Genomic DNA, 144,179 nt, shown 5'->3' with positions numbered 1-144,179 from the left:
ACCTGGAGTCTCTGCATGGGCCTCTGGGAATAATCAGCTGCTTGGTTGTAGAGCGAGGGAATGACTGCTCCTGTGAGAGGGAGTCTTCTTCATACCTCTGGGAGAAAGCTACCTCTAGAGTGTATTTCCTTGATATAAGAGATGAGCCCCTCTCCCTTCTCTCAGTAATTTTTTTTTTCTTTATCACTGGTATTTAGATCTTGGCAGTTGTGGCCATATAAATACGGAGCATTTTGTCTCTTCAAGGGCACATTAGTTAAGAATTTTATTCCCTGGTGTCATAGAGGTAGGACTAAAATTGCACTGCAGAGTTTTACCTTGAATGTAGAAAGCCTATTTTTTTTGTTAGTGGAGTAATCAAATGACGTGTTAAATGGGAAGTATATGTAGTGTGAGTAGCTGAATATTTTAATGCTAAATCACAGGTACTAATGCCTAAATTTTCTATTTAATAGTATTTAATAATACTATTAATAGAATTAATAGTAAACATCTTAACAAAACTGCAAAAATGAAGCTTAGATAAGTGTGCATCAGGTGATACTTGTGATTCTATTAATGCTGACCTGATGTAAATATAAAATTTAGTCAGCAGAGAAAGATAACCAAAGCTTACTGTGGGGTGCATGATCATACATACTAATTTGTGAAATAACATAGATGATATTCTTTAGGAAAGAAAGGGCCATGTTTGGATGTTTCCTGTGAGCTGCCTTGGAATGTAATGGATTTAGCTTGTCATTACAAGAAAAGTAGGTGTCATGCTAGATCTAGATATGAAAGAGATAATAATAGTTAATTGGAAATTACTTAATTTTTATTAATAAGAATTTAACTCCTTTGACTTCTGATGCATGAATATACAGTATCTCTATAATAATTATAACTGTTCTTGTGATAATTAGGGAAAAACCATGATGTGCAAACCTGTAAAAGAAGTAAATTACAATTTTTAAGCAAATGTTTAGGCTGTTTCTCACTTGTGTTAGTTTACCTTCCTTTTGATTTTGCCTAGTGAAGGTTAAGGGGGCTTTTTTTGTGTGTTGAACCATCCCTCCCCAAATGCACAGCTTTAAAACAGTCTTTTAATACTAATTTAGCAGGCTGGAAGGCTTTTGAGCAAAGTCTGCAGGAACAAATAGCTAAAAGTAGATACTTGTGACGGGTAAGATGTTTCAGCATGTTCCTTTTCCTTCCTTCGTTTTAGCAGTTTCTTTTGCCATTCCCTGAAGGAAAGAAGAACAAGGAAGTGGGAAGGGAAAGGAAGAAGTAGGTTTTTTTTACCTCTCCTTCCCTGTGCCACTTTTTTCCTTATCTACTTGTCTTAATCTTCATCATTTGCCTTCCTCTTTGGGAAAGGGAAATCTGGTGCAAGTTGATGCTAGGCCTGAGAAATTCAGTTATTTTACAAGGACCACCTTATTGGTCTTAGGGAAGGAGGACTATTGCATTGCTCTTTTTCCATCAGGGGACTGCGTTTTGAGTGACAGCGAGGAAACAAGAGGCATCCCGGGAGACCTTAAGCAAGATGCAGTGTTTCAGCTACCTGAAGCCCACAGCCCAGACTGGGGGACAGCCAGTATGCAAAGGGAGCAGAGGGCAGCCTATAATAAACCCCCTCACCAAAAAAGAGGCTCCAAGAAACTCGCCCTCATCGCTGATGGCCAGAAACCGCACACAGAAGAGAAACCCTACGAGTGTACAGAATGTGGGAAGGGCTTTAATGAGAGCTCCAGGCTCCTGAACCACCTGCAAACCCACAAGAAAGAAAAAATGTTTGAGTGTGTAGTATGTGGGAAGAGCTTTAGCAGGAAGGCCAACCTGGTGGTGCACCAGAGAATCCATACAGGGGAGAGGCCTTACAAGTGCAAGGAATGTGAGAAAACCTTTAGCCGTACCTCAAACCTTATCTCTCACCGCAAAACCCATGCAAAAAAGAAAGCCTTTTCCTGCACTATGTGCAGGAGAAGCTTCAGTGGAAGTGCAGCTCTCTCCCAGCATCAGCGGGTCCATATGGATGAGAAGTCCTATAGGTGTACTGAGTGTGGAAATAACTTCCGTCTGTGCTCAGACTTCATCAAACATCAACGGATTCATTTGAGAGAGAGACCCAATGAACGCACAGCAGGTAACTGAATTGAAATCTGTTGATTTTTATTTCAAGCTGTACAGACTCACAGGGATGTGCCAGTTACTGTGGTTCCTAAACACTTCTCCCTCCTTACTGTGGATGTGAGTGGTTTGGTTTTTTTATTTGGTTGTTTTTTCCCCTTCCTGTATGACATATTTACCTCTGTTATTTGAAGAAGTGCCTCAAAAATGCCAAAGTTGAAATTTTGCCATGAAACCTGGTCTAGTGGGAGGTGTCCCTGTCCATGTCAGGGGGGTTGGAACTAGGTGATCTTTAATATCCCTTCCAGCCTAAGCCATTCTGTCATTCTGTGAAGTCTATCTGGGACCTTAGACTCTGCAAAGCTCTTGGATCCCCCTGATTACTGCTTCATAGAGTTGCCTGATACCTAGCCCTAGATCTTCAGAAGTGCTAAGCTAACAAAATACTAAGCTTAGGGAACTGGAAGGGATTTAGACTGTGAATTAGGACCTTGGTAATCTGTAGCAGCCACTTTTTGTAGTGTGTGGATATTAAATAAGCAGCTTTTCATTGTCTGCAGTGGGAAGTGTTTGCTGGTCATCCCTCCATAGTACTTGCATAGCACAAGCTGTCAGGCAAGGTGATTGTTTGAAGTAGGGAGTTTTCTGCATTTTGCAAAATTCCATTTTCTTGTAATCACCAGAAACTGGGATAAAACCTGATACTGTGTTATACCTTTACGTGGGCAGTCCCTTTATCCTTGGTCAAAAATGTTTTAATTTTTAATCTTTTGTCTTGCCTAGCCACCCATAAAATTGTTCTGGGTGTTGGGGTCTTGACCAAAAGATCGTGTAACAGCAGGGCAATTAAGATGTGAGGCCATATGAGAAGAAAGTATTTTGTGTGAGGTTTTTCTGGTTTTGTTTGTTTGTTTTATTTTGGTTTTCCCCCTGAAAAAAAACCAACAACTTCTGAGCAGGAGAGCCTTTCATCTTAACAATGGAAGTAATAATGAAGTTATAATGAAATGGCAAAACTGAATTCCTGAGGTAGAGTTTGAGACCTCTCAGTCCATAGATACAGAGAGGTGGCCTAGTAACTCTGCTAATGAGCCATAAATATGGGACCTTACATTCCTAATGCTTTTTTCCAGCTCCACACTCCTTCCCTCCCCCCCCCCCCCCCCCACAACGGCTTTTAATAGTTTTTTTAGATGTGAGTGTTTATAATTAATAAGAAAAAATCTCTCATTTTTACCCTGGCAGTTGGCCGATAATTAATATCAGATCAGCCTAATGCTATACCTGCTTCAAAAGAAAGTGTGCCAACTTATTCTGGAGTAACTATAGCTACTGCATCACTGTAATTGAAGCTCCATAATAAAATTGCTTTTATGATCAAACATATGTCACGTTGGCCTTGCAATGTGTGGATTAGGAATGAAAACGGTTTTCTGTATCTGGTATGATTTCAAAGACGTTTACGTATTTGCAACTTAAAGTGTGGAAGAAGCAAGACGAAGGTATCTTGATTGTGTTAAACTCCAAGTCTGTAATGTTTCAGGCAGCTATATCTGCCTAGTCTTTGTTCTGATTTGGCTTAGTTTGGGCCAGTGTGTGACTTGAATGAAGGTTTAAGTTTAAAATGTGGATGAGAGGAAGGGTTTTCACTGAGCTGCCTTTTCCTTGTGTGAAAGCATATTTAAAATGCTGACCTACCAATTGGTGATAAAGTGGGCTCTTGACTTACACTGTCTTCCTTTTAGATACAGACCATTCTGAATTTACATCTCTGCATCATGAAGAAGAGCAAAGGTGCAGTGCAGAGAAACGTGAGGAGGATCACTTGAATTTTCTTCTTGTAGAGTGTAAGTATAAAAAGGCTTCTAGATTGCCATGCAAAGTATTTTTTCATAGCAAGCATTAACATTCTCTTCTCTTCGTACAGTGAAGAAAATGAGGGAAAATATGGATTTGCTTCTTCTGAATCAGCAAAGTCAGCTGCAGGTCCTGCAAGAAATTCAGAAACAACTGAATATACTCCTTCCAGGCAATGATCTCATTAATTCAAATGTCTATAGCTTAGGACTTCTGCTAGGACGGCAGGCAGCTGCAGTGGCGTCTCTTTCTTTTCCCCTTCTTAATCCCAGCAGTCTCCTCTCTGAAAATGCCAGTCTCTTATCGCGTTCATTTGCTCCTGGAATTCTGCCTACGACTCAGCTCCCAATCTCTCAATATCCTGCAGCTTCTACAACTTGATCAGCTTTGTGCTGTGAATGTATCCAATGTAAACAGCTGTGGCTACTGTTTTGTACTGTTTTCTCACTCAGGCATGTGATCCCTGTGTTCTAATGTTGAAATTGTAGTACCTGTGAAAATGCTGACCGTACACTCAGACTTGGAAAAATACATGTCTCAAGGTGCAAAACAGCACTTGATCAAATCCACTGCCCATTCATTCATTGCAGTATGCAGACGTTTTGGCCAGTGTATTTTGTCAAGGCAGCTCAAGAGATCTTTACCACCAGGCTGTAGTTAATCCATATATAAGATAATGCATAAAACTTAAGCATATTTATCTACCTGGTGAGTCTTTAATATGTACTTGGGCAATTGGACCTCTCCTAATGAGCTGAAGCTAATGATAAAATCATTGGGGATGCTTTAGGCAACTCCTATTAAGTCTGATTCATAATAGAGGTAAGCAACATGCTTGTGTAAAGGTGTTCAGTTTAATTGCACCTCTATTCCCAGCATCCATTTGCAAAAGCTTCAGGAAGAATTTAAATTAGGTGACCTTAGCTGATTCTTAGGCCAGCATCACTACTAAAACTACAAGAAATGTTTTCTGCTTTTTGTTAAGACAAATAAACACCCCTTCCCCCAGCCCCAACAAAATGCCACCATTCAGGTCTACCTAGCTTACTAACAGTTTATGAGGAAAAGCCAAGTTGGTTTATATATGTTCTTTTGTTCGAAGGACAGCTCACTTGAGTCTGTTTTTAGATATTCTGTCAAATCGTATTTGGATTATTACATGTTGTTGACTGTTATGTATTGGTTCATTTGGGGCAGGACTGGAATAAATAATTACCATTTGGGGAGGAATACTGAGAAACTCGGATGCACCGTCTTGTGAGGTCTGCAGGGGGAAAAAATACTATATTTTTTTTCCCCTGTTCCTGCAGGACTACAGCGTGGGTCCTTTTAAGGCTAGTAAGCACAGAGTTTTAAGAAGCATTAGTCCTTTCTACCAGCTTGTTTTGGTCAGTGACACAGGCTAGTAGCAGTGTCAGAGCCCTTGAGCTTCAAAAGGGCAAAAAAGCTAACTATAAGTTACCATTGAAGAGCTGCTGGATAAAGAAACTTTGGGGCTTGTGCCTATGCCAAAATTTTTCTCTTGAACTGATGTTCTATTTATGGGTTGTTGGTTTTGTGAGTTTTTTTTTTTTTATGATGTCTTGTTAAAAGGATGCACTGTTAGTAACTAATAAAGTATGATTTAGGTTTTAAGAATGGGAAACACTGCTTCTCTTAACAAGTCACCTTGTTGGTGACAGTGCAGATTCTGGTCCAAAGAAAAAACTCTGTGGGATCAGGTATGACTCTGTGAACAAAACCTGTGAAAATCACACACTGGTTCTTATTATGTAGGGTTTTGTATTAGGCTTAACTTAGGGTATTCATTAAAGCCAAACTGAGAAGCCTTAAAGGGAATTCCTTTGATGTGAACTTGTATTGAAACGTTTGGAGTTTGTTTTCCATCAGTTGAGCATATCAGTCATGTGGGTCTAGACTTAAGAGCTCCAGTAACAGTTGCTGGCATTCTATGGAAACTCTGGGGTACTGTTTGTAGTTTCTTGGATGTTTAATTTCATTTTGCTTAGAAGCAGAATCCCCTCTTCAAAGCGATGGTTAAAGTTTGTATTTTAGTGGGTTTTTTTAAGGTGCTCAATATTAAAAAGTTGCATTTTTTAGAAATGAATCTTTGCTGAGCTTCTGTCTTTTATAAAAGAGCACCAATGCTTAGACATTGATACCTGAACTGGAGTTCATTTACTCTAATGTATATGCCTTCCCTGGCTATTTCTGCTTTTCTCCTGTCTTCCCTTTTCACTACGTCTAGGCATCTCCTTGCATTTCTGTCTTTGGAAACTTCTGAAAAAGAAAACATGGCTAAGTCTGCCACTTCTGCAACTTAGACCAGGTAGGAGGAATCTCTTATTTGAGGGCTTAGGTAGGATTTTTGCTTGTTGGGAGGGAGTTTGTATATGATGTTTCTGTTTGTAGCTGGCAGGCTCAGGAGCATTTTGTAGCAAACCTAAGGTGAGGTACATCCTTTTGTGTTGGTGTTCTCTGTTTGTTGGTTCCCATCTGAACTTGAGGATAGTCCTGAAATACTTCTGAACTGCAGGTATACTGAGGACTGGAGGAAGTGTTGATATAGAGGAGCACAAGAAACTATCATTCTTTGTATTTTTGGGTTACCTCTCTCTCCTTGTACATAAGTGAGAGTGGAAGCCAGAAGCCTTTCTTCTCCTATCCTCCCAAACACTTACGTGGTTCTGAAAAGCACCTCTTATGCTAAAAAGATGCCTGTTCCCAGGTGGGGTGGGGCTTCTTGCCTCTTTTTCTTCCTTGCAGTGCTCTGGTAATGACGTGAAAGGGTGTGTGGGGCAATATCTGATAGCTTGCCAGGGATACTGGAGTGCTTAGCAGCGTCTGAGAATATGCAAGAGCATACTACAGGTGCTCTCCTAGTGAACTTTGAGTCTGTGGTCTGTGCAGGTATATTTTATGTAGGGAACTGGACAGTGTGTAGACAAGAGAAAGGTAAACTGGAGGAGGTGAGAGTTTCTCTGACAGCTGTCAAGTCCTAGGATTGGTGGTTTAGTATCTTATATCATGCCCATCTGCTTCTCCAAGGCATGTAAAAAAAAAAAAAAAAAAAAACACCTCCAACAACCATATATCTGTATGCAAGGAAAGGGCTGGAATTCATTCCATGCTCAAAATGTTGGAGTTCTGCAGGCAGGAAAGCATAGTCCTCTTCATGGTCTGCTTTCCAAAGGAAAAGTCTATTAAAACATCCTGGTTTTAGCTATGTGAAGCAAGTGGGAGTCTAAGATCACGTTTATCTGGTTGCATTCCATTTTAAGTTAGAGTAGCTCAGGAGCTTGGCAGCAGCAAGAAATGTATTTGTAAATACAGGTGCTCCCACTGCTTTAGCACTACTCTTCTGAGACTATAAATAGCTTGCTCAAGGCCTATTAGAGGTGGGGATTTGATGTTTTCCTCCACCTCAGTCTTCTGTGATTAACTTGTGTGACTCTGCTCAGATATTATTGCTTCAGTCCTGTAGTCATCTTTTTTCCTTTAAGCTTTTGGGTTGTTTTTTTTTTTTTTTGTAAAAATACCTTGTAGTTGCCTGACATCAAGCAACCAATCAGTAGAAATCAAATTTCAATGCCTAGAAGGGAACAGTGCTGTTTCCAGTGAAGTATCAGAGCAGGGCTGCCATGTGTGTGAAGTCCCTAAAGAAGGACTTTGCCCCTGGGAAGAAGAGTGTTGTGTTGGAGTTGACACTCTTTTGTCCAGAAGTCCTCCTCGGTGAAGTCCGCTGCCATATCACCAATGACACTAGTACCTGCAAGAAGGAGCATGATCCCCGATCAGGCCTGTGCTGAGTAATTCTGCTATTTGGTCACAGGCAGCATGAATATTGTTGTCAGTGCTCTAGAGAGCAGTACCTAGCTGACCTAAATGCGTCTCTGGCCCTGTTTTGTGGAGGAGGGTATAAAATCAGTGGAGGAGGTGACAAGAATGAGAGACTGTGGGTACGGTTGTAGCAGATGTGGAGAGAGAAAGACAAAAAAGTACCAAATATTGATACTTAAAAAAAAAAAATCCAGCTAGTTATGGAAACAATGTCTTTCTATTTGGTCATCTGGCAGTTTTTTTCACTGTGGGACAGCTCAAAAACAATCTCTGCTTTCTGATGCTAATTCTGGACCATTGCGGGACTATTGTTGTCCTTTTCTTTATTAAGTCCCATTTGCAGAGTGCCAGAAGCATGTTAATCCTTCAGTCCCATTACCAGTTTCCCTACCAGCAAGTGGACTTGTCACACCTCCTGCAATCTTAGCATGTTGTTTTCCTCCAGATATTTGGAAATTGCAGTCTCAGGTAAGTAAAAGTGATAGCAAGATCCTCAAATGTGCTAGATTCTGTCCTGGATGCAGAGTTACCTAACAAGGGAAAAAAAATGAGCAAGTTTAGCCCCAATGATAACAGTTTCCAGTGATAAATTAAGAATTTACTCCACAGCTTATTAACAGCCTTGATTTCGCCTTTATGAATGGGATGCACGATATGCATAAAAACTCCGCTAAATTTGGCAGAATCTTATCAACATTAAACTATTGTAGGAGGAAGATTTTGCCTGTCTTAAGTTCTTATATAACTTATTCTTTTTACACATTCTAGCTAGGTGTTACAGTGCTTTACTGCTGTTCCTAATACAGCCAAACCAACTGGTTTGCCCCCTCTTTCTAAACTCAACAATTGCTTAATAAAAGTAGTAGTTCTTGTTCTAAAGACAAAGCCATTCTTTACAGACATTTTAATCTGAAAAATCATGACAAATGAAGCAAATCTGGGAAAATGTGCGTATTCCCTGTGTGCACAACAAGGAAAAGAAAGGAAGTGAGGGAAGAAATAGCAGAAGGCAGCATAGGAAGAGCTGCTCCAAGAAGCCTCAGCTACATTGGAAGAAGGGGAAGCAGAGATGTATATTGCATCTGGACAGCTGAAGACGGAAAGTATAATGACTATAAAATACTTGCCCAGCTGGTAATATATGCATTATACCTGCACTGATAGCTCCATGTAGGTAGCCTCTCTTCTTGATTCTCCCAGGAGAGCTCAAACTATAGGAGGTATGACTGTAAGAAAGCCTTGGTGCTTTTAGCCTGCAGCCACTTCCCTGGCAGCCCCTTCCTGGCTCCCTTAACTGAGCAAACAACCTTAATTCCTGGTCCATCTCTTGGGGTCTCACTAGTCCTCCCACAGTTCACTTGCCCCTCATGTCCTTTCCCCATGACATCGCAGCCTGGATGGTAGCCCACAGGTACCTCTTCCTATGTTGGGGCTGGCTTGGGAGCACATGTCAGTGGACAAAGCTTTCGGTTATGAGAACAGGAACAGCAATCCTCTGGGTGCAGAGCTCTGCAGTTTAACCCTGTCTCAGCCTGGGTATTAAAAAGCAGGCAGAAAACTTCCAGTGGAGGACGAGTGATTCCAGTTCTCAGTGTTCATTGCAATGTGAAAAACGCATCTTTTCTTCCTCAGGACTGTACAGGAAATCTTGAGGATCTAACTTGTGAGGGTCCTAGGCATGAAACACGCAGAGTTGAGAGTTACTTTAAAAAAAAATTTAAAATTAGGTGTTATAGTAGGCTATCGGCAGGATTTTATGCATTTAGATAGTGCTTGGATGCATCTGTTGGTTTTTGTTCTTTTTTTTCCTGCTGACTTGGTTTCTGTACTTGGAGACCTACTGTTCTCCAAATAGAGTTCTCTGACAGCTGAAGAATTATTGTTTGTAAATAACAATATAGTGAGGACATCTTTTTTGCCTGCTTTTCCCACCAGATATGTAGATCTAGTTAAAAATACTCTGTAGCTCCTCTTTCAATAATAAGACTTAATTAGTATTATTTAAGTGTCTTCAGATGCAGACTTTAAAAATTCTAATTTCACCACTGTGAGGGTAAATGTTGAAGAGCTATTTAAAAGGCTTCCAAATGTGTATATATATTCTTTTTGTTGAAGGTTACATATTCAAAGAGATCAAAACTGTTAGGAAAAAATTCAGTTTTGATGAATTCCTGTGGGAATGCTGAGCGGTTTCAAAATCTGACTGACTTCCTCTAGCATGTCTCCCTGATGGCTCAGCAATTGTCCTGGGATTTTAAGGCCCTCTAGCTCAGAGATGCATATTCTGATGTTCTTGTGTCTTCTGTTGGCCTTTTCAAGTCTGTCCAAATTTATTTTCAGCTCTGTCCTTCAGCAGGGTTGCACATGTATAGCTGGGGCATGCTCCTAGCCAGACAACTTCTGGTGGCCAAGGTCCTGCTTGTATAGTAACTGGCTTCAGGTTTTGCTTTTGCTCTGTTTCTGGAAGTAGTTGGTCCCCATGTATTTGTTCGTTTATCATTACTTTAGCTGATCCCTCTCTTCCACTTCTCATCAGTTCCAAACCCACCTTCTGTGTAACTTGCTTGTTGCCGCATTTCCCTTATAGTATTTAGTTTGTGAGGTTCCCAGAACACATTTAAACAAGAAGTCCAAATATATTTGTTGACCATAATAACATCCCCTTTATAAGGTTTTAGGGGCTATTTTCTTCATATTTTGTTCACATAAAATTACTCCTATTATTATTTCTCCTTTTTTATATACTGTTATAAATCCATGCAATATGAAATCTTTAAAAAGTAGTAAGAACTGCAATATAAAAATTTGTTAATTTATAGTAGCCCCTTGGAACCAGGCGCAACTGAAAGAAACAGGAACAAATAAATCAATCTAATAGCAAAGATTGTCCCTTGTAATATTGCCCTGAAAGCAAATAGATCTTTTCCCAAAGACCGATTAATATTTTAGGAACTGGAATTAGCATAGAAACAGAGATGAAGGAACTGGAAGCTTCAGTTAGGGAAGTTTGGAAAGTCATTGGGAATCTAGAGCCTTAAAGAGGCAGAGTAAATACTATACATCATGATATTTCATCTGTGTGATATTCTTCTTGCTTGTATGGGGAAAGGGGGTGGATTGTTTTTTGTGGCTTTTTTTTTTTTTTTTTAAAGAAAACTCTTAAGGTCCACCTATTAAGTAGGTCAAATAAAAATCTAGTTCTCTATCACAGTCAGTTAAGTTTCATTTCCTGCACTTCTTTCATCTCTAAAGCCCAGCTGTTTATCAGCATCCATTGACCTAAAAAAAAAAAAAAAAAAAAAAGAGAAAAAAAAATTCCTTGCTTTCAGGCCTTTTTGTAACAATACAAAAAGCAAAACAGCACACAAATTCTGGTTTTATTCTTTTTCTGCTTATCTTTAAAGATATTTGCCATTTCCACCATGTCATTTACTTGACACAAGTATCATCTTTCCAGAGATGATTACACTTTGCATCTGTAATTGTATTTTGTCATCTTTCCTTTCCTGTGCATTAGTGTTTCTATTTAAATGGTCCCAGGACACATTTCATGGTCAGTAAAGTGCCTGAATATTTGGGACTCAGCTATTTCAAAAAGTGAAGCTATTTTAAAAACTCAGTTTTTGACCATGTTTTTATAGAATCGTAGAATGATTTGGGTTGGAAGGGACCTTAAAGTTCATCTAGTTCCAACACCCCTGCCATGGGTGGGGACACCTTCCACTAGACCAGGTTGCTCAAAGCACCATCCAAACTGGCCTTGAACACCCCCAGGGATGGGGCAAACGCAACGTGTCCAGGCAACCCATTCCAGTGTCTCACCACCGTCTTAGTGAAGAATTTCTTCCTAATATCTAATCTAAATCTACCCTATACCAGTTTAAAGCCATTACCCCTTGTCCTATCACTACATGCCCTTGTAAAAAGTCCCTCTCTGGCTTTCTGCTGACCTGGGAGGTCAGGGAGACCTGATAGCTGGCTGCTGTCAGGTCTCCCTGGAGCCTTCTCTTCTCCAGGCTGAACAACCCCAACTCTCTCAGCCTGCCTTCATAGGAGAGGTGTTCCAGCCCTCTGATCACCTTTGTGGCCCTCCTCTGGACCTGCTCCAACAGGTCCGTGTTGAGGACTCCAGAGCTGGATGTAATATTCCAGATGGGGTCTCACCAGAGCAGAGTAGAGGGGCAGAGTCACCTCCCTTGACCTGCTGGCCACACTTCTTTTGATGTAGCTCAGGATACAGTTGGCCTTCTGGGCTGCAAGTGCACATTGCTGGCTCACGTTGAGCTTCTCATCCACCAACACCCCCTCATCCTTCTCTTCAAGGCTGCTCTCAATCTGTTCTCTGCCCAGACTGTATTTGTGGATGGGATTGCCCTGACCCATGTGCAGGACCTTGCACTTGGCCTTGTTGAACTTCATGAGGTTTGCATGGGCTCACCTCTCAAGCCTGTCCAGGTCCCTGTGGATGGCATCCCTCCCCTCCAGCGTGTTGACTGTTCCACACAGCTTGGTGTCATCAGCAAACTTCCTGAGGATGCACTCAATCCCAACATCCATGTCATCAACAAAGATGTTAATAGTATCAGTTAATAGTCCCAGTACTGACCCCTGAGGAACACCACTTGTCGCTACTCAGCACTTGGACATGGAGCTGTTGACCACAACTCTTAGAGTGCGGTTGCCCAGCCTTATCCACCAAGTGGTCCATTGGTTAAATCCATGTCTCTCCAATTTAGAGACTGGGATGTCGTGTGGAACAGTGTCAAATGCTTTGCACAAGTCCAGGTAGATGACGTCTGTTGCTCTCCCCTTATTCACCAATGTTGTAACTCTGTCATATAAGGCCAACAAATTTGTCAGCATGATTTGCCCTTAGTGAAGCCATGTTAGCTGACACCAATCACCTCCCTATTTTTGAAGTGCCTTAGCAGAGTTTCTAGGAGGATCTGCTCCATGATCTTGCCAGGCACAGAGGTGAGACTGACCAGCCTGTAGTTCCCTGGGTCCTCTTTTTTACCCTTTTTAAAAATGGGGGTTGTTTTTCCCTTTTTCCAGTCAGTGGGAACTTCACCTGACTGCCATGACTTTTAAAATATGATGGATAGTGGCTTGGCAACTTCATCTGTCAGTTCTCTCAGAACCCATGGATGAATCTCATCAGGTCCCATGGACTTGTGCACCCTCAGGCTCCTTAGATGGTCTTGAACCTGGTCTTCTCCTACAGTGGGCAGTACCTCATTCTTCCAGTCCCTGCCTTTGCTTTCTGCAACTTGGGCAGTGTGGTTAGAGCCCTCCCCAGTGAAGACTGAGGCAAAAAAGTTGTTGAGTATCTCAGCCTTCTCCATGTCCTGGGTGACCAGGTCTACTGTTTCTTTCCTGAGTGGGCGCTCATTATCCCTAGTCTTCCTTTTGTCACTGATATACCTACAGAAGGCTTTCTTGTTGCCCCTGACGCCCCTGGCCAGATTTACCTCTACTTGGGCTTTAGCTTTCCTAACCCAATCCCTGGCTGCTTGGACAATTTCTCTGTATGCCTCCCAGGTAACGAGGGCAAATCCTCAAGAACTTCTTGAGTATTTCCAGCATTCCCATGTTGCAGACCAGGACCCTCTAGTGTTTCCCTTTCAGCTCCATGTCTCTGTCTGTCTAACACATCTGATCTTGGGTTCCTTCCCCATCTACTCATTTTCTGTCCCCACTGCCCTTTTTTCTTGTGTCTTGATCACCCTGTTTCCCTTTCAGGTTCTGAATTTCAAATGTCTTCCCTGACAACATCAGTTGTTCAACTTGCCATCACAATTTCCTTTCCATCCGAGCTTCACCACATCACTACTGCCATCTCCAAGGGCTTAAACTGAGACTGAGAGAGGTAAGACAGGGGCCTTTTGGGAAAGACAGTAGCCTAACTGGGCAGAGGTGGTAAGACAGCTGATCAGGAGCAGAAGGGAGGTTAGCAGAGCAGGGAAAAGAGTGGGGAGCTGTTTAGACTCAGCTGCAGCAATGGATAGCCTGGAGGACAGGTTACAATATGATTATGCTCACCAGCAGTATCTTCAGCCTGAAGGACTGATGGCACATGCTGGCATTGTGGTGGGAATCCCTCATCAAGTCCCCATGACACTGGTTTGGGAAGGGGAGGCAGGAGCTGATTTGCTGAAGTGCAAGGCTGCAATTCAGAAGGACCTAGCAAGGCTAGAGGAATGGGCTAAGAGGAATGTCATTAAATGAAAAAAGTGCAAATGCAAAGTTTTGCACCTGGGGTGGACTAACCCCATGCAACGGCAGGTGGCCTGACTGGCTCCATAGCAGCTCTGATGAAAAGGACTTGGCCAGCCCTGGCAGCAATGAAGGATAACAGCTTTCTGGGCCCATTCAACACAGATGTAGCCAGTAGATCCAGGGAAGTGATTATTCCTTTTTTACTTGCCACTTGTTAGACTGCATCTAGCATGCTACATCCAGTTTGGGGGACCCTAGTACAAGAAATATATTAATAAACTTATGTGAGTACAAGGGAGGGCCAAAATGGTGCTCGGCAAGTGACCTGTATGGAGAGTTGGAGGGAACTGGGCTTGATGAACTGGGGGAAGGGATGGCTTTCCAAAAAGCATGGGAGAGACCTAATAAGCAGCCTTCCACTACCTACAGGGTACTGAGGAGATGAAGCTAGCAATGAGAAATAATGGTCATAAATGGGCACAGGAGACATTCCTACTGTATGCAATCAAAATATTATTTCACCAAGATGATAACAAAGCACTGGTTGCCCAGAGAGGTTGGGAAGACTCCATCCTTTGAGGTTTTCAGGACCTCACTGGACAAAGCTCTGAGCAATCTCATCTGAATTCAGTATTGACCCTACTTTAAACAGGAGTTTGGACTAGAAACCTTCTGAGGTCCCTTCCAACCTGAATGATTTTGTGAGTCTGTGAAGCAGAATGGGAAGTCCTCACCTTATAGCCATGATATAACCATTATCATAATATCTTGAGAACCTCTGCAAAGCAGGCTCAGAGAAGGCATTGTCCAAACTCTAGGAGAGGAGCTGCTGCAGTGATCTATTAAGTTAGTACTGGCAGAGTCGTTACTAGTCCTGGGATTCTTATCCCAGAGGTTCATTGCCCAGACCGTTTGTAGGGATGTAATAATTCTGGAGCTATCATTGGAAATGCTGTGGGCTACAGAAAATTCCTCACAGATCCAGCCACCCCAAGGAGGAACATGCCTGCTATCTCTTTCCCCTGTGTTAGGGGATAGTGCACTGCTACCCCTAAAGGCTGAACGTGTTTAGGGAACATTAAGTGTCTGGGTAACAGAACAGATCTTGGGGACACACCTATTCTGAGAAGTAAGAAACTCCTAAGGTGTTCTGGAACACACTTCAAAATGACCTCTGGGACAATGCTTTCTATCTGGGTCCTGGTGGCTCATTGCATTTATGAGTAAAGGATTGTGGAGGGAGTCTGACTTTAGGGACTCTCTTTAGGGAGTCTGTTTTAGGGCACTCTCCTTTATTTGTCAGGATTAAGTTCAATTTGTGGAGGTTGTGACTTGTTTTATGGCAGTTTTAGGTGCTGCTAATTGTTCCACCTTTTCCGGGTCCCATTCTGTGGTAGCTAATTCCCTGTGTGCTTTGGAGGATCTAGGTATCCCATTCAGGGTTACAGATACTGTAACCTTGCAATCAAACTGGATTGTTTTCCCTGGACTTAATGGTCTACAATATAGATGTTAATGAGCTTGTTGTGTTGGACACTATTGATTGTCAGTAGACCTTTATGCAGCATCCTAATAAAGACTCCTAGAGCAGCTCAAATAAATCACATTTCTAGAAAGGTCTTTTATTCCTTTTGGGGGAAAAGGGAAGCCTAGATTAACTAGCTCAAACATGTCTGAAGTTGGTGAAATGATTAATATTCCTAATGCCTAAATGAATCTAGTCTATAGGTATTGCAGTAATGAGTGTCATAGAAAAGCGAATAAAGAAATGAATTATCTTGTTGGCTTAGCAGAGTTTGAACTGTGTAGCATGGTAGCTTGTAAGAGCGCACACAGGTGACAGAGGTGCAAAAATAGATCTTGAAGAGTTTTCTCATTCAACCACTGAGTTCACTGAAGAACCCAGTGGTTCTTCATGCAGAAATAGTATCCAAATTATTAAAGAGCTTGTCATAATGCATCAGTTGGATAGAAAGCTTTGATATGGCATTTTATAATTTTGAATTCTTGAGTTTGGAAAATTAACAATGTTCTTTGATATGAAAATCTTTCAAAACTATCTCTGGAATTACCCTAGTGAGTCCATATTAAGTATCTGTGCAAGTATTCTTCATTTGAAATGCATAATTTTCACTAAGTAGGACTCCAGTGTTCCAGTCTGAGTTCCTACACTGCTCTCTACAGTGCTTGCAGCCTTCCTACCTTGTGGTCATCTGTGGTTTTAAAGAACATACTCTGTATCCCATCGTTCAAATCATTAATTAATTGAATCATTCTGGTCTGGGGCAAGACATAATATAATTTCACATCTTAGTGTTGAATTGCAAATAAGTATTATGATTTTCTGACAGGTTTTGCATTCATTTTATGGTATTCTTACCTCAGCTTAGTCATGAGAATAATCATGTCAGATAGTATCTAAAACCTTTTAAAGCATAGACTATGCTATCTTCAACTCCTCTGTTTTTAACAATGCTTCTCACTCTATTGTAAGAAAAAAATTGATATGACATAATTTGGCTTTGGATATTTATACTGTCTATTATTCTTTTCCTTTTTTGACTTCTATGTGACTGCTAAGCCTTGTTTCAATATTGTTCTTGTATTGAAGTCAGGCTCACTAAAAATAGTTCCCAGTTTTCTCCTTTTCCTTTCATATTTCATTTTTTCTATCTTTTTACAATCTTTCCCATCTTTCCTGAGCTCTCCATGACATCTACCAGCACACCTCAGCTAGCTCAAGCCTGCAGGTGACGCTAAAAAATCTAACCTAAGTACTCTGTAACCTCTTCTCTATCTGCTGTAATCTGAGTTCTTACCCTTTTGTTGCTGATATTAATTTTGTTAATTATTTAGTTTCTGCAGTTCTTTCTAGCAAAGACACAGATCTTGATTTCTTCTGTTGATGCTTCCCCCATTTCACTGAACAGACAGTTGGCTTTTCCTATGGTCTTTGTCTTCCAATCAGTAATATTGTAGAATTCTTTCATGCTATTCTACTTGGCTTGGCTATACGTGCAGTGGTTTTGGGTTTTCTTTGTTTTTTTTTTTTTTTTTTTGTGTTACATTACTTTATGTAATCTGACCTACTTATTACCTCCTGTGTGGATCCTGTTCATGATTTCAGACCACTGGGGACATTTGTGGCTTGTCAGATTTATTCTCTTCACCTTTTGTCCTTCCTCTAGTTTGAGGTAGTGTGTACCCGTGCACTTAATGTCATTTAAAAGACTGCTAATCTTCCCAGTGCCTGTTCTCCAAGGGTTTACTTGCCTTGGGATCCTATTGTCACCTCTATGAGACTGCAAATATCTAGTTTCTGGAAATACACTCTGTACTTTATTGTTCTCCCTCTTTTCATTGGTTCAGGCACATTTCCAGATATTACCCAGCAGCTCTATAATGGGTTTAGTGTAGGCTTAAGAGGGACAAATCTTGTGGTGAGGGAAATGCAACTGATTTCATATGCCTTGGGAAGTGACCAAAAAAACCCCATTTCAGGTAATTTTATGGTACAATACTTAAAGACAACATACAACTGTCTGTCTAGCAAATACAGCATCTAGTAGCCAATTTCTGAGACGTCACATGAAAATACAAAATCGTTCCATGCTCGAGTGGTTTAGTAATCATTATAAAAAGATGGAAATGAAATTGGATTATTGGATTATTTTCTTTAGATATGTTAGTGTTTTAAAAATTTACTTAAAATAGTTCCTGTGTTACTATTTTTCTGTATGAAAATACTTGTGTGGGCTACACCTGCTCTATTTTCCCATATCCTTATTTGTATATTCATTATCATGCAGCCACGTATTCAAATGCCATTCCTCAGGCATTTACACCATGTTATTAAATTGAAAGTCACTCTCTAGAGCATTTATAACAACATGTATAATTTTTTTTCCTTATATCTTTTATAGGGACCTTTTGAAAAATAATATGCAATCTTTTCAGTGGCAATTTTTCCTTCTCTAGATATATTTCTCAGTTTGTTTTCTATATGATCTGCAAGTGCAAATAAAAAGATAATGTTAGAAAAGAAGGAAGATAGGCAGCAAAATAACTATTTCTACAAAACATACTTAAATTCTTTTCCATTTTCCCTTGCATTTTAAAGCCACCAAAGCCAGTCAACATAATAATCTGTGGTTATTTTTAGATTAAAATAGACTGTTCATATAATAATGGCCGATACTAACATTGCCCAATATGTTCACAAACCTATAAAAGGTCTGTCTTATAAATGCAATATATAGCCAGACTAGGACATGCAGAATTGTCAAGTCTGACTTTTAAAATACATGTTACCAGAGAGAGACAGAATGAACACCAACTTGTTAGTAATTTTGCTGCTTCTGCAAGCTGCCAGCTCTCAACCCTGGGGTGTTCTCAGCTGCTCTTTGCAAAACATACCCTCCTTTTACCATCCTGAACAGCACAAACTAACTTCTCAGAAAACTGCTTTCTGTCCAGCTGTTCTTCAATGCTTTCAAAATGCTCTGGCGAAAACCAAAAGTATTCCAGCTGCCTTTTGGTAAGGAAAAGCTACAGGAAAACAGCCCATCATGATTCATTTCCTTGCCCTTTTTATTTTGGCCTTTTTCACTGTTCAGATCACTGGCTCCCAAGAATAAACACTGAGATTGGTTTGAATTCCCAAGGCTTAGAATTTTGAATAAGGAGATTACAATTTTTTTTTAAACCTTTCGTGCTTCACCTTCCTACCTCACTTCATACCCTTTTCTGTTAAATACTTTAAAGTCCTTAAAGATGTAAAGTGATGTGTCTCATTCTTTAAAAAGTGCTAACTTTTTTTTTTCTACACATAGTGACACAAAGCCTCTGACCTTTAGAAACAGAAAAACTAATACTTCCATAGCAGAAAAATGTAGTCTTATTTTATTGAAAAATTGAAGCACTTAAGACTAGGGAGTTCAGTGTGTATTATACAAGGCAGCATTATCTTTAAGTTAGGATTTACATCAAAATCAAACAAAATGTAAAATATTATCCATACATTTCTGTAATTCTGCAAGCAAAGTAACACATTCATTTCTCCAGAAATAAATGCACACTACTTTTTAAAAAACAGTTAGGCCTTTTAAATTATGATCATTGACTATTTTCTTGGCAATAGTCACATTTTTGTGACAATGGTGATTTAGATTTTTGTTCATGGAAAAAAAATTTTAAAAGCTCCTTCCTACTTGCTATGCGCAGCTGAAAAATAAAAGAGAAGTAGTAAAGAAAGCACCATCACCAAATAAGCTTTGTCATAGACTGAAGAAGTCATGCCAAATTTTAAGATTCTGGAAGGCAAAAGGATTGTCACATCAAGAACTTGATTCAGTTCGCTCTTTTCTCCTTTGCAGTAAGATGAAGGACAGTGAGCAGCCTTTGCTTTGGTGGACAGGCATTTTGTATAGCACAGGAACATAATCCATTCACTGCTGAAGTTGGTGGGAATTCTGCCATTAAAGTGTAACTGCATTAAGCTAACATGGGCTTCTGATTACTTAGCTGCAATCTGGAGAAAAAATAGCTTAAAAATAAAAAAGTCATCTGACTGCCTTTCACTGTGGTCTTTAAAAGTCCTTTCATTATAAAGTTTGAAAGATCATTTTATGTGTTTCCTTTTTATAGTAATCCCCTTTTCTGCTGAGCAAGAGAATATCTCTGAATATTACTGGGATTAAAAGAGGGCTCTTGCTTAACTCATTTTGTAAGAATGATACCCTCTATTCCTTATCCCTCAGTAGTTCTCTGTATCACAAATATTCATCAGTCATTCTCTGTGTCAGCTGCTGCCCATTTTCTACCTTAACACAGGAAAAGACAACATGGCGTTTTCCTATTCCATGGCTGTCCTTAGCACCATGTCATGCATTTTCTGTATAGATGAGAGCTCATGAAACGAGCGTAGCTCAATGTGAGAAGTTGTGGAAATGGGAAGGTGTTTGTCTGTTGGTTTTGCTGTTTTACTTTTTTCAATGAACTTGCTAAGCAATTTGCTTTTACCCATTCACGTTAATTCTTGCACAGATTTACTTCACTCGTATTCTCACACACATGTACTCACAAACACCAAAATACATGTGCACAGGTGTGGCCTGGCCCCAGAGACGTATGTGCAGCACAGAGGCATAGGGATGGCAGGTATCACTTTCTGATTGTCTCTTGGGTTTTTTCTTGAGCGGAAGTGAGGAATGCACTTTTGACTTGCCTTTGGTTCCCTGTGGCAGCGGATGTTGTCTGGGAACTTTTGTCTCATTATTTTGTTTCACCTCTCATAAGTCATAGGCAAAATTCTTGAATTTCACAGTTCTGTTTCTTTATGTGGACATCTGATGGATCTAGTCCTGCTTTCTGTTTTCTTGTTACCTTATCTGTAGGTAAATTTGTTTCTCTTTTTGCTGTCATTTGCATGAAAGCACACAGATGGCACACTTTATCAAAATACATCAAATATAAAAGAGAAAGCGTTTTAACAACCTAAAATTAAACAAATGCACACAGTTTTTAAAGTAATTTTTTTCTGGAAGTGGCATCATGGCTTGCTACCATGCATATTTCTTTCTTTCATGAGATGGTGGCGGTATTGGCATGTAGCCTCAGGAGTGATGTCAGCACAGAGACTTAAATCTTCTACTAAAGGGAAGGGCAGGTTTTGATATAGTGATGAGATGTGCACACTCTTATCTGTTTATCTATATCATATTGGTCTTCTCTATGAACCTGACTGATTCCAACAAGTTCTTTCTTGCAGCTGCTTTGTGGACAACACAATATGATGGTGACTAGGCAAGAATATCATCATGTCAAAGCAGGTGGATTTCTTTCTCAACACCATTAAATGGCTGGGTGCTGGAGGCAGGAGAATTGGGGTGAGTCCTAAGACATGTGGGACGACTCCTTAAGGCATATGGTCTGTTAAAATGTTACAGGTGATGGACAAGATAAACATCTACTGTTCTCATTTCTCTGGTAATTGAGAAGCTGAGAAAAGTCATGATGTCCTGGCATGTAGGAAGAGTCTTCTTAGTGAGGGACTTCTTGGATTAATAATCATAATATTCTAGTTGATTTTCTGGACAGTTAAACTGCACAGTCTAGGTTCAGCATCCTGAGCCATGGCCTTCTCAGTCAAGTTTCTCAGTGTAGGGCCATGTTCACAATCTGGCTCATTTTTCTTCAAGGCTTTTTCCTGCCCTGAAGTGCTTCCTGGTTATAAACTAGCCTGACCACTTTCCACTTCCATGGGAAAGTTGGGTGTCATTTGGATAGCCAGAACAAAGCAGAGTGTGGGAGTGTTCCCACTCCCCTCCGTCACCTCCCATGCATCATGATAAGCATTTCTGGAGGAGAGTAAGAAGATGCAGGTGTCCTGTCTCTGCTACACAATGGCACAACCCCAGCTGATTAAAGGAGCTGCTTATTCAGGACAGCTATCTAATAGGCTTGGGCTGACTAGCATTTACTGTCTGGTGGAAGAAGCCAGTTACCAACATCATCTTCAAGACAAAACCTGCGGAGAACGCCACACAGAAACCTAGGCCCTTTGCTGAACCACTGGCAGCAGAAAATGACAGCAGTAGCCACACTGTCATGTATGTCAGGGCAGCCAGAAGAGATTGTTGTGGAGGGTTTACCTTCCACAGAAGTTGCTGTGGTCACAAATGGGGGTTAAGTAGGCTCTGTGGCATAGATGCTTGAAGAGGAGACCTGGAAATTCATGCATTGCAGTTCCTCTGCTTCCCTTCAAGTCTGATGTCCTGGCAGGTCGCTATATGGCTCAAAGTGGGTGATTTTTAGACACGCAGCTGCCAATCTGACATCCTTCCTCGTTCTTGGAAGATGCCTAAACTCTGTAGGAAACCCATTAAGCAGTTACTGAAAAGAATGAATAAGTCTCCTCACTCTGAGGTGTCTGAAGCACTGAACAATACCTCCATTCTTTCTTCTTTCCTTGCTTGCTTTTCCTGTGAATCCCTGCTGGGGGCATAATGACACAGCCTTTCTTTAGGAGTGAAATCCTATCCCATCCCATCCCTCACTGACATCGGTTGACAGGAGGTCTTGTAAAGTGAGTTTATTCTTGAAATGTCATTACAGCATCTTTCTTTGCCATTAATTCAGTCTTTAAAGTAAATAATGGTGTTGGGTGGTCTTCAGCATTGCTGAACTCTGTTAATTGCTTCTAATGTGCTTTATCAGCCCAGTAGCTATGGAGTAGGAGCAGCAGAGCAAGAGATGACAGTATGTTCTAAGAACAATTAAAACATTGCAAATTTTCTGCCTTGGGGGAGGTTGATAAATTATGTACATCCACTTACCATATGTGCCATAATTCAATTCATAATAATTCAGCTTTTATTAGTGATTAGAGAATAAGCGATGGGTTTTGCCCTGGAGCAGTGTTCTTCTGGCAGTGAACTTGTGTTCTTACTGAGGTTTCCACCTGCAGGTAACAAATCACTCTGTTTCTTTGCACCTTCTCTTCACTGATACATTGGCAAGGTTTAATCCCAGCTGGCTTGCCACCCACTGCTGTTTATTGCAATCTTAAAAGAATTTCTGTGTTCAGGCTGTTTTTTTTCCCTGATATATTTATACTATTAAACTATTTCTATATTTTTTCACGCGATACTTTTATTACATTATTTTGAATTTTCAGTCCATAATTAACATTTCTAATTAGTATTGTTTAAAACTTAGTTCTTTGGAATACTTTTGTGGTCTTTGGTGTGTTTTTGTTTTTTTTTTTCTCCTAGAACTTATTCCTCAAACATCTGTGGTTCTGAATTTGTGTCAGTGAATGAGTAGAATTAATGCCCATGTAAGGAACGTTTGCTTCCACCTTTGCTAGGGCCAGGGCTTTAAGGGTTGTTCCCTCTTCTTTAGCGGAATAAGAAATCGTGGCCTTCATGGATAAATCATTTAACTGATTCTCTTTACCAGGAGGAACAGGTAAATATTCTTCATGTTGTAACAAAATGAATTTTTGTTCTCTGTGAGGGAGATGATTGATTCTTCTATGATTCTTCTATATATAAGATGGATTAAATTTTTACAGTACTAAGCATGTTAATTAAATTAATGAAAAAATAATAGTGCAACTATGTATACACGGACACTTAACGCAGGAAAAGAAGGGAATGTAAGGATATGTTACATAGAAAATTCTGTGTGTGAAAAAAGGATATGACTCTGATGATATTTTTATAGTGTTGACCTAACTAAGAGTAGTCTTACAGTTTCCATAAGTTTTACCAAAGAAATGGGGGGTTAGAATGGGTAATTTCTGCCAGGGTAATTTGATTTTTTACTTTGAATGCTGCAGGCTAAATGATATTATAGAAAGTAATTAACGTACAAAGATCTTGCAATTGTGCCATATGAAAAACTAGAAAAGCTTTCAGTTGCAAAAATCGGCATGCTGAAGTGAATTCCACTGTTATCTAGCGATAAATTTGTAATTAATTTTTTCCATTTTGTAATGACATATATGCAGACATTCATGAAAACATATAACTTAATTGCACCATTGAAAGATGTGATTCTGACAATGACAAAGTGCTCGTACAAGATGACATCTAACACCTGGTTCCCCAGGGTTGTGCCATTCAGCCAGGACAAGTTTCATGCCCCTAGGCAGGGCTAGCCTGGCAGGAAAGCAAACACTTGGTTGTAGCATCCTCCATCAGTACCGAGGTTACATGCTGTCCCGGGTTTGGAGATTGTCCAAGCCATATTAGCCTGTAAAGCCATGTTACTTTGCAAATTCCACCTCATAAGAATGATACTTGAATATGCACTGCCAATGTGTTGAAAAAAGTATTATTCAGTCACTGTTTGCTAATGACAGTGATGACTGGAGCTTGTAATATTTGTATGTTTCAGGGCCCAGCTAGGAAAATCTGATCCGTCTTCCCAGGAGAATGCTATTTCTGTCTCTCTCTGAATTTATCGTGAAACCTGAAACTTTGGTCTGATATTTTAAGTGTAGCTAGTGTAAAAAGGTGTGGGTAGTGAGTATCTTAACCTCTAACTTATGTTCCTGCATTTTTTTTGTGCATCTATCTTGCTTCTTTACTTGATCATTGAAGACTGCCAGTGTGCACAGAGTTCATGCCCATTTTTGTTGCTGAGAAATAAGTAAAAATTATATAAGCGTCTCGTTTAGTAAAACTTTTTAGCGCTTCAGTTCCATATTTATCATAGAACATAGCACTTCCAAATAAAGTGCCAATTGCTATAATAAAAAAAATCCTGACAAACAACTTATCAGCAGAGAATTCTTTCTTTACATACCGAAACATATTTGCTATTTTGTACTGCTCCTTGGCTGATTTTATACTGCTTTCTAAGGCTAAAGAATTTTTTGATTAGAAGAAATACTAATAGAAGCTAATTTTAATTTAATGCATATTAGATCTTGTTAATTCTTTCGCTTTCTTTCATGTTCTTTATTTTGAGTCAACAATCAATGCAAATGAAACCTAGCAAAAATATTTTTTAAAAAATTCTTTATAGATATATTACTCACCTTAATGCCAAAGATTAAAAATTAGATAGCAATTAAAAATTAGATAGCAATAATGTAGCTAGTGCTTTTATTATCCCACCACTGAGATTGTCTTTTATCAAACGACTAAGCTCGCATTCTCTCTCCTAGCTTTCTCCTTCCTTTTGCTACTACTGATTAAAGCTTTTCAGAATGTTGCTGATGGAGGGATTGCTTGGTCATGAATCAGAAAATACCACGGCTTTCTTAGTTTCATCTTGTTATATCTCACTTTCATTTTTTTTCTAAATAAATCTTAACTTTAAGAACTTCAAGAATTCCCTTTCTTATAGTTTGGTTTTTAACCATCAGTTCCTTCTATCCTAATCTTCAGCATCTTTCCATCCTCCTTTGCCCAGTAATGTACAGACCCTCTGATCGCTTTTAGACCTCACAGAGTATATTTTGGATTATTATCACTGATCCTCAGAAGTAGTATTCATAACAGAAACCTAGTAATATACTGTTGTAACAACAAAAAATAAGTAGGATGTTGCTACTGCTGAAGTTCTCATTGGAATAAATTAAATTGAAACAATGATAAGCTGTACTAGGTTTGGACGACGTAACTGCAGTAATGTCTGATAAAATGGCTTGCTTTACGTAATGGTATTGTACCTGTTAAATGTTTGGCTGATAATTCCACAGTTCTTTTCATTTACCTGGTGGACCTGAAGTTTCACTAGTTCTTTAAGAATGGCTATTTATTGTTTCATATTTATTGTAACATTAGGCTACCAACCTAGAACTAAGCTTGTAGTTTGGCTGTACTTTATTTGTTTTGTTGTATTTTGTTTTATTTTGTTAATTTGTTTGTAACCTTCTTGCCCCAGTGGTAAGTGGTAAGCCAAAACCTACATGAATTGACTTAAATCAAATACATTTAAGCAAAATCCATACTGGCAGGGCGAAGAGAGCAGACAGCTGGGCAGACCCAACCTGGCGCAGGTAGGGGCTGGCCTGGGAAAAGCCTTTTGTGGGGTTTTTTTTTGGACAATTCTTTGGGGTCAGGTCCTTATAGGTTGGGAAAAATCCTCGGAGCCTGTGTAGCTGTTGGTGTCATGTAGCATGGTGATCTTCATTTTCTCTGCTTTTCTGTTTCTCCTCTCTGCTGGCTTTTCCCTCTAGTGTCCTGGCTCATGCAGCCTGCCAAACCATTTCCTTGCTCTCTGGTTGAACTGTTCACAAGGAGACTCTTCTGCTTTCAAAACTTTGCTGTGTGCACTTGTGGTTCCTTGTTGTAAAGGATGTTTAATTGACCTGAACCTGGCAGACAGTGTATGTCTGTCTGTACATCTCTTTGTGCTTGTGGTTTGAGATAGGACTGGTAGGGCTTCCTCAACATGCCCCTTCTCTCAAGAGAAAAAAGTTGTCCCCACTTCCTCAGCTACTCCCCACAATATCCACTACCGCTACTGCTGCTGCACTTCTCCATCCCTACCAACAGCTGGATCATAGTCTCAGACAGCCCCAGGTGGAGGGACCAAAGCTGAATGTTACATCTGGTTTCAGTGTGGTCCCCACCTCATGGCCGTGACTCTCGCCACTCTCGTAGTTCTCTACTGCATCCCACTTTATTTTCCCTTACTGCTACTTTGCTCCCATGTTTTGTTCCCCACTCCCTTCCCCTTGTTTAGTTAAAAATTATAGAATCATAGAATTGTCTAGGTTGGAAGAGACCTTTAAGATCATCAAGTCCAACCATCAACCTAACACTGCCACAAAGCACCGCTGAACCATGTCCCTAAACATCACGTCTACCCATCTTTTAAATACCTCCAGGGATGGCGACTCCACTGCTTCCCTGGGCAGCCTGTTCCAACCCTTTTTGTGAAGAAATTTTTCCTGATATCCAATCTAAATCTCCTCTGATGCAACTTGAGACAACTTGCTCTTGTGCTATCGTTTGTTACTAGCAAGAAGAGTCAACCCCCACCTCTCTAAAACCTCCTTTCAGGTAGCTGTAGAGAGCAATAAGGTCTCGCCTCAGCCTCCTTTTCTCCAGGCTAAACAACCCCAGTTCCCTCAGCCACCCCTCATAAGACTTGTTTTCCAAACCCCTCACCAGCTTTGTTGCTCTTGTCTGGACACACTCTAGCACCTCAATGTCCCTCTTGTAGTGAGGGGCCCAAAACTGAATGCAGTACTTGAGGTGGGGCCTCACCAGTGCTGAAAAGTAATTAGGAAGGCTTTCCTGCCTTTTGTATTTAATACTTATTTTTGAAGTAGCAGCTATATTTCAGCCATGCTTTGTTTCCCCTGTTTTTCATAGGCAAATACCCATCTGGCTGCCTTTTGGGAGGTTCTAATCTACGGGGAAAGGGCAGCTGCTCAGAGGCACACCAGAAGTTTACAAAGCACCGTTGAGCCACACAAGGGGAGCTTTAAGCTAACCCTGCCCAAGGCTGGTCACAGTCCCATGCCAACGAGTGCAGGCAGCGTTGCTTTGGGAAGAGGTTCGATGTCTGTAGGTTGAGTGGTGGCAGGAGGGCCGAGGAGGAGGCAAAATGGGATGGTGTGCTGCTGTGCTGGCTGGGGAGGGTTGCATCTGCAGCGATGGTGGCGCTGCAGCTGCTTGCACCTGTGAGTGGCTTTGCAGGGCGCTGTCACCTCCTGGGGAAGAGAGCAGGGGTTTGTACTTGGCCCATAGCATTGGTTATCGGCAGCGTGTGAGCACAAGCTCCCCCATGAAGGATGTGAGGGTAAAAGCGGGAGGGTAAGGGAGAAAAGGAGTGATGTGGGGAAATGAGAAGGTTTGGTACTGCTTAGGAGTTTAATTTGTGATCTAAATGTTGGAGTACAGTGTGTGCTTTTCAGCTTTGTAGATGACATCAGGCTGGCAGTGAGAGTAGAAACATCAGAGGATATGATTAGAATTTGAAATGACCTTGATGAATTGGGAAGAATGCCCTGAAGACCTCAGAGATGATTCAATACCGAGATGCTCAGGCTCAGTGCTGAGGTGGAAATAATGAGCTACACAGCTCCAGGAGGGGAGCCGAGGTAAGGAGGCCTTGCAGTGGCTCATGGGGAAGAAAGAGTATGTGACAAAGCTGGAAAGTGAGTGGTGGAAGGAGAGAAAAAAAAAAAAGAAAGGTGGTTACAGTGTTTGGTGACTCAGGATAACCTGAACTAAACCAAAGCTAACTGATGTGCTTAGTTTTTATCTTATTTTCAAAATATTTTGACCTCATGAGCTGTATTATGAAGATAAGTGGGGTGGTAGTTAAACTAAACATAAACTAAATCCTTTTGCAGGTGTTCTTGCACCATGGATAAGGTTGTATCACAGAACTCAGTTTCATTAGGGTTTGTTAATTCTCACCATGTAAAAATCTGACTTACAAACACAAACTTACAAAACACAAACAATTTTTTCCCTCACAGTGAAGGAGAAACTTTAGGCCTCTGATATCTTTTTTCCATGGTAAGTAATTAAAAATATGAATCAACACCTCAACAAATACAAAACCAATGCAAGACTACAACATAATTTTCAAGACAGCATACTGGGAATGTGTGGTTCAGACTGCCCAGAAGCAGCCATTTGACCAACTTGTTTGACTACATACAAATAGATGTAATTTTCTTTAGAGATGCTGCCTAGCTACTTAGGCATGTGAATGTCTGTTAAGTCCCAAAATTGACTTGTGAAGTTTGTCTAAGGAATTCCTCATCGGGGGATGCAGCCCTATCTATGGAAAGTCACTCTTGCAATGTGATGAGTAACTCTGAGTGCTTTTATATGCAGGGACTGTTGTATTTGGGAAATGCAACCCTGGCTACTTCTCAGACTCCAGTTCAGTGATGTGGGTCACAAATAAAAAGGGTTGCATGTCCTGCATGGCTCCCCAGAAGTTCCTTATTTTTGCTGCTGAGGCAGGCAACTGGCTTTCTAAGACCTGAGGAAATCAAAGAGGGTAAGGGCTGAAGGGGTAGGCTCCAGGAGTAGAGCGAAGGGTTTGGAGGATGCCTCTCCTTCTTGTCCCTCACTCTGGCACTGCAGGATGTAAAGATATCTGGGTCCAAAGGAGAAACACACGTGTTTTCTAGCTCCCCTTCCTTAACTTGGTCAGCTTGGACGGAGTAACATATCCAAGTTCTCCAGTAGTTCTGGGGGGAGTTGCTCCGATGTGTTTGGGACTTGATGCACAAAATTACAAATTGTCCTGTGCTCTGACTTGCTCATAAATAAGTTGGCTTTCATTTGAAAGCATTATATTTGGGTTAGTGCTCTGCCAAGCCAAGACTAGAATTTACTGCCAACGGGGCCAAGAACTCTTTTGGCAACAGGTGGTACAGCCAGAATGACACAGCAGTGTGGCCCTGTCTCCCATGGGGACTGTGCTTTCTTAATTAACTTGTTGGTGAGCAAAGCTGTGCTTAACCAGCTGCCAGACTCTGGGTAGCTCATGTGAAGCATCAGCAGTGCAACTATGGGGCAGCTAAACTACATGTATGGAGGTGCACATGGGTGGCTACCCAAATTAGTCATTAATTATTACAAAACCCAGAACTTTAAAGTTTGGGGTTTTTTATGACATGTTGCTTACAAGTGTCGCAGCTAATAAGAGGTCTGTTGTTCAGCTGCAGTTATAAACTGGCACGTGAAGTCAATCTGCGATGCTTGAGTTTAATGATAAATTGAACTGTAAGTCACAAGTAATATGGTTGTGTATATCTGCTTTCTTTCACTAGAGCAAGGTGAAAAATTTGCTTATTTTTCTCTTTTACTTTCTAATTTATCTTACTTGGCCCTGCTTTAATGTAATTGTTCTCCTGACCTGCAGAGTGTCAAATCCCTGACTTCAGCCTCACTTGCCTTTTCAAGCTAGTTTACCGTATTAGTCTGTTCACTGCTGAATTTGCCCTTGCTGATTTAATCTTTCTTAGTATTTTTCTTGGCATATCCTATCTGGCAGACCTTAATTTATCAACAGTTTCCCCAGAGGTGTTAAGTGGTAGCAAACTTTCCAGAGACCCCCATAAGCAACTGACATTTCTCTTTTCCCAGACCAATTGTCACATCAAGCTCTGCTGGGAGGGGAGCAACAAAATGTGCTAAAATGATCAATAATCATGGATTGCAAAGACAGGACTAACTCAAGGAAAAATTTCCCCTTAAACTCAGTATTGCACAAACATAGTCATTGTTGAGTAAGTTACCGCTATTCATGCTTACAAGTAGCCAAACTTTTATTTATTACTCTACAATTACAAACTCTAGTTTTTATTATGTCTAGTTGTAATTTTTTCTGTGGTTCCTCAAGTTACAAAATGTCTTAATTTTTGAAGGCCTGAGGCAATAGGAAAGAGTAAGATACATTTAAATCCACCTTCCTTTCTCTGCAAGATTGTGCCATACTATAGCTTACTATTACTTTCTTGCAAGTTGTAACTGGCAGAGTCACTGGGGTACTCACCCATTCTTTTGGGGGATTTTCAGTGTATTGGACAGCAAATAGTGTAAGAAACAGTGACAAATGACACTGGCAAAGCACCAGCATTATAACTAGCAAAACAGTTGCCTTGTGTGCCGCAAATATTTCATGTTCTCTGATTACATTTACTTATCTAAACACAGGCAGAACCTCTTCCTACAAACCTTTTTGCTATTTCTGCTGGCATTTCCTTCAGCCTTGATTTCTCTAACCAGTTTATACGCATTTAGTCTAATTATTTATGTTGCAGTTTGGCAGCAGCTTTCCTCAAGTACCTTCCTAAGCCAGTGGTTCCCAAGGGGTTGTTCTCCCAGGAGTGCTTATGAGCCCGACAGCTGATTTTTGGACAGAAGCAGCTTGCAGCGAGAAGTGAATCAGAAATACAGAAGTCGGAACACCAGCTGAGGAGTTTCTGTTGAGAGTCCTCTGCAAAGCTCTGTGCATACCCTGTTCAGGGAAAATTGGGGAATTGGATTTTGCTGAGCAATGGTTTTAAAAGTCACTTTCTTCCCTGGCCCTGAATCAAGTTATGCGCAGACCAATCTCTGTACAGGTAGACTGTCATTTGTGTCTGTGTGCCTGCAAGCCCTGTCAGCGGACCTTCATCTATGATGTTCTTTTTTTGCTTCCTCCTCTTCCTCGATGGTACCTGAACACATATTGGGACATAGACAAGGCCAGTGGGTAGGGATGCAGAATAAGGGTGTTAAGGTGATTTGGTGTGTTTTCTCCTGTTGTGTTTTGTTTTGGCAGCTTACAGAAATGAATATTAAATGGCTTTTCAAGGGTGGTTTCTTGATGCTGTCTTGCCTAATCTTCATTCTGGGTCATTTTGATAGAAGATGCGTTTCTTTTCTGTGTACATTTTATGTGGCTTTTACATCTGGATCTGGGTGAAGCTCACATGATTAGGAGTGTAGTGTGTGCTGTTTCCCTGGAAGGAGGAAGTCACCTCTGAGATTGCAGTGCAGGGATTTACGTGACTTTGTATCATCAGGTCACTTCTGGAAAGAGAAGTAGATGAGCGTGTGCCCCTCTCATGGCTCTGAATGGGACATTCAGACCTGCAGGCACCCGTTGCTTTCTTTGCTTTTGTATCCCATTCGATAGGTAGGGTATGAATGCTGGAGTTCAGAAATCTACTTTATCACTGTGCCATAACACTTTTCAGAGTCAAATAATCCTGGTTCAAGCAGTTATGAAGTGAGACCTGTGGGGTCTATTCTTAATGAACAAGAGTAACTTCTGGTTGTCCTTAGTTGAAGGAGATGGGGTCAATTGGCTGGGATCCCTTCCCTTGAGACCTGGTGCCTAGTCTGTCATTTAAGCTGTGGTGTATCAGCTAAGCATTGATTGTCCTATGTTATTACATCATTTTCCTCCTCCCTGATTTGCTTCTCTTAGAAAATTAATAGTAATGCAATTTCCCTAGTTTATTTAATTGATTATTTGGCTTGATAATACTATGTCATCAGAATGTCAGAAGAAAATCTTTAAATATTGAAGTCTGCAAGTTGACCTTTAAGTCTTTGTTCTTTAGAACGAATTTGAACTTTCTTGCTGATGGCTTTAATTCATTGATGCATCTTAATGGAAAATTGATTTTTTTTCTCTCTAAAGATCACATTTACATTAAAAAAAAAGGGAAATGATATTTTAAGAAAGGGTTTGCTAACAAAATGAAAACGATGTCTTTGATGCATGTCTTGGGTTTCAGGGTTTGAAATCATTTTCATTAAGGAGAGGCTCATGATACTGCTGTGACTTTTTCTCTCATTAAACTCTGCTTTATTGCAGGGAAGCGAGAGATGATTACTAGTCATTATCTATTCTTGCTTAACAGAAGACCAACAGCATGAGGTGCATTCTCAGTCCTTAATTTTCAAAACTAGTAGAGCTGAAAGGCTTATCCACTATTTGTTCTCTAAAAACAAACAAAACCCAGAAACCAACAAACAAAAAACCCTCAACATCCTTCTGTTTTCTTATTGGACTAGGAAATGTAGTATAAATCTTACAAAGCCTGGAGTGAGGCTGGCAAAATGCCATTCTGATGAAAGAGCATCATTATGAAGTCAATGCCAAATTCCACTGAAAGTGCCATTAGCATGAAAAGAAGAATGAAAAAATATTTCTGTCCAACCTGAATAGCATGGGTCATATTTTTTTGTTTCATGCTAAATTCTGTTAGGCAATACTGGAATAAAGTTGTGGTGGCTGTAGCAGTAGAAGAAGCTGATGCAAAGGTTGAGACAAAGCCATGCCTTTTAACTGGAGTCCTTCAGTGCCAACTGGGGCAGCTCCCTTACCCCTACTTTTGCTTTAGCCTACATCAAACAGCTATGGACAATAAAGTGGCTATGTAGGAACTGAGAAACATCAAGCTCAGCCCTCTTTCTTCTTCTCTCACAGCGAAGCTGTGATGAGGCAGTTCCCTCCTAATCTTGGTCCACAGACATCCCAGGGCCTCTCTGGACCCTCTTCTCTCTCTTCCTCTTCTCTGATACATAAGACGTTCTTATCATAAAGGAATTATAATCACAATGTTTCAGGAGGTGTGGGGGGGTGAGGAGAGAGAACAGATTGGGAAGAGAGGAAATTTTGGAGCAAGCGTGACTGCTAGAAGAATGCAAAAAATGCGAAGCTGGTGTAGCAGAAGTATTGTTGGGGACAGCAGAAAGAGAGCGAAACCGGCTGTCTTGGCAAAGAGGTGTCTTTCAGAAATATAACGGTGCAGATTTGGCCCTAGTGGTGTTGTGAGTCAAGTTCTCTTGCTTGCAGCAGCGGATTAGACCTGCAGAATTTCTGCACCCACACTTTATATATATATATATATAAAATATATATATATATATGAGAACACATATATACATATATGCACACTTGCGGACACAAGTGTTTTTATGTCTTTTTAGCCTGTGTCATTGAAAAGATGTCGCTATCTGTATTTGCCAGCACTCTATGTGCTCTATGTTCCATGAGACCACTTCTACCACAGTGTTTAGGAGAAATCAGCCAACTGATGATGAGTAACAGGCTGCTTGCATTATTGTTTATATGGTAGGAAGAAAGACTTCTCATCCAGAATTAGTCATATGTGCTAAATACCACCTCAATCTTCATGCCTTTTTTTCAGAGTTGGTCTGGTTGTTTCTTGTTTTGCTTTTATCAAGGTATTCTTAGTTTTTCAATTAAAAAAAAAAGCCTTTTGGAGAAATGTAAAGGAAAATGTATTTGGGTTTGGCAAAATAAGACTTAAGATGACAAACTTTCTACAACAAATACAATTTTTGGAAAGGAGTTATTAAAATGATTTATGACTCGACAAAAACATTTTAATCAATAACATGCTGAAAATATTTCATAGGGTGCTTTTTGATAAAAAAATATTTTGAATAACAAATTTGTAAGTTTTTTTTTTTATGATAATGAAATGTTTTTTTCTTGAATAGTGTTGGACAGAAACTGAAAAATCCTAGTTCATCCATGTCTACCACCTCCAAGTCTTAGTCCCCCACAGCCCCTTTGGAATTTAACAACAGACATTTATGAAAGGCATTTTACCTTCTAGCATTTAAAATAATGTCTGAAGGAAAACCCTAAAGTTTTGGTCACTGAGTCTGGGTGATTTTAAAAATTAGGTAAGATATGGCTAAGCTTTGTACTGAAATTAAGGCAGCTCTGGCTACTTTTTCCTTTTAAATTAATTCCCCATTTTATCCATTGGCAGTGCATAGCATGTCACTGTTTACAGCACGCTTGCACCTTGCTGCCCTCCTGTTACACTTCATTGTAATAGCAATCAGTATTAAAATCGGCTCCTCTCCCTTGCCAGAAACACAGCTATACTGGGATTTGACCCTATGAAGATTAGATCTGCCTTCTTCCCCTGCCTTTTACAAAATTTTGCATGTATGTCTATTTACGTGCACTCACATATTCATCCATAGATATATAAATGCCAAATATTTTGACCAGTCCTATCTTGAGACATATGTATAGTAGATCTATTACTATATACATATGTATCTAGGCATATATACACATATATTTGTAAGATTAAAAGTTTCTGATAATGTGATTAATGCAAGGAATTGCAGTCACTCTAATTAAAATGGCAGTACTGAAACACAGAACAATTACAGTTTGTGCTCAGCACTCAGGGTGACTGGTCCCGCTGTGCCCCTGCTGAGCACTGGAAGAAGCTCAGATAATTTGCGGATCGTGAGTCTTTGTGAAGTGTTGGGGAACGAGCCAAGATCCAGTAGGCCAGCTAAAGAAGATGTGAATGGGCTGGCGGCAGGTTTTGCTGTGCACATGCATTTGAAAACAGAATTGCTGCATCTGAAAAGGGAAAGGAAATGTTTTGATTTCAGGCTTTTCCAATGCAGATAGCTGGAAACATTTACTAGCCTTAGACTTTAATGTTAAAATATAAACATCATTTTTTTCTGAAGGTTTGATAGGGGAGGCCTCTGAGGGATGTGGCATTCTCTTTATCTACAAATACACTGACAGAGGGCCTGAACGCAGACCTCCAGACAGTGTCTTTGCTTTGGCAGCTGGAGATTTTTGACTATTGAAGTTCCCAACTGTGAAGACTTTATTTCAGCAAGAAAGATACTTCTTTTTTTGTTGTTTTTTTTTTTTTTTTTCAGAACAAGAAAAGGTAAGAACTGTTCCACCTGTAAAACAAACAAACAAGTTTCCAATTAGCCCTGCTGTTCCTCAAGGTGATTTATCAATATATCAAGGCCATCTCCAGATGGCCTTGGAGACATCATTTGAAGTACAGTGAAGTATTTGTCACGAAGTCAGAATGTTCTTGGCAAGCCTGAGAATTGCTAGATTATGATTTTACCCAAAAGTCTGAAGTTGTTATTTTGCGCACTTCTTGGCAACACATATAAACTATGATTATTTCCCTCCACATGCCCATTTACCCAATAACATCCTTAAAGATTTCTTGCTATGTGGTAGGGTCTTGAGGTAAAAGCATAACATAGTACTCTGGACTTTAAAAACTTTTTATGCCAGAAGAGCATTATAGTGTTAACACCAAGTGTAAAATAAACTCCTTATCTCCTACAACTAAGAATTTGGGGCAATATTGTCAGGTGCAAATGGATGTTGTCCATGAAGTTGGTCGAATTATTACCAATTTGTCCTTGATGAAGCCCTGTCCCTATCACCTTCTGGAGGACGCTTATCACAGATGGACCCTTCCAGGTCGCACGTATCTGGGTTAAAGTCTCACCATTATTACTTTTAAAAAGTTGGGGTTTCCCCCTCCTTGATTTCCCTCTCCTTGCTGCGCAGTGGTTCCTTGTGCTGGCAGCTGCCTGTAGGTGGGGCTGCCGTTCCACGCAGGTTGGGGCGCCAGCAGCTGGGGTACAGATGTTGTGCAGCTGCAGCCCGTGCTGAACTGCAATGGCCAGCATGTAACCATCTCCTTTAGCAACTTAAGCGATGCAAAGTGACCATAGTTTTAAAATATTTTATTAAATGTTTAAAATAACATAAACATATTAACAATTTTATGGCTGAGGTTCTCATAATTTGTGACTTTACCATTTTATCTGATTTGAGAGCTCAAAAGATTACACCTTAACATTAGAAACTTTGTAATTAAGATTTATAACAGTAAGTTGTCTCATAGCTAATAAGAGAATAGAAATAGCAGATAGAACCATATAAACTTTGGACAGTGGGAGAGTACATATTTAACTATAAACTGGGGTCTGTCAAGATTTTTGAAGAACAAGAAACCTTTTACAAGCAGTTTCATGTTAATCTGAACAAATCAACTGAATTCATAGTTGACTTTTAAGCAATAGAGAAAAGTGGGATAGTACATCTTTAATTATTCCCCAAATATTTATTTTTTTAAATTCTCTTAAGTAAGTCTGTACCACCTTCATACTGATATTTAGCACCATGTAATGGGATATTCACCATTTAGCTTCTGGTGAATGTGCAGTATGTTATTTACTCTGCGTTAGAATAAAGGGTCCAATTGTAATAAAAGTTCATCCTTGCTTTCTGCAGTAGAACATCAATGCTGGAAGAGCAACAGCATGCTTTCAACCATGAAGCTGTAGCTTATTTACAAACAAAAGAATGCCCCCCTCCCTCTTTTCCCAGTTGCTTATTCATGATGAGGATTTGATTAATAGTACTACAGGTTAGGTTTCCTTTACACTGGAAACTAAGGTAGGTTTTAATCACTTTGTCTTAAACTGAATTGGAACAGTGCACACCAAACAAGCATTGCCTGGCATTTCAATATGAGCTCCACTATTTTTACCATCTCTGTATGTTCTATGAGAAGACTGGTGGTGAAGGATGTAAGTATACACACAGGCAATCACATTTTTTTAGAAAATGTAAAATTACAAATTTCTGGAGAAAGTGGGCAATGTGCCAACAACCTGTAATACACCAGTATGTCTGTTACCCCTACCCACTACCAAGAAAGAATTGTATTTTCTTCACAAAGTTATTGGGAAAGAGGGTGGAGGGGTGAGAAATTTTATTCTTTTGTAACAGACATGCTGGAGATAAACACCTTTGGTTGTCAGTCAAAAAGCAGTTTAAACTCAGATTAATTTCAGGGATTTGGTTTTTTTTGTTATCGCAATTTAGTAAAAAAAAGAGACTTCTAAATTGCAAGCTTCTGCCCATTGCTCTTTGACAGTGAAATGATATTCGGCGTTTCGTTGCTTTCGCACAGCAGTTCATATCTATAGCCTACAGACTAGTGTATATGAATAGTATCAACAAAACCGTACATCGGGTTCAGCAGTGGTCCATGTTATTTTTGTAGCAGCACTGCAGGCTTCTGACACCATGAGGTGGTAGATACACTGCAAGTTCATAGAGTACAAACAATTACAGAGGATAATCCCATTATACTGCCTTGTGGCAGATATTTTCTTTTGTGGTTGTGCAGAATGACTGCCCCTATTGTTCTCTATGCTGCCTGCTGGTAGCTGAGGGAATGACAAAGGAGTCTTTCAGTTCATATGTTTTATTACAAGGAACCAAATTGATAACAAAATGCTGGTGGAGCTCTTCCCCCACTCCTTGGGAGGTAGAGTCCTCTGACTTTGGCAGCTCGTATTTCTCTGATCCCTTGAGTCTCACTTTGCTTGTTGAGCTGGATGCTCTGTGCCTAGCAATGTTTCTGCTGTCTATAAGCAGAAGCTGCAGGAATGCTCCTCCTACTCCTCTCTCCTCCCCGTAGCACTGACCATGCTACCCCTGCAGGAAAAAAACACCCAAAAGCTTGAGTCCTGCTTCAACCTTACAGGTTAGTTAAAAGCTCTAGCCTTTAGCCATGAATAATATCCATTCGTGAGTTGTTCATTTTAATCTGTGCACGGTTGCCACAGGACCTCCAAAATTAACTTAATAACAACTATATTTGGCTTTTGTTTTGTCAAAATCTTATAAGTATATATGAAAAAGCAAGAGCTAGAACAGGGAAGAAGAGAAGTGGCTGTCACTTGGTGTTTTCTTTTAAATATTTTCCCCAAGACCTCAATTTCTTTAAAGCAAATACAAGTACACTGAGGAGCAGACAGTAAAACATCAAAGATAAGTCACCGCTTGAGGTGAGAACAAGTTCTTACGCCAGGTCCAGCTTTCTGTGATGACAGTCACAACTGGCACCCAAAAGCCATTGCCAGGTGTCAGTCTCTGCATTGAGGTTTTTCTGAAATATTTCTGTGGTTCAGACAGCTACCTGAAAACATCTCAAGCCACAAGAAACAGAATAAAGGTTCAAGTTTTACTGTACATTATATCCGTGTTAAGAAAAGCTAACAGCTTGATCCCCCCCTCCAGGCAAGGCCAGTGCTCTGGAGCCAGCTGCTGGCGGTGCTGCATGGGCTATGAAAGGTCTGCAGAAGAGCATACACCATCTGCAACAGCTATGTTTCTGCAACATTCCAAGCAGCTCCTGCTGGTTTTCAGAGATGTGTAGTAGCTTTGCTGTGGCCGTTACCCTCAGCAAAACGCTGAAGAGCTTTAAAACATGATACCACCATTGTTCTGAGCAAAACCTGAAGCGTCTTTTTTGCATGTGCACAAAAGAGGTTGGGATATGCTCATGGTGAGAATAGATACAGCTCAACCCGTTGGGAGAATACAGACTGTGCAAATAACCGTAAATGCCTGGAGGCATACGCGAGGAATGCATGGCATAACTAGCATCAGGAAAGGGAAGGCAGTACTGTACTCATAGTAGGTTTGGTCTACATCACTCAGCTGTTGTAGGCGTAGCAGGTCTGCAGTATTTAACTTTTCTGTGAGACTCAAGTTTTTGTCTCTCATGCACAGCATAAGACTTCTGATCCCCTTAGCTGTTGCTTCTCTTTGTACATAAGGCAGGCACTTAAAAAGATTTCTAGGATAGGAATTAAAACTCTTACTTTTTTTTAATGAAGTTTGTTTCAAAATAATCTGCAGTTTTGCTTTGTTTTGGCTTTTTTTTTTTTTTAGCCTTTCATATGAACAGACTGGAAGCTGGCTGATGACCTATTTACTTGAAGGAATGCAGCCTTTCTAAAGGAAGCCCTACAGCAACCTGCCTCACTCTGCCAAGGCAGCCAAAGCCTCTGCGTAGCAAAGTATAATGCAGCTGACCTTCACCGTATACACTGCTACAGAAGCACTGTACATTAAATGTCTGGTCCTCAGTTCCCAGACCCATAGTTCCTAGTTTCCCAGGCAGTGACACCTCACTAGTGTGCACTGCAGAGCATACACTGCCATCTTTCTGCAGTTGGAAGTATAGCTAACAACCAGTACAGTTTCATTCTGAAAGTATGTTTTCAAGGCAAGAGCTTAAACAATTTGCATTTTTGTAAACTGGGTGCTTGACCTAATTGAGCACAGATCAGAAGTAATGCGTGACAAATGCAGCGGCCTTTGCTAGGGAATGCCACAGCCCTGCAGTTTTGGACACCATCTTTCTGGTCAGGTTCTGCTGCACGCATCCTTTGGCAAATGCTTGAAACTAGATCTCTGGGGCATAAGAGGGATTCCTTGCACCTTTAGAAGGACTTCTGAACTAGCTTGGATGCCTAAGATATAAATATACTGTCGTCCTAGCTTGCTCTTGCCTGCACTGCCAAAAATAAATATCATTTTTGAAGAATGCCAGCCTTTGTAAATACTCTGCTATTCTCAGCTCTCAAAAGAGCAACTGTGTGATTTTTTTTGTGATGTAGCATTACTTTTTCAGACAGCTAACATAACACAAGACTAAAGAAACTGGATGCTGCATTGTTTCAAAAACTAGCTGCTTTAAAGTCCGATAATCTTAAAGTGCTTATTCAGTGTTATCTGAATAAAAAAATATTCCAGTATTAGATTTGACTTTGAAAATCTGATAGCGTGATAAATCTGTTGCTGTTGCACTAAGGCCGTTGTTGCACCAGCTACTTAAAAGAAGGCTCGTCCTCTCTCCCCTAAGAGGAATTCATACTTCAACTGGGTGAAGCAAGTATCTCCAATCACCATGAGTGTTAGGAAGATATTTGGGCTCCTTTCTAAACTGCAATGTAGGACAAAATGCATTACCTTCACAGTACATGATTGTTTTTACACAGAAGTCAGTGAAACCTTTCCTATTCCCAATGAAAACAAGTTTCAGACTTTTTAATTCCTACTGACAGGAGTGGCAGCAGAACTGGCCTGATGGGATTTCCTCCATACATGTCTTTACACTTTCTTTGCCAGTGGAAGCGATCAACTGCAAAGTCATTTAGCTGTAATGAAAGCGTGAAGGACGGAATCAGGCTGTTTTTGAGCTACAGGGAGAGAAGTTTTCTGCAGACAAATGGAAGGAGGAAAAAGACCTATTCCTCAAAAATAATAAAAGAGTTTCTGAATTCTTCTTCAATCTTATAAGAAGACTTCTCTTCATTCTCAGAGTAAATACAGCATTTTTCAATAAAAAAAAAAAATGTTCCAAGCAAACGTGATAAATGAAAGAACAGGACGTTTTTATAGATTGCAGCCTTAACCACGGAGAGAAAAAATACCTCTCCATAAGAAAGCAGCATGTGCGAGTAGGTACACGAATTCTATGCATGTCTTCAGTTATGGCTTGAAAGTATCAGTCCTCAGTAGCAATCTAAGACAAGATCTGAAAACTCTTCAGTGCCTTCACTGGCCTAGTGTAACTGATCGTTTTCTCCCTCTAAGTTTTGAAAAACTGAAAAACCGAAATCATGTTTTTCAATAAGGTACCATTTCACTGAATGAGAATGAACGAATAGCCTCTTTAGGAAGACCTCTTACAGGTTAATTTCCTTGGCTGGGTCTTATCTGATGGCATCCTTTTCTTCCAAGGTTGTATGCTTTAATTTTGCCTCTTTTGAGGAAGAAGATAGGATTAAGATAGCCTAGGTAGTACATGGGAAGACAATGACTTTGGTTAATCTTTATTCTTACACATCAAACTCTAGATGAATGGTTCCAGCTTGACCTGTTCCTAAAGCTTCATTTATGGCTTTAAAAATTGGCCTCATCCTATGGAAGAAAGACCACCATGTATTAAAGCATTAGTTAAAATTAAAAAGGTGAACATGTAAGAGTGCACAATAAATGCAGGCTGCTGTTGGAGGGAGTGGATTTTTCTGCTACTTTCAGACCCCGATGCCCATAGTTGCTGATTAGAAGAGATGGCGGTCCTTCTGGAAGAGACCGATTGCTGATGGATGGCTTCAGTGCCTGAGGGTGCTGGATGCCCTGAAGTAGGAAAGGAACTTGTAGCAGAGGCTCACCACAAAGTACCAGATGTTTCGAGCCATCTGTGACCTTGCAATGAAAATGCGCCAGATGATCACAAGGAGGGTGGTGTTGAATGCATATCGGATGTTCCTCAGCCTGAGAAAGAGAAAGAGGCATCTTATGGAGAAAGACAAACACAACAAAAACCTTAGCAGCTTGCTTCATTTGCTACAGGTAACTTTGTAAGAAATCCTGTTTACAGGTGGCCCTTGGGCTTTTTGCTATTCCTGTTTTGGTAAAGACACTGTGCCTTAGATGTCCCTACCATCTTGCCAAGGACTGTGTTGAGTTATGGTATAGTGAGTAGTTAATGGGATAGATGGAATACATATATATTTTTCAAGTGTCTCTTGTTCCATGTACTGTCATTTCAGACCATAATAGACAATGAAGTCATACTGAGAGTTGTTTTCTTAATGACAGTCTAGCTCCAATACTTTCTGCTTTGATTTGGTGTATTGGCTGTTTTTTACTTAGTACGATTGGCAACAGGCTGGAGGATGTTTGCAAGAGCTGATGAATAAGGTTCTCTTTTTTGGTTGAAACCTTGCCTTTAATATTGGGAAATTACTCAATAATCATAAATGGTCTTCACATTTGCAGTACTGCAAGCACTGGGGTTTTGGGTTTTTTTTTACACCGTATATTTAAATGGGATTATTGAGTCTTTACAATGCTAATCATCTTGTCCTCTTTCTGTTAAACAAAAACTTTGGCAGTTCTCTAAGTCCCACTTTCCCAGTGTCTGACCAAGGGAAGAAAAGAAAGCTTCATACATAACATGCCCAAGACTGGCTTAATTTTTCCAAGAGTCCTTGTTTTGTTTGGGGTTTTTTTTGCAAACTTTATCACTGCGCTATACCACACTGCCTATTTGGGGCTATGAGGCAGTTACTGGCCTGTTACAGAGGTTCTAAAGCCTTTAAAAATGATGCAGGAACGAAGAACTTGTTTAGGATTCCTTGCTATGGCAACAGGCTGGTTTATGCTTCTAGCATTTACAGTGCATAAAGATGGTTTTCTTAAAGGAAACAACTAGGTTCTTACTCCGAGGGAGCTGCTCTTTCTCCTTTTGCCTGCACTTCTCAGTAAAAGGGCTGGGGAAGACGGGAAGAGCACAATCTTTAACTGAATAGGAGAACAATCTCAAATTGCTCATTCAGTCTCTCTTAAACTGTCACCAAGGATTGAATGCACAAGCTCTCCACCAATTTTGGAGAATTTTTGCCCATTCTCCCGAAGGAATTAGAAACTTCAACTTTAAAATGAAATTTAAAGTCATACAAATGCTTAAAGTTTTTATGCAATGTCTTTGAATTGCTAAAAACTTTTAGGAGCTTCACAAAATCTAAATCTGACCCTTATTTTTCTATTGTAATTCTGAATGACCTAGATCATCTGCATTCATGTATTCCGTTTACGAATTGTAACTTCATTACTCAATCATCTGCTAGGAAGGCATAAAATCTAGCCCCTGATTGTTAGTGTCTCTTTTTGTTAGTGTTCTCTTTTTCTTCAGGATGGAAAGATAAAACACTGATAACCCTCTGCCTTAAGAAATAAGCTGTACTATGTTTATCTCCATATTATTCAACAACAATTACTGCAAAGTAAATAGAATAATTTTCCTCAAAAGCCACTCTAGGTAGCCAGGAGCTCTTGACCTTGTCACTGGGTATGACTTACTTTCGTAAGTGCTGCTTTGCTGCTGGAATGCCAGCCATGTCCTCATTTAGCAAGTACTTCTTAGCACCTAGGCAGTAGCTTTCAATGTATTCTGACCAGTGCAGCTGACGAACATCAAAGTTGTATAACTGGAATTTAAAGACAAAGAGCAGAAGTTAAATGCTAGAGTTCAAAACAAGTTTACTTCTTCACATCAATTCTTCATTGACCTCTGTTCCTGACAAGGCCCTTTCTCTGAAGTTCATAAAGCCACCAAGTTGCCAAGAAGAAAGGGGCACTAAGAGACTATATTTCACAGCTGTCAATTAGTGTCTTACCCAGCTGGGAATTTGGGTAAAGCAAACAGAAATTTAGTGCGAGCTGCCAGAAAATAAAAAGATAAGTTTGTCTTTCAGGTGGCAGTTTTTGCATGAATACATGTATTTTTTACACCCAGGCAAATGGATTCTTCTGAAAACCTCCATGCAGTTTTTAATGTGTCACTAGAATTATGTATAAATAAATGAATTGGACATTGAATCAACAGGTGCTTCTGCATCAGTAGTACTCTGTGCTGTGCTGCATTCTCTCTCAGCATCTAGATTGACAGAAGTCCAAGAAATGGGTTACTGTGGTGTTTGGCATCAAAAATTCTCATTGTAGAGACAATTACCCCAGACAATTTCAAATGCTGATGTTGGAAAAATTGTTAGCAAGCTCTCAGGTGGCTGCCTGTCTATTACACCAAAGAAAGGATTGTAAAGAGAAAGAGGTCAGCCTGTAGAGTTGTTTGTTTGTTTGTTTGTTTTTTTAATGAATGAGTGAAGTGAATGGCATTTCTTACTTACAGGGTCCTAAAAGGGAAGATACTCAGAAAAACACGTTCCTTTCACCCCCATGCCAATCCAGGCCATATGCTTTGCAGAAGAGCTTTGGTATCAGACCAGCAATAACTTGAGCAGAGAGGGGTTAGCCAAATATGCCCACTACAGAGGGTTAGCTACTGTGCAGGTCCCGGTGTGTCTGTTAAGATATGTACAGAGATCTGTGCTGCCCATAAACTACCTATCTTGAACACTGCTTACAATGTAGTGCATCTGACCAAGTTCTCATAAACAGCTTGGTAAGACTAAAACACTGTCTAGCTTCCACTGAAAACCTTGATGCTCCTTTTTTTCCTTTTTTTTTTTTTTTTTTTTTTTTTTTCCCCTCAGAACTGGCTCCTACTGTACCATTTAGGTTCCCTTTACATCTGCTGTAGTCACAGCAGTGCCACTGCCCTTAGAAGTTAGAATTTGCTGCATGCACTCCTCTGCAGACTAGGGAAGAATATTCTTGATGCTGCTACTGGGAGTCTTTGAGAATTTAATGATGTGAATGAGACCAGTTTGATGTGAATGTTGAAGTATCTCTGCAAGGAGATACTGACCAAAGGTGCATTCAAGCTTATCGCAAATCTACTCTTTGTATTCCTTCAGTCTTTAAGTTACAATCCCATTCTTAAGGAGTAGTATTTCAAACCTATAAAGACTAGAACAGAGCTTGACATCCTGCAAATTAATTGCTCTTTGGGGACTTAAATAGGACTTTTTTTCATGTTGTTCAGGATAAGACACTATGTGTTAACTAAATTTCCCCATGCAGCGCCCATTAAAACCCATGTGGATCAAAATGTCAAAATTGAAATTTCAAGTAATTTCTATCTAGATCACCCGCCACAGCTGTCATGTTAACTGGAAAGACTTTGGTGACTGACTGTCTCAGAAGAAAGAGCAATACACCTCAGGAGAAAACATTCTCCTATTATAAATGGAAGTTTCCTGATAAGTTATTTAATAAAAGAAGGAGAGAATAAATTATTTCAGGTTAATGTCAATTCCAGTCATCTAGGCAGATGTCATTCAAAAGCTCAACAATACACCAAAAATAAGTGCTGCAGATGAACATAACTGGAGATCAGCAACCCATATTAAGGACATACTTACCTTTTTGTCCTCTGTGTTAAGGTGACTCATTAACATATTCATATTATCTGAAGACCAGTCCCAGGACTGGGTGGAGAAATATTGCAGGAGCATCATAGACTTGTGCAGTCGATTGATAATCTTCATCATTCTGAAACACAGGAGAAGTGTCAGAGGTGGATAGGAAGTTTGACCTTATGCAAAATCTGTCAGTTTGCTCTGTAGGTGTTTTCACCAATCCAGATGAATAGGCATTGCAATTTCTGATGAGCACAGCACTGGTGCTCACCAGGCTGAGAACTTCACAGAATCACAGAATTTTCAGAGTTGGAAGGGACCTCTAGAGATCATCCAGTCCAACTCCCCTGCTAAAGCAGGATTGCCTAGAGCACATTACTCAGGACTGCATCCAGGCGGGTCTTGAAAATCTCCAGGGAAGGGGACTCTACAACCTCCCTGGGCAGCCTGTTCCAGTGCTCTGTCACCCTCACCGTAAAGAACTGTTTCCGTGTATTTGAACGGAACTTCCTGTGTTCTAACTTGTGCCCATTGCCCCTCGTCCTGTCACTGGGAACCAATGAAAAGAGCCTGGCTCCATCCTCCTTCAACCCACCCTTTAGATACTTGTATGCTCAGCAAGTCTAACTGCTCCGCCTGTGTCTTGAGCATACAGCTACTCAGCTTTTATTGTTGGCTGGAACATGGGTGCAAACATGCATTTCCCAGGGCAGGAATGATGCCTAACTCGCTGGCCAGAACTAAACTAGGGTTGGAGGCCATATCTACATTGTGTACCACGAGTGACGTGAAGAGCCCATCTGAACTAGTATGAACACAGCAGATTCCAAAACCACAAAGGTATATTGCTTGCCTCCCAAGCTGGATAATTCTCTTTCTACCACACAAATTCTATTCTGTTCTAAAGCCTGAGTTGGCTCCCAAAGCAAGACTCTGATTTTTGGAGTTAGCTCCAGTACATAGGTGACTGTATCTGCAGCACGGACAAGCTCTGAAGTCAATTGCTCAACTTTAGTTTTCAGATAATAGCATGATTTTTGTGCCTTTGGGCTTCTTTGATCTCTCTCTTAAAAAAAAATAAATTAAAAAAATATATATTGTTTTTCTCAAAGGCACTTCCTCTCCCCGTATAATATAGTGGCATTTTGGAGGGTTATTTTGTGTCCTTCCTTATACAGGAAGGGTCCAGCAGCATGCACTCCTGGTGGAAAACCTTGAAAATCATCCAGTACCTAAGGGTTTTTTTTTGTGTGTGTGCATGTATGTATAATTGAATGTCTTCCTGGCATGTGCTTGTCCTGGTAAAGATGAAAGCTGCTTCAGGGGCATTGCTGCTAAACAGGGACTTTGGAAATGTAGGTTCAGGTCTCTCGTGTGTCTTGGCCTTTTTTTATTATTAATTTTTTTATATATAAAAGGACAGTAAAGCTGTCCTACCTCACAGGATTATTTTACAGTTGTCCCAATGGTCATGAGTACAAAAGGCCTCTGGGAGGCAGTTGTTTTAAAGTACGGTGTAGAGTGCTCGGTCAATTTTGAGAGAACACCACGTTCTCTCAGACTGGATAAGGGCACAAGAAAGCATTAAAAGGCTGATTTCTGTGGAAAACAGAGCTGTTTTCATGAGAAATTTTGAGCTGCCCAGAGGGTAACACTGTTGCCGTGACAAATAAAAAGCAGCAGTCTGGGAAAGAATGGTGCCAGGCTGGCCTCTCCATGTGCAGATGTGACTGCCACAACGATAAGCACTAAGCACAGCAGGAAAAGACACAATGAGCACATCAATTCAGAGGAGAACTGCACAGCTTACCCAAAGCAAATTGAAAGAGTGCTAAAACCTTACATAGGCACTCCTACTCAGAATTAAAGTGGCTTTCATTTTAGAAGCAAAGCAAACCATCAGATTAAAGGAACGCTCATTCTGAACAATTATGTGCACATTGACTGAATGCAGTTTATCTAAACTACTTTGAAATTACTTCAGATTAATCTTCCCGATTGTGCCTGTGTAGGCACTTTGGAGAAAAGCTTTGTGAATATTTTAATACCTTTTAGGAATTTGGGAAAGGAAGTATATGGCTAGATCGCAAGGATCTGCAGTTGCCCCTCAAACTGGCCCCCCAAAAGCCATCAATATTTTTAAAGTGTTTAGGGTTAATGGAATGCATCGGGAAAAAATGGTAACAGAATCAATTATGTGTCCCTACTTATGTTTTGAAAGTAGGCTGTCCAGCTGGCCTCCTGTCAATGTGGGCAGAATAAGTTCTGACTGTAGATCTAACCCAAAGCAACATATCCGAGTGGCTAGAAGCAAGGGTAAAAAAGAGAAATTAAGCATCTAAAGAGGTATGTATGAAAACTGTGTTTCATGCTAACTGATTGAGCTAAAATGTTGTGAACACATTCAAATTATTTACTAATGTGAATGAAGGAATGGTCCACCAAAAAACATCAACCAAGTAGAAACATGCTTTTCTGCAGCCTCTGAGAGGCTATGGCAAAGATTTCTTATAGAAAATCTCATTGTCCCCTGTGAAGGGACTCAGAGGAAAAAATCAAGGATTAGCTGTCACTTGATAGCCTTATTAGTTACACTTCAGAAATGTGGCTTGTCTTCCAGAAAACTGTTTACAGCAATGATTTCTTTACTTGATCCTATACTGAGCCTTGCATGAATAGATTCTCAGGTGCAATAGATTGCTCCAAGAGACTAGCAATGATATAAACCACATTATTTTCTAAGTCAAGGATAGATATGCAGTAATAACATTAAGACATTTAGGGCAGTTTTGCTAGACATCTGGCAATTTATGTGAAATGAGCTAACATTTAAAAGCAAGCTTTTCAGGAGAGGCAGTATACACAAGTCTAAAGCTAAAGGAGATGACTCTTGTACCTACCCTTTGGTAGATGGGGTACTGTGAGTGATAACTACACGAGGAACTCCAACTGAGTTCCCCCCAAGTTTCTCTTTTCTGCTTGCAAATCTGGGATAGGGTCATGAAAGGAATTCAAGAAACTGCCATGAAGATGGCTTGTACTTCAGTAGATGGGAGTGACGAGTGGGAAGATAGTTAAGCCTTGGTGCTCTGGTTTGAAGCAGAGGGAAAAATTAAAGGGAAACATTAAAGCAGGTTCAGTGACACATTCAACTTTTTTAATTTGAATGTGGTTTACTGCCCTTAGAGGATAAAGGCCTGCTATTTCGGTAGCTGTGAAAAAAAAACAATGAATGAGATGCTACTATGCTTTCTACCACATTGTGGCAGTACCTGGATTAGCTTACGTGGCAAGTAAAAAGAAAAGGGGAATTATATTTTAAAAGAAAAAAAAAGGACTCATGAACACACAAGTTCATTGCTTTGCTGTGTTTGATCAGGTCACAAATCTGAAAGTTCAGATGAAAAGATCTTTCTCAGCATGAGTTCATGCTGAGCTCTGATTGAAATTTAAGTACAGTTTTGCGGCCAATGTCCATTGGCTACCTATGCCAATCAACATTATGAAAAGAAATGTCAATTGTAATGGTAATGCCAAGATCTTACTGCTGCCTGTTTTAACAGAGTTTGGAGATTTCAGGCTATTCTTGCTCATATTCAGTTAACCTCTATTTCTAGGTTAACCTCTATTCTCGCCTCCTGGATAACTGGAAGTCTCTTTATGGACCAATATGCCTCTGTAGCAGAATGTCTGAGAGAAATCGGAGCAATACATCAGCCAGGGATGTCCCTGCAAACAGCTGAAGCCAGCTTTCTAACAAGCAGAGAAGCACAGAGCAGCTGACATGGAACACAGTGCTGGCATACTGCTCTTGTGTTGCACAATAAATTCTCCTCCCGGGTGGCAGGGAGTAAAGGAGGATGTTGGCTCAGTTATGTTATTTACACCAGGATTCCTTCCACACGGGACACGGGTGCCTGTGTTCCTCCTAGCCATGAAACTACCAATGCTCAAATACCAATTGTAATGGTAAACCGTCCTCGTAATTACAATTCAGAATTTATTCATACCCAGAAACAACTGCTTCCTAAATTTCAGGGCCATTGCTGGCAACTGCTAATTACACATCTGGTTTATGGGAAAAAAAAAAATAGAATGTTCTAAACCTTGCCAGTCTCAAGTCCTTAAGCAAGCTTGAGTCTTTACTCATGACAAATAGAAGCAATCACATCAGAAAAGTTGCAATGGTGGAAATCTTGCTGTACAGAGGACAACATAAGTAGCATTCCTCTCCTGCTGCCTTGGGAACATCTGAAGCTTGTAAAGCTGAATTTAAAACATGTGCTGTCCCCCAGGTACTGGAAATGGTGGGAGCCCTAGGCTATGCTTCACTACAGTCCTCTGGTTCCTCTTCTTTTTGAGCAATCTCAAGACAAGGAAATGGGAAGACGATCAGGGACTCCCGGCTGAGGCAGCCAGTTCTCAGAACTTGTTAGAGATCTGCTCTCCATAACAGTGGCAGGTGTGCAGAAGGCTGAAGGCATGTGGTCTCTTACCTGGGTTTTCTCCCCGTGAGCCTCATGTACAGGTCATAGAGTATGGCCGGCGCCTTGTGACTGACAGTTATCCAGTACTGGTTTATCAAGTAGTTGGACGTCAAGTGAGCGTTGGGTGTTCGGAAGGCCTGCTCCAGCGGGTTCCTTTTGAACGTGGACATGACGTACTGCTCTGTAAGGGAACAGGCATTTTACTTAAAACCAGGCACTTAATTTCAGTTGAGTTGGGCACAACCATACCAACATGCTGCAGTAAAGCCCAAGTTATGGTGCTTAACACATTCTGCAAACTATGGCACTAGGGCTTGGACAGAATCATCTCATGGTCCCTTCTGGCATTAAAATTGATGACTCCATCTATTGCTTATTTGAAACACAATCTGACTCTAGACTTAATAGCAGCAGACAACCTTCCTTAGAAAACACCAAAATGTAATGGAGGAAAACTAGGCAGCTGTAGCCTGAAATGCTTCAAACCAAGGAACTGTAGTTCTGCTGTCAGCTGCAGTAGATGTAGAAGAAATTGCTAAGTGTTAACATATCTGCAGATCACTGAAAGCAAACTTTGATCTGCTAGCATAAAACAAAAATTACATTTCTAATTTCTAATCAAATTTTCAAAAGGACTGATGTCAATATTAGTCTCAGACAGGGACAGATTGCTTACACATGTAGGGGGCTGCTTCTAGAAAGACTTCATTATATCCTTTCAAACCACATCTGACCCACACCACCAAATACCTCAAGCCTGTTTTCAGAGGAGCTCTGGATGCAGTAAAGCACACATTTTTGGAATAGGAGGGAGAATAACAAGAAAGTAAGAAAAAATCCCAAGACATAGCATTATTTGGAAAAGAAATAAAGCATTTAAGGTTCCTTTTCACACAAGAGGTTTGTCTGTATTTGGACATCTGTAGAATAAACTGGTTTGCAATAGACATTTAGGCTCTTAAGTAGACGTATAATTTTCAAATAATTCTCTAGACCTCTTTCTCCTCCCTCCCTCCAAGCTCATCACCTTTGTACTCAAAATGCCCCATCTCAGTCAATTCTGTTCCCTACCCAGGGGACCATCCTCAGCCCACTCCAGTCTCAATTTCTGTATTTGATCTTTCTCTCCTTTCCTCCTCTCCTCCCAAAAAATCCCTACTCTGTTGTGGTCCTACAGCTAGTCCTGGTGTCTCCCAAACCAGATAGCCCAGGTCCTGCCCTCTGCAAAACCCATGTTTGATTTGCACTAAAATGCTCAGTCCCAAGCCAGATGACTCTCATTCCCTACCCTTGTTTCTCATCAGCTTCCAGTCTTACTCTCACAACGCTCCACCTTGATAACTACTTAACAGACCCTGTGCCAATCCAGCCTCCCCAGACTCCTTGAACAGACTCTTTTTCCCTCTGCTGATCCTGTGTCTCCTGTATGTTTGCATCAAACAGCTCCTTTCATGTTGGGGAAAAAGAAAAATTCTGAAAAAGCTGAAAAAAACAGTTGAGGTAGAGACCTGGCCTCAAGAATTTCAGTGTGAAAGGTGAAGGTTAGCAGAGCTAAACACAGTTGGAAAAGAGAAGGTAACAACTTGAGTAGCAGATGCTGCCCCATTGCAAAGGAAGGAACTGGTGGGTAAAGTTCAGTCCTGTGCAGGGGCTGGACTACTCAGTGGTAGCTCTTATTTAAGAGACATCATGGCTCTGAAAGGCCTGTTGGAAGTGCATGACATGAGAGTGGCTGCCTAGAAGCCAAATAACAGTGAGTAGACAGAGAAAGTAATATGAATGGGTTAAGAAAGTCTGTCATATATATAAAGAAGATTTTCGAATTGTGTGTATTTACCAAAACCAAGTTGGTAGAAGACTGTATTAAGACTTCAAACTGGATGGCTGCAGTCGTAACATCCTAATGCAATAAACTTTCCCAAACTCATTTCTGAAACCATGCAACATCTTTAAGGGCAAAATTTTGCTCTTTGATACTCCATCCTAATTCATGAATCTATACCCAATACCCTTCTGCAGCCTGCTGCTGTCATGAAAACTGTGGATACAACATGTGGCAGAAAGAACTCCACAGCGTCACCCAAGGAGAAAATTTTGCCTTCAGTCCCATCGTGCAGCTGAACTGCTTATGCAAGCTTCTGCTGCACTCAGATGATTTCGTTGCTAAATCCACAGTTATGAGCAAGGTAACAGAATAAGATCAGTTACAGTGCACTGCTGTTTTCATCAGTAAAATTACACTGAGAATGGGTTAAGAAAGGCAAACCTCAGGTAGTGGTGTTATGGTGGCTGTTGCCTAAAGTAGCAGCCTGTGAAGAGCTTTGCATTTACTCCAGTGAAAATGCCACAGAAGATCTGACTTTACACATTGGGAAGATCGGCTACATTTTCCAACACTTATCTACAAAGCCTCACCTCTTCTCTCAGACTGTGACAAACCACATCACTAGATCTCTCATTAAAAAAACGTCAGAAACTTGGTTTGATTTTCTTACTGCTCAGCCAATTGCTGAAACCTCTTCACTGCTAGATCATAGAATGGTTGGAGTTGGAAAGGACCTTAAAGATCATCTAGTTCCAACACCCTTGCCATGGGCAGGGACACCTTTCATTAGACCAGATTGCTCAAAGCACCATCTAGTCTGGCCTTGAACACCTCCAGGGATGGGGCAACCACAACTTGTCCAGGCAACCTGTTCCAGTGTCTCACCACTCTCAGAGTAAAGAATTTCTTCCTAATGTCTCATCTAAATCTACGCTGTTCCAGTTTAAAACCATTACCCCTCATCCTATCACTACGCTCCCTGATAAAGAGTCCCTCCCTGTCTTTCCTGCAGGCCCCCTCTAGGCACTGGAAGGCCCCAATAAGGTGTCCCTGGAGCCTTCTCTTCTCCAGGCTGAACAACACCAACTCTCTCAGCCTGTCTTCACAGGAGAGGTGCTCCACCCCTTGGATCATCTTCGTGGCCTGCTCTGGATTCGCTCCGACAGGTCCGTGTCCTTCTTGTACTGGGGGTCCCAGAGCTGAACACAGTAATGCAGGTGGGGTCTCACCAGAGCAGAGTAGACCAGGAGAATCACCCCCCTCAACCTGCTCACTTGATCAAATGTCATGGTAAGACATTAGGATTTTCAGACAAGCCTTGTTCTGAAAATGCAATTATGGGCTGATTCTTTACAGTTTGCCAATTAAATAATGCAAAGACAAGTGAAAAGCAAAGGCTGAGAGATGAAACACCACAGTAGTGATTTGCCAGCATCCTGTATTTAAATCACAAAGATATGAATTAATGTGTAACAGAAAGTGAATCAGGCCCTGTACTTCTGTCTATGAATGTACTGACTGTATGTATTATTTCTGCTGCTTGGCTTCAGCATGAGTTTTCCACTGCAAGTGTGTCAGGATTTGTCTCCCTTTCTTTCACCCCTGCCTTGGAAACACATCCACTTGAAGAAAAGTCAGCCATGAAAATAACTTGAAGTTTTCCACTCACAAAATTCATGACTAAACGGCAAACTGTTCTTGAAGCACACCTGACATTTCAAGGTTTGCCTTCTCATCTACACCAGTTATTTCTGTTTACAATTTTCTTCAGAGAAAGAGGACGAAAGGCTACTCTACTTCCATAATACACTAATTTTCATTCACTTTCAAGGCTCTCCAAGTGCTTTCAAAGCACAAAAAAAAAAAAAAAACAACACCAAAACCCCCAAACCCAGAAAAGCTTCTCATTCAGAAAAGAAAGATGCCTTGTGTACAGTTACGCAGAGCATCTTCTCATAGAACAAAGTAAACGACTGGTTCTCTATTCCTTTTCCCACCATTTTAATACCTCAGTGCAGCAAAGTGCATACTTTGCTGGGTTGTGATTACGCCCACAATGAAAACTGAATAAATGCTTTCCTGAGCTGAATGCCCAATACCAGGAGCTTTTGCTCACAGGACCCTCACCGACTGCAGTTGGGCCTCCCACACGCAGTTTGAATGGCAGATGCTGAATGCCACCTAAATATAGGAAACCACCTTTTCAAAGCCTGGCTGAGGAATGCTATTGATGTTTGACATGTTCTAGGTTTAAATTAAACCTTACCCATTTCTCCCCAGAAGAAAGGGTTGATTCCACCTGTTGTGCAGTTGTATACCAACAGGTTTTTTGGTCTGGAAAAGAGAAAGAAGCATTATTTTAAGGTGTGAAGAAAAGCACGCAAAACTTTATTAATGGAACATTAAAGCTAACAGCCCAAGAAATAGTAACATCAGCTCATAAAAAAAGTGCAGAAGAGGTCATTTTTCATAAATACAAAAATATATTACAAACCCATGAATTTTTTAGTAAGTTTCAGTCAGATTCTGGAAAGCATATGAAGTTAATAAATATAGATGGGGTTAAAATCACCTATATATCATGTATCAAAAACTATAAAAACAATAAGGAATGCATGCATACTGACAAATTTCTGATTTACTTTTTCTAATAGTTTCTCTTAGTATACTGTAAATAATTGGACAATGCCAACCTCAGGGACACATGTATTTTGCAATCATTTACTTAATCAATATGATTTGTCTTACTTTTAAACCCCATTTGTCAATCCATTTCAACAAAATTCTCATTTTACTATCAAATACATCTTGGTTGTTATTTGCTTGTGGAACTAAACATAGATCATACTGGTTTTATTTCTTCCTTTGATACAAGGCAAGGATTAGTCAAAACAGCTTTTTTGATCTAAGCCTGCCTTGCCAAGGGTGCAAGCAATGCCATCAAGATAGCATTTTTCTTACTCTGCATTAGCAACTGAAGCCATCTAACAAAACGCTGAAAGAGGTGAGACCTGGCCTCAAACAGGAGATAGCAGCTTGGCTGAAGGATACTGCATCTCAGTGCTCCTAGGGTGCCTGTGGCGCTCAGAGCCTTTCTCCACTGGAGGAGGCTGCCTACAAGAACTTTTCTTTTCAAAACTCCTGTGACTGAAGAGACCAGGAGGTAGAACCCCTAAACCTGGGATAGCAAATCTCGCACAGTAATACTTGAAAACTTCATTTGGATACTGCACAGTTTTAATGGTGCTTTTTTTAATAACACTTTGAAATCATGGTACTTGACTGTACATTATTATCATTATTAATAATCCCTAGCAGACTGCTAGGGATCCTTAGGACTAATAGACATGTATCAAGCTCCAAATCCATGATCTCCTGTAACTCTTAATTACTGAGTAGAAGCCTGATAGAGTGTTAAAACAAAAGTGGACAGTAGTGCTTAATGTGGGGAAACTTGGCATTATGGAAATCAATACAGCAACTCACCAAGGACTAAATCTGTAATATGTGCCCATATAGAAAACTCCTCCTAGTGCTGAGCCATGTACACAACCTGTTGCAAAGTGCACTGAAGTTACAGCACAGTACTCCACAGACCCATTAAACACCAATGAAGAGGATTTCTCCATTTTCCCAGCTACTAATGAAGAGTCTCTCCCTGTTGATTTTTTTTCCATTCTCCACCCTCCAGCTGAGTTGGCGACCATGGTAGAGTGTAGAGCTTTTACGCTATGTAATGAAGATTGCAATTCTCTGCTAAGTTTTAGAATCTAATTTCCCTCAGTGATGTCACCTGCCCTGAAGGATACTGACTTTCTAATTAGATGATTTGGAAAAAAAAAAAAAAAGAAAAAAATTAAGCCATACGTGCTATTCTTCAAGACAGCACCTAAACCTGAAACTGTCTCAGAGAAATTAAATTTATAGAAGGCTCAGGCTCCTGTTCCTAGTTTTTGGCTTATAGATTGCAAACCTTGGGGTTGTGCCCACCTATACAAAGCTTTAAATCAAGTTCTGCAATTGCTCCTTTAGGCTAATAACAATTTGTGTGGGAACCAGATTAAAAGCATGTATCTTTCACCAATTAAAAATCAGAAAAAATGGCACTTCTCCTACCATGGCCAGAGGCAGGAAGGTATCTACCTGCGTGCTGATATACTGCTCATCAGCACTTGTTCATGTCCTCTTTCAGCTTTATGGACAGGCCATAGCTCTCCTCATCTGTGTGTGTGTGTGTAAGGGGAAGCCATATTTATTTTTCCCAGACTGTGCTGCTTTGTCTATTGCTGATGCAGGGGGACAAGATCATGGAATCACGGAATTTTCAGAGTTGGAAGGGACCTCTAGAGATCATCCAGTCCAACTCCCCTGCTAAAGCAGGATTGCCTAGAGCACATTACTCAGGACTGCACATTACTCAGGACTGCATACAATCTCCAGAGAAGGGGACTCCACAACCTCCCTGGGCAGCCTGTGCCAGTGCTCTGTCACCTTCACCGTAAAGAAGTGTTTCCGTGTATTTGAACGGAACTTCCTGTGTTCTAACTTGTGCCCATTACCCCTCGTCCTGTCACTGGGAACCATTGAAAAGGGCCTGGCTCCATCTTCCTTCAACCCACCCTTTAGATACTTGTATGCCATAATAAGGTCTCCCCTCAGCCTTCTCTTCTCCAGGCTAAAGAGCCCCAGATCTCTCAGCCTTTCCTCATAAGGCAGATGCTCCAAGCCCTCAATCATCTTAGTTGCCCTTTGCTGGACTCGCTCCAGCAGTTCCCTGTCCCTCTTGAACTGGGGAGCCCAAAACTGGACACAGTATTCCAGTTGTGGCCTCACCAGTGCAGAGTAGAGGGGGAGAATGACCTCCTTCGACCTACTGGCCACACTCTTCCCTATGCAGCCCAGGATTCCATTGGCCTTTTTGGCAACAAGGGCACATTGCTGGGCCATGGATAATTTACTGTCTACTAGGACCCCCAGATCCTTCTCCTCAGAACTACTTCCCAGCAGGTCCACCCCTAACCTATACTGGTGCTTTGCATTCTTCCTCCCCAGGTGCAGGACCTTGCACTTGCTTTTGTTGAACCTCATTAGGTTCTTCTCTGCCCAGCTCTCCAGCCTGTCCAGGTCACGCTGGATGGCAGCACGGCCTTCTGGGGTGTCAGCCACCCCACCCAGTTTGGTATCATCAGCAAATTTGCTGAGGATACACTCTGTCCCCTCATCCAGGTCATTAATGAATATATTAAACAAAACTGGACCGAGTATTGACCCCTGGAGGACACCACTGGTTACAGGCCTCCAACTAGACTCTGTGCCGCTGATCACAACCCTCTGAGTTCTGTCCCGCAGCCAACTCTCAATCCACCTCACTGTCACCTCATCTAGCCCATACTTCCTCAGCTTCCTAATGAGGATGTTATGGGAGACAGTGTCAAAAGCCTTGCTAAAGTCAAGGTAGATGACACCTACGGCTCTCCCCTCATCCAGCCAACCAGTTATAACATCATAGAAAGCTATCAGATTGGTCCAGCATGACCACTCCCAATAACTTCCTGTTCCTCAATGTGTTTGGAGAGGACATTCAGAATGGGTCGCTCCGTTACTTTCCCAGGGACAGAGGTGAGACTAACTGGTCTGTAGTTCCCTGGGTCCTCCTTCTTGCCTTTTCTGAAGATCGGAGTGATGTCAGCCTTCCTCCAGTCCTCAGGCACTTCTCCTGTTCTCCATGACCATTCAAAGACGATGGAGAGTGGTCCAGCAATAACATCCTCCAGCTCTCTCAGCACTCGCGGGTGCACGCCATCAGGGCCCATGGACTTATGAATGTCCAGCTTGGCCAAGTGGTCTCTGACACAGTCCTCCTCAACTGAGGGAAAATCTTCCTCTCTCCAGACCTTCCCCTTTGCCTTCAGAGTATGGGATTCATGAGGGACAGCTTTAGCAGCGAAGACCGAAGAAAAGAAGGCATTCAGTAACTCTGCCTTCTCTGTGTCATCCACACTAGGGCACCTGTCTCATTCACCAGTGGGCCCACATTTTCCCTAGTCTTCCTTTTTCTATTGATATACTCAAAGAATCTCTTCTTATTGTCTTTAACTGCACTGGCTAAGCTGAGTTCTGATTGAGCTTTGGCCCTTCTAATTTTCCCCCTTCCCTGGAGATTTTCAAGACCCGCCTGGATGCAGTCCTGAGTAATGTGCTCTAGGCAATCCTGCTTTAGCAGGGGAGTTGGAGTAGATGATCTCTAGAGGTCCCTTCCAACTCTGGTAATTCTGTGATTCTGTGATAGCTTTGTTGTATCTTGATAGTCCTCATAAGTTGCCAAGCCCCTTTTCCAGAGAATGTAAGCTTTCCTTTTTTTCCTGAGGTCCAGCCAAAGTTCTCTATTTAGCCAGGCTGGTCTTCTTCCCCATCTGCTCGTTTTTGGAGACAAGGGGATGGCCTTCTCATGCACTTTTAAGAGCACCTGCTTGAAGTATGCTCAGCCTTCCTGGGCACCTTTGCTCTTCAAAACTGCCTCCCAAGGGACACTCTCAACCATGCTCCTAAACAGGCTAAAGTCTGCCCTTCGGAAGTCCAAGGTGGCAGTTTTGCTGGCTCCCCGCCTTACTTCATCAAGAATTGAAAATTCTATCTTATCATGATCACTCTGCCCAAGGCAACCCCCTTGATGAGAAAGATAAATGATGAGAAAAATAAATCAAAAGAGCTGGTGAGCTGCCTTTTAAGATCCTTTTAGGATCCCTGCATTTAGGTTACCGTATGCAGCTTTTCTCTACCCTCAGTTCAGAGGGCTTACTCTGTCTTTCAAAGTAAAATATTGCTGCCTTTTATTTGCCTGGTATTGATTTCTCAGCATTGCATAAACCTCCAGAATAATTCATGTGGTTTACTCTGTAGAACTTCCTAACTAATGATTAAAGATCGGAGCCAGAGGTTCACAGAAGATCTTGAAACCTTAGTGTCACTTATACATACCCTTCTCAAAAACACAAAGAATGGCTTTTCTTAGATCTTCTTCTCTATCATGTAAGCCCATAATATATTTATACAGTGCTGTGTTTTCCAAGGAAAACACAAAGAGCGTTTTCACCAAGAAAACTCTAGAAGCCACTTGAAAAGCAACTCAGTGTAGCTGCCTGAGCAAGGAGGCCCAAAAAACAGCTGCTGTGAAGCTGCGGTAAAGCTCAGACTTCAGAAAAGTGACTTCTGAGAGAGAGAGGCTTGTCAGCTGAGCTTACTCTGTACTGAGAAACAGGTCCCACCTGCAGCTTTAGAGATTTCCTAACTAAAGCCTGCCTTCATTGCTTCTGCTACACTCTTAGACCTTGCCAAGCAGGAGAAGAAAACATGAACCAGAAAATGAATCAACAAGGTTCTTGCACAGGTTTTAAATTAGCTTCTAGCTCCCTTTAAAATCCTGGTGCAGGCAGTAAGCACCAAAGTCCATCAGAAAGAGGAGTGCCTTCCCACCTGTGCACAGCAGTGTACCACCCAGCTGCAAGGGTGAGGTTGATGGCGACGTCTACTGGAATCATATCTGCCACCGCTTCGTTGTTGGCGATGACGGTTCGCAGAATCCCTTTGCCTGCCTGTGGGACAAAGGAAAAGAGACACTGACAGTAACACCATGGTACAATTTCATCGGCTTGGCGCGAGGACAGACCGTCATGTTGGCACTTTTCAAACCTGGCACCTGCTGCAGAAGATTATTTGGTTTCTGTGAAAACAAAGATGGACCTCATGTGGATCCCACTATTCTGCATTTGTAGAGGAAGTCTAAAACATGGTATTGTCTGTGCTGAGTGTAACAAGAAAAGCTGTGACTCTTAGTTAAACTGAAAGAAATACCTTAGGAACTAGATATATTTGAATTTACTGTAGTAAAATTCCCAGTGATACCTGAAGTTACATTTTCTTAAGCAACCCATGCAGAGAGAGGTCTGAGTGTCCCTCAAAGAAAATAGTTACTTTGGAAATGACACCAACAGGCTTTTTGAAAAGTTTACCCCCTTTCCTTTCGATGTATTCACACCCTCCTCTTTTCCAAAGCTGTGTCTGTTAAGCACAGAGATACAGTCAAGACATGGCCCCTGCCTTGAAGAACTCTCCACCCAATAAAAATTGGGAAATGAATGAGTGAAAATATGAAGTAATTTCAACCAAAGAGAAGAAGTAGGCAAGAAGAGAAGATTTTCATTTGTCAGGGGATCAGGCTCCCCAAAATACATATATTTAACCTGAATGCTTAACACAGGATTTCTCTGATGACCAATTATTCTTTGGAGGTTCCACAGGAGACGCATGGCAACAGATGGCAACAACATGGCAGACTGAATCACAGAGGACAATATAGAAACGTGGAGGTGAAATAGGGTGAAGGAACTTCACCTAGTGCGTCAGGTATGAGGGCTGAACAGAGCAAATATGACACCACTACTGCCCCCACCCCCCCAAGCAGAGTGAAAGTTGCAATCAAGTTATCTAGCATGTGGGGAAAAAAATTACAATGAATTTGAGATTGATGTAGAAGCTGAGGACCAGTGAAAGAGCTGGAAGAATAAAAGTGCTAGCGAAGCAAAGAAGTAAAAAATCTCTCATAATTTAGATCCATATAAAATCAGAGGGAGGGACTGAGTGAAGGGGCAAAGGAATATGCTCTACAGATCCATGAATATTTAAAAGTCAGAGCAAAGAAAATGTTACAGCATTTTTTTTTCTTCTAAACTGAGACTCCCATTTCATGATGGAATAGCTCTCCAGCTGTGAAAGATGAAGTTTTACTCCAGCAACTAGACAGGAAGTGCCTAGTTGTGCAAAACCACTTGCCTGAAGTCTGGGGAGATGAAAAAAAGCATTTAAGATTTGATATTAACTTGTAAAGCACATGCCATTGTTTACTGGTCATTGGTGTATTTTAAGAGACACCACATCCCATTTGGGAGGTTTTTATCTGGGTTATTTTGTTCTCTTTCTCTTCCCCCTCCTTTCCCCTTCTGTAATCAGATGGTTTTGTTACATTTCACAGCTTGCAAGTAAGGCAATACTACTTATGACTGATTTAATTTTCATGAACTAAGACTTCTGAGTGGTCTCATCTCATCCTTGTTGCAGCTGGCAGAGGGATCATAGGCAGACAGATTGAGAGGCAACCATGTAAGCTTCCCCACATGACTCCAAACATCCTCCTCAAACCCACGGCATGCACTTAAACTCCGCTGCCCTACAATGAACTGCAGTTATGCTTAGACATTAAAACTTTAACTTGCAAAATCACTATGATATTTTGTCCTTACTACTAATTTTTCAAAGGAAAAAAAGCAAAAAGAACCAAAATAGCCAATCAACCTCAGCTATGAATTTTCCACTGCTGTGAATCCATGCCCACTAGAGACCACTGTATGATCAACTATCACATTTTCACAGGTACACTAAAGACCTTTTTGCGGTCTTCAAAACTAGGAAGTTTGATGGACATGCTGCCTGTATTCAGAGCAGCATGTGACAGTCATATACACGGATGAATTAGATATTTTATGTATTCTGTATTCAATAAAGACTTCAGGTTTAAGTGCTTTAAGTTACTTTTTACATTGGAAATGGTTTGGTACTTCTTTATCAGGTATGGCTTAATTTCTATTTGTAGTTGCTGAATTTCTTCTCTTTAGCAAAACAGAAGCTACTTTAGCTGAAGCCTCCAAAACTATTTGTCAGTCTGACATTCCTGGACAGCCTCCCAGCAGAAGTGCTTTGGGGCTAGTCACTATCCAGAACATGAATTAAAGCATGGTTCTGCCCTACAGCTTCACTGCCTCACAGGGAAGAAAGTCTTTACATGTAATACAGAACAGTAAGACAAAATGCCTCAATTACAGTCCAGCAGAAATGTAATTAATTTAATTTTGTTTTTCAGTCAACAAACAAAGCTTCTCCCCACAGCACCTGGAGCAACTGTACGCGAAAGAAACATAATGAGACTATCAAGAACAACTTGAACTCCCATACTTCATGAATATTTAAAAGAGATATATCTATTTGTGGAATGATCAGACTCAAATATTAGAATGGTGGCTGAGGGGAAAAGAAAATAATAAATCTTTGCAAGGTTTGGAGTTCAGATTCTGCCCAGATGATCCCAAAGATCACCTGAGCCAAATCAGAATCTGGGGAGTGTTCTCCACATAGGATGAGCATGGGTTAGAAGTTGAAAGTGAATATTTAAGTATGGCGGCAACCTTAAAAAAACCCATGAACACCAAAACACTTCCTTTTTGCCTTTTCCATGCTTAGTTAAGGCAAATAAAACTACTTGACTTATTAATACACTTTGAAATACAGTTGGCCGAGACAGCTGGTTGTCATCACACAACTTCCAGGTAATCAAACTAATGCGTAACTCGGATGTTCAAGGGTTGATTTTCAAATTACCAATTCACCATATCAAAGCACATTAATTCAAACCACGTATTTATTTTTTTCCCTTCAGAAGACCAAAAGTCTCTTGGGCTCCCTAATAATAAATACCTTTCACTTCCAAATAACTAGTACCAGTCCAACTAAGTTCAGTAGCAACTGGAGATGGTACAAGACAAACACTGTCTGTCAGCACTGGCAATCCCCCTTTGCTTCTCCACATCACGGAGTCTCTGCTCCCAGCTGATGCTAGTCAACACCACTGCCTGTGGGGCCAAAGACCCGTTGGACACGGACAACAACCTGATCTCTGTACCCTGGACCTACCATCTTTGATCTTTGTCTTCTTCTTGATTGTCTCAATATAGTTACATTTCAAATCGTCATATTTCATCACTGAAGAGCTCAGTGCAGATGACACAAATTTCATTGTCTCTTTATTTCGTGTACTGAAGAACCTCAGAGCTTCAGTCCTGAACCAAAAAATACCATCTCTATTTCAAAACTATTTCAGTGCAAGTCAAAGCTTTTCTATAAAAGGGAAGGGAAGTTATTTACTACAGTGGTCCTCTAAGCTCAAAATCTTTACTTTCCATAAAGTTAATTTGGAGATAAAGATACAGGCTGGCATCTGTGTGCAAAACCTGGCTTAAGCAAAACTACTGTTAGGTTTGCTGTTGCATTCAGTAAGACTAGAATTTTTTTTTTGCTTTTAAGAATAGAAAATAATAGTTGCTGGTAGAGTGGCAAAAGATAAGGATATAAAATATAAGCTCTAGTGTAAGTTCCTAAAGCAGACACTATTAGAAAAAAATGATACATGGGCAAAAGTTCCAAATACTTAACCATTAGGTGTTTTTTACTTGTTGACAGATTAAAAGAAAAGAAAAAAGGAGGGGAAAAGTGCTTTCTAAATGACAAAAGATTTGATTGGCATGTTTTTGCACGGCTGAAAACCTATGAATTTGGCCTGTTTCATAACATACTGGCATATATACATGTATGACAGCTAGCTGCTGTAATTTGTTACTTAGGTAATTCACTTGCGGGGAATAGAGCACAATGCAATAGGAATCTTTTGTATAACATCTTTCTTGCAAAGTAACTCTGGATAAATTTGTGTGACAGACAGTTTTAGTGCTCAAAAGTAAACATAAAAAAAAATCAAAACTCACAGATATTACAAAAGTTAGAACCTGTCACATGAAAATGTAAGGTGTGGATCTGCAAAATTACGGACCTGCAAACCGTGATGCTGACAAAACGTCATGAAAGAACACAGAAAACAGCACAAGATGCTGGAAGTAGAACAGAGGGAGAGTCAGGACAAGCTTTACAAGCAGTCAGCAATAAGTAAAAGGCTGATAGACAATTATTTTAAAGAAACTGCGAGATGAATAGGACCTAGTAACACTTTGTGAACACCAATGATGCATTTGAGGGGTTTTGAATGTCTCTGTGATGGGTAACTGGGGCTTCAGATAAAAGCATTAGCTGGGATATACCCAGTAATTTCACTAGTCCTGTGGATTCCAGAAGTAACTGTAAGTTTCTATTTATGCTCTACTTCAGGTACAAATAAGCTTTTTTAACAAGATGAAATCTGGATTTTATTCTTCTCTCCTATGATTGTAGACTATTAATCCTTTTATACACTGCATCAGGCTGATTACAATATAGTTTTCACAAAGTAATCAAGCTGGACAAATCATACATGTACAAAAATATCGGCCCGTAGCTATACAGCATTACACATTGACAAATAGACCTAAGGCAGCGATTTTAGTTCGGAAAAAGAAAAAAAAAAGCCAGGAGAAAAGGTATACAACTTCACTGTTTTCATCTGTTAAATTGTAATGATTGTTTTCATATTACAGGAAATATTTTATCAAGTTATTCATTATTTATCTTATGGCTTTGTTCCTCATCAGTTTGCACATTAGTTATTTACACCAGTGGTAAGCAAGAATATGGTGAATTATCCATGTGACTGGCAGAGTCTGAACTGATAGTTTACAGACATTATTTAGGTGTACTCTGCACATGGAGAAATCCTGTATAAAGCAATTGCAAGTGAGACCCAGAATCTTTGTTATTGTGGAGCGGTCAGGAACTATAGCAATAGACTTAGCAACGATACATATGAAGATAAATGAAAGGATAAATAATACTGCCTTGTATTGATGGTATGGTAATCTGGCCTGGAAAATTAACTTCTGTTACAAGATTTGAGCTTTGCCACCTGTGAATTACTTTAGTTTCAAGGACACATCTTTTGCCCTTTGTTTAAAAATTTGGCCAAATTTGTCCAAAACTGTATTTTATTTTTTTTTTTTTTTTAGAGTTTTTAGAAACTGCAATTCATGTTTATTGAACCAGCAACATGAATACTCTTTCAATGTCCTTTTTTGAGTGCAGCATAAACAGACAGTCTTCTGGGTCCTACACGCATATAGATGTATGGCAGGTGTGTGACATTTTTCTACCAGATTCAGAAAATTGCTATGATCCTTTTTTTGCACACAATTTCTAAGTGGAGCTGTAAAGTATCTTCAGAGTTGCTATTTTACTAACTCTACCTCCACTTTAAAGGGAGCTTAAATAGTAACTAGACATACCGCAACAAATATTCCACTTGTCCCGTTGAAGCTGTCGATCCAACCCTGCAAAAAAGAAGAATGATTACTATTTCTTTCAACGACACGTTGCTTACACAGGCTTCGAAATGGTGAAAGGGCTATAATGCTGTGGTGTAGACAAAGAAGCAACAAGACACCAGTTAAGATGGATGCCAGCCTATCTGGGACACCTGCCAGGAAGCTAACCAGTGCAAAGTACCTTATTGATTTTAAATAGGGGATGCATTGTATGCTGCCTCATTCTGTCTGTAACTTACCCACCAACAACAGAATCTAATTTTGTTTTTAGAAACCACTTCTTTCCTATAATAACTTGGCTACAGGAATAAACTCTGTCTTTAACACTACAGTGTCTTGGTGCTGTCACAATTGCTGAAAACAGTGTGTTGCATACCCTCTGACACACAACAAGCAGATGTCACTGAGACTGATTTGGTTACTCCAGCTAATTTCTAAGGCAAGAAAGCAAAAAAAACCAAAAAACAACCCACTTCACTTTTGAATCCCATCCTACTTCAGGTCAGGGAAACTGCCACTTGTGGGAGCTGGAGTTAAGAGCAGTGACGAGCAATCTAACCCGAAACAGGTTATCATATCTAACGGAGTTCGCTCTGTCTTTCCAAGATGGGGAGCTTGGCCCAGAGTCTTGGCTATATCCCAGCCATCTTTGGCACACATTTAGCTGCATGAAAGCCAAAGGGGACTTTACGTTGCCTTTCCAATTTGGCTGCAATGTTAGGGCACACTAGGCCTACCAGCATATTTAGCTTAGCGAATTATTTCAGTCCAAAAGTACAGCTGCATTTAATTACTGTGTGGCTGACATTTGTATCTGCAACAGGCCCATACAAGTGTGACTCCAGTGAATTCGATAACTACCAACATTAGACAGAGATATTAGGTAACTGCACACAACATTATCAAATGCTTTCAGGACCATGTGAGGTCTAGGGTGCTCATCAGGACCTCATTGCTAGTCTGACTAGAGCATGGGAAGACTCGAACCAGAATGCACCAGGACTACAACCAACCCGCAGATCTCATGTTTCCCCACCTAGTATAGAAACTCCCCTGTGTGTCTGTCTGGGCACGATCATCTGTGTGTAAGACTGTCTGTTGCAAGTCCAGCATTTTGCACCATTATTGCCCCAGCTCTTGTTATTATTGCTTAAATGCGTTCTTTCCACTTGGAGACAAGAGTCTATCCTGAAGGTGCTGAAGAAGGCTTGCTGTTCTCCTCCAGCACAGGTCCCCCTCCTCTTCCACATGCTTACCTATGAACTGGAGTACCCATTTCTCAAGCTGACACTGCTACATGTAGGGAGAGATTCCTGACAGTACTGTAGCTACAGCTGTATCAAAGGGCTCTGAGTAGGGAATTGCTATGTCTTCATGCTTACTGGGAATGGCTCATGCCAGCTAGCTCCCACGATGGAAGGCCTGATGATAGCAATGTTCAAGTTTCCTTTCTCTTGCTGAATCAGGTATTCTGACAAGGCTTTGGTGTAGGTGTAAGTGTTGGGCCAGTCCCCAAGCAGCTTGGGTGTGATGTCTTGAATGATGGATTCATCCAACCACCTATAGAAAACAAGAACATCATTATCCACCATGCAGAGAGAGAAAAATCTGAGGCAAAAAGGACCAGCAAGATAAGAATCCTCACCTGAAACAGAATAAGCAAGTCACAGTCATTTAAGACAAAGCAAGGAGCAACTGTTTTTTATTTAGAACAACTCTGCAGGAGAAAAGTTACTTTTGTCTTCAAAGTGCAAAATAACCCTGGTGAGCTTCATTCTTTACGTTCAGCTCAACTTCAGCTATCTAAACAATCTCATTTTAAATCAATCTCTTGTTTAAATCAATCTGTAATGTAAACATAGCCACGGTCTACAGATTCATGGAGCTTTCCTACCTAGCACTCTCGCTAGTTAGCACTCATCCTTAACCAACATGGTCCCTCTATACTCCTAAGTACGTTTCAGGACATTCTTGGTAATCTTCAGTCACTGAGTCAAGTAGCATTACAAAGGTCTCAAAAGCTAGAACAACATACTACAGAAATATTAATCCAGTAGCACTATTTACAGTGTTAGATGTTCCTTTCTACTGGTTTTCCACAGCCTGTTCACATAGGAAGTTAGGAAGCTGTTAGTGCTAGCTGCTTAAAAAAAAACAAAACTCAAAAAACCAAACAAACCAAAAAACTCCACTAAATTTTCTTTTTTCTTTTTTTTTTTTTTTAAGGTATTCAAGTATCTAATCCATCAGTAGTTACATATATACCTTTAAAAGAGTGGCCCTTAATACAGCAGTGTTGCAGCAAGGGCCTAAGGCTCAAAGGCTCTTCCCTGGCACACCATCAAGGCTTTATTGGTCCTGTCAGCATTCGGGTCTAAAGGACAGGAACTGGCCGCACTTCCAGAGCCCTTGCACACCGCTGCCAATCCCCGGCAGGCTTTCAGCAGTCTGATGTTACACCACAGAATCAAAGATTAACTCCTATAATCCAATTTGTAATTAAGTCAATGGACTTATAGTTCAGACTGAATGGGCATGCTCTCTCCAGGGGCATTGCAAGGATCCTTGCTTCACCCCTCTTTATCTTGAATTTCAGAAACAGGTGGAGGTCAAGGGGAGAGAAATAAGGTGGAGGTTGTCACACCTGAAGAAGTACTTGATCATACCAACTTAAACATGAAAACGCCTGATTGCTGAAAAGCACACCACTTTTCAGATGGCTCTCATTAGACACGGATGGAAACATTACAGGAAAAATGTTGAACGAGAAAACGCTGACACACTGAAACTGCAAAACAATTCACAGGGGAGGGCTGAATCCAGGGGATCTCTGTTTTGGAACAAGTTAGAAAGAATCTGAGAGGTTTTAGTATATAGAAATGATTTTTTTTTTTTTTTAAATAAAAAAAGCCTTATGGAGGCACAGATACCTACCTTTGTAACCCTAGTCCCACATTTCAGAAACAAGGCAGAAAAGTTGTTTAAGCATAAAATATGAAGTTGAACTACGCAGAGGCTATAAGCAGCACGCAATATTGACTTAATTTACAAAGCCTGTTTAGGCAGCCATTGAACCCAGCCTCCTCAGGGCCTCAGATAAATTACCATTGTTTGAATCTGTCGAGTAATTAATTATGAGGCTACCAAATGGAGACGTCTATTTCTGTGGAGCCTGGAGGAAGACTGGGTTCATTCAGGAACTCAGATTAAACTGCATAGCAGTCTCTTTTCCCTCCTCCTGTCTTCTTTTTTTTTTTTTTTTTTATTAACAATAGGGGCTCATAGTTTAGTGTTTCTCACAAACCAAAGACAGGTGTAGAAGTAAAAAGAGAAGCAATAAGCAATTTCCCCTTGTCCTCATCCTTCCAGACAGGCCTCTGCATTATTTTAAGTGGTCATCTAGAGGAGCACGGTCCTGCCTGTATCAAAGTTACCAACCTACCAGGTGATTCGATCTACCAGCTTTACCACCACAAGAGTGCCGAGCTGACAGTTCAGCAGCCCTGCTGAACTGTTCCTACTTCCCTGTGACCTACTTTGAAGATTTTGAAATGCTAAATTACAAAGCTACTGCTTTTGCTCACTGCTTCAATTGCCCCATAGAAACAAGAGATGCAAATTAAACAATTAGTAACCTCATCTTTCACCACATATTTGCACCAATTACTCGGCCATAGAAAAACATAACTTTCTGTGTTAATCACTTTGCATTAAGACGACACTCTTTCTTGTAAGTGATGACGAATCTACATTTTCTGCAATAATGAAAACAGTTCTGCTTCAGCCCACACTTCACTGTGTTCCTTACCTCAGCACACCCTTCAAAGCTGATTTCCCTCAGCTTTAGATTAAGGCAAACCTTGCTTGATGTTTCCTCTATTGGCCTGGCAGCAGTGAGAAATGTGACTTTTGGTTTACACAGATTAGGCCTAAGGCTTTACTTGCAGGTTAAATATCAAAATACTGAAAAGCAGGGATGTAATAGGAGGATAAGAACAGAAAAAGAAACAGCTGGGAGTCCTACTTGGAATTTCAACTGAATAAGCACATATCAATTGCATGGCCACAAGCATCATTAAATGGATATTATTGCATCCAGCTGTGTGATCACGCCTCTTAATGTATTTGCAGAAGAGCACTTTAAGACAGGGGTTGTTTGAATTTCCTTGTCTCCTTTTTTTCCTCCCCCACCTTTTTAAAGGTGACATTCTGATATCTGTTAATTGCTTTTCTCTGAAACTTTCTGTACCCAGTTATCCACATATTTTTTCTTCCACTTGTGAATAATAACTTATTTCACTTATGTGAAATAATAGCATACCACTTATGTGAATAATAAAAGGTGCACCTTTCCCATCTCCTTCCAACCCTGCTTTGTCTTCTCCCTCTCCAAGTAATCCCCTTCACAGTCTCTCAGTTTTCTCTATCCCATTCTGTCTGTATCATGCCTAGTCAAGTGGAAGGTGTCCCTGCCCATGGCAGGGGAGTTGGAACTATATGATCTTCAAGGTCCCTTCCAACTCTAACCATTCTACAATTCTATGTCATCCTAACATCACAGGAACTTCCCCCATCCTGCTCCTCCACATGCTCTGCAGCCCCATGCATCTCCTTCATATATTGCCTTTGATCTGCAAAATGTCTTCCAAACCAATGACCCTGATGACAGTGAATTTCAACAAGGCTCACCTGGTTTCAATGCCTTTAAAGGCAGTGGTTGTCTTTGCTGTGAGGAATTATAACGCTACCTGCAAACACTGTAAACAAACAGATGCCACCCTAGCTGAGCACATGCTGTGACTTCTTTCTCACCGGGAGTACCAGAAGGTTGTGAACTTCTGAAGTATGGGACATCATACGAAAAACTGCAGAACAAATTCAAAAATCTAGTAAAAGAGAAAACCCATCTCTAATTATGTGACTAAGAAAAAGCAAGCAAACATACAACTAAGATAAACATAACAAAGACCACATCTGAAAGCCCATCCTCTATCACTCAACCTTTCTTTCAAACATCACACTCTCTGCTACACATGCAAACTACAATAAATAAATACTTAGTGTCCAATACAAAACAGCTGAATTAGCCACCTCTGGGGTAGCCAGGCATTTCTGCACATTTCTGCTTAGCATTCAGGCCTTTGCTGAAGTCTTTTTTTATCTGAGCCATCAACACTAATTGCTTCCAAAGTTGCAAGTGATGGTAAGCTTTTGGGGACAGTGAATTGTGATATTGATACTGACGAACTCCAAAGGACATTGTAAAACTGAGTCAGTGGGCAAAAAGGTGGCAGCTTAGCTTCACTGTAAATAAAGGTAAGGTAATGCATTTAGGGTAAAGCTGTCTAAACTGGTCTGAGAGGTTTCTGAACTCAGAACTGGCAGTTGCAGCTCAGCAAGAGCTCTTGGAAGCACAGCTGACAGCTCTATGAAATCTCCAAGTCAATGAGTAGCAGCAGACAAAAAAGTCAATGAAAAGTTGGACATCATCAGGTACTGAGACAAGACCAATGGTGTCATTTTGAAGCTATTTAAATAAAACTTTGAGTGACCACACCTTGAGTACTGCATGCAGTTCTGACTGGCCCTTGCACCTCAGGGAGCGGGTGGGCTTGAAAAGAAGCAGAGAGGAAGGGCAACTAAAATCATCAAGGAGACAGATCCGTTGGCATTGTCATGGTTTAACCCTAGCTGGCAACGAAGCATCACACAGCTAAAGACAGTTTAATAGATAAAGCAAAAGCTGTGCGCACAAGCAAAGCAAAACAAGGAATTTGTTCACTGCTTCCAGCCCGTAGGCAGGTATTCAGCCACCTCCAGGAAAGCAGGGATCCATCACATGTAATAGTTACTTGGGAAGACAAAGGCCATAACTCCAGGCATCTCCCCCTTCCTTCTTCTTCCCCCAGCTTTATATACTGAGCATGATGTCATATGGTATGGAATATCCTTTGGTCAACTGGGGTCAGTTCTCCCAGCTGTGCCTCCTCCCAACTGTTTGTGCACCCCCAGCCTACTCGCTGGCGGGGTGGTGTGAGGAGCAGAAGCAGCCTTGACTCTCTGTAAGCGCTGCTCAGTAATAACTAAAACATCCTTCTATTATCAACACTGTTTTCAGCACAAATTCACAACATAGCCTCATACTAGCATCTATGAAGAAAATTAATTCTATCCCAGCCAAAACCAGCACAGGCATATGAGGAGATGGTAAAAAGGCTAAGTCTTTTCAGTCCACAGAAGAGAAGGTCCAGGGTGAATGCAATCCAGATTTACAGAATTGCAGAGGCAGTGAATAGGGCAAATGCTGCAGAGACTCCAATGCTACAACTATGGGACATGCAATGAAACTACTAGTATTACAGTTTGAAACAGATAAAAGAAAGCTCGTCTTTACACAGCAGTTAGCTAGTAAACTTCTGGAACCTGCTGCCACAGGGAGCTGCAGTGGCCGAGTACCAGAAAGATCAAAAAGAGATTAAACAAATTAGTGGATTCAAAAACATATCAGAAAAGAATAGGACACAACACCCCTCATACAACAGTTCTGTTTTCTGGGAGGCTACAAGGGGAACAGATTGCAAAAAGTATCCAGGTGGGTGTAGTTACCCTAAACAGCATCTCCCAGTGCCACTGTTGAGGGCAAGATATTAGTCCAAGCAGTCTATTGCTCTAATGCACTAGGGCGTTTCTTATGTTTTGATCATGCTCAACTTGCTGAATAAATGGTAAATGATAGATGACTACTAGCTGGAAGTAAACATATGCAAGAATATGGGCTACTGGAGAAATTCAAACAGAAAACACTGATTTGTACTAAATTTTCTGGAGTAGCGCTTAGACAGTGAAATTATTTCTTTAGACAAACAATTTTTTAAAATGAAGACTTAGTGGTTCTCCTAGTGGACATTAATTAATCTCATCTCCTATTACCCTGAATCAAGGAGAAGAATGATTTTATACCAGCTCTTTGGGTTACTAGTTCACAGGTCAGTTGCTTATATCACACAAGTGGAATACCACTAGAAAATAATTGAAAACAATAATTGAAAACAAAGTTACAGCTGTGGGAAAATTCTCAGAGGGGAAGGTGTCCTGGGGCCTTTATCAGCAGATTTTGTTATTCTTTCTAATTATTCTTCATTTCGGTAAATTCAGTTAAACAAACTTTTTTGTTGTTCCCTCAAAGTCATTCTCATGCTGAACTCTCTAAAACAGCCTGTTTCTGACTCATCCCCATATAACTCTGGTTTAATACCACAGGATTGTTGAAGTAAGTGGCAACAATGTTGGGAAGCTGAAGAGATGAAGAAATGTATACAGAGATGTATAGAAATGTATATGAAAAATTTCAGTTCTTATTAAGGTATCAACAGAGTTGAGTCTTGCAGAAAACAGCAACACAACTCCACTCCTGGTAACAAACACATTCATGCATAACTTAATGCCGGACTCTCATGAAATCACAGTCTTTTTAAAAATAGTGTGTGCTAAAATTTAGAGGTAGGTGAAACCACAGGGTTATTAAGTGTGGTTTATGTTATTTTCTAATACTTTTGTATTTGGAAAAATATTCTTAAGCTCAGAAAGAAATCCCACCGGACAGGTTATGTGAACAATTCAGAGGTCTTCTGCAGAATGAAGCAAAAACAATGTCAGAAGAGGCGATGCAGTTCCTACTTACTCTACTAAATCGAAGAGCTTCTTGGGTTCAGCTGGGGGTGGGTAGATGACTTCATCTATGCATTTCCGGACACAGTTTGCATAGGCGGTGGAGATGTGGATGAAGGCCTCGAGGTTCTGCATCTGCCGGGCCAGTTCTAGAAGCCGCTGTGTGCCCATTGCATTCAGTTGCAGGGCATGTCTAAAGAGGGCAGGGGAAAGAGAAAAAAACCGCATTTCATAGGAAAAAATATATGAAAGATGAGCGTGTAATAATAATAATAATGAAAAGGGAAGTAAGGGGAGAGAAGGGGTCACAGCAGAGCAGAAAGCTTCAATGAAACGCAAGGGTTAAACCAGATTTCTGACCAATGCTGTTGGATCCACTGTTCTGGCCACAGAATGTCTCTCAAATGTTTTTACTCAAATCAAAAGATCAGAGGTAACGTTTCACTAAAATCTCTAAATCTGACATACTTGCCACCCCCTCCTGGAACAAATATTTCCAATACGCATGACCACTGAGGCATTACGGTTCCTACGGTCCCCATTCAACTCGCTCCTTAAGGGACCACTGCTAAACCAGATAAACGCATTGGTTTCAGTAAGTAGCAAAGGGTCCTTGGGCCCAGAAAAACAGATTCATACTGAAAGAAGACACAATTAGAGATAACAGATTAAATTCTGAAGGAATGGAGAAGAGGACTGATCAGTCTGAGAGAAAACAAAGTCCTGGTTAGCAAGGTTGACCATGAAGCACCCAGCATAGCTGGAAGCTGTCCTAGAGAGTATCTGCAATGGATCTCAGTGAACAGACATTCAACTTTTTTGTATGCTTTGTAATGGAAGAACGACACTTTCCTGCAGAGAAAGGAGAAAGCTAAGAAATATGCAATCTGTTCAGCCCAGGAGTAGAAGCTTTCAACAACATGTACAAGATTATGAATAATGCTATCAGGTACAGCGTACATGAAAGAAATTAATTACACTGACATTGAAGAGAAATTGTAAATAGTCCAGATGAATGAAATCAGAAGCCAAAAGTATGATTAGTTTGGATCACAATATCTAAAGCCAGAGACACTATTTTTTTATCATGTTGCCATTAAAGAATAGTGTTTGCAATAGATTTCTATTTCCTCCTGCCCTTTTAGCAGGATGAATACTTCTACTTTAGCGTCCCATCATATGAAAGTTACTCTTGCATGTGCATTTTTATTTGATTGTATCCCTTCTGAGATGGGGTGAACAGAATTGCGCTCAGAATATGGGCCCAGCATGGATTTCTGCTGAGATGCTGAGTCCCTTTTGCCTTCTCAGGGAATGCCACCTAACCCTTGTGATTTGTTACTCTTTATTTTTTCTATTTATATTTAAACCGCATCTACTAATACTTCAATGTAACAGTTTCCATCTGGAGAATTCCCTAAATGTACTGCATGTTGATGCCAGTAATTCATTTAGTTTCTGTGTTGCTGCTTTTCTAGTATCTTGATAGCATTGCTTTTGCACCTCCCTTATCTATCAGCTCTACATAGTCTGTGGTAGGTTTTGGGCTTTTACCATGTTTAAAAAACATTTTTATTTTTATTTTTTGTGTCATTAGCAAACTGTTGCTCTAAATTTTTCTTTGAGCTGCAGTATTGTGCTTTCACATTTAACCTGCTAGAACTTTTACCCATATGATATATTTTCTCATTCAGACAGGAATAATATGATTTTAACAACTACTTGTACTTTGCCGTTTAATCATACTAGATTTTCCTTGTTCTGTTAGATAGATTTTGACAGATCACATGCAATCAGCCTTTAAATAGCTTCTACACTGCCTACAAGCAGATGACCATTTTAACTTTTTCTTTAAACTTTTTTCTAGCTATCCTCCTTATTAAAAACATAGTTTCCCTTTGCTGTTACATGCCACTGCGATGTATTTTTATAGCATGTTCACTCGTTTACTGATTTAAAAACATTTCTGGCTATTAATGCAGTGCAGTGCTTTGCTACTTAGATTTTAAGCCAGGTTCTAAATATGGCTCAAGGTTAAATCAAGAGTTGCATCCTTTCTGGTGGGTTCTCTAACCAGTTGTTGCAAAAAGCAATTACTTACGGTGGACACAGTGGTTATCTACTTAGCCTACATATGATCTAATGAAGACTGACATTAATAATTGTGTTTTCTACTCTCACAGCTGTAGCATTTTTCAAAAAACTGTAAAGATCTGGCAATCCAGATGATCATCATCCACCTCAGTTTCTTGACCTTTACAACTTGCATAGAAGCACTTAGATATCCAATCTCGGTTTAGTGGCTTATTTCTGCTGTTCTTTCTCAATGGAAAGCCCGCCTGTACAGGCACTCCCAAGGGAGCTCCTTCAGAAATTGAGCATTTATTTTAAACAGTTAATTACACCAAGTGTTGGGTATTTTAAAGCTTGTGATAGGCTATTTTTTTAAACAACATCTCATTTCCTTCTTCAGTTATTCAGTGACAAAGAAAGGCCATTAACACTAGCTTTAGAGACAGACACAACATAGTTTCCCTTCAAGCTGTCTCCAGCTAGTTCTGCCAAAACATCTCCCTCTTGACCTAAAACACATTTTTCCCTATCCCAATTTTAGGTCATACTTAACTCCCTTACTATATTACAACCCAAGCTTGCTGTACTTCCTTCTGTTCCCATGGAAATCTGCCAAGATATTTTATTTTTGATGTGCATGTGCACATGACATTTTCAGAGCACTTACATTGCACATTCAGCACAGAACCACATGTAGCATGAAAACGTAAATGGAGAATTACTGCCGCAGCTATACAAAAGATGCACTGAATCGTATGTTATGGGCTATTGTGCATTCTGAATCATGCTTAGCAAATACAGAAAGCAGGACATACTTCAGGGGTTCATCAAAACGAACTGTTGCTGCACAGTGGAAGACAATATTGACTCGTGTCAGAAGCTCCTCCTCATCTTCAGCACTGATGGCCAGCTTAGGTTGAGTGAGTTCAGCATTAATAGGCTTAATCTTCTCGTGGAAATTAGGGCAATCTTCTCGGACCCTGTCAAAGACCTTGAAGCACAAACAGAGAGAGATCAGAAACAGAATTAGGCTACTGAGATCACTTTGATTAGTAGCCAGTCTGATTACATCAATCAATGAAACTGGCACAAAAGAGAATGCCTAGTTCTTTCAGAGGGAGGACACAGGTGAGATGATAAAATAGTTAATTCACTTGTTCCCTCCCATGGGAAAACCTCACAGGGGAAATAGAACAATCTGGGAGGTAATGCATTGTCCTGAAGAGTTGAATGAATCTTCTCTGCACCACTCTTTTCCTGGGACAGCCACTGAAATTCTTGTATCTCCACATCTCCTGCAACCACTTGTTATTTGACCTCAAAGGCTGCCTGTAGGGCCATAACAGGAACTAAAGAGGAGGAGGGCAGAGTATGGAGTGGGAAAGCCTGTGAAGCATTAGACTCAAACAATTTTCTTGATGGTTCTACAAAGGACTTGAGGAAAGGAGGGAAGCAGGGCACATTCTGGCTCTTCCTCTTCCTCTGATGCTCTTTGCTGACTGTCATTCTTTGTTCATGTCATGAGTCCTGTGGGGAACTGCCTTCAGGATGGAAAGATGGGGAACCTCAATAACCCATACTGCCAAGGTTGCTGACTGCTTCCAGCAATTTTGCATGATTGGACACATGTGCAGTCAGCTGGCCTCTCAAGCTGCCTTCCAGCCTTTTTTTTTCTATGACTATGATCCATAGCTCCTTCCAATACAAGTTTTCTGCCCAGTCTTCTGCAGAATGACAAGACTGTGCATCCGTCCACTAAAAAGATCCCTACATTTCCATACACATTCTAGCTGATGACCTGTCCAAAACCAGTATTTGGCTCCCTGCTTTGCCTAAGATCCAAGATAGCAGCTACTCTGAGCAGCAAGACAACTGTGCACAACCCTTCAGAAAAGAAAAGGAAATCAATACTGTCACCACCTGAAAAGTGCCTACGTAAAATCAACAGTTTCCTCAGTTCCCATTTTCACTCTGTGAGTAGCTCAGAGTCCCTGGTAACAGTATAGCAGGTCTGGGTGAAGTGCTGCTTGCTCCATGAAATCAGACAGCTACTGTAGGTTCCACCTGGAGACCTTTCACTTGGTAAATCTCACAGGCAAAGAGGATGAAGCATGAATTTCAAAACACTACTTGAGTTTGCTGGAGTAAGATTTAAAAAAATCATCTTGAGTTTTAGAAGTGTCTGTTCTAAGGGGTTTGTATTGCTGACCAGCATTACTATATTCGAGAAACTTCAACTGAAGTAAGAGTAACAGTAGAGTCCTTTTGAGGGCAGAGTGACAACAAGAAGGGTAGAAAGAATAAATAGAACAGAGAAGCTGTGGGATCTGAAGAGGTGTAATCTGGATTTCACACTTCAAAGGTAACTGACAGTCCCAGTAATGGGACAGATTGCTGGTGGAAGCTGTGTGCCACCACCTTTGGACGCATTTGAGAACCGTCCAGACAAGCATTGCCAGGAGAGGCAGGGAATAGGTGAACCTGCCTTGGGGCAGGAGGATGGGTCAACTGGCTTCTCAGTAGCTTTGTGGTTTTTAGTTGTTTCCTCTACTCTGTAGCTTACTCACCAGTAACATGGTGTTTGAAAATCTCCTTACTATCACGGTCTCTTGTTTTCCTAGCAGTTGTTTTGTCTTTGACTTGCACAGTGCTTATGTAAGAGCAGGAATTGTGTGACAAAAATTAAACATACTAAAAAAAAGACACATGAAAGATTAAATTTTTACTAATAGCAATAGTTTCTTGTTTGACTAAGGGACTACCATCTTTCTGCTTATCTGACAACCAAATCTAGATAAACCTCAGTGTTCCTAGGGATAAAGAAGTGGTAAGAAAATCATCCGCCTTCCCCACTATGCAGCACATTGTGTACTTGACTTCATGTATTTTTCTTTAACACACAGCTGCATATCCTTCATAAATCTGAAACTCGAGCAAGTTAATAAGAGTTATGACATGAAAATGTCATTTAATTTCTCTCAGTTGCACCCAACTACATGCATATTTCAGCAATATAGTCTAGGTTACAGAATACATCTCTAGAGTGAGAAAGCTAATCATGGACAAAGATGTAGGTGAGAGCCAGCTGGACTGTAGGAACTCAATTCCCAACGACATGTTCAGAACCAGGTAGTAGCAGCATTAATGTCTGTAAAAACCTTGTCTTCTAACAAGAGGATGCTATAGTGGCTGCCCAAATATGCATCATCTCATGGCAGATCACACATGAGCAAACCCTGATGAGACACAAAATGGAAAGATTTCTTAGAGAACACATGTGAGGCCAAAGCTATCTTTTTAAGAGTTTTAGGAAGAATTCTGCATTACTTTGTTCTATTGCAAAGGTGGTGCAAAACTCAACCCAATGAGAGTTATTTTATACTTATTTTACTTAGGCATAAATAATGCAACGGCAGAGAAAGAATTAATCAGCCCTTTCTCCATTTCAGTCATAAAAAGAAAAGTACTACTTCTGCAGTGCCAGCCTTGCTCAAACTTGGACAGTTATATTCTGCCTACATGCCATCTCCTCCTGATGTTCCCACTGCAGATAATAATTCAATATTTCTATGCCTACTGCTAGTATTGCCTACTACCACATGACACTCAACAGCTGTAGTTTTCACCCCCTCCAATGATTCACTGCCTTTCTCTGAAGGATTAAGGCAATTTCTAAATGCAAGCTCACAAATCAGCATACTGCTTTAGAAACCTTCTGGATTGCAAGAACATTCAGTTCATCGTCCCCATCAAACCAGGTAACAGGAGCAGCTGTTCATCAAAGTCTGCTGCCTCTTTTATGGCATCTGAAGACTTCAGACTTTACAGGAAAGTGCAAGGAGATTTAAAGACAAAACAAATGCAGCTTATTCTATACTGTTTCCTACAGCTCAAGAAGTGCTTAACATAAAGAAGATGCTTAGTGTGCAGGTAAACAATAATTGCGACTCTAAATTCTGACGAACTCCAGAACACATATAATAAATCCCCAAGAACTCTGTAAGGCCTAAGGATTGCTCTATCTTTTCTTTTTAGAAGATGTCGGCCAACAAAAAATATATTCAATGGATAGAAGTGGGCTGGCATGCTGTACTATTGGAACTGCATGAAAACACTGGCCAAGTCAACAATACTCCAGAAGTGATACATGAATTGCCACAGAACTGTAGTGAAGAGAAAGGAAAGGTGTTTGATTTCAAGTTGTCCAATATTAATTAAACTGAGGGAAATCAGTAGTAATGTATCCCGGTTTCAGTGTCTTTTTAAGCATGGTAATGCATTCCAGGGCCAACTCTGTTGCCTTGACCAAAATAGAATACATGAACCTAACAGCTGCTATTTTCATTTTCGTCCTCAAAATAGGATGCAAGTTCTGCATAGGCTGTGCTGTCCCTCAACAGAGGTGAGAATTTCACTCTGAAACTTGCTGAATTTTTCTTATGTTACACTCAGGCAATTCCATTTTATAATAATAGCCTAATCTCTGTGATTTCAATTTACATTGTCAAGCACTTATGAAAACAGGATGTCTAGAATTTTTCCCAACATTATATTTGAGTGTGTTTGATGGGCATCTCTTTCCCTATTCCTGCCCACTTATGCTTTGACCTGCCTTCCCAAAGGACATCTGTAACTCCCTGTGTTCTCTGCTCTTGCCTTAAAGCATGTAATAGTTCAGAGAGGTATCTGCCTATCAATCTTCCAATCAGAACTTTTTTCCATACCACAAAGACACCAAAAAACCTCAAAGAAAGGGCAAAGTGCACATCTATGGAACGGTGCAGCTGAAAAATAAAGGAACCACTGAACAATGTAAAATGCCAAGGGCTTTGCTTCTTTCTCAGGAGGCATTTTCAGTGAAGCAAATAAAAAATAATGAAAAGTAGAGGGCCTAAGCCATGGTCTACTTTAAAAAGGAACTTGCATGAGTTTGGTCTTATAACTGCCTTTCAAAGAAGCCTGGGTGGTCCTTCCATTTTCGGACCTATCAGTCCTCGCCCCTGAAAAACCAACTTACTGTAACAGGCAACATGCAGGACGGCACTTTACTGAGAAACACAAGTAGGAAAGAAAGCAGTTCTCCTGCTTGCTTGGTAACCTTATCTAACACTATTTCTTGTGCTCTCCCCTAATGTGAAGGATTCATCTTCCAAAGTGCAGAATGAACATCTCCCAGCAATGCAAGCCATGGTGAAGGTTGGGGTACTGCTCTTCATCACGATATCAGCGGAGTCTGTGACTCGCTGTGGCTCCTTTCTGCAACAGGCTGCCTCTTCAGTGATAGCACTCGCAGTTCTCCCTCTGCCAGATCAGGGCCAAACACTTTGTTGACTGACCCGGAAAGCATCAAGTTTTCAAGTGTGATCTAGAAAGGTAACCGGTTTTCCTCCTGTGGTACAAAACCAACGATCAGTTGAGGCATCCAAATTACACTATTTTAACCAGATGTTGCCAGCTTTTTTTTTCTTTTCTTTTTTTTTTCTGTAAGTTCAATAAATAATGGTCTTCTCTGGTGCACAGTGGGGCCAGGTGTGTTTAATAGGCACTGGGATATTAGGCTTCTCTAGGAGGATTAGCAAAAGATGGTAACTTACATTTCAGTATGCACATTTCAAGGCATTACTCTATGAGAACATTTAAAATGGAGAAAAATCAGAGAATTCCCACAAAAAGAATCACATATATGATGAACTACTGAGAAGATTAAGGTTAAGAGAGTTCAGTTAAAAAAGAAAAAAGGCAAAAAGCTTCCATCCTTTCAGATAAAGAAATGGAAGGGATTGTTTAGCATAATTCAGGAGAGTAGAAGCGTGAATTGCTTCTGTAAGGGAAATACAATTTATTCTAAGCAAGACCGGCCAAGGGGCAAAACATCATGGCAACAAGCTGTTTAAAGAGCAGTGTCCCACTGGGTGTGTTAAATAATTTTAAAGCATCCTTCTTCTGAACAGATTGTTGGTGTATAAATGCTAGGGAACAGCCTATATATAGATATACAGAGTAATACTCTGGTGCATATAACCCCCTGTGATTTCAATGGCAGTATCATAAATGGACATGAGTGACCTCCAAAAATCTAAACTACTGCAGGTACCAAATCCATGAAAATAACTCTTTAAAAAACACCCGATCTCTGCAGTTTATTCTGATGAAAGGGCTTATCCCGCTTGTCTTTGCCACTGGTAAAATCCTCCAATACAGTCTTGAAGGAAGGAAGGTACGTAACTACTTTTAGAATTGCCATTGTAGCAAATCTGAGAAATAACTGGGCAGCTCCTTGACATAAAGTAATCAACCTGCAATTAATTTTTAGCCTGGTACATTTCCAGCAGTAGAGCATCAGGAATTGCTTAATAAACAAATGTGTGAAAATGCAGCTCAGGAAGTATTAATCGGAATAGAGCCTTTTTTCCCCCTTGTGTGCTCTCTGCCTCATTTCCTCTTCAGAAAGTTGCTTTTAAGTATGGTTCTTCTCAAGGCAAATAAAGCATAATTCACCTAATCAGTTAGAAAGCATGCAGCAGAGTGTTCCTCATTACAGGAAAACAAACGGCTTATGCTTCAATCTACAGCTATTACTTTCCCCTGAGTAGAGCTAATGTAGTGGAAATACAGTACCCATGACCAACATCTAGTAAACAAAACAGCTGATTATTTAAAGATAAAGACTACAGAAACAAAGAGATGACAGACAGTAAATTTCAATATAGGTCAGCTAAGGCTAATATGTATAGCCAGCTACTTAGGATGTGGTTTTAAACGGCCAATTTTCTTCAAAATTGGCTGCTGACAAAGCCTGCTATTTTCTAGCAAGAATACTGGGGTTACGTATCAGTTAATCTGGAGCAGTAAAAGGAGCTCTTTCAGAGACGGGCGTTGTAGATAGGAGCATTAGGGACTCGACAGACATGGAAAAGCTTTCTGTGGTCTCTAGTACAACCCTATAGGTGGGTGGACAAGTCACAGACAGAATACAGAGCTTTCTTACATTCATCACAGATGTTTCTTGTGACCCCGTGTGGTACTTAGACAGCTATCACTATCAGCATGCTATGCTTGACATTTAAAGTGGGAAGAATTTAAGTGCAGGGAAGGAGGAGAGTAACACGTGGAGCTTTTCCTACAGGAACCATTTAACATCTTTCTTCCCATGCATTTTCAAGAACTTTTTTCCTTCTCATCCCTCCTCTGTAGCTATGCCCCAGTGTGGGCATAGCTGAAGTGGAGTCAGTTGCCGAAGGATGGCAGGAGCACTTGGCTATGACCAGAGTCCTGTCCATCTCCCCTTCCTCAATTCCTGCCATGCAGAATTCACTACTGATTACTTAGAGAATCACTGTATGTACTTGGAGATATTAACAAGTACAGAGTAACAGAACTCAGAGGGTTGTGATCAGCGGCAGAGTCTAGTTGGAGGCCTGTAACCAGTGGTGTCCCCCAGGTGTCAATACTCAGTCCAATCTTGCTTAATATATTAATCAATGACCTGGATGAGGGGACAGAGCGTATCCTCAACAAGTTTGCTGATGATACCAAACTGGGTGGGGTGGCTGACACCCCAGAGGGCCGTGCTGCCATCCAGTGTGACCTGGACAGGCTGGAGAGCTGGGCAGAGAAGAACCTAATGAGGTTCAACCAAAGCAAGTGCAAGGTCCTGCACCTGGGGAGGAAGAATACAAAGCACCAGTAGAGGTTAGGGGTGGACCTGCTGGGAAGTAGTTCTGAGGAGAAGGATCTGGGGGTCCTAGTAGACAGTAAACTATCCATGAGCCAGCAATGTGCCCTTGTCGCCAAAAAGGCCAATGGAATCCTGGGCTGCATAGGGAAGAGTGTGGCCAGTAGGTCGAAGGAGGTCATTCTCCCCCTCTACTCTGCACTGGTGAGGCCACAACTGGAATAGTGTGTCCAGTTTTGGGCTCCCCAGTTCAAGAGGGACAGGGAACTGCTGGAGCGAGTCCAGCGAAGAGCAACTAAGATGATTAAGGGATTGGAGCATCTCCCTTATGAGGAAAGGCTGAGAGCTGGGACTCTTTAGCCTGGAGAAGAGAAGGCTGAGGGGAGACTTTATTAATGCTTAGAAGTATCTAAAGGATGGGTTGAAGGAGGATGGAGCCAGGCTCTTTTCAATGGTTCCAAGTGACAGGACGAGGGGCAATGGGCACAAGTTAGAACACAGGAAGTTGCATTCAAATACACGGAAACACTACTTTACGGTGAGGGTGACAGAGCACTGGCACAGGCTGCCCAGGGAGGTTGTGGAGTCCCCTTCCCTGGAGATTTTCAAGACCCGCCTGGATGCAGTCCTGAGTAATGTGCTCTGGGCAATCCTGCTTTAGCAGGGGAGTTGGACTAGATGATCTCTAGAGGTCCCTTCCAACTCTGAAACTCCGTGATTCCATGATTCCGTTATCCAGACATAGGATCTGAATCTGTGTGTGTTTTGGGGAAGTGAGGGGACGGGAAGTGAGGCGGTAGCTGCAAAGAGTGCTTTCAGATATGACTCCCTTTCACATGGATCCTTAGTAGGGAGAGACAGGCCAGACAGAGCTAACCACAACTGCACATCTGGATGACCAGGTGTGCCTGGCTCATTAGATCACACAGAAGGAAGGAAGCCACAGTGCAGCCCTGCAAATGAGTGAGATGCAGTCCTGAGTGCAAAAGAGTCACTCTCAGTTGTGAAGCTTCACAGGATGGAATGATGTGAAAAAGAGGTGGCCATCACAGATGAAATACAGCATGATTGCATCCTCAGCCAGTTTCAAAACAGCTGACCCAGCACAACTCAATCAGCATCAGCTCTGCATAGCAGTCCTTGTTTATGCAAACGATCATATCTTCTGATGGCTGGAACTGCTTGAGCCCCACAGAAGTCTTGGAATCTGCCTGGCAGTGTCTCTGTATGTTAGACCACATAGTAACTCACAATGTCACTTTTTTTCACTAATGAAAAAAAGGCCTCTGCCAAGAAGTCACTGAGAGATCCCCACAACTAGAGGCATTCAAGCAAGCTTATCTCAGCCAGACCCTGAGGGTACTTCTTCTGCTACAATGCTGCTTCCAAAGAAGATAACCAGGCACACTGGCTGTCACACAGTTACAGCTGAGGCAACCAGCCCGTAGCCTGTATAATACACAGTGCTGGTATGCAATTCAAAATTTGTTTCAAGGACAACTCCATGGATCCATCTGGGCTCTACAACTCCTTTAAGTACATCTGGAAAAGTCTTGAGATACTGTGCTCTGAACTTGTATCCCTCCAAAGAGCTCTTCCAAAGGAATGACTGCAGCACTTGTGGCAACATAGAATGGATATCCTGCACTTCTATACTCACTTATTTAAGATCTCTGACCTCTTCCTGAGGCATAAAGGAGAAAATGCCATAATGAAGAGGACCATAGGTAATGTGGACACCAAAGATCACTCTGATTAAAAGTGTAAGGGAGGTAAAAATCCTTTGATGTCACACACAACAGAAGTAGAGCAAATCAAGACAAATGCATCAAATATTTAAAGCTACTTGAATTAAAAAAAAAGATTTTTTTTAAACATTGTAGTGAGATGGCACTCAAGCATAGAGAGCTGAACATCTGGGAAATGAGTACAGTGTACAGTAGAAGAGTAAGTCACTCTTCTAGCATGAATCACAGTAGAAGATTCTGGGATGTGAGGAGCAGGCAATCAGCAAATGGTAAGAGCCTTGTGCTGAATCTCCACCACCCAAGACAGCCAATGAATTCTGTGCAAATATCTATACCTGGAAGTTAAACTGTGCTAGGTTATGCCCTGGGCACCGGAACTCAATCATTTGTACTGTTCCACTCTTAGAAGAGTGTTAGTACAATTTTGGCCTGAACCAACTACCAGAAAGATGAACAAGTCCCTGATCACAAGTGAGGAGTTAGCCTGTGACAGGGGCTTTTGTCAACAGATATCCCACATGTGGCCATGATGTTTTGGAAGGTAAGAAAGTTTAATGGTATCAGTGCAAGCCATTTCATGCCAGCTGGTCTCAGTGCCTGAAATTCATCCCATGAACATTCAATTTATGGATGTTGTCAAACAGTACAATCATTTAAACACAGAAGTTTTGCATTTACCTAGAACAATTTCTCATTTCATAATTTTTCTTTTGTGTTCACATCCAATATAAATATTTCAGCCTTCTTATGCCTTTCCACATACATTTTTGTTATGTTGACCATAACAATGTAATTTTTTGATTTGTGCTTAAAAGAAAAGCGCTAAGCCCAGGTACCTCAGCCTGTCAAATATCTGTTTCCTTTCCTTGCCATCCCTTAACTATAATAATATTCTCATAGTAAGGCCACATGCAGCCCACACAGTAAGTAAATAAACTAGAAAATTACTGGGAGATGATCAGAACATAATGTAATTTATGAGACTAATGGGAAGATCAGGGACACTACAAGAAGTGAAGGCACTTGTGAAAAAGAGACCAAGTCCAGTGAAGAAGAAAACAGTTGAGATTCTTAGAAAACATCTACGAAAGGATGACTTAACCATTATAAACCGATTTTCTGTAGTGTCACTATTCCAAGCAAACAAGGAAGTAGAGAGTTATAAGTAATCCTTGATTTCCATCCAAGCAGGCTTCAGCTTAGGGAATGTAAAACTTCTTTAAGAAGATAGAACCATCTGCCCAAATAGTCTCCAGCTACTTACAACGTAGTGTGGCTCTGCAAGTACTGCTCTTACTGGTGACCAGCGGTAATTAATGCCTCTGATTACAGCCAGTTCTCAGAAGAATCCATGGAAATCCTTCAGAAATGGTTGCAGAAGACCACATGTAAGCCTGACAGCTGAATTCACAGCTCAGACCTTCTCTCTGAATCCAACCTTTTTGTACATTATATAAAATATGGACCACTTTTGTATTTGAGTCCTCTTTTGATAGTGCTTGGATCGATTGGTTCTGCCCATAATAAACATTCTTAAAATTCACCTTTTCCTGTCATGGGTATAATAATAATAAAAAAAGCAGTCCCACTGAACTGTATAAAATTATTCTGACATAAGGAAAAGGCAAATTTGTCCCATGAAGTCCATGCCAGCCTCTTGGCATGTGTACTCCCTTTTCCACTAGCTTGGGTCTTATCAAGCAGGAGGTGTAGTCTTGTTTCAGAATAAAGATACCTGTTGTGAAGAGGGCCATTTAACGTCAGCTTGTGATAGTAACACTTCTACTAGGAGCAGATGTTGCTCTCTTCCCAGTACAAAGATCAGAGTGTTGCCGCAGATGGCTCAGTTATACCACGTGAAAATCTTCTCCCTACCCTGTCGTTGCAGTTGTACCTGACGAGAATGCTCCGACAGGGCTGATGGTAAGAGACAATCCAGATGATGTTTCACACATCCTGCAAGACTTTTCCTCTTTAAGGCAGTAAAAGATAAGAATGAGTTCTGTTTGCAGTCAGGTAGGAGTTTCTCTTTTTTTTTTTTTTTTTTTTAATAGTAGAGAAATCCAGGTATTTTAGTATGGAAGAAAACACACACGCTTTTTAAAGAAGATCAGGAAAGCCATATCAAGTGTCCTTAAGCCAGGCTCAGGTTTTAGCTCACTCTGACATCTTTCAGAGCCTGTTGAAGGGTAATCAACCATTACAAGCCTGACTTACCATCTCTGCACTCCTATTAATTGTTCCAGCTAAAGCCATAATGTTAAAACTTTCTGATCAGAGGATCTGTGACTCAAGACACCTTTCACACTGACACGCAGTCTTCATCTCACCCACAAAATACCATACATGTATTAACATAAAAGTCACTTTTCTCTGCAAGTATATTTTCAGCTCATACTCCTTCCAATGGAGACCAAAGAGGAGAATTCATGTAAGCTGAAATGGCATTCATGTTTTCTGCATGCCCTGCCCTTGGCAGGGCAGATCTAGATTTCACCAATTAGTTTTATGCTACTCAGTTCATGCAAGGCAGAAAAATGAGGACTTGGGCTAATTATGCTTCAGGTGTAACAAATCACTTGCCCCCGTGTCACCAGAATGAGCAACATTTTCAACTAGGTTGAACAACAAAAAGTTGTTTGTACACAAAAGTCTTCCCATCTGTCTGAATAGGGATTACCGCTAATGAGCCTGTGTCCTTGGCCCTAGTCCTCTGAGGTTATAAATTACTTTAATGCTTTAATCTACCAGTGAAAAACCCTGGCTGAGGCAGTGGAGAAGAAAGAAGCAGAACACACCACAATCAACTACGCATATTGAAATCCACCTCTCATCCCTCATAGCATTTTCACAAATAAGAAGTACACCATGTTATGAAAAGGACTACTTGCATGAGGCTATACAGCCTAACTATATATTTAACTGAGGGAAGCACAAACCACATTAAGTCTCCCCCTGTTCCGCCATATTCAATAAAGGCAGCCCACCAATTTTCCAGATTCCCTGGGGAAAAAAACCAACCTAATGCTTAAAGATCTGCCCCAAACTCCATGGCCCATGAAGTTAGCACCTAGGTCATACAGCTTTCTGTAGACACCACTACAAAGTGATAAAGTGTAAGCAGGAGCTCCTGATGGAGCACCAAGGCTCATAACTAAGTAAGGCCTCTACTGGGAATGAGGAAAGTGATTAAAACAGTTCAAGGTCAAGAAGACCGCATGGGCACAAAACCAGAGTGTGAAAAACATGTTACTCTGGTGCTGTGGTATGCACACTGTGAACAAGATAAGAAACTGCTTGTGCTTAACTGCAACTGGGTAGAAGAGTCAAGGCTAAAATAAAATGATCTGTCTTAGTGAGTGTATATGGTAAACAGTATGGTGCCAGTATGAACTGGATACTGGCAAGGGAACTCTGGGGTGCAAAGTCTTCCAAAGTCACCTGTACCCAGGCAATAATATAAGTAATACTATATAAAGTCAAGATTGCCTAAGTGACAGCACTGAAAAAAAAACACCAAACTTGGGTATGGGTGCAGCAGAAGTGGGACCAACTAGGAAAAAAGTAACTGGGGAGAGAGTCTATTTGAGAGGAGCTTGGACGAAGAAAGAGAGGTGCAAGGGTGGTGAAAAGTCGCATCCAGAAACAGAAAACTGGGAGATAAGATATAAAATCAGGTACAGAATAAAGTGGGACAGGATTTTTTGTCAGTAGGAGTTAGGAGACCTACAGACGGTGATGAAGCTGACCTTTGAATCCAAGTCCACAAAGATGACAGAGGGACCCCCACTGGACAACCTGCTGGAGCCTCCATCATGTCTTTGTCTGAAAGATTTGGTGTGTGAGAGGGAAAAAGGAGGAATAGACTTATAGTGGGAAAGCAGATAGAATTGTAATTCAATAGTAGTTGGGTGTGATTCATAAGACTTAAGAATGATAATTAGTAGCTTTATAGCTGTGTGTGCTTTTAGATTAAGTATCATTTAATTACTTTATTAGTCTCTTAGTAGTGTATTGCTTAATTTAAAAACATCACAGTCTCTTAATTCAGTTATACCTCAAGCCTACAACGTGAAAGGGAGATTCAGACTCATAAACCAACATACAGCTACCACCGTTGGCTCACCAGGCTGAAGGACCAGCTCTATCCATTAATCACCAGGGGCAGCCTTCACCCCATCTGATGGATGTTCAGACTCTCACCCAACCAGTCTCGGTCTCCATCCTCCCACCAAACGACACCTGTAATTCACAGGCTTCAAAGCATGTTTAACAGAATAAGAAAACATTGATCTTTGTTTTCTCTGACTTTCTGTGCTCAGCTCACAATGTGTCTCTTTCTCACATATGTATAAAAAAATGGCAAGCCTACTGGTTTATTACCATCATAAAGAGTTTCTGGAATGGCTTCACGGTGTCACACTTGTGAACCTGAGGGAACCATGGCAGCATGAACAGATCTTTCCCCCTGAACTTGTAACTGTCATGGAGGAAAGACAGTCTTACTCTCTTGGTCCTCTGCCATCCCCTGTGCTTTCCTTTTGCAGCACTTTTTTTCTGGTACAGCAATATCACTCACTCTCTACTTCTTGGGGACCCCAAGTAGAACCCCAAGTACCGCATGCAGCTGGCTGGCAGATTTGTGATCCCCTGAGCAGCTACCTGGGATGCCAAAGCAGGAAAGTGGAAGTACAGCTGTGCTACAGCTGCAGAAAACGGTCTCTGAGGCAGCACATGCCCTAACAGTAAATTTGTGTCTTGGATTCTCCAGTAGTATGTGGGCTAACGGCCAAGTATCTCATGTATGAAATCCTCTGACTTCAGACATATGCTGTTTTCAGATTCATTTCTCCAGCAAAAGTGTTTTTAACTCACCAGGTTAGTGGGGCTCTGAGGAAAGAAGTATTGGGAAGAAGGTCCTAACCCGTGCAATTTTCTTTACATTGAATGTTTTATGGCAGCTCATCCTTTTCAAATGAAAAGCATTCAGTTTTGGCGTTTTCTCTCCAGGCATAATAGCATAGCTATTATCTCCCTGTCATTTACTCAATTCATCACTCAGAGCGTTGCAATTTTACCTAATTCAGAGAGAGTAAAAGCGTACTAAACCAAGAATATCTTCCCTTTTACACTGGAAAAAATGACTCTCCAAAACACTGTGTTTCCTTCCCTCCCACATGCCTAAAAGCATCTCCTGAAGAGGCTCAAATTATATAATAGTATCTGATCATCAGTTTCTGAACCAAGAGAAATAACAACTAATGAACAATGACACTGACAATGCTGGCTACATCCGATGAGGTATGCACATCAGTGCTGTGCCATTATAGAGAAAGAAGCTCAGCAGATCATCTTCAATATTAAAGCCCACTTCCAAAGGGATGCTAATCCCCGTTTGGGGTTGCAGCCATGGAGATATGCATTTCTTTGCAAGTTGCTCAAAAGACCCTGCCAGTTTAGAATATGATTTCACAAGGCCAGATGCCAATTCTGAAACATTACTGCAGGTATGGGTAGCCTTTAGCTCTGCAGTTAAATACCAGTTATTGTAGCTAAGAATGGTTCAGAGCATATATAGTAATTTATTTTAAAAATGGACATTTTTACTGTAATGCCAAAGGGAAGCAGAATCATGTCTCAGACTGCTTAGTACTGCTTCTATTAAACCAAAGTAAACTCTGCCTTGTCTGCTTCGTATTTAGTAGCAGCAGAGTATCTTGGACAACTGGTTTATAGGTCTGGTTGACAATCTTCCACTACACTACGGCCAGCTCTAAATTAAAAAAGTTTGCTGTAGATACAGACTTTAAAATAATCTCCCCCTGAGCTGTGATGGGTCTGCAGAGCTAATAGACCTAAAATTGCATTTCAGTCAGTATAGTGATCAAATGAGTCCTGAAAAAATACTGCCAAGTAAGAAGGGGCCAGTTATTCAACCACTTTCACTTCTTGCACTGGTAAAACTGAGATGCTGTTTATCTAATTCCCAGCTGGCGGGATGGTTAAACACCCTTAAAATGAAACACCAATGTATCAAATGGCTGGCAAGGAGCTCTTAAGAGATTACTCATGACTGAGCAAATAGCCCACAGTACTGGATACTTCTTTTGTAAAGGAAAATCTCTTTAATGGGGAGAGACTTTAAATCCACCCACTCAGCAACCTGGTGTCAGAAATCATTCTGTATTGGTCATAAAAGTCATTATCAGTGTCAATAATTAAACCGTGATCTTTAAGGAATAAGTATGTTTTTATCATTACTAGTAGACTAAAATGAGCTTAACTGAAGAATTTGTCCATTTTAACTGTACGTATTGGTGGGTCTACAGGATGATGTTTTCTGAAATCTTTCTTTACGCAAACTACCACCTCCCCGGGGGCAGCTGCAGAGAGGGAGACTTCCAGCCTCACAGGCAGGCAATTACTATCATACCTTGGCAGTTCCCACCACTCTGCAGCAGGACACACCTGGGACAGACAGGCAGCACAGTCTTTTAATTCCTCCCACATTTGAGCATCCACATAACAGGGCAGTTGCCTAGTGAATAGACCTGTGCTGCTGGTTGTAGTAGGCAGCCCAGGCAAGGCAACCACATCTGAATCGCTACCAATGGCTCAAAGGTACCTATTGGTCATCCCAGGTATGGTTTATCACTCTGCTTTTTCTCTCAAGACCTTTGGAGATACCGTGTTAAAAATAGACTTATGTTGACCTCCCTCAGAAATTCTTAATGGTTTCCTCCACCACCTTCAAGCAGATAGATGCAAATCTGCAGAGGCAACATTTCTGCTAGCACAGAATTCTTTATTTTCATTCTAAGTTTCAAGTGCCTCGCTTTCTGCCCTCTTCTGCTCAATGATAAATACATCAGCATTTTAAAAAGAAACAGCTCAGAGAATCCTTTTCATAGGAGAGCTATTAAGAAGCAATTTTTTTACCAGGGAGAAATACCACTGTCGAGTATACAACAGGCAGCCTTGCTTCATAGTTCATTTTTGTGTTTATATTATGGTTATCCTTCATATTTCTATTCTTCAGCAAATCAGCTTGATAGAGTCATTCTTTTTTGAGAGTTGGTCTTAGTCACTAGAGTCTGTTCACCAAGAACCATCTGTTCCCCAAGATTTCCCTCCCACACACCATGGTAGAATTACGCCTACAATGAGTTTCTTCTATTAGGAAAGAAACGACTATAACAAGCTAGGTGACATGAATCCCTAGGGAGTCAACACAAGTACTGATGTCTTTGTTCATCAGTATTATAAAGCGTTTATGTGCAATACCCATTACTCACGGATTGACTGTGGAGGGTAAGTGAACCTGTGTACTCTTCCCTCCCAGAGTCAGAATTTAATCCTAGAAATGACGCTCTAAGCCATGGTGGTATCATTACAACCAACAAATGAGGAAATCTGTCCAACTACTGTTTATCAGTCACCGGAGAAACATTTAGGAAAGGAAACTGCTTTTTTTATTGTCTTCCCCTTCATGCATAATGGAGACAGTCTGATCACACAGCCTGTGTCAATGTTTGGTCAGTGCAAATGGGAATAGCTTCACTGACACCACGTATTTCAGCTGAGGACATAGTTCTTTTTTTTTTTTTTTTTTTTTTTTATGTGAAAGTTCATATTGAAGGTTTCCCTGAGGTACAATATTGACACTTCAGTTAGAGTGGGCAGCTGGCCCAGAGGTTAACACACTGACCTGAGATTTAGATGTGGATTTACCAGCTTCAGATCCCTACTCCATACTGATTGCTGATTCCCCCTCTCTTGGTACAGCACTGAAAGCTCAAGACCTGTGCAAGAAGCGGGGACGCGGAAAGAGAGAATGAGGTTGTACCATCCCTCCTTCCCCTTCCACAGCCCTGGCCCTGATTTCATTAAGTGTGTTTATGTGCAGGGTGATGACCCTCAAAGTCCTTCTTCTGCCTCTGACCTTTTCGTGATCATGCAAGAGTCATCTATTCTTTCTGACTCAGACTCATCCCATTTACCTTACCTAAGTGTCTAGGAGAGTTTAATCAGATTAAACTAAAGGAGCTAATAGATCTATAATGAAGGTATCATTGTGCATCAAATCTGTCACATCTGCCAAATTATAACAATAGAGTGCGGGCCTTATCTTGGGGGCCTCATCCAAAGTGCAGGATGTAGACAGCAGCCGAGAAGCTAGACTGCAGCCTGCACTACGCGTCCATGCTTCACCAAATAACAGGCTCAAGTGCACCCTGTGTAGCTGTCACCTTCACTTACGTCACTCAAGCAAAAAGACAAATTGCAGTGGAGAAGTGAGTGAATAAATACATACCATGCCTTCAACAGAAAACAAATTAGGAAGGAGTGAGAAAACCAATTGCTGTATTCAGATTAAAGGGGATACTATCAAAGAAAGAGCATTGCTCTTGCACTTTATCTATACAGTATTTTCACCCAGTCCCTAAAATGACCTGCTGAACCACCCCCCTGAAGCCATTCTGCTGAGAAAATCTAATCTCTTTTTAAAAATTGCTAAAGTTTTCAGAATAGAAATGGCATTTCTTGGCTTTTCCTCTTTCCAGTGCTGCAGCTCAGGAGCCCTGGCATCTTACCAGTGCATGGGCTCAGCCATGCCTTTGGAGCTGAAATCGATCTAGCCTTGCTCTTAGAATGAAAACTAATGAAAAGAAGGGAAAGGAAGCTCTGAGTAAATTAAATGCAGCTCCTGCCAGATGACAGGAGCACAAAATAAGGTGTAGGCAGAGAATTTTTCCAGGGGCACAAGAACTATCATGCAGGAGCAGACCTAAGGTGTATTTTTCCTTAGCCCCCTTCTGACAACAGCTACAAGGGATGTTTCAAAGAAAAAGGTAAGTTGTCTGCATCAGGCAGCCATGAAATATATAACATCAATGTATATTACATCTTCCCAGTTAGGTCTCATCCTGGTGAACCAGGATGAAGGGACTCGTTTAAGTGTTTAAGTTACAACACTATCATTCTCTATATATTTTACTTTTAATATGTTTTTATCCATACAAATGTTTAGTACAGCTTGAAACCTCATTTCATTGTCTCAATAACAACATATACAATTAATTTCAGAATCCAATTATTCTTTAGTAACACAGTCTTTCCTTTCCAGTGCTGAACTTGCTTTTATTTTCACTGAATATCCCCTTTGCTAGGCACCAACTTTATCTTATTTTGGTTTTATTTATTTTTAGCGTAGATGTCTTTGGCCACTCTGGTTTCATGTTCTGCTGATTCTCCTGATGACAGGGATTTGAACATCTATTAGTGTACGAGCGATCTCTTGTCAAGCATACAAAGCTGATCGCTTTCCTGGAGAGCATCTGGGTTCCAAGGAACTCACTGTTTCCATGGGCACAAGGCCCATGGAAAGCAAAATTCAAGAGGCAGGTCTCAAAGTTATGTGAGTGGCCGAGGAATGACATTGATTAAATGTCCCTGAATCTTCCAGATTAGGTTTGGGGCAGGAGGGACAGAAGAATAACTAAAGGTCTCCAGACATACCTTTTGGATTGCAAATAGTTGTTTTTTTTTTTAATTAAATATTACATCAATACCTAACGGTTACATAGTCTTTTTCTTCAGTAAGTTCTTTATAAAAAAGAGCCATATAATTTTTCAGGGGAGAAAACAGACACCTGGATTTGAAGTGATTTACCCAAGGTCACATAACTAAGTAGTGGAAGAACTGGGAGGAGAACCTAGCTATTTTAAAGCCCTTTAAGAGGCAATACTCCTTCCTTAACTAAGTGCTTCTTTCCCGAGAGCTGCCATTTGAGTGCCAAATTAACATTAAAATTATGACACTGACTTAAAGTCAAGCTTATGTTTAAAAAAAATACAGCAGGCACATTGTAGGATTAGGAATATTATCTCTTTGTAACTGGAACATAAGCAATGGTGTTTAATAAAGGCAGGACACATTGGGGTGAATACTAACAACCCCCCTGCCTCAACTATTTTTGACCCATTCTAAGCAGGAGTTAGCATAGGAAATGTGGAAATTGCCACTTGGTGATCCAGAGGTTTCATCTAAACAAAAGGAAAGCAGCGAAAACTGTCCTCAAAGGACACATCTGAGGGGTACGGAGGAGTGACCGATGTGGGACTGAGGCAGACATTGGCAAACTAAATAAATAATTGTATAGCAACCTAGGTAGAAAATAAACATAACCTTCTCTGCAATTCACCAATCAACACAGAAGCAGGTGTGTCAACTCTCATTTGATACAGTACAGATCCCAAATCAGCGCTGAAGCAGGTGCGTAATGGTAGGCGAAAAGCATTTACAGAAATCATCTCAGTTCTCAAAAGCACCTCTTGAATAGCTTTTCATATTGCCCATTTTGTGTAAACGGATAGATATCATTCAATTGGATCAGGCTAAATGTATGTCATTGCTATAGACAGCAGCAGGGAACCAAGGCCTTAGGACGGCTAGAGCTTGTGGTTTCATGTCCTCTTCAGCAGGAGGTTAATCTTTGCACGTTATTACAGATATAAGCATGGCTTCAGTTTAGCCACACCTTTGGGCCTGTAGCATCAAAAATGTTTGCTTGCTTTTGCAATAGTTGCTCAGCCTCCCCACACTTACGCTAAGTAAAGAATCAAGCACATTCTCTAAACTATCTTTTTTGGAACCTCCCAAGGAAACTAACCATACATTTCATTTTGACAAATTACATACGAAAGCATTTCTTCTGCAACCGATTCTGTCTAGCACAGAGTAATTTAACAGCATGTGTTTCCGTGTAAAAGTTGTGACTTCTACTTAGATTATTTGCTTTCTCCTACTGTCACTGGGGAAATGTTCACCTTTGAATCAAAGACAATGTGTCGATTCACAGAAACATGGCCCCACTTAAGTGCACCTACTTCAAGTAATTCACTGCTGTTTAAAATACACAATGGCACACATGGAGAGTTAATACCATGTACAATTGGCTTTTCAGTTAAATTGAAAACGCAATATGACAGAATTTCGTTTTCAGCCTGGTTTCCAAGGAAACATTTCCAGCTACTATTGGTGGAGGTTACAAGTTGACTGTCAAACTCACAATTTCTTTTGTTGCTCGTCCATCAGTTTGATTTCTTTTATTATCCGGCCTTCCCTACTGAAATACACGCTAATATAGGGGGAAGGGTTTCGTAATGCGTGCAAAATAATCACTATTTCCCAAACAGCTTCCCCAAAAGAGAGACTCTTAAAAAGCAGTACCAATAATTAAAGGAGAATACATTAAATGAACGTATTCAAATTAATTTCAAATGTGATACCCAGATTTGTATATGTACAAGTCTGCGCAGTGTTGATAAATATCTACTGGAGATAATCTACAATTTTACTATTTATTCCTAACAAGCAGATGGGCTCCCACATTGCCATTTCCAGGAGTACAAACACATTCCGAAAACAAAAATGAAACAAGGCAGAGTTTAAGAATATGTGTGCAGGTTTTTAACCAAATGCACCAAAGGTGAGATTTTATAACAATAGGACACCTGCGTTTCCTACACTTACAGCATTAGGAGGTGACAAGGACCACAAAAGATCAATTATCAATGTCATTGCTTTTGAAGACAAGGGGCAACACATTCCCAAGAGCGTATATAGGACAGAAAAGAGGTCCCAGACTCCCAAAGGCACACTGCCTTGGCCTGGGCCCTTCCTGGCTTTGCTTCTTAACAAAAAAGTGGTTGGTACAGAGGAAGGGAGGGCAGCTGGATATTTTCATCCACACAGAAATGAAGCCTTGCTTGTAATGCTTAATGAAATTACACAGACTCACAGATATATCACTGCTGCTGTTTCTACTTTTGTCCTTACTTGCGTTTCTGTTTGCTCTTGTTCGTGCCTTGGCAAAGAAAAATATGGGGAATCGTGGTGGTTCCCTTCCTCTTCCCAGGGCATTCACATGAGCCCATAGTACAGTATTTTTTCTCCTCTTTTACCTTTTCCCAAACCTCTGTAGTGCCAGAAGGCTGTGCGTGGCTCTTTTTAAGGACACTATTAATAATATACTTCAGACACTAGAGAAGATTTCTAAGAGCTATTCCCTCTCTGTAATACTCAGTTTCCCTCCTAAGCCATGTCAGTCATAAATTCAGGACATACAGGTGTGTGTTGGTTTTTTTTTTAACAGCTATAGCTCCTCTTTATCTGACTGCAATATGTTCTTCTCTGTAAGTGTCTTGCACTGCAATTGCCCCAGCTCAGGCTTTCTCTACTCCTTTCCTCCTATCTAAATTTCATACTACTAAACATCTTCCTCTGTACATTTGATTAAAAAGCTCAAAAATTCTAAATTTCTCTTCTAGGGCCATGCACAATGACCCCAGTGTCCTTCCATCCTACTTGCCAGGATACCTTCAGTTCACACACCCTGGAATGATCATGGCAACCAGGAGCAGAGATTAAGGACTATGGTTTATGTTAACAATTGGGTGACGAACCAGGGCTAACAGCCTCAAAACTGAAGTGCGACATGCCCTGCTTGTGTAAAAGCACAACCACCGACGCTGCTATGAGCTGAACCTGACCTTGTGAAATGTCCGCCTTGATTCCTACAGCAACACATATTCTGTGACTTTTCCCTTTAGACATTCATAATTTAAAAAAAAGAAAGTCTGCTATGACAGTTTCTCTCCAACTTGTGATCTAATTTTCCATCCTTTCCCTCCTATTATATATAAAGAGATTTAATTCCTTCCTTTGCAGTCTACACTTAAATTAGGAAAAGAATGGAAGGGGAGAAAGAATAATATTTATTTAATTTCTGCAAAAAGCTGATAAAGAAGTCTTCCTCTGAAGATGTGGTGCTAGACACTGAAGGAAATGCAAACAGAAATGATGGGTGCTCTCAGGAGGATGGCTGATAATGCGTGCAGGCTGGAGGTGACAAGGGGGGTACCCGATGTCGGCACTTTGTTTCACAGGATGATGACAGAATTAGCACATTTCTGTAACTTAGACAGCAGACAGCCTGCATCCGGAGGCAGCGCTGAAGGAAGGCTGCTTGTGACCTAGATGGGGACCGCTCCACGGCACCACTGTTCCCACCTTTTACCCTCCTGACCTGCCTGGGCCCAAGAGACTGGGAGTTGACCAGTCCCACCCCTGGCACTTCCCCAATGCCACCCAGCCAGGTCCCTGCCAGCAGCAGCTCCTGCAGCACAGCGTGCTGAGGCTCCCAGCGCCCTCATTTGCAGGTGGTTATTGCTTTTTTTTTTTTTTTTGTCCTTGTTCTAGGATACTCCTCCCTTACTGTCCTTGTTACTGCTTTGTTTCAGTGGTAATAAACACTATTTTATTACCCATTTCCTTTGCAGCAGGTGTTGCGATAGTGCTGGGAAGGCACAAGAGACACAGATGCAGGAGGGCTGGATCACAGCAATGGTGTGGGGTTAGACACTGCTCCCAGGACTTAAAAGCACATGGACATGAGGGAGACAAAAACAAGGGGAAATGTCCGATGGGCAGGATGCTCTACAGTTTGCTGAGATGTTGCTTAGAAACCTTTTCTCTTTTAACTGAAGTCCTAATGTTAACACTGGCAGCGCTTAAAGCTTGATCTACCCCTCTTCACACAATGAGTTTTAAGTAATCTATGTGGGTCTGGGGGCTGATCTATCGAATTTTGACACATCATGGCCACATAATGAAAAATTGAGGTCCTGATAAATTCTAACATTGCTCTAATTTCATTCTAGTGTGAATCCACTTAGATTGATCCAATTTAGATCACCTGGGATAAAGGTGAAACTTTTCCAATCATGTAACCCAAACAGTAATGTCAGAACATCACAAGGGTTCACCTTCCTCTCCTGAAGTTAACTAGGTGGAGATCACAGAATCACAGAATCACAGAGTTTTCAGAGTTGGAAGGGACCTCTAGAGATCATCTAGCCCAACTCCCCTGCCAAAGCAGGATTGCCTAGAGCACATTACTCAGGACTGCATCCAGGCGGGTCTTGAAAATCTCCAGATATTACAATATTATGAAAAAATGTGAATAGGATAAGAGCAGTATAATCATTTGATACTAATCAACACTGAAATTGCTAGAAAAATAAGAAGCTGTCATTTTCCTTAAAGCCTGCAACAAAATTTGCTCTGTTGATAGCAAAGTGAACGTTACACAGGTTAGTTTATTTCATGCATTTCAGTTCTCAGCATGACGTGCTTGCTATCCAGAGATGTGAGTGTATTTGCAGTGTTTCTCAGGAGACGGGAACGTGTCCATCAACAAATTCCACTGTAGTTTATTTAAGGTTAATATTTTACAGCAAATTAACATTAAATACACTCCCCTTTGATAAGATAACAATCTGAGGGCAACACCTTCTCTTTCAAGGCTCCCAGTAAAATGATAACCTTTGAAACATGTCAGCTGCCTGATGTAAAAACTGAGAACTGTCTCCATCAGGCAGTTTAACAACTGATCTATATCTTTATGACTAAAACTTCTCGTTATATATATACATAGACTAAACCATTTCTAGAAAGACACAAGCAAAAGTGAAAAAGTTGTTCTAGGCCCCCAGGTGGGGTTAGCTCTGCATATCAAGATACTGATGTAGTTCTGCTGGAAAGTCTTCCTGACCGAACAAAACCCAAAACACATAGCATTACTCTGTTTATTTCCCATGGGCTGCATGGGACTATACCTGCAGCCTGCAGTGCACTTCAGCTGCGTATTTGACTTGCTGTTTTGTTGCCTTCCTTTCTATACGGCAGTAAATTTTACAAGTTCTAGTTCCCCCCCCAACTTCTAAGGACTCTCAAATTACTATAATTACTATTATGGCATTCAGGTAAGTGACACAGCATCTTGCATGGGCAGACTGTGGCCTCAGTCTGCATGTGTTCTCCAATGAAAAAAAAAAAGCATTGTTTAACATTCATTGGTAGAAATGAAGAAAGCCAGGGTTGGAAGGGACCTCATAAGATCCTTTTCGATCCTAGTGAGATACCAGATTCTGACACTGTTGAATATGGGGTTCATGTTGCAGCTGCAGCTGGAAAATACAAATGCAGTTAAGCTGGTTGATTTGTTGAGTTCAAAACTTATTCTACTCTGAAACATCAATTTGGGTGCTTGTACTCTGTAGTGAAATACCTAAAACCAGGAAATAACCAGTTCACACAGATTAGGCAGCCCCAAACCAAAGTAATTAAAATAGGAACTAAAAGAGAAGGATAAAAAGGAAGGTGAGAAATAAGTTTCTCGCATCGTTGTCCAGATACCAGAAAGAGAGGCACACAGAAAACTCTTTACCTGAGGGAGGGAGAAAGGGAGAGCTAATAGTTAATACCATTTGGAAAAAGGCAGGCATTCAGGAGTAAGGGATGTGTATTATGCTGAGAGGGAGAAAAGACATACAAAGGGGTATGGACTTGCTTTAAGGTCGGCTGGCCAGATCCTCCTGGACAGGCTCTTACTGGGTACATATTTGACCAGTATCCACAAAAGTAAGCATGAGATGAGGTAGCACTGTCTTATAGAAGATGCCTGATATAGCTGTAAAAATACTATTTTAAGATTTTGTTTCTAACAAGAGACTGCTGTGGAACAATTGAGGCAACTCCCCTCCTCTACTAAATGTATTTTAATCAAACCTCAAAAGATACCAGTGAAGATAATGGCTGCCTCTTGCTTTGCAAGCTAGGCTATTAAAAACATTATTTAACGCTTGCCAGTGCATGAGCACCTAGCCAAAGGAAATGGTGTACAGTGGTCTCTTCAGGAAGGTGGATGGTGTAACGTGTATGGACCAGGGGACACCACACTGCCCGGCAGCACATTTAGTGCCATCACTCAGTGACCTCATTTCAAGCATGACATATGTCCAGCCATATGTGCAGAGCACACCAGTTGAGACAACTGCCAAGTTAAGATGTAACCAAACATTTTCCTTCTGAACATCCTTGGCCAGCAGCCATTCCAGCATATCAAAGACCCAGGAAAGCTCTTTGGGGAACCCTCTGGGGAAGGCACACTCAGACTGGCTATCCCTAAATTAATCAGCAGTAGCTGTGAAAGCTGTCTGGCCATAAGAGCTCCAGGCAAGCTGCTTTCTTTCAGTTCTCCACACTCTGCATGTGAGTGAACGAGCAGGTGCAAACCATCAGCTGTGTATGGTGAACAGCACTCTCCAGCACAAATCCAAGATACAAGATGTATGGGCAGGTTTAGATTAAACATTAGGAAGAAGTTTTTCACTCTGAGGGTGGTAAGGCACTGGAACAGGTTGCCCAGAGAGGTTGTGGAGGCCCCATCCCTGGAGGTGTTCAAGGCCGGGCTGGATGGGGCCTTGGGCAACCTGGTCTGGTGGGAGGTGTCCCTGCCTATGGCAGGGGGTTGGAACTCGATGATCTTCAAGGTGCCTTCCATCCTAAACCATTCTATAATTCTATGATTCTATGTACACCCATCTCTTGCAACTTTCACAAAGAGTGCCCTTAAAACCCCAGGTTACTGATAGGAAAGAACGCAGCTCTACCACCCTATTTAAAGGGTGACCCCTGAAAGCACCTGTGTTATTGCTAGTAAAAAGTGAGCTGTGCAAGTGTAGGTTAGTGATGACACCCAAATGTGGTGATGGCTCACTCTCAAAAGGAACACATGGTCAGCAGGCCCTTAACCTCAGCAAATTTACCTCTAATTTTTCCCTTTTTGGCATCAGCAATGATGTGCTAAAATGGCAAATTATTTACTTACTGTTGACTATAGTTGCTGGGGTATATAGGAGGGACAGGTGACCTGACAATGCTGGGAGCTGAAGGAGACATGTGAAGAAGGAACTGAGCAGATGATGGCTGTAATGCTCTATAGGTCATTTAACAGAAAATGAAAATAGAGCTGGACACAGGATTTGGATCAGGGTTGACTTGGAAATGTAATGGCGCAGCCAGAATTGCTGATGTTAGAGTGATGTTGTGATCAAAACATCCCCTGGAGACTTCTGTGGCTAGTGGAAAGTGAGGAAGTGGGTTGCTAGGCCCCGAAACAGTAAACCCTGGCTATCAGAAAGAAACAGAAGGAATAATAGGGGAAGGGCAGACAGAATGATAATCTTCCAAGCTTCAAAAGGAAAGGCCGAAAGGAAGAATTTTGGAAGGGTGACAAAATGATTAACTGCTTCCACGACCTGTTGAAGCTCAAGGTCTCTGTGCTGCTAAGAATGGTTACTGTTCTCTCACTCAATGTACTGTGCACATTGAAAAATTTGACGGAGAAGAATTTAATTACCATTCCCTAAAGGCTCAGAGATCTTCCATTGATAAAACTCCTTCAACATCATACAGGCACTACATTAACGATTCTGAATTGCAATAAACTTGATTTATTCATTATTTCTTTGGTATTCAGGATACAGTGTACAGAGTCCTGATGCCCTTTGGATGTCACTACCAAAACTAGCACATTGACTTTGCTCACAGTTTGTATTTTGGCTCATGCTGAAACAGAGACAAGCAAAATCAGCACTCAGGATTTGCAGCAGACATTAGGCTTTTAAAGGATCAGATATACTGGGTTAAAAAAACTAGAATGAGAGCAATACCTACAGAAAACATGCCACAATGTATTTTTAGCACATATAAGTCTTCACATATACAATAATTTTTTCCCCTTCTGAACTTCCATGCCTTGATCTCTTGTGCATCCTTTCTTAAGAGTAAATCCTTCAAATGGATTATATTTAAAGAATTACTTATTTGATGCTTGGAAGAGATGCAAAAGCAATATTTTGGCACATATTTATAAAATGATTAAAGCCTTCTATTTATTCCACACAGATTTAATTAAAAAAAAAAAAAGATGCTCATGTATTTTGATAATTGATATGAAAAGGTAAGGACTAGTACTTTAAATCAGAGGAAAGATAATAATCAAAACCTGACTGCCTTTTCTTTAATGAAAATAGCATGAGTGCTATGCAGAGACAATCCCTTCCTTGCAGAACTATAAAATAGCAAGCACTATTTTCAGAGACAAATCCTTGAGTAACTCAGACGAGTCATGCTGTGGGTTTAGGAAACACGTTCTTAGAAACTTGGGCAACATCCTTTGATCAGTGTACCCAGAAAGCTGAACTGCATCTTAGGTATGAAGTTTGCTAGGGAAACCAGCTAGCAAGAGCATATTTGAATGAGCAGCCACATGAATGAGCTCTAAAACACATTCTGGTTTCCTTTAACTGTGCAATGTGGAATTCTGCGGCAGGGTAAGAGCTTCTACCCACAGCATAGGAAGAGACGTCACAGCTTTGTATTCTTTTACTGGCATATTCTTCTCCACGTCTCACAAACCTGGAACATCCTTTTTGGCTTTAAGCATCCGAAAGCTAGGCATTCAGTCTAAAATGCTGCCCAGATTAGGCTAAAGACTTAAGACTAAATGCACGTGTACTTACCCTCATTCCTTATGAGAGCCTAAGCCAACTCCACATTGCAGCTGACAGTACAAGCCTCTCCCCTGCCTTCCTGTCTGCTGCTACCAGTGCTTGATGGCCACATCAGGAGCTCACCTGGTACACGCAGGAGTTACATTTTCAGCCAGAGGGTTTGGGTTTTTTTGGGTATTGCAGTCAGGTTTGGGAGCTGTTTTTTGTGCGGGGGATGGAGGGGCTTGCCTGTGGGTTTTCAGTCAGACCAATTGCTTACCTGAGTTGCTATAGCTGTGTATAAGGGCTAACAGCAGCATATGGGAAGTAGTCAGATCATGTGGCACGTGGTGAAACCATCCTTTTTGGTGGAGTCAGCAGGGACTTTGATTGGCTCAGATCAATCATGAAACTGCACCGTTTAAGTAAATGCCTCTTTTAGAAGCTAAAGCTAGGGAAGATTAACCCTGCTCTTAAAGGTCTTTGGGCTAAAGCCACAAATCACAACGCATGAGACAGAAGCTCCCTTGCTTGCTTTCTGCTGACAGCCTGTGGAGCTTGGCACTGGTCAATTACACCTTGCTTCAGGAAAATGCCTAAGCAGGTATTGTATTTAAAGCACATTTCTTGTAATGGGAACTCACTGCACGTTTCATATTAGGTCCGTTTGCGACACACTGGGTCTGGAAGCTGTACAATTGTTTTGTTGCTCATTAAAACAGAGAAAATAATAATAATTTGTTTGACAGAAAGGGTAGACTGAATTTATGATTCACATGGATATTTAAGTAGTTGTCCTAAAGGAAGAATATGAAGTTCTGATATTTCACATGTCTAAATTAAAGCAGGTGTGTGCTCCCTTCACTGAATCGGACGTTTAATTATACCAGACCTTTAATCACACCAGGCCTCCAGTATGCCATTGATACCTTTGGCTGGAAGCTGCATATTAGTATTGTTAATGGAACTGCATCTATTTCAATCCGTTTGCTGCCAGCCGCTCGCTTGCTTCACTATCATCAAATGCAGTAATTCCTGTGACTTAAAACACCCCGCCAGGATGTGCCTGATGCACTTGGAAGCATTTATCTGATGATTAAGGTTTGTTTAGTGAGTGACCTCTCATACACAGAAACTTCCTTGTACTAAACACTGCACATCATTGGCAAGAGAGTAAAAGCCAAGAGATGTATAAAAAGACCAGGGAAAGCTATCAGACCTCAGGAGCACAGAGATGCAGAACAGGGTTATTCCTCTGTTTCCCTTCTCCAGCGTCCTAAGTTAGTTATTATTTATGAAAGCGCTGCCAGTTATTAGTGGCCTAGCATAAAGAATGCAGTATAGCCTGGAGATTTTTTTTTAAGGTGTTAAACAGGTCATGTCCCCAGATAAACCCCTAGGGAATTCTACATATAACTGGCCTCCAGACAGAGTATGAACCATTAAACCCTTGCAGTCTGACTGTCCAGCCAGGTTTCTTTTCCCCATCTTGACTGTAACATCCTGATCTGCATGGGAGACCATGCTGAAAGCTTTGCAAATATCGAGGGAAATTATATCCGTGACTTTCCCCTCATCCACAGATTCTGTTATTTTATCACCAAGCATGATCAGGTTAGTCAAGCCAAGGGTACCAATTGTGCTTCAAGAAAACTCACTCCATGATTTTTCCAGGACAGAAGTGAAACTGCCTGGTCTGCAGCTGCCTGAATTGTCCTTCTTGCCTGTTCTCACGATGGGTGCAAGATTTGCCTTTCTCTATCCATAAGTGTCCTCTAGAAACTAGAAAGCCTGGAGGCTTCTGAAATAAATTAAATATGTAGTTTTTCATACTCTCTTTGCCCCTGTGGCAAAGAAATTTTGCAGCAAAACATAAATACATACACACACGTTTTTAATAAAGCGAGCTTCCTGGAGATCACAGCAAGGACAGCAGTTTGGGACTCCCACATACAGTGGGGAGTCAAACATCACGGAGACAGTGTACCTTCTACCATGGATTCAACAATAACTAACAGATCAGATTTTTTAATACGTTATTTCCTTTATGCAAGCAACCTCCCCAAACAGAAATCTACACATAATTTGTTTTTTTCCTGCTCTACTGTTGAAAATTTTGTCACGCTTTGTACTAAAATGCCCTTTCCAGTGCTGAAATTATTTGTGGATGGATAGTTCAGGTGGTGAATTCCTTGGGTGTGGGTACACATGCAATGCCAGAAGTAGTACAGTTGTATTCACCTGGTCTTCTGAAACATGACCTTATCACTTGGTTCAGGGGTAAACACCACAGCTAGGCATGTACAGTCCAGGAGGTTCCTCCAGTGCATTGATGATAACTATTTGACTCAGGTGGTGGAGGAGCCTACAAGGAGAGGTGTACTACTGGACCTAGTACTGACAAACAAAAAGGGACTGGTGGAGGATGTTAAGGTTGGGGGCAGACTTGGCTGCAGTGATCATGAGAAGATAGAGTTCAGGATTAAGTGCAGTGTACATAAAATGACAAGTAGGGTTGAAACCTTAGACTTCAGGAGGGCTAACTTTGATCTCTTCAAGGAATTGTTTGGAGAAATCCCATGGGAGAGGGCTCTAAACCACGACAAGAGGATAAGGGGACTCAAGAGAGCTGGCTGCTATTTAAGCATCACTTCCTCCAAGCTCAGGATCCATATATCCTGAAGAGCAAGAAATCAGGCAAGGGAAGAAGGAGACCTGCATGGCTGAGCAGGGAGCTTCTGAAAAAGCTCAGGTGGAAGAAGGGAGTTTACAGTAGGTGGAAGAAGGGGCTGACCGCTTGGGACGAGTATAAGAATGCTGTCAGGGTACGCAGGGATGAAACAAGGAAAGCCAAGGCAGCCTTGGAATTGAACCTGGTGAGGGATGTCAAGGCCAACAGGAAGGGTTTCTTTAAGTATATAGGAGTCAAAAGGAAAACTAGGGAAAATGTGGGCCCGCTGCTGAACGAGACAGGTGCCATGGTGACAGATGATGCAGAGAAGGGTGAGTTGCTGAATGTCTTCTTTGCTTCTGTCTTCACTGCTTGGGCCAGCCCTCGGGAGCCCCATACTTTGCGGGTAACAGAGAAAGTCTGGAGGAAGCAAGACTTTCCCTTGGTTGAAGAAGAACAAGTTAGAGATCAATTATGTAAACTGGATACCCACAAGTCCATGGGGCCTGATAGCATGCACCCGCAAGTGCTGAGGGAGCTGGTGGAAGTCATTGCTTGGCCGCTCTCCATCATCTTTGAAAGGTCCTGGAGAACAGGTGAGGTGCCTGAGGACTGGAGGAAAGCCAATGTCACTCCAGTCTTCAAAAAGGGCAAGAAGGATGACCCGGGAAACTATAGGCCGGTCAGCCTCACCTCCATGCCTGGAAAGATGATGGAGCAGCTTGTTTTGGGCATCATCTCCAAGCATCTGGAAGAAAAGAAGGTTATCAGAAGTAGTCAACATGGATTCACCAAGGGGAAGTCATGTCTGACTGATCTGATAGCCTTCTATGATGGCATGACTGGATGGGTGGATGAGGGGAGGGCAGTGGATGTTGTCTACCTTGACTTCAGCAAGGTTTTCGACACTGTCTCCCACATCATCCTCACATGCAAGCTTAGGAAGAGTGGGTTAGATGAATGGGGTGCATTGAGAGCTGGCTGACAGATAGAGCTCAGAGGATTGTGGTTAGTGGTGCAGAGTCTAGTTGGAGGTCAGTAACGGAGGGGTGTTCCCCAGGAGTCAGTACTGGGTCCAGTCCTGTTCAATATATTCATCGATGATCTGGATGAAGGGATAGAGTGTACCATCAGCAAGTTTGCTGATGACACTAAACTGGGAGGAGTGGCTAACATGCTGGAAGGCTGTGCTGCCTTACAGCGTGACCTGGACAGGCTGGAGAGTTGGGCAGAGAGAAAGCTTATGAAATTCAATAAGGGCAAGTGTAGGGTACTGCACCTCAGGAGGAATAACCCCACGCATCAGTACAGGTTGGGAACTGACCTCCTGGAGAGCAGCTCTGTGGAAAGGGACCTGGGAGTCCTGGTGGAAAACAGGATGGCCATGAGCCAGCAATGTGCCCTGCTGGCCAAGAAGGCCAGTGGCATCCTGGGCTGCACAGGGAAGAGTGTGGCCAGCAGGTCGAGGGAGGTCATCCTCCCCCTCTACTCTGCCCTGGTGAGGCCACATCTGGAGTACTGTGTCCAGTTCTGGGTTCCCCAGCTCAAGAAAGACAGGGATCTGCTGGAGAGAGTCCAGCAAAGGGCTACAAAGATGATTAGGGGATTGGAGCATCTCCCTTATGAGGAAAGGCTGAAGCACTTGGGTCTTTTTAGGCTGGAGAAAAGAAGACTGAGGGGGGATCTTATTAATGCTTATAAATACTTAAAAGGAGGGTGCCAGGGGGATGAGAACAGTCTTTTTTCAGTGGTGGCCAGTGATAGGACAGGAAGTAACAGGCACAAACTTGAACATAGGAAGTTCCATCTTAACATGAGGAGGAACTTCTTTACTTTGAGGGCGGCAGAGCACTGGAACAGGCTGCCCAGAGAGGTGGTGGAGTCTCCGACTTTGGAGACGTTCAAAACCTGTCAGGATGCCGCCCTGTGCAACTGCTGTAGGTGACCCCGCTCTGGCAGGGGATTGGACTAGATGATCTCCAGAGGTCCCCCCATAGTTAGCTAGTATCAAAGGTTTGCTTGGTTTTTAAACAAACGACATGTCATTGCTTGTTTTTGTTATTATTATTTGCTATTTATATTGCAGCAGTGCCCAGAAGTCCAGACATACCAAGCTCAGTCCCTGTCTTTATATCTTGGTGTGATCAGAGATGAACAAATGCAAATGACTGTAATCAGTAATTTCTCCTCTCAAATGCATGCCTCCAGCAGACAGGAAAAATGATGACCATAGTTTTTTGGTAAATTCTGCCATTCTAACGACCAACTTTTTTTCTTGTTATCACAGGTACAATGTGCTGTGCATTGCAGGCCTTGGTCTCAGTCCAGAGCCTTTATCCTTTGTCAGTTCCCCTTGTTGCATCCTCTGTCCCTCTGCTATTCTCCAGTTCTATGTTTTTATAATTCTGTGCTCTTTTAAGCATCTCAGTGTGCTGCCACTATGGGAGCAGATTAACACTGGCATCAGCTGGCTTCCCAGCTCTGATTTTTCCGTACTGTACCAAACACTAAATGAGTTACCAATTCTCCAAGCTCAAGCTTTTGATGCTACCAGCTTATTTTTTGGCACATCTGAACTCTTCCACTACCAATGTCCATCACATGTCTACTGGGATACTTTAGGAACTAACAAGCAAACTAATTACTTATCCAGTGATTATCCCAAAGCTTAGTGTATGAGAAGGAGATTGTTCTAAATTTTCTCTCTCATCTAAATCATGCCTGTAAGTAATGAGCCATACATTTGGTAAAACTCACCCAATTCAGTCTGTATCAAGGCAAGGCAAGATACTGTTAACTCTTCAGTGGCACCTGCTGCAACACAACCTCCTTGAATTTAGGGTAAAACAGACTAAAACTATAGCACAAGACTGACACACCAGTGAAAGACACACTAACTTTCTTCAAAGAAAATGAATACTGCAAGGCTCATAAAATATTTGTCATCGCAATACCCGGACTCTTTTTCAGGTACCTCAGCATCACAGCCTCCACCACCTCAATCCACGTTAGTAACCACAGTAGCTTTAGGTCATATTAGACTTGCTTATAAGCCACTGTCACTTTGCTTGCTGCAGGTTCCCAGCAGATTTGCAGGTATTTTAACTTTCCCTGGTTAGGTGACATAAACACACAGGATACAAGGAAAGCATGGGAAATCACATAATTCCATCTCAGAAGTACAGGCATAAGCTGCAACAGCCAGGAAGGGAGATGCACGAAACCCCATCAAACTGACATGAAGTGCCACCCTGGCATGGTGCGGTGCTAGGTGCTATGCTGTAGAAAAACAATCAATTGCAAAAGTACACCTCAGAAGCATTCTTCTTACAGTTCGGATTTTTAAAGTGGAAGCTTACAGTAACTAAGCAAATACAGGATCAAAAATCAGTCTAACGATAATTGTCGACAGAGTGCATGAGGCATTCCTTTATTTTAAAAATATCTAGCTAGACCTGTAACCCTTTCCCTATGCCAACTCCAGATCAAACACAAATCTGGTCACAAACAATCGGCTGTGGACAGCTGCCTTCATGGTTCAGAATGTGGCAGTGAATCATCCATGTTCTCAGAATTAACAGGGTTCCTCTCTGCAAAATCAAACCGGCTTACTTTGGATGTTTGGCTGCAGCCAACCAGTTGCTGTTCGTAATCACACCATTGTTGACATTTAACTATGATCAGAAGAGTTGCTTTCCTGCAGCAGTTTTTCTTTCAGGAAGCAAATTTAATTTACAATAGGCTAAAACTAATAATACCCCCACCCCTGGCTCCTTAAAAGAAAACAAAAGGCTAAGACGAGCCCCCAGAAAATGACCAAAACCTAATTTCCACACTTGGGATCCTTGGCACAATTCAGACATTTTGATTTGTGTATGTAATGATGCAAGCCAGAACTTCACTTTTTTTTAAAGCATTCTCCCTAATATACTTGGTGGTTCTAATGGGTTCAGTAAATTAAACAATAAGCTGGATTTGCTAGGGGAAACTGCAGTGGAAGGTGACTTTCAGGCAACTTTTAAGCTCTCTGCTCTTTTGGAGGATCAGTTTGGGGTCAATGGTTCGGTACATAACGCAGCAGTCAGCACCTCTACAAAGGGCCTTATGACTGCCTTGTGGTAACCACGGCATTCTGGTATACAGGGATACCCTGAATTTTTTTTTCACTCTTATGGTCATAGCTCAATGCCAGGGACTGGGACAAGGATGATGCATGAGCCAGCGATTCAAACCAGGACAGCAGGCAAGATGCCTAGAAGATCAAATGCTCTGGACTATGCATCTCAAGATGTATCACTGTGTCACAAGTGGGAGCTCTCTTAGGGGTCCTAAGACTCAGAATATTCCCCCCGCCCTCCCTTTCCCAGGTATTTTAACAACCTTGCTTATAGAAAGTATTATCTGGTGATCAGATCTGAAGGTTTTGCTGAAAAGTCAAAATAGAAGACTAAAGACTCTGCCCCAAAACATCTAGGATTCCTTCTTAAACCGCAATGTTTTGTTTACAATAAACTTCATTTCTTTGCAAGGTCTTCTGACATAAAATTGGTTTTAGCTTCCATCATTCAGTCATAGTCAGCTGCCAGATAAGAAAAAAACACAAGTAAGGAAGGCCAGGGTTAAATTTAGGGAAAACAAAAGAGCTTTCTTTAAGAAAAATTGGAAGAAACAGCTGGGGACAGAATATAATAAAACCAGACATGGAGGATGAATTGTGACTTAACTTTATATTTTGTTGAATGACCAAACAGCATTTTCTGCTCTTTAGGTGGTGACTGATAGGTCCATTACCAACCTATTTAAGAAAAAGATAAGCCTCCATTCTTAACTATGATTTGCAGGCCAAGATGTTCCCAAAAGAGGTTGCCTGAGGTTAGGTGTCCTTATTCAGCCCCAATTCAAAGCGAAGTACCCAAGCCTGCATATAAGCTTTGGTACATGAGCAGCTCTGTTGATGTCCAGACTCGTTCTGAAGTGCAATAGCCCAAAAAAGAATTGTGCCAACTCGCACACATCAAGAGCCAAGTCACAGGCTCCAGCAAAATGACAAACATTGTTTAAAAACATGTTTGCTGAAGGCCTTGTTGGTGAATGGGTCACTTGGCAAAACTGTGAACACAAAGCCTGCTGTGCAGCTGCCTAAAAACTCAGCTCTCCCGTATGCCTGAGCAAAACCAGGATACAGGAGAAATCAGAGGGTTACAAAGGATGCCCAACAGGACTTCTCTAATGATGATGCACCATGGCCTTGATGCCGGCAAAAGCTGCTGGGAAATAGCTCTGATGTGACTCTCTGTGTCACTCTCTGTGACTGATGTAAACTCTCGAGCCTGTGAGGTGGAGATTTTCTCTTCAATGATCTTTGTACTTTTCCTGTCCTCTTTGAAAATGCCATGCTGAACTCTTTACTCTCACCCTCCCCCGCACCATGTTTCTTCCATACGTCTGATGCACGCTCTCTCACTTCCTTGACTTTTACCACTTAGGATAGGCAGACATCAGTGGCAATGCTGAAAGCTTTCTTCTGGCAAGGAGACCAACATCCAAAAAGGGATGAATTTCTAGATGGAGACATCCCTGACTAGCATAAAAGTGAATTTTGTGCATTAGAGAATCTAAATCTTCCCTTTACTCCCTTGCAAAAGTCTAATATTACGATACTATTTCATTTCCAACTTGATGCACAAGGTCAAGTTCAGATGCAATCACTTGGGCAAAAGAAGTGGATGAGAGTCAGCAGCACCAATAAAATCATTGCTTCTTGGTTTTCGTAGCTTACAAACTCAGAAACTGTCTAGCTTGCTTCTCCGCCAAGACTTTTAGGGTGGAGTCAGGCAGTATTGGTTTCCCAGATACAGAAAGTGATTAACTGCATTTGCATTCCTGTATCAAGCACTTCTTACTATGTTTAAATCACTATCACCTGAAGTTGAAATACTGACAGTGAAATCAAACTCATTCATATATTTTTTTCTGTAAGAAAAAAAAATTATCCAGACTGAAAAGAAAATCCAAGATGATAACATATAACTGAAAGGACAAGTGTAAATTACTTGTTCAGGCTCATCACCTCCTTGAAATCCACCCTTCACGAGATACTCAACCAAAGCTAAATGAAGCTACCAAGATTTCAGGAACTGGGCCCTGACTGCAAACCAGAAAGCACATAGGCATAAATGCAAATCCAAGCGATGTTATGAAGATCCTTTAAAGTTGTGACTCAACTGCAATCTTAGTTTGCTACCTCCCTGGTAAGATACCCTCTTTCTCTGTAAGACACCCTTGCACATTAAATTAAAAATATTGTGAAGTAGATACAGGCTACAAGTGTCCCAAAATATCACTGCTTATGGAGAACTAAAAATGCATTTCATTTTACATGTGGCAGCAAATGCAGCCTGTCTGCAACATCTAAGCTGTTACTGACAAGTGAAAATCTTACTTTTGAGGGTTTTTGAAATTGTGTCGTTCTAAACATACTGCCTAGTCAGTTGCTTCAAGGGCTGAACCTTTCTTTATTTTGTCATTTATCAGCTGGCAGAATTCTTCACTGCAGACATAATCATTAATACACGAATCCCTTGGCATATCCACCATTAAATAAAACAAAAATGGCTAGCTTGAAAGAGGGTACCTATGTATGCATTTGTGTGCACACATATTAGTTGGACTGCAGAGCACAGTTTTGTGTTTACTGCATAAAAAGCTTGTCCATAATGTTTCTTGGATAAAATTATGTCCCTGGCCATCTGAGTTCTCAAAGAACTGCATAAAATTAGCCATGGTATCTTTACAAATTTAGCAGAATACTCAAATATTTATATTTAAACTTGTCCATAAGTCTCTTGTTAGATAACTAATGTGAAGCTAAGAGATTTCTCCTTTCTTTTCAGCATTTCTTTTCTTCTTTTTTCTTTCTTTACTTTATTGCATTAGTAACACATGCATTAGCATACAATTGGCTAGAGGGATCTTTCTGGAACGTTTATATTTGAGGCTCTGTATTCTCCCTGGAAGTGTTGCTGTTTAGATTATGATCACTTCTTACGAAGTAATTTTAAGCAAAAAAAACAACCAACCAAAAAACCCTTTTGAAATCTGATGATTTATTGTGATTTCAGTCCAGGCCAAGGAAAAGTTGTAAGAAACCAAGAAGTAAAGATAAAAACGAAGGCCGGCCTTTACGTATCATTCTGTAGGCGGTGGGTATTTGTGTAGGGTAAATGACATGCAAGACAGAAACCAGTAACTCCCTTGCTGTCGCAGCTGAGCAAGCAGGCACATAGAAAGCTGACCTCCAGAAAGTGATCTTGCTTGGTCCTTTGCACAAAACGTATTTTCTGTGTGTGCACCTAGCAAAGATCACACACATCTTGTGGTAAGAGGCTGGTAAGACAGATGGAGTTCCTGTACGGCAGGACTGCAAAGCAGCGCTCTGCTGACATGGCAGCTGCCACCAGGCCTCTGCTCAGACAGCGATGGTGGGCCACCACACTTCATGCTGGGTTTGTCTTGCAAGTGCCTGAGCACCTGGACAAGTCTCAGGGTTACTGTCATTCTGCAGGCCTCAGTGGACATGCCACATCAACACCTGTAACAGCTGTTCCGAGTGAAAGATGAGGAAACTGATGCGTCAGATTTTGACACCAAAACATTTCAATTCACAAAATGAAAGACAAACACTCTTGAAATCAATTGTGAAGCATTTTTGCTTTAAAAAAATTACTTATTTGAGAATAATTTGCCTTGATTCTACAGTTTCGTTTAGCACTGCGTCACAGTATCACAGTATCACAGTATGCTAGGGATTGGAAGGGACCTCAAAAGATCATCTAGTCCAATCCCCCTGTCGGAGCAGGAACACCTAGACGAGGTTGCACAGGAAGGTGTCCAGGCGAGTTTTGAATGTCTCCAGAGAAGGAGACTCCACAACCTCCCTGGGCAGCCTGTTCCAGTGCTCTGTCACCCTCACTGAGAAGAAGTTTCTTCTCAAATTTAAGTGGAACCTCTTGTGTTCCAGCTTGAATCCATTACCCCTTGTCCTATCACTGGTCGCCACTGAGAAGAGCCTGGCTCCATCCTCATGACATTCCCCCTTTATATATTTATAAACGCTAATAAGATCACCCCTCAGTCTCCTCTTCTCCAAACTAAAGAGACCCAGCTCCCTCAGTCTTTCCTCATAAGGGAGATGCTCCACTCCCTTAATCATCTTAGTTGCCCTACGCTGGACTCTCTCCAGCAGCTCTCTGTCCTTCTTGAACTGAGGGGCCCAGAACTGGACACAATATTCCAGATGCGGTCTCACCAGGGCAGAGTAGAGGGGAAGGAGGACCTCTCTCGATCTGCTAATCACCCCCCTTCTAATACAGCCCAGGATGCCATTGGCCTTCTTGGCCACAAGGGCACAGTGCTGGCTCATGGTCATCCTGCTGTCCACCAGGACCCCCAGGTCCCTTTCCTCTACACTGCTCTCTAACAGGTAGCTCCCCATCCTATACTGGAACCTGGGGTTGTTTCTGCCCAGATGTAGGACCCTACACTTTCCCTTGTTGTATTTCATTAAGTTATTCCCTGCCCAAATCTCCAGCCTGTCCAAGTCTCTCTGGATGGCAGCACAGCCCTCTGGCGTGTCAGCCACTCCTCCTAGCTTAGTGTCATCAGCAAACTTGCGTCCTTGCTTTTCATTTAGCAATTTATGTTAATTAAACAATGTTAATTTCATTGTGATTGATTGTGTAACTATTGCAAGCTATGTATAACTGGAGTAAATTTAAAATTACAGTCTATTTTTAAAAAAGACACAAGTTGACTTTACTATTGTGAATAGCCCGAGGAGCTGAAGTACCCAAGACCACTTGCAAAGCTGAAGCACTAAGCTGTGAACTCTCCTTGGCAGTGACAAAACTGAGGTTTGTATCCTGTACCACCTAGCAGAGCTTATGACCAGCAGACAAATGGCAGGCCCCAAGGCTTGTCTGTATTTGAGCTTGTTGTAATAAAAGATAATGCATCATACCATTAGGTCATAATCCTTCCTAGACCTTCAAGGTACTGTGAGTACTGCTTTTAAGAGACAAAATCAGCAGGAACTATCTTAATAGTACCTGAGAACTGCACCTCTAAGTGCCCAGAGACTGATGGTTTTGGGAGAGACTCAAGCAATAGTACAAGGAGAAGCCAGGTAATAAAGGACCCCGCACCTCCCAGTGGGAAATGCCTTTGTGAAGGGTGTTGAGAACAATTCCTATGAGAAGCAGCTGAGGGAACTGGGGTTGTTTAGTTTGGAGAAAAGGAGGCTCAGGGGAAACCTTATCACTACCTGAAAGCAGGCTGTAGCGTCGGTTTCTTTTCCCAAGTAACAAGCGATAAGATGAGAGGAAATGGCCTCAAATTGCACCAGGGGAGGTTTAGGACGCATACTAGGAAAAATTTCTTCACTGAGAGGATTGTCTAGCATTGGAACAGTCTGCTCAGGGAAGTGGTTGAGTCACCATCCCTGGCGGTATTTAAAAGACACGTAGACGTGGCACTCGGAGACATGGTTTAGTGGTGGACTTGGCAGAGTTAGGTTATGGTTGGACTCAGTGATCTCAAGGGTCTTCTCCAACATAAGTGATTCTATGATTCTACAACTTATCTGTGTTTCAAACACATACAAATAGAAAAAATACTATTTCAGTCTTGGACAATGGCATATAGGATACTCTGAAACTCTTGGTAACGATCTTTTTCTGCCTCTGTTGCTAGTGTGAAGAGAACCTATGAAGTGCCGTGGAAGTCATATTTAATGGACAGTGTTCTCCTCCTCAGAAGGAAGCATTTCAGAACTGATTAGCCCAACAACATTGAGCTGCCAGCAGCACTGCCCAAATGATTAACCTTACCCGCTACTTAGCACTGGTGAGGCCACATCTGGAGTGCAGTGTCCAGTTGTGGGATCCCCAGCACAAGAGAGAGATGGATGTAATGCTGCGAGTCCAGTGAAGGGCCACGAAGACGATGAAGGGACTAGAGCACCTCTCCTGTGAGGAAGGGCTGAGAGCTGGGACTGTTCAGCCTGCAGAAGAACAGGCTCAGGGGGATCTTACCAATGTTTATAAATACGCAATAGCAGGGTGTAAAGAAGAAGGTGGAGCCAGGCTCTTCTCAAGCGTATCCAGTGACAGGACGAAAGAAAATGGGCAAAAAATAAAACACATGAAATTCTGCCTGAATATAAGAAACCACTTTTTTACTGTGAGGCTAACGGAGCACTGGCACAGGTGCTTAGACAGGTTATGGAGTCTCCCTCCTTGGAGATTCAAAACGCAGCTGGACATTGGCCTGGGCAACTGGCTCTATCTGACCTGCTCTGAGCAGGGGTTTGGACTAGACAATCTCCAGAGGCCCCTGCCAACCTCAGCAATTCTGTGATCCTGTGAAAAGGTGTAGAGAAAGGAATGTGGAAACAAGTTAGAAAGAAAAAATATTTACATTTTCAAGTTCATAAAAAACTAGCTGAAACTGCAGTCAATAGAATTATTACTTTTGAAATAATAAAGGACACTACAGGGGTTTTATCATATTCCCTACTGATTAAAATAGCAGATGAAATTTCCTGGGACTAGCTACTGGGCTGTGACAGTATCAGAGATTGATCTTAATTAGAAGACAAAGAGGAAACTTCATTTTCCTCTGAAACTGCAGAACATTATCTCTTTCAGACTTTTATATTAGTGGCTGGGAGGAACAGAGAATTACTCAGGTGACAGGGATGTCTACATGATGTGATGACACAGGCGGAGAACAAGAGAGAAATGGACAATTTAACTGGCCAAAGGAAAAGGGAAGAGTTTAGAGCCTGTTCTGCAAAATGGAATATAAGTTCTGTCTAACTTTCAGAAATTGCAGAGAAGAGCGTACAAGATGGGCAGTTCTCATACTTAACCTCTTCTGTTCTGCAACACAATTAAGACTGAGGGGTAGAGAATAACCTGTGTAGTTTGACATGTTCATCAACAAATTACTTTGCCTTTTCAACAAATAACTACAAAAGCTTTTAAAAGTAACATCTAAGTGAAAGACAAATGACTTCTTTTCCCAGAATATCTTAAATAGGGCCTAAAAACTCCTCTCCCATGCTCCTAAAAACACAATGAAGATTAACATATTTAGCAAAATTTGGGATAAACAGAAAAACATTGTCTGATAACTTTGATACAGGGGAAATGACAAATTCAGCAGGGCTATATGACAGGCAGAAGGGTTTCGGCTTTAAATCTGGCATAATCCTTTTTATAATTCAAAAGTCATGGTATTGATTCACACCTGTGGGCTCTCTGATCACCCTAAACTACTTCTCCCTTTCTGCTCATGACCTTACCAGGCTTTTCATTCAGACTTAAAGACTTTTTGGACAAAGACACATGCTTGCGTAGCTAAGGCTCCTGAATGCCAACGTTAGGCAAATTAAATATATAATATATCAATACGAGAAAAGGTTTCCTCATCTCCCTCATCCCCACCATCATTTTCTAGTCCTCCATTACTTTTTTCCTCCCTCTAGCTCCTCAACCTCATTATCTTCCAGACCCTTGCACTGATTTTCACCAATGATAATGCCCTACTCTTCACACTTTCCTTCTGATGCTTTGTAAAAACTTTTTTTCCAAATGTTATCTCTTAGAGTCTCTGCAGACCTGGTTTCTTCTCTTTTTTCCTCTAATTGTTTCTTCAGGATCTCTTCCTAAGTTTTCACATTACTGCAGCCTTTTATTAGTCTTTTTATCTTCTGCGTCTGTACTGGCTTTCCTCCATTACTAAGATTTCCATTGGTGTCACCATTAGGGCATAAACTTATCCCTTTACTCCTCTGTTCCTGACCCACTTCTTTGTCTCTGTGCCGTCTTTGAACTTAGCTGACATCTCTCCTTTTGGATGTCTTGATGCCCATTGTAACTTCTCATATCCAAAACATAAGTCCTTTCTTTAGTAATATCACCAACTGATTATGTAACTACCTCCTCTCTCTGTCCCTGGATGTCTAATTTGCTTTGCAATCCTATCACCCACATTTTGTCTCCAGCTTCGTTAAAAACATGAGGGCTCATCTTTTGAGAATGGTGCATAGACACTTCCCCACAGTTTTTTCATGTCTGCTTTTGTATGCGCATAGAACCTTACAGAACAAGTTTGTGATCCTAAAACAGGAGTACGGACACAGCATTTTCAGATATGCAAGCATTTTCAAACTGACTGTTGATATGAGGTGCTCCATTTTTAACATTTCTAAATTAATGTATCCCAAAGGGAATCAGCCTGCAAAAGGGCACCGAGATGAATCAGACTCACCAGACACATTGGAAAGTTTTAGCAAAGAAATACATTATGTACAGAAAAGTATAGCTATTAGTATTTCTAATACTGTCATTAGTCACATATAAGTGTAACAAAGCACACACAGCAAAGAAGATTTAGGGTTGTTCTAAATCCATAATACTGAATGCATCCCTGACCAACTTATGCAGTATGTGGAGAAATTCTAAATTACTGTGCAGCATCCATGTATACTAAGCAGTGACAGAAACTGCATTATGACTATGAAACTGTATGATTAAGCCTGTTTTCTCTGGGAATTGCCTCAGCCACACAAAGACATTCTTTCTTCCTCATCACATTGTGGCCTGAATTTACCTGACTGATGATGGAGGACAGAATTTCAACCACCACCTTTCTTTCCCCCTTCATCTTATCATGGTTTCTCCTCTGACATCTGAGTATGAGTAAAAAAAAAAATACCCACCTCCCCTGCCATTTCCACCTAGCCGTACTTCCAGCACTTCAGCAGAGCGCAGTCTGTGCTGACAGCTGTGCAAGTGCAAAGGACAGAGGAGGTATAGGAAACCCAAGTTCTGCTTGTGCTAACTGATAATAACATGGGCCTTTGTGCTTCTCAGCTTCTCCATTAGCCTCCTGGTAGGCATGGCTTTGCATGCAGAACAGATGAAATGGTAGCTAGGGCTGCCAGATCTCCCAGCTTAGCTGAAAGCTGATGGGTGAGATTCTACAACCTGAGTCACGAGATGGGATGGATGTCAAATGAGGAGGAGCTGTCACCATACAAGGCTGCAGCTTTGGCGCTGCACCCAAAAAGGCAATGCCATTGCACTTTGCTTGCTCCAGATGCCCATGTTCCAGCAGAGCCTCGAGCCAAGGAGGAGCAGCAGCAGCAGCATGGCTGCAAACATCCGACAGCAGAAAGTGACACCAGGGACATGTTCTTGAGCTCAGGACTAATGGTGGCTTCTTTTTTGTCCAGCGTGAAAGGTTATCTTGCTGGAAGCACCGGCTGTCTTGTTGTCCCTTCCTTGTGCTGTAGGAAGCAGGCTATGAGCTGCTAATATATAAAGCAAAACCTTACCAGCCTTCTTCAAACAGAAACGCAAATTGGAGAAGAGAAAGAAATGAAATGGAACAAGGCAACAGATGGTGTTAGCTTAGGAAAGAGGAACAGAATGCTTTGAGACCCTTGCCTGCATTCGTGTCAGTAGCTCTCTCTACCACACGGTTTACAAATCATGGGGTCAAGTAAGACAAAAGTTTTTGTTACAATGATTTTTTTCCTTTGGTACACAAACACCAGAGCTATTTCTGATAGTCTACTGACCAAAGCGAGGCAAATCTAAATAAATAATAAAACAGAAAACATCTTCAGCTCTGTTTCACTCCAACTAACTGAGCAAGTGGGATCCCGTACCATCAACCAAAAAAACTCATTACTCTGTTCCGAGTACTGTTCCATGCACCATTGCAGTGGTAACAGCAGATTTAGGGGACGCGGTTCCAGAGGGAGTGATGCTGCACTGGTTTGGTGTGGAGAACCTTTAGTGCTTATGGTGATGAACAAGACACATGAGTGAGGGAGTGAAGAAAGGGATAATCAAGGGAGGTGGAAAAAGAGAAATCTGGCATAATTCGGTGAAATGTATAGGGCTAACAGAGGGTTCCGCTGTATATTTGCTGATAAGCATAGCACACTTGACAAGGAAACACTGAAGAGGCAAAGGTGTCTGACAATATTGGACTTCTGCTGTTTTCAGCTGTCAGTCCCATCATAATGTGTAGTTCCTGACAAAGCTTTGCAGGGAAGAGAAGGCAGTCTATCTGTACTCTCCACTGTAACTATAAGGGTTAACCATAAGTGTTGAATGTGGTTGGATGATGTGAAAAAGCTGTATCATTTTACAGTATTTCTGGTCACACCCAGCAATATCTGCTCCCCATTTTCAGCAGCCTCACAGCCTCCCCATTTTGTCTCTGAATTATCAGAGACATTAACAAGAGTCTTTTCCACTCCCCACTTAGACTGAGCTTTCTAATTAGGAGCACTGAACAAACAGATCTAAGAGACAGCCTGGCAGCAGCAAGCAGCCTTGGTTCACTGCACGCAGGGCATGGAAAAAGCTCTGGTCTCCTAGGGACAAAGTGGAAGCTACAACCAGTGACTCAGCATTAGCCCAGTAACTGCTCTCCAGGGAATCCGAGACAACCCCTCCAAGCATTCCTGCCTATTTCTGCACACAGAGGGATCAGACAACAAAAAATACTCCTTGAAACAATTCCCTACCTCTGACAAATATACACCTCCCATCAACTAATAAGTAAAGAGCACTGTCAAGCTTTGCCTTGTGATCCACACCTATGGACACATCCAGAGTGAAGGAAATACTGAAATGTGAGGGGTTTTTGTGTAAGAGCTGCACTCTGTGTCATGCAGACATGGCATTTCATCAAGCACAGGGTAATAGCTTGATTCCCTTAGGGACTCATTTTTGGAAAATAGAACATCTCTTTTCATAAATAGGCAAGGTCACCACGAGCCACACACTTCTCATTGCACACGTTCATTTTGGAGTTTATGCTGAGATAATTGAGTATCTGTTCATTATACATTTCATATTAATGCAATAGCGCATCTTCATGTAAAACTAATTTTATCAGATCTGAAGAAAACCAGCATTATACTACATTTCAGTGCCATCTGTTCAGCTACTCCAGAATACAGTGGAAGAATTCTGATTTATGCCCAAAATTATTTTTTACATTTTACTCTTCATGTTGGATTCAGAATTTGAAAAATTCCAGATGAGAAACATTTTAAAAGCACAAACTAAGGCATCACCCTTTCATGACTTACAACCGCTTTTTTATTTAGCAGGAGTCATCTTCCAGCATATTCACATGTACAAATGTGATACCTCAAAGTTTAAACCCCCGTAGATATGATGATAGAAACCACCAAAATGTCACAGAGATATATTAAGAGATCAAAAATTATAGGCAATTTATTTCAAAATATTGTTCAGTACTGCCAAAACTCAGGAGTCCCTACCTGAAGAAGACCTTACCTGAAGAACTTAAGCATTACACAGTGCAATTAATTCCTGCCAATCTATTTCTTTGCTTTCATCTTATTTCATCCCAAATACTATTTTTATCTGTTTGTTTAGAATATTTAGAAGCTGGCAATCTGATTTTTTTCTATTCCTCTGGTTCCTGGGAAACTTCTGTTCTGGATGGGAAAATAAGAAATTCCAGAGGATAATACTACGTGAAGACATAATATAAAAGAAGAAATAGTTACTTTCAAAGTGAATGTGCGATCGGTCAGTAGAAAAGATTACATAGGATAGAATATCAAAGTAGAAATAAAGTATTTTCTCCTAAAACCAGACACAAATATTGAATTGTATTAAATCCAAGTTTTGGGGGAAAAGAATGATGCAGTAGACATTAGAAATCATATATGTACACCTAAGGAAAAGAAGAGATTTTATTCTGACTTTTCCTGTGCATACTCAAATATATGCATTCTTCATCAGTGATTATGATCAGGAATGTCAAATGCAAATGTTGCCTGAAGACTTGGAATAAGCTTTTGCTGCATTTTTTATTTGTTACATAGCTCAGGGGTTTCCCAAACTGGAGAATGCAAACCACAACTGTAAATGAAAGTGTAGTTGCTAGATTGTGAATGACTGATTATGTGGCTTGGGGACATACAGCAAACTTAACTGGAAACAATCTGCAAAAATTTAAGAATAACGTTTCTTGCCCTCTTCATCTGCCATGAAATTCACAGTTACTGGAATTAACAGTTTCACTTCTAGAAAAAACCCAAAGGCTGTCAACATTTTCACATGTAAATAACCTTTGAGGAGTCAGGTTTCTGCCTTAGAGAAGTATTTTTTCTTTATTTTAAAAAGATCAGCATCAAAGAGACACCTTCTTCCGTGAGGGGACATGAAGGAGGTGTGAGCATACCCCTGAGTTTTTTTCCTTTTCAAGGCTGCAGCAACCTAACTTAAGAGAGTGGCCCCCGTCTTTCATTTGTTTGAAACACACTGAGGGTGGCTGTCAAAGGTTCAAGGAGAGGTTATCAAGTCCTGTTTGCTGTTGGCATGTCTAAAACTGCTGACACACCGTACAGAAAAAAAAAAAAAGGTACATCTAGTACAGCTGCAACAATAAAACAGCTACTAGGGAACCTCACCTAAAACTAAGGACAACACTAAGCTGTGCTGGCCAACTGAAGAGATAAACTTACAGTAACAAAGTTACTATACAAAGCTTATAGAAGTCTTGAAAAATAGCTTGTTTTGTCATTTTCTTAGCGGGTTTAAAAAAAAAAAGGCAAAACCGTGCAAACACACCACATTTGGGATTTTGTTGTCTGATGATGAACACCATTGTCCACAGTCATCAGTTATGAAAGCTGTAGAAACAGCTAAAAAATGTTCATTGAAAGGAAAAGTAACAAAAAACGGTGCACTTGACAGACTTGCGAAAAGCAACCAAAAAGCTTTGTTTTAGCTGGCTTACAAATTTTCCTGAACAGGAAAACAATCCACTCTCTGTTGAAAACACAAAAAAATCAAACTCTGTTGTTGGACATACTTAATATTTTTCTAGCTTGATGCCTTAAAACATTAGGAGGAAAAACATATGCCGCCTTCTAAACTTACTTGCCTCTAAGTTATCTATGGCCCTATTTTACCTCTAACTCCAGAAGAAGGAGGAGGAGTACTTTTCCAGTAAAGTGTTGTTCAAAGTTTTAGACAAATACTCTAAAGATAAGTTGACATTTCTCAGATTAATTCCACATAATTCCTTGCCTACTAGGGCCAGATCTGTCCCTTCCCCTCATTTCACATCTGCTATGTATAAATTCACACTAGCAGTAAGCATTAGCTTGAACTCTGGCTCTTATAGCTGGAGGAGTCTGAGCAAGTTCATGACCTCGCACTGGCCTAAGCTCCTGAGGACCTCAAAGTCTATAGAGTAGACTGGTAGAGGAGATAACTGGTCTAGCAGTTTCTCCTTACAAATCTTTACATTAAATGCAGCAAAGGGCTTTGACATCCTTCTTGACGCTACAGATGTTTATTTCCTCACTGGAGAGGCAAGCTAAAAGCTCAACAGAAACAAGCCACATGAGTGGAGGTCAAACAAGTCTGTTCTTCAACTCACAGGTCTGTCTTAGCCTTTGTGTTCTGCTGAAAGCAACTTTGGAAAACACCCTTTCCAAATGCAACAGTATTTTATCACTTCATAAGTAAGGTTAAACTGGAGCTGACATCAGAAGATGGCAGGTGCCTTACTGTATTGGAGCAATGCACAGCCAGTAGGCTTTGCCTTATGAAATGAATTTAATGTCTCAATAGGGAAAGGAGTAGGGTGCGATGGGCTCATGCTCAGTTTTATTTTGGAATGCTGATGTTCAAATATTAAGTTTTAAAAGCGGGCAAAGGAAAACAGTTCATGAAAGCAAGATGCTGCTCTTCTTGCAAAAAGGAAATTTGCTAAGGTAATTTTTTTGAAAAAATTAATTCTCAACAAACAGCAATGTAAAAAAGAAGAAAAGCAATTATATCACTACAGTCTAAAATGCTGCATCACCTATGAAAAGCAGACAGATCCAGGTTCATTCATGTACAATTTTTTTTGGTTTGTTTTAGACACGACAAAAATATACAACGATTACTGCAGAAGGTATTTTGTTCTTCATAAATTGAGTACAACGGAAGACCTCTGCTTCACCCAGCTAAATGGATTTCAGATTAGAGTCTAGAATAAAATATAGAAACTTACCTTGCATTTCAACATGTTGGCTACTCTCTCTTGCATTGATTGTCCAGCCTTTGGCCTGACAAGTATATAAACCGCTTTCACTTCAGGGCTGGAGCGCAGAAGCTTTTCCACCAGTACTTTGCCCATGAAACCTGTAGCTCCAGTGATAAGTACGGTCTTTCCATTGTAATAAGCTGAGACTGAAGACATGGTGCTTTCTTGTTCTGTCCTTCCTTTAACTTTCTGCAGAAGGTACCTGAGAAGATGCAGAAATAAAGTTTTAAGGGCTTTTGAATCAAGACATAGATCAGTTATTTGGGAGCTACAGACTGAGATAACCTTTTCTAGTCAGCTATGGCAGCTCACATTAGTTCAGTCAATGGCAATTTTAAAGATTTTTTTTTAAAAAAGTCTTTATTATGAAAATAAACCACAAATATTAAAAAGGTTAATCTGAGAATCTTAAAAAATCAAGCTCAGCCTTATCCTCCATATTACACCACAGCTGCAGTCACAGTTCAGAACATAGCTTGAGCTGTCCAAGACTCCTAGGAGTAAATGCTCACTGCCGTGTTGAATAGCATTTCTCACACACTGTGAAGTGGCAGCCATAAAGATAGCAGTTATCCCTATGAGACAAAGTAGAAACAGATCTCCTCACAAACACTGCAGGTACAAATGCTGTGGTGTCCACTTTTATTGCACTGTGCCGAGCAGTTCCATTTCTTGTCAACCATCACCTTGCAATGTGCCCAGCCTTTTCCTATCATCTTAGTTTGGAACAAATCCATGAAGAAATTCCATGTCTTCATCATTGAAGACACAGTGCAATGATATTGCTCTGCAAGACCGCAATACCATGCTCCTGTGCGTAGGTCATCACCCATTATTGTCTGTTAAGGCCAAAATGCATCCTACTTAACTCTAAGGAGCACAGACGTCACATGCTTTCTCTGGAGAGTTTAGGTTGTTTGAACTGCCCTTTGGAGATCCACTGAGTATATAAGGGGGCTGACATAACGAGGCTCCCACACGAAGTGTCCCAATTAAGTCTTTTAATTAGATACAATGGTTTCAGGCCTACATGTCCCCAGCCATCCCAATTCAAACTCGAAGTTGATTAAATGACAAACAAGGCTGGACTGAATCCTCCTCGAATAGCCCCTCTCTCTATTAGACTAACTGGAGGAAAAAAACTTCCTCCTATGCACAAACCACTTCCACTGCAAGGGAAAGGCTCATGAAAAATATAAATAAATGTTTTGAAAAAAACCTACTAAATTTGAAACAAAAAGCAGCAAGAACAGTAGAACGATGTCAAGCAAGTCCTCAAGAGCCCAGAGAACAATCCTCAGGTACCCTAGAAAAACTTCTCTTCCTCCTGCAGAAGCTTCAGAGTCTCTGTTGGCCATTTCAAGTTTCTCAATGTGACATGAGTCAACTGCGTGCTAATAGAATACAAATATACAAAACCCCGAAATACAGCATTTGCTTCATTTTTGCAGTCTGTGAAGATTCCCTGTTCTCACTAACCCTTTTGCATTTCTGAAACATAATAAACCATTCAGGGACAGCGAAGTAACCTAACTTAGAGCAAAAACTGCAAGCCTTCATACACAAACATCTTATATAACGAGTCCTTGCCTTGGACCAACACAACTAAACGACAGCAAAAAGTACTGTAAGAACCCTGGCTACATGTGGTGGTAGGCTAATTTTCCTTCATTGCATGGGGCCATGAGAGAAATCCAGCTTGTCCTACAGCCCATGACTTCCTCAGGATGGAGTGAGGTATCTTACCCCAAAAAATTGGCCACCAGCTATGTGAAACAAGAGAGACACCACAGATCAACCCTTACAAGGCGTACATTCTTCACTGAAACACTCAGGAATGTTCTTAGCTGGACTGCGATCCCCAAGGTGTTGCCACTCACACCAGAGAAAAGTGATCCACGGTCTGTGTCAATGTGCTGTCATTATCTGGGTCTACACCTGATGCATCCACCCAGACCTGACTTTTCATTCCTACCAATCTGCCAGTTTTCACAATCAATGTAGTGCTACATGGAAATACTGAATGTATATTTCTAATGGGCTATAGCCCAGACGCATAAACAAGAGACTCAAGCCCAACAAAATTTTGTTCTTCTTTCCCAGTGCTGCCTGAGACTGCAGTACATAGCATCAAACAAATCAAAATCTCCAAATTTCGTTATCTGTAATGAATCATCTGGTACGCCATACAATTTAGAAAGTGGGTCAAGCAGAATAACTTCTGAAGGACACTATTTTACAAATTAATAGCTGTGGGTATTCTGGCTCAGTGAATTCGAGTATTAGCCTACTTTCAGATATGGCCTAGATCGCAATTTAAATGAAAGTAACAGGCTCATCTAGGCCTATTAAAAACCTGTTCTTATCAAAGAGCTGGCCACTTGGGAAGCTAAACGAACAGGTTAAACTATTAGATAATTAACTTATTTATTATAAAGTGTCACATCTCATTCAGGTTTGGAAAAAATTGAGTGATATCGGAAGATAGGAACTTGCAGAATCTGAAAGTGTGGGAAAGGGTGTGCGCATCTAAAAGTAGACAGTAGTTTAGCCGGTTGAAGACAGAGGTGACAGAAAACTAAAGAAATTTGGTATGACATATGCCCTGCAAAGCAGAGAAATTAATGAGAGAAGTCCTTAGTCACTAGAGGCCACACAAATTCTACTGAACATAAGGAAACAAAAAGATGAAATGTAAGACCGCTTCCAGTCACTGGATACTTGCTTTGAACCCATATTCAGATAATATGACCTAACCTCACCTAATAGTCTGCTAGAAAAATGGTACATTTATAAAGGACTTTGCACCACAGACTTGGAGATTATCACAGTGTTTAACAGGAATTACTTTCCTTGCCACACTTCAGTAATACAGAAAGTTTCCAACCTGCACCACTAAAAATTACTGCTTTGCATTATAGTTCTAGACTACTGCAAAAATAACTTAAGATTACTGAATGTGGACACCAATTTATTATGTTGTTTCATTTGGGTTCTCTGCTTGAGTTATCCAAATGGGGCTTCATTTGTTTTGGCCAGAGGTTCAATGCCTGCTAGGACAGTAAAAAAAAAAAAAAAAAAAAAAAAAAAAGAAAAAAAAATCACACTATTTTTAAAGTGTCCCTAAAATTAGCCATGCAGCCACATTTCATTAAGTATTTCCAGCAAGGACTACATACGCATAACTGACAGTTCTTCCCCATGTAGTCTGAGACCATTTTAAACATTCGTCTCCAAAAAGTCAGGAAAAAAAAACGCATCTCCCGGACCATTCTGGCATGTGACAATGGGAACACCAAACACAGCCACAGAAAAACTGAACTTGTAAGACAATCTGCTCTTCCTCTTGATTACTGGCTTAACCCTATAGGCATAAAAGAAAAGGCAAGAAAACCCACAACCTTTCTATTTTCTACAATAAAGCAGTCTGAGCCAGGCAGCACAGAGTTTGCAGGGTCAGATCAGAGTTGGATCCAGCTGCTCAGGGACTCATCTACAATAAAAAGCCACAAGGAATGAGATGTTTTTTGCTTATTGTGGGGTCAGATTTGTGTCTCCTCGTATTACCTTTTTTTTTCTCTTTCCTAAGTTAGCTTTAGCAGAAAATACAATAATCTTGCACCCATCTGATGCCAGGCTAATTATCAGCAAAGAAAATCTGTTTATTTGTTTAATGTGCATAAACAAATTGATGTTTTGAGATCATGACACAAAAGCCACAATTCTGCAATCAGCTATGTTTAGTCAGATCCCTGAATCTCCACTGTTCAAGCAAATTTAGAGAGGCTTTTATTAGGTTCCAAATTCAAAAGCAGATTCTAGTTTATATTCGGGATTGCTAAAATATTCTCCTTTCAACTTATTCAAGGAATATTAACTTTTCTTTATTTTTCAGAACCATCTTTGGGTTTTATATTTTCAAGAGTGTGATTTTATAACAGAATTTATTCTTCTCTGTTTTCATTGATTTTGCTTAGCCTTTGTAAAGAATGTACTGAAGAAGTTATGGAGATTTTAAGGAACCAGAGCATTTCTAAGGTCAAAAGGTATGATCCAAGTAATGCCTGCTGACCTGACTCTTTGGATGTCTACTTCAAAATACAAAGAACTATATGCATTCCTTTTTGATCTTTTACACTCCATCAAATGAATTAAAAAATGTTTCTTGCAGAAGCTTATACTTTGCTTTTCATTTTAAGGAATAAACAGTCAATGCTGGGCATTAACTATTTCGCAGTCAATTAAGCTGCAAGGGACTAAGTGTCTGGTAAGAGAAAACTGTTCAAAGTCTGAACCATGGTCAGCAGTCACAGTGAGTTGACCCTTATTGAGGTGAATGAACATGGATAATGAATATTTCAAAGCTTGAGGTTCTTCTCGCTTCCACAACTGACCGGGGTGAGAAAGCCACTGAATGGTGGAGAAAAGCACACACGTGGGCTTCCTGAAGCCCAGCTCAAGTGAGTAATTACAGGCAACTCCAACTGTTTAGGCACTAATTAGAGCAGGAAAGCAATCACTGCTGCCATCTGAATTACTGAACACAGCATCTTTGCAGCAGTACACATCTCGCTGATGCTGACTCATCTCCAACCGTAGTGTGAAAAAAACCACCTTCTGGCCAGCCAGCCAGGAATCACACTGAGCATCTCTGCAGACACAAGTACACAAGCTGCTTTAAGGGTAAAGCTCTGTTACTGATGCCTGTAATAGTCTCCTCTCAAGCAGTCATAAAGGACGACCTACAGCACTGCATTACAAACAAAGCCACGATCTTCTGCTAGGGGCATATACCAAAGGACAAGCAAAGGGAAAGGTGGGAATCCTACCAACCTAATGCTTTGCTCCTGCAAAAGAAAACCTTCATATCGCCAACAGAAGAGTAAAGGAGAGCTTCCCCCCACCAAGAGCAGAAACAATTGAGCTGATATTTAACAAAACAGCTAATGCACTGCCCTCACCTTCCACATCATTGATGCCAAATCTGCATTCAGATTACAGCGGTGTAATGCTGAGAGTCAGACTGCTATCAAAGCCATAGCAATGGAGAGGGAAATGTGTATCTGAACCTCATGGACTGCTGCTACTGCGGCAGCCCAGAGCGGGTCCATGGCTGCAACGTGTTAACAAGAGATGGCAAAATGGAGCATGAGCAATGAAGGGTGGGTACACTGGAGCAGGTTCATATTTCACTATGGTTTGGACCACTGATAAGCTTTCCATGCTCTACTCAACTAGGACAGCAGCCATTGCAAAAGATTATATGTTGAGGTATTTGCCTTTTCAACTCAACAAAGTAAAAAAAAAAAAAAAAAAAGATAGTTTTGCGCAAGAGCAAAGGACTGAATGCATGTAGATATACATCTAGATTCACAAATGGCTTCTCTGGCATCTCCTTCTACTTATTCTGGTTTTGATGAGTTTTCTCATATCTGCTGCATTTTCACAAGGATGTAATTTTTATAAACAAGAAGGTCAGACTGATGAATCGTTTAGACATCACATTAAACGTAATAAACTAGCTTCAACTAAAATCACAATTAATGACAAATAACATTTTTCTGAAAAAAAGTTACAGAAAGAAGAGTCCTTTAAGACAAAATTTTTGGCCACGTTCTGAACATAAATTTTTAATCTGGGGTACAAAAGTACAGGTTGGGAACTGACCTCCTGGAGAGCAGCTCTGTGGAAAGGGACCTGGGAGTCCTGGTGGACAACAGGATGGCCATGAGCCAGCAATGTGCCCTGGTGGCCAAGAAGGCCAATGGCATCCTGGGGTGCATCAAGAAGAGTGTGGCCAGCAGGTCGAGGGAGGTCATCCTTCCCCTCTACTCTGCCCTGGTGAGGCCACATCTGGGGTACTGTGTCCAGTTCTGGGCTCCTTGGTTCAAGAAAGACAGGGATCTGCTGGAGAGAGTCCAGCAAAGGGCTACGATGCTGGTTAGGGGATTGGAGCATCTTCCTTATGAGGAAAGGATGAGGCACTTGGGTCTTTTTAGGCTGGAGAAAAGACGACTGAGGGGAGATCTCATCAATACTTATAAATACTTAAAGGGAGGGTGCCAAGGGAATAGCAACAGTCTTTTTTCAGTGGTGCCCAGTGATAGAACAAGAGGTAACGGGCACAAACGTGAACATAGGAAGTTCCATCTTCACATGAGGAAGAACTTCTTTACTTTGAGGGCGGCAGAGCACTGGAACAGGCTGCCCAGAGAGGTGGTGGAGTCTCCAACTTTGGAGACGTTCAAAACCCACCTGGATGCCAACCTCTGCAACCTGCTGTAGGTGACCCTGCTGTGGCAAGGCGTTGGACTACATGATCTCCAGAGGTCCCTTCCAACCCTGACCATTCCGTGATTCTGTGATGCGCTGAAATATCCAATCTACATAAGAGTTTTCTTTAATCAGGATTCTGGAGGAGGCATAATTAACCTGGGACATGCAGAGAAAGAAAAATTCCCCTGTTGCTTCAGAGAGCTTGTACAGCTGAGGTCAGAAGAAGCAATATGAAGTGGTCACAGACTATTTCAATCTCATCAATTTGCTTCCTCAAGCCATTAATTATTTTATGAGTTTAAAATGGACTGAACACTGGGCATGCCTGAACAACGTATCTTCATATAATTTTTTTTTCTCCAGGATGTGTGACAAAGAGTCCACAAACTATGCACATAATTCAATACATAAAAGCAATTATTTCTAATATGTGTTATTTGCCTGAAAGCTTTTGTGTATAATTTCTTGTTAACTATCATCAGCACGTAAATAATCCCACCACTGTGACTGTAATAGAAACAACCCAATCTTTTCATTTTGGTGGCCAGCAGAGGTGTATACTTGAACAAGAAGCTGTTTTCCTCCAACACTGATGCATATACAACAATTGTATGGTTCGAAGCAAATCAGTATAATACGAGAAGAACACGTACGTGGATGAAGAGGCAGGAGTAGTCTTAAAAGTTCAACACCTGCACACTACCTCCTGCGGACCACAGTCCAGTCTGAAACAGCAACTTTTCAGCCTTGTGATTCCTGGAGTAACAGAGTGCTCCATTCTGTGCTTAAAGAATAAAAATTAAAAATACAAAGGAAAATGCAATAAGCATCTACATGTGTCATTTATGTGCTGGCACTAGAAACATGGGATATAACAGCTCCCATCAATTCACAGTGAAATCTCAGGCATATGCAAGTGCATTAGTCGTGCATGCTCTGTCATTTGAGATGCTTTATATGGATGGATATGGTTTTGTTGAACACCAGGCTCTGCTTCAGAGATTTCACAGATTATTTTTAGCCCCAGGACATCTGGAAGTAATAGAGCATGTTGTGGCCTTGGAGTCACAGAGCAAAGTCCCACACCAGGCACGCTAGCAATAGCTGAAGTAGTGACTTGCTTTTCATCACAGTGACTTAAGTCCTGGCTTCTTGGTAAAACCAGGAGGAAGCTTATGTCACTTAGCTCCACTGATTTGATTTACTGGGCTAAACTCACCATCAGGGTAGTTCCACTGCAATGACTACTGACATTTCAACTGGGATTAACATGAATTAGCTTAGATTTGACCCTTTATATTTGAAATATTTTCTGTATTTTCAGTAATAAATAACAGCGACTCAGAACGGAAAAGGGCTGTAGTTCAACACTGCATGACATTTTTGACAACAGCACTGCTAACATGAACAAGCAGATAGTACAAACAATGATGCACTGAAGTTACATAATATATTTTCAAAGGTCTTTATGCATATAAAGATTTGTGTAGTATATGGCATTTGGGAAGACATAGGGGAGATTTTACTGATGGCAGAAAATGAAGCAAAGAGGATGTTAAAATGGCTGATCTAGGGCCAAATTAAAAGATCCTTATGGTTTGCAAAATTTCCATAGTTATTTAATAGCACTAACAACCTAACAAAAATAAAAAACTGGCAAAGATAAATCTTCTCTCACGTAGCTACAGAATTAAAAGGAAGGTCATAATCCATCCTTTGTACAGGCACTATAGATGCTAATACAGCTCAAAGAAATAAAATCCTTTGATTTAAAGATGGGCATATTTACAGCCAGACTGAACTCCTGATGATAATTCTCCTTACAAAAGAGATTTTGCTCCAAGCAATTTACACCAAATATGAATGTTGTTGCTAGCAGCCTGAAGGTTATATCACTTTGCTCCAGCTAATATATTTCAAATAATTTTTTGTTTGCCAACAGTACCAACTCAATTCCGTAAGAGCATACCCAAGTAGCGACAAGCAAGGTGAAGCTCTCATTGCTCCCGGAAAACCTTCATGACTTGAAAAATTATAACAGTTTGGCAGTCCATTTCAATTTATAACAGTTAAATCTAAAGAGACAGTGCAATGTGACAGCATAATTAAGAGTCAGAGACAACGAGCAGCATGCACAGCTGGGCTCCACGAATGGCTGAACGTTACATGACATGCAGAGAGAAGCTCTCAATCCTTTGGAAACTACTGGGAGTTGTGGCTTCTGGGCTAGAGCTCTGCCCACAGGACAAGACCCACACGTAGGTCAAAAGCTTGCCTTTCAAGGTTTGGTCATTGCCTGTACAGCTTGACAGATCAGATTACTGTCCTAAGTAGTCCACACCACAGATCATAGCTTAGGTGCTGTGCACAGATGAGGACTAGGAGAGTTTCTGCTCCGCTGCAGAATAATTAAATGCAGTCATCCTGTGTCAGGGCATTTCTGCAAGCGATCCTTCCCCTTCTCTTTCCACTAACTCACTCTTCACAGCCATTGTCACCTTTCTCCTTTAGCTGTGTCTGGGATTTCTACAACTAGCAGTCCTCTCTCAAACCCCTAAATCAAACCCCTTGCCATACCCATTGCACACTGATCACACTGCATGCATCTTAGTATTGCAAAAGGGAGGTCTTTCGGTGATTAAGTCAAAGGACTATGAACCTCTCTGTGATATCAGAGTGGTCTGGCACATTTATTTTCTTTTAGAGATCTCAGTTGTTAACTTTGTATTAGCATCCAGCATCTATTAGCACAGTATTTGAAGATGTTCTGTCCATTTCCACCACTTGTTTTTGCCCCTCATCAAAAATTATGGCACTATCATTTACAACATTTGTGGGAAGAGTTGGATTTGGAGACAGGAAGATGGGCAAAGGTGTTGATCTGCTTGAGGGTAAAATGGCTCTACAGAGGGATCTGGACAGGCTGGATTGATGGGCCGAGGCCAACTGTATGATGTTCAGCAAAGCCAAGTGCTGGGTCCTGCACTTGGGTCACAACAACCCCATGCAGTGCTACAGTATTGATGAAAAGTGGCTGGAAAAAGCCACTGGTGGAAAAAGACCTGGAGGTGCTGGTTGATAGCTGGCTGAATATGAGCTAGCAGTGTGCCCAGGTGGCCAAAAAGGCCAAGAGCCTCCTGGCTTGTATGAGAAATAGTGTGGCCAGCAGGACTAGGGAAGTGATTGTCCCCCTGTAGTCAGCAGTGGTGAGACCGCATCTAGAATAGTGTGTTCAGTTTTAGGCCCCTCACTACAAGAGGGACATAGAGGTGCTGGAGCATGTTCAGAGAAGGGCAACAAAGCTGAAGGATCTAGAGAACAAGACTTATGAGGGGCGGCTGAGGGAACTGGGGTTGTTTAGCCTGGAGAAAAGGAGGCTGAGGGAGACATTGCTCTCTACAACTACCTGAAACAAGGTTGTAGCGAGGTTGGGGTTGGTCTCTTCTCCCAAGTAACAAGTGACAGGACCAGAGAAAATGGCCTCAAGTTGTGCCATGGGAAGTTTAAATTGGATATTAAGAAAAACTTCTTCACCAAAAGGGTTATAAAGCATTGGAACAGGCTGCCCAGGGAAGTGGTTGAGACACCATCCCTGAAGGTATTTAAAAGATGCATAGACATGGCACTTAGGGACATGGTTTAGTGGTGGACTTGGCAGTGCTAGGTTAACAGTTGGACTCGATGATCTTAAAGGTCGTTTCCAACCCAAATGATTCTGTGATACTGTGATTGATCCAGTTTAATAATAACTGCATACAATTTAAGGGTAACAGGAGGCTGAAGTGTTTTGGTGGTTTTTTTCAAGCCCCAATTTTGGAACAGTCCAACTTGCACAGTTGCTGTGAACTGGACTGCTACCCCCCCCCCCCCCCCCCTCCACATTCCAACACTCATGGAAAATCATCCCTTAATGACCCCAAAACAGACCGGGTAACTAAAACTGAAATTATCTAAAAACTGACTTCATTTCTGTAACAAATAATAAAAAAAAAAGTAGCGATTGACAGTAGCAATGCAAATATTCATGTGAATGCAGCAACCATGTTCTGCACAAAGGCACTGTCACAACCTAAGGAATAGTCTTCACTCAAGATTCTGAGTCAGCAGTAATATTGATTCAAGTAGAGCATTATCTAGTAAGTACATCTCTGTCATGTAGTGATGGAGAGACTACCTTCCTGAGGGATTCTTCTGCTGTCACTGTAGTCTCTATCCAGCTCTCTTGCCAGGTAAATATATAACCACAATGCTTAAAAATCTTAATGAAATCAAGTGAAATTGCATTTATATGTTTTCATAGCAAACCCTAAAAAACGCAGAGAAAAACAAAAGAAGAAATGAGTACAATGTACCTGGAATGTGGTCAAAGTGATGACCCCTTAAAGGTCATTAACAAATGCTTATCTAGGACATGCTACCTTCCTATTGTTACAACTTTTTTTTTACAGCTATGTCCAGGAGAAGCTGTATATAGAAAAGTTGAGTAGCTTTGTACTCCTGTGCAGATTTACCCGAATACATACATATTTTTATTGATATTAAGCTTCAAAACAAATGCAAAGTATTTGATAAATAACTGAATGACACTAGCTACCAAAAAAAAGACAAAACAAAGCTGTAGGGATTCAAATGTACACACGTTTACCCTCTCCAGTTTCTGATGACCTCACAGTCCCCCATTCAAGTCCTCTGCATTTTCCAAAGCATACAGGTTTCTACAGAAGACGACTTTAGTAACGTGTACGCATGTACTTGTGTTTGTACATGCACACATGCACAGAAAACCAGTTTTAGGTTGTAGACACAACAATCTGTTAACTGTGTTTTTCCTTGAGTTGCAAACCATTTTTAGGTCATCAAGACCACAACTATCTTTTAGATGCTAGTGGCTATAGAATACCTCTAATTGTAAACTTTTACAAGGTGTAACAGAACAAATATTCCTTTTCCTTCATCCCTCTATAATGTCCAAATTTGCTAATACCTCCCCTATAAGGCAGGGGAAACTGCTTATGAGCTGAGAAGCTTTTGACATGTTGTCAGTGAAACCTCTTGATGAGCTCAGATAATATAGTAGCATGGTGTATGCTGCTTAACAGAAAAATGTGGTGACTGTACTAAGAAGTCTAGCAGTCCTGTGACAGCAAGCTAAAATGAAATTTCACACTTTAGATCTCAGATCTAACAGAGTGGAAAAAATTAACTGCTGTGTTTGGCCTCAGATTTAAGGGTAATTAACTAACTGCAATTATTTTTCTTTCCAATAGAAAGCTAAGCTCAGCAGTCTCAGCATTTTTATATTCAGGTTTTATTAAGAAGTGCAGCCTAGAACCCTACTCCTGCCTCTGTTGGGGTTGAAAGATGAAAACGCTTGGAATATTTCCCACCAAGAGAAGTCTTCTTAAAAGGATGACCAGATGGACACGAGAGCCTATACTATCAATTTCATAGCAAAGCATATATAAATATAAATATATGTTTTCAAACCCAAAGATGTAAGATACCATCAAGTCTTCTTTTGATATTGAAACCTAAAAGGGAGCATTATCAATGGAAACACCAGTTTCGCCTGTATATCTTTTACTGAATCACTGCACCAAGACTCAGGCTAAATACCAACAAAAAGTAATTTTTTTTTTCATTTCTCCCACATTTCTCTATTGTTCACACTTAGAGCATTTGACGGCACCTGGCAATCCATCAAACAAAAGCAGCAGTCTCAGTTGTTCTGCCCAGCTACTGAAATAGGACAGAAGCCATCCAGGCTTCTGCTATGCAAAATTCTCCTGTCAAGTGAAGTTCTCAGCAGACAGAGCTGGATCAAGCCCTTCAGGAACAGGGAAGAAATGCAGCCAAAGCTTATTTTGTTCCAGGAAGCCCACAGGGAATTTTATGCTGCTTAGTGCCTGCTGCTAGCTGGCTTATTCTGCAGCAAGCCAGAACACCAGCAGCAGTGACCAGTTCTGCAAATAATTCTCTGCATCCCCTGTTTTGCTGAAAACAATTCTGGCACTACCTGAATCTGAACTGTGATACGCTGACACATTTGCTGCCGGAGTCCTTCACAATGAAATAACGAACGCACACTGGCAGCATAAGGGTGTATACGAAGGCAGCTACAGCAGCAGAGCTGCAGCTGCTTCCCAGTTTGGCAGGATGCTGCCACGTCATGACTGTCACTGTGCAAATGTCATCAACTGACAAACATCGCATTCTCCCTTTGGAAATGCACAAAAACCACAGCAAGGAGAATCTAGCAGGTCACTTTCTCCTACAAGGACCCATGCGTGGAACATTGGAAGGGGAGCAACGGAGACAACGGTATGGGGCTTGCCTACTTCTGAAGAGAGGGTGAGGAAACGCAACAGCAAAAAAAAAAAATTAGACTTTATATATAAAATACAGAGAAAATACAAAGCATCCTAGTTCTTAAGACAGAAGTCAGTGAGACAGAAGGCATTTCAGAAAGGTTCAGTGGTGCTTCTGCTTCCCATGACATCCCACCATTCTGGGTAGACTTTTCCCCTGCTTTGTTGACTGTCCCTGTGGGGATGCACTCCCAACCTCTTTAATCCTTGATGCATTGCTTCTAGCAAGACAAGAGCAGCATGGGGTTACAATGCACAGCTGATTGCTGCTGCTCCTCCCGAGGCTGTAGGATAGCTTGGGCCAGGGGATGAAAGCTTCAGAGGCTACAAGTGCACAGTGAGACTACTAGTTTTGCCTCTGCCCCTTCTGACAGCAAATGTCATCCTAGGGGGTTGGAAGGTTGTTTGGTTTTTTTTTCAAAAAACACAGCATGCAGGAAGCATGACCAAGGTGGCCTCCTTCTCTGGAAACTTAAACAGGGAATACAGAATAAGCCCAGGTAAACCAGAAGCTTCATTGGCCATATTGCCCTGATTTCAGCTGGGACAGAGTTGATTTTCTTCCTAGTAGCTGCTGTGTTTTGGATTTAGTATAAGAATAATGTTGATAACACATACTGCTGTCGTTGTTGCTAGGTAACGCTTGTATTAAGTCAAGGACTTTTTCAGCTTCCCATAGAGGCTGAGAGGGAGCATAGACAGGACAAGGTAGCCAAAGGAATATTCCACACCATAGACATCATGCTCAGTATATAAATGGGGGTTGGCCAGGGGGCCGAAATCCGCGATCTCTGCTTGGGGTGGGCTGAGCAATCGATCATCAGGTGGTGAGGAATTGCACTGCATCACTCATTTTGTATATTCTTTTATCATTATTACGATCTTCTCTTCCATTACTGTTCTATTAAACTGTCTTTATCTCAACCCACCAGCTTTCCTTTTTTTCCCCACTGGGGGGAGGGGGGGGTGGGAGTGAGTGAATAGCTGCATGGTCTTGGTTGCTTCTTGGGGACAACAAGTGGTGTGTAGCTGCTAGGATTTTCAACACGGTAAACCAGTGTTTGATCAGAGTGGAAAACTAAAGGATATCTACTGAACACGGGTAGGCTGAGGGTGAACGTCCCTTGGATGCTAACTGCTACCAACAGAAAGATGAGAATGCAAAATGTAGCTTCTTTTCCAAAAAATAAGAAAAAGGTTTCAAAGCAAGACAGCAGCAAAGAGAAGAGTCTGTAGGACTCTGTGATTAGTATGAGTCAATCTGTTTATGAAGGACTTCCCTTTCAGCTTCTACCTGTAGGCCTACATCTCACAATGAACCAAGTGTGCAAATCCAAGAGACCCCCTCACCGGGCCACGCCCAGAACTACCCACAGGAGCTTAAAAATTACAGTAGTTCTGTGAGCTCTAAACACACTGAGCCAAATTACTCCTGGGTGATATCCTAGCAATCTTCACTGCTGATGACATGGAAACTGAACTCTTCCAAAAACCAGTTTCCTTAATACTGAGACCAATAGCTGAAAGAAATGAAAAAACAACTTACAAGGGTCTCATCATGGGCCTTGGAAAATTCGTACTTCTTACAGAATTTGCCAACTGGCATTCTGTGGCTAGCTGGCAACAAGCCTGCTAAGGTGCCAAACAAAGCTTGCAGAGAAGGTAGGCTTTTGTCAAGCAGGAGCTAGTTCAGTAGGAAATGGACTAAGAGCCTCTCATTTCTTGACATTTGACAGCTGCTGCCATAATATTTTGAGATATAGTTTAAAAGTGCAGTTCGTAAAAAGGTATCAACAAAACAAAGAAATCATGGTCTTATTTGCTTTTACAAATATATTAAAACTTCTTTTTCTACCCCATTAGCTCTTCCCTTACTTGAAACCCAGCTATGAGCAAGCAGAACTCATTCTAACAACAGTGAGAACATTTTCATAAAACCTTTCATAATTCAACTGATTGCACTCTTGATACTAAATATTATCTTTACTTAATTTCTAAAAAAGTTCACTCACTCTCAGGAGATAGTTTTGCTACCCCCTGATCCTCATCAGGTGGCTTTAAGGATTTCCAACTCTTCTAATTAGTGGATCTCTCCCTCTTCTACCAGGATAAACAGACCGCGAAAACAGAAATAAAACTAAAAAGGAAACATGAAGCAGGTCTGAGTATGCTGTTTTAAAATACAGAGATCGATGCGATGTTCTGAAACATATATGCCTCCAGCAGAGGCTACAGATTTGCTGCATCCCAAGCTCTTTGGGATCAGAACTATGCAAGTGCAATAGTACCAGTTGGAACAGATCACAGCTGAGTCACCTCAAAGTTACCAGAGTGGAAATATTTTTTCTGGGTTTGTATATGTAAATGAGTAATATAGCAAACACAGTCAAAGCAAACACAGCATAGCAATGTTTATCTCTCCCTTATGCTGTTAAAAACAATTTCTTTTATTGTATTAGTGTATTTGCTCATACCCTGTTTTATACACATTAACTAACGATCTCTGAAATACCCCAGAGAAACAAAGTAAATGTGTATTTTATTATTCCCATGATCAGATGCAAGGCAATTTACAGGGGCTGTTAATGAATTAGAGTCAATGACGCAGTGCCAAGCAGCCACTTTTTTGCGCTTTTTTTGTGAGTTGTGTTTTGTTCTTTGAAATAGTTTAGCTCATACTGTGACAGGGATAAGAAGTAACTTATATTCACAAATCAAAGAGCATAACAGCAAGACTGACCATAAATGCTGTAAGATACATTGATTGTATCAAAATACTGTTTCAGTATTGCAATTTCATCAGTATCATCTGCATATGTAAATAAAAAAAGCCTTTAAAAAAATTTTGGGGGGGGGGGGGTGTTTTGGTTTGGGTTTTTTTTTTTTGGTGAGCTTTGGTTTGTTGTTTGGGTTTTTTTTGTAATGCAGTTATTACTCTCACTCAAGAGCACACAGACCAAACTGGATTCGGGAAGGAATTGATAATTATACGTGGAAGAAGCTAAACTAGAAGATCAAAATAATACCCTTCCAAATTAGATTTTCTCACAAACTGCAAGGAAAATACACTTCTTAAATCTCCTCACTTGGTTTCTGTGGAAGATAGGCAGCACAGTCTGCAGTTTTCTCTCCCCAAAGTTCTCCAAGAAACACAAACATTTACTCTTTAGATAAAGGGAAAAGAACAGGAAGAGGAAACTAAAGAGAATTCCCTGGAGTTACTGAAAGCTGCATTAAGAAACTTTGCTCAGCACATCAGCGGCTCTGAATAATGAGGCAGCAGAGCGCTTTGCAGCAGTAGGAGCCTTTAAAACACACTTCTCCAGAAAAAAGATAAAATAAAATGTAAATAGAAAATGCCTCTTGGCTGGCACACACTGGCGCAGAGAAAATTCTTTCTCCTTTTCCACATACAGGGACCAATTTTCTTTCTTTCCCCCTTCTCCAATATTTAGAAGACAAGCTGATGAAAGATGACAAAGCACATTTATAGAAGATCAAAAAAATCCAGCATTGAATAAAACATAAGTGCAGCATCAGAAAAGGATGGTCAGGCTGTACTACTAATGTCATCTAATACATCCTCTGTGCACTGAAAAGCAAGGAGGGAATGGAAAGAAGTCATTCAATAATGATTTGGTTCTAAACATTCAAGGAAAGTTTGAGTTAAGTTTAAACCATTTGAGTAATCCTGTTGTACTCAGTGCCAGGTTCAAATTAGTGCACATGTGTTTTCCTGAATCACAAATTACCTTCTCATCCTTAACCAGCTCTGCATTCAAAATTTACATGCTCCTATACTGAATAAAGTTTTTTCGTTACCTTTTTCTTTTCTTTTTTTCTTGTTTTCTTTTTTTTTAGTGACTAACAGTTAAAAGCTCAATTATCTGGTAGAGAAAGATGTCCACAAATTCTGAAATGCTGGCTTCCCCCCACCCCCCAAACCTCATCCTACCATGATTTACAAAATAAAGAAATTCTTCCTATTTCCAGGGAATCCCACACAGTCCTCTTAAAGTCAACCCACAGTTTAAAATTTTGAATAATTTTAAATTGGGTTAGTTATCCTGAAAACGAGATACGTGTGCTGACTTCACATGGCTTACGAAGTACAACCCTGTGGAGCAGCACCCAGCAAGCCTCCTGCCACTACCACGATCTTCGCCCCTCAAGCAGGAAGATGTGAAGCTGTACAGCCCACCTAGCGGTACTGCCTCTGGACTGGCTAATATGTACCCGCCCTCAAAATGCACAAGACCACCCAAAGTTGGTATATTAGCATAGCTTCGTGTAGCACAGAGAAGTACAGAAATCAATATGCAAAGGCATATGACGTGTTTCAGATGAAGTCAGGTACTCTCCCAGATTTTTCCTTGCAGTACCCAATCTACAGATGTGCCGAGCCTTACAGCTAGCTGTCTGTCAAAATGCAGCAGCTTCCTCTCTGACAGCCGTCTTCTGTTAACATAGATGGGATTACTGATGCTTCAGAAAGTCAGTAACAAAATACACACGAGATGCAATATCTCAAAATAGATGCAAGTCACTTAAATTAGTTACATTATGCTAGTATAAAACACTGCAGTAAGTACCGTGCTATTACGCGCCGGTGATTTCAAGCTTAGGTACAAGTACAGAGCGTTGGTGACTCCTGATTTATTTTTTTGAAGCCTTTTCCTCTCTTGTAGAGACAGGAAATTGTTATGTTCCATGGTAAAGGTATTTAGCTGTGTTGTGATGACATAAGCATTAATGTTGGCTCAAATACAGCAATAGAAATAAAGAAATAAAGGGTCATTGAGGACCCTTCTAAATGGAAGGATTTATCCATTTCATTCAAGAAAAAATAACTTATGACTCAATTCCTGTTTATAATTTTTCTATTATTTTCCAAGGAATTGTGTTCTTTTTGACTTTTGTATGATCTTGGAAACAAAGCTCACAGTCTCAGGTTATAAATATCAAGCAAACGTTACTAGTTCTGAAACACTAGCAAAGGTGCTTCAGTGCTTTTAGCTCCATTGCACTAAGGCACACAGAGCAGGCTCACCCTATCTTACAACTCTCTATTTTGTGCACTTCAGATTCTGAGATTCAGAATAAGCTCAATCATGCCAAGCAGAACACAAAAGATTCACATCGTAAGCCAGGTCTCTCTGGTCCCAGATTTTCGCAATGCGTTGAAAGTCCCAGGTGTGTTCAGAGCTCAACTGCCTCCGAGGAGTCTGTCCTCAGCCCAAACCCCAGAAAATAAACATTAAATGACTTGGTGTAACAACATATGTGCATGGCAGGCTACCTCTCAATAAATAAACTGTTACCAGTCCCTGCTTCTCCAAAGTGTAGCCACAAGGTGAGATGTCCTCTTCAAGGTATCACCAATTGCATTATTGTCCCGATTCTTCAGACACAAATCATTCGCCTCCAAGTGAATTCACCTCTTGCAACATTTTTTGGATATCCTCCATCTCGGATTTTTTACCGCTAATGTTTGGTCTAGATAAGAATCTTATTGAGAAGGGTTGAAGTGAGTTACATGCAGATTGCCAGGCTGGAAACTGGTTGCCAAAATACACAGCTTAACTGGGCAGGGACATAACATGTAGTGCATATCTGCACTAGGCTTGCCACAAGAAAGAAAAAAGTTATATTATAAACAGCCAAAACACACACTGACCTTGCAAAAAAAGTAGTTTTTGAGGCAGGACACTTCCTGCAATACAGAGATTTTTACCAAAATCAGCACGCAGAGTTAGGCTTCCGCTAATTACACCCCTTAGGGAAAAGGGTAGAAGGGAACAAACATGCCTACAGGCAGCAACCATTTTTTCTCTCCAGTTTAATGGCATAAAAGTGGTACTACCCTGTGGCTTGTGAAAGCAAAGCAAAACAAAACAGGAGGGGTGTTTCACTATGCTCAAGATTTTATTTCTTGAAATATCTGTAGCATAAAATCCTATTTTAGGTGAAACTTTTTTTTCCCTTGGCAGTGCAAAACAGCCTGAAAGTCAGCACACTTGGCTGCCTAAGAATTTCTCCTGGCCGAGTACTCAGTCTACAGAGGCTCTCTATTATAATTTTTGCCAATTCCCTTTCCCCATGGATGACTAGAGAGAAAAGGTGGCAGACAGAGAAACGGTATGACCCAAGGATCCTCAGTTTATCAGAAGGGTGCCTGAAGCCACAGAAATCAATGCACTGAGGTGGCCTTAATTTGCACTGGAAGCCAACATAGGTTTGGGGAGATTTAATGGTTTCACCACCACATCCATCCTCTTTGACCTTATATTGAACACGTGCCAGGAAGTCTGGACCTTAACAACCAAACGGCAGAGATGTCCTGCAAGAGATGCAGTCCTAAATCACCAGAGGGGGGAAAAATTCATGCCTGTGAATACGGTGTGAGTCTTTTGACAGGAGGAAGCTTAACCGTAGATACAGTAGGGACATGATAAGTGATTTGTGCTTAGAAAAAATAATTAATTTAGATGATACATACTTGCAAATTATTTGATCTAGTTGAAGACTTCTTGAAATCTTCTAAGGATAAAAAGGCTGCTCTCAAGAAACACATTTCACATACAAGTCAAGGAGCTGAAGAACGAATGCAGTATCTTGTGCACCCAAAACTCAAACAGCATAAAGAGACTAATTCTAACGAAACTGGATGATCTGTTTCTTACAAATTTAAGTCAGGCAATTTTTTTTCGATTTTCAAGAACTTTAGAAAGCTTCAGCATTAAAATTCAGGTTTGAAAGTCACAATGTTTAGCAGGAGACAGAGAACTTGTGTTTCATAGAACAAGTAGATCATCCTTAGAAACAGTGACAGAAAATGAAAACTGCTATCTGTGATCTAAAAGACAAATGATGAGCTGCAAGGGAAAGTAGAAGAAAGGCACCTCTGCACTGCCGGGCTTCCCAGTTGGGCTGTGAGATGTCAGGTTAGCCAGGTGTCAAATGCTCCATAGAAGCTATTAGTGCCACTAATCACTGTATAGCACAGAGATGCCCATAGGTGATATCGAAGCTCTTAGATCATCTTTACACTACAGGAATAATTTTTTTTATAGCAGGTTGATTCTTCCAAATCAGCAGCACCTGAATTTTAACTCCACGGCAGAGCCTAGGCCAATTAATTTGCTAAATCTGAACAATCATAAGCCCTAATTGCAACATTCTTCAGCTCTGACAGTAAGACTGAAGCAATCAAAGCCCTGCATTTCACAGGGGAAAACCATCACTAATCCTCAGTTGCTCTCTTTCATGAATCTCTGGAGTTGCATTGTGGCTAAGCTAAATGCAGAGGTTTTGGCAGCAGCTTTAGGGGTTTTTTTTAGAAATTCTTACCTTTAGCAACTCAGGTCATATTTTTCTTGCCCTTTCACTTGTGCAGGAAGAATTCTTGTGGGATCAAGTTGTGACTTAAACAAATTCACAGGACTGGTTTGACGCAGCTTGAGAAAGAGTTGTACCAGTACTGTTGAAGGCATTGTGGGACAGTGGTGGGATGAGAGGCAGGGGCAGGAAAAAGCAAGAATTCATTTGTCCTGTATTGCTGCCAAGGCCTTCACTGCAAAACTCAGGCCTCTCCGCGGGAACATTAATCTACCTTTTCTAGGAATTACTCCAATGTTAAAATTTAGCAATTGTAACAGTTACAAGCAACTTTCCCCAGATTTGCATGAAGTCTCACCTGAATAATTTCAGGCAATCTCTCCAACTCCTTGTGGTTGCTTTGCCAACATTCTGCTATTCCCTTTCAAACCCCTTCTTTTCTTTCCACTTATTTATGCTTCAGTCCAACCTGCAGTGTTGTCTTCTGAACTGGGAAGCTTATAATAGGAACAGATCTTCGAAGGCCACCAAGCAAGGAGGAGTAAAACAAAACCCTGGAAGCCACCATCAGACTTAATCCACCACTTTGATGAGACAGTCCTGGCTGAGAAGATGGCAATGGAGAAGTGACGACTGGGGGGAACCACTTAAGAGGGAGAATCCCAGCCCAGAGTGAAAAAGAAGTTGATCATCTTACAGAGCAAGGATTTAGGAAGACGGCTTACCTGAAAAAATCAGCTCCTACAGAAGTTTATCTGCATGCAGTTAGTTTAGTCAGGGAAGTCAGCCAAACTCTCTAGCAACATGGGAAATGTTACAGTATAGGATGGGCACCAGCTAGTCCCTCCTTTCTGTTTGCTATAAGGGAGGTACTGAAAGGTTTGCAGGAAGTACAGAAGCCATTAGTTAGTAGGAAATAAAACGGCTCTAAGATACACAGGACACACACAGTCATGGCACTCTATAAAGCACCGTAGAAGAATTGCAACAGCTACAGAGAAGTTGATGCAATAGCTACGATGAGGCAACGTGACCAGTATTTTATTTGACAGCTATTTCTAGAAAATATAGCTTGTTCTTTGACCAACAGGTTTAGCATTTTTGTTAATTTGCAGTTGAATGGAAAGATGAGTCACTTTATCACAAAACGACTTCATCATAACTCAGGTTTCAGCCTGTGTGAGCAGAACTGCTGTGCACACAAAACAATCTATTAAGACAATTTAGCACTCCTTTCCTAATGCCTAGGACAAAGAGCACCTTCATTCCAGAATTTACTACATCTTCATTTTCACTGAAAGAGTCTAATATGATGCTTTCATGGTCTTCTTCGCATATCACTGCAAACAGATCTTAGGCTGTAGTTCTTCCTCATGCCCTATCCTAAAACAAAACCAATCAGTCCACCAAGAAAACCAAGAGCAGCAGAAACTCAGAATAAAAATTACTTTAACTCCCCACAGAATATATCCAACATATTTTCTTGAAAAGCTCGGTAAAATACAAGTGAAAATATATATGTTTTATCCACATAACTTGTCCTTCTGCTTACAAAACACAATATCAACACAGTCAAGACACGGTAAAAGTGACAAGCTCTTTTTATATACGGACATTAATCCACAACTCTAAGCAAAGAGACTGAGTAGCTACTAACCCCTTACTGAAATAAGCTTCCCTTGACTCATAGGGGGGAAGATAGGAGGAGAAGGGCATGAACCCCCTCGAAAAGAAAGGAGCTTAACGATCTCCACCCTGGGCGTCCTGTTTGTGCTACCCACAGGCATGGGAAACCTCCCTGCTCAGAGACCCAGGAAGGACCCTTGTTTCCTCTGGGTCTCCTGACAGCTGGTTGAATGCTGGTCCGCTCAGGCCAAGCTGCGTATTGAGGGACCAGCTCTGACCTGCCTGCACTTCACTATTCCAT

General features: G+C 41.1%; 1 protein-coding gene across 1 annotated transcript; it reads right to left on the bottom strand.

The window, feature by feature from the left end:
* Positions 1–40,687: 40,687 nt before the first annotated feature.
* FAR2 (fatty acyl-CoA reductase 2) lies at positions 40,688–122,426 on the bottom strand (the record flags this gene model as incomplete). The annotated part of the gene is made up of 11 exons (XM_082493499.1): positions 40,688–40,935; positions 42,526–42,653; positions 44,490–44,619; positions 48,983–49,154; positions 53,065–53,132; positions 58,272–58,390; positions 63,830–63,874; positions 65,251–65,428; positions 71,550–71,729; positions 74,425–74,600; positions 122,238–122,426. 11 exons carry the CDS (start codon positions 122,424–122,426, stop codon positions 40,773–40,775), a joined length of 1,548 nt encoding a protein of 515 aa, XP_082349625.1. The 3' UTR covers positions 40,688–40,772.
* Between the last annotated feature and the right edge of the window lie 21,753 nt (positions 122,427–144,179).

The sequence above is a fragment of the Vanellus vanellus genome, assembly GCF_965231255.1.
Source record: "Vanellus vanellus genome assembly, chromosome: 1".
Taxonomy (NCBI): domain Eukaryota; kingdom Metazoa; phylum Chordata; class Aves; order Charadriiformes; family Charadriidae; genus Vanellus; species Vanellus vanellus.
This window is presented reverse-complemented; position numbering and strand designations above follow the sequence as displayed.